This window comes from Chrysemys picta, chromosome 11, assembly GCF_011386835.1.
Source record: "Chrysemys picta bellii isolate R12L10 chromosome 11, ASM1138683v2, whole genome shotgun sequence".
NCBI classification, from domain to species: domain Eukaryota; kingdom Metazoa; phylum Chordata; order Testudines; family Emydidae; genus Chrysemys; species Chrysemys picta.
Window position 1 is genome coordinate 15,219,879 of NC_088801.1, and position 120,831 is coordinate 15,340,709.

Here is a 120,831-nt window from a genome sequence, read left to right on the forward strand (position 1 = left end):
ATTCTTTCCAGCAGACAGCAAGGAGACATGGAGTGTGGTGGGGGAAGTTCCATGCTGTTCGTTTTCACCTGTGTATGCTGAAATGCAGATTTCTCTTGTCTCTTGCCTTCCCTGCTTTCCATGCCAAAAAATGGCTGCTTGATAGGTGATTGCCAATCAGCTTTGACACCCAGGTAGGGGTGTCCTCTTGTCCTTCATCTTTAAGAAACAGGTGAGAAACAGGCTTGCCCGTTCCCCGGACACATTTCAATCATGATTTCATTTTATGTTCATATAATGTTGCTACATATATTTCACCATATTATTGACCTGCAAGTTTTATTCATTTTCTGATGATACCTTACAAGACATATTTTGTATTCAGAGTATTACAATGGTGTGTAGAGTGTGAATACAGGGGTGCATTCCATCACAATAAGCGTTTGTGGTATTTGGCTGAAATTATTACAGTATATTACTCTGAGATATGAGATTGTGATTATAGGTAATTGGCTTCATTATAATAAATGAGTTGCATTAATTACTATAAAATTGGAGTACCATAAGAGTGTTTCAGAATCCTTAAGTAACAACAAATAATGTATTAAACTAAAACATTTAACAATAATTGAGACACAAGATACTGATTTTACCTCTTTGTATATTTTTTGTTCTACTGCCATTTCCAAATATTTTAAGACTGGTATTGATCATAAAAATGAAAATGTGACTATCTTTTGAGAGACAAGGTGTCAATTGCCCATTTAATTTTGAATGGATTGTTGTTAACTCCTTATGCTTAACAATCTGTTCCACTTGGCACATCACCATGTGACACTCTGATTACCTTTCCCAGACCTGAAGAAGAGCTCTGTGGAGCTCAAAACATTCTCTTTCACCAACTGACATTGGTCAAGTAAAATATATTATCTTACCCACCTTCTCTCTCTAACATCCTGGGACCTACATGGCTACACCACCACTAAAAATATATTTTCAGTAATTTATAAATCAGTCTCAGCATTGCAATAGCTAAAGATAAAATAAATAAATTAAATGAAGATAAGTAACTCTGAAAATGACACTCTTTTTAAAAGAGCCACTAAAATTAATGTCAAATGAGATGTCAAAATTTTCTGATCCATGTGACATGATTGAGATAATCATTTCTGCTTTTATTGTTCAATGAATAGCAAAATAATTTGTGACTAGACAGGCTTTAACCTAGTAGATATTTTACTCAGGACTTTGTGAAATGTAAATTCTATGCCAGTGAAGCAGTATTTCCAATGAGATTACTTGGAAACATTTAGAACCCTTTAAAAACATCAGTTCAAAGGTTTCCAAATGTCAAAGATCAGGTTTAAACTTTAACATTTACACAATTCCCCTTTAATATTTTTCCTGTAGTATTTAGTATAAAAATGAACTCTCTCTCTCTCTCACACACACCCCTATGTTAAAAGAATGTGAAGGCTGAGACAAAGCACAATGAAAGAAAATGCACTTAGGAGTGAAACCTGCCTTATGCCCTCTAATTCTCCAATAGGGCACATCAAGAAGGAGTTAAGGAGATGTCCTGTTATGCGTAAGTATTGGAGAAAATACAGTATAGTAAGTGTCTTCCTTTACCTGTGCATTTTATTACTTTTCTCAGTTTGTGTCACAACCTTAATGTTCTTTTAATGTAGTTTTTGAGTGTGAATTATAATTGCTTTCTGTTTAGTTGTTATCATCCTAGAGATCTTTACTCTGATTAGATTGTCTCCCCCAAACGAAAGTGCATTTGAAGTCTGTGATAAACTAGGAACAATTAGGAGAAATCCAGATGCATTTTTTTTCTGCTAGTGGTACATTGTAATCCCATAGGCTCACTGCTAATGAGTCTGGATGCATTAGCAGCGGCCATAGTTGATTTTAATCTGACTCTGGGAAAGCTCTAGTTTTCATGGAGTTACATTGGTTTCCCATGCATTTCCATTGGATTGAATTTCCAGTGATTCAATGTTTGCTAACACATCCAAATACACAGAAGGGACTAGATCAAGATCCAATGCATACCTCTAGGAAATATTCACTGTAAGCCAGATCCCACAGGACAAGTCAAGATATGCTGAGTTGACCATGTTAGGAGGGGAACTTTTCACCTGCAGCCCAAATTGGGATCTCTTAATTTAGAGCAGATTAGGGGCTGCTCAAAATGTTATTGGGTAAAGTGGTTCCCTATGGATAAACAGGGATTACAAGAACACTGCACAGTACAGCTCTGCCCCATGCAACCCTTAACTATATTCTACGTCTATGCAGGAATAACTCCTTGCCTGGGACCGTGGGGAAAGGCTGGCATAGTCAGGGATTTCCCCTTCCTTAGGAAAATCTTTGGCTGCCCTCTCAGGACAGCTCTCTAGCCCAAAAGGCAGGGATACAGAGGCCAGGACCTGCATGTTAGTATTCATCAGTGGGTGAAATTCATCCTTGTGTAGAGGGCTAGCACAAAGTCTGAACATCACTGAAGTTCCACCTAACTGTGTTTTGAGAGCTTCAGTGGGGTTTAAGAGATGCATAGCCCTGTGGCCCTCTTTATCCTTGTATGAAAAGCCTGGGTCTTATGGAAGGAAGGGAGTTTTGAGGGAGATTGAATGTAGAGGCTGTGGGGGCCTTGTGTGAAGGGACATCTGTTTTCTCTCTTCCTAGAGACTAAATATAAGAAAACAGAGTGGACACCTCAGCATTAAACAAGGAAGCTAGATGTGGATGTATATCTTTTTCAGGTATACTTTACAATACTTTGTAATTACATTTAAGGCTGGTCCTGCAAATCTTTCAGTACCGCTGCTGAATAGGAGAATGCCTCTTTACATATCACAAAAGACAAGAAGACCTGTCTCATTCAGGTCTCTAGCCTCAGACTGTTTGGGATAATTACTGAGCACCTCAAAGAGCAATTAAGATAGGGGATGGTGAGGATCGATCCTAGGAGAAATGGTGAAAGTACAAGGTTGCATGCAAAAGGTCTTGTGATTTTCCCCTCTCTGAAGAGTATCATAAAGGGGAACTAGAGTGTAAGTAGGATGACCCTAGGCATAATTTAAACTCATATATCAATTTAAGGGCCTCACTGAACACCTATTGGTGTCAATGGGCTCTGAATTGGGCCCTAATTTTGTAATGCATTTTGTAAATCCCCCAGGGTCACAAACATCCTAAATATAAGACTATTTATATCTCATAAACAAGGATTTACACTGCCACCAACATCTTTTGAAATGTGCAGATGCCACTGAGAATAATCATGCATAATTTCTCAATTTTAATATAAAATATCTTATCAGCTGATAAGAAAAAGGATGTGTGTCATGTAATCAAGGATAATCAAAATGAGACAAATATTAGCATATCTAATCACCTATCTGTGAATGTTATTTTAAGCCTATAGAGCTTCAAGGTGAGAATGCCCTTCTTAGCGGCACAATCTTCTAAAAGAGAATATTTATATAAAAGAAAATTCACTTAGCAAGTAATTTGCTATATTCACTTTGCAATTATCTTTAATATTTGTCTTTGAAAAAGAATTCTCTTTCACAACACATCTTTTTCCTTTTTCTGTATTCTGGAATTAAAACTCTATTTGTGGCATCAAAATCTGTTGCCATGGAAATTATTGCAATGACAGATTCACTATTATGGATTCACTAGAGGAACCAGTAGGAGGTCTTGTGGGCAAGTGCCGTACGTGTGCATTTGGTGCAAGCAACTCATGGCCCTTAGAGAGCCACAGTTCTGCTGTGGGCTGCTCCCCAAACAGGTCCTCTGAGTATAGTTCCAGAATATGCTGTAGTTACTCAATCAGCATAGTCTCCTCAGTAACCAGCATGAAAACCAGTCACTTCTTGAGTTTCTTCCAATGGCTGCTGGCTATCCTCTGGTTCCTGTGACTCAGGGGTTATAACCATCCCTTGTTAGCAGATTATTAGGCACCACTGCCTAGGTCAAATTGCGCATAGGAGGTGAGCTCCCAGAGATGCTGTTACAATTCTTGACCTTGCCTCTTGACTTGCTATCTGCACTGACAGACAGTCTGGTGGATCCCAATGCCTCAAGCGTCTTTGAAATTTCTTTGTGTGCATGACCATTTCTTGCACTCTTGCTGAAATCAAATGTTTTGCTCTCCTCACACCACAGATTTACCGGAATTCAGTTGTGTTCTTCTGGCTAGCTGGCAGTGCACTTGGTGTAGGGCTTCTTCCTATTGGTGGCCATAACTAACACAAGAGACTATTACGTGTTTCCGGGTGAGTGGCCTGTGTGGAAAGGAAGAATTAAACACTGAGCAGCTTCATTTGAACTGTATTTGAATCAAGTGAGGTTGCTTCTGGTTCGTCGCAATCAAGTGGGACATTTTGTGACCAAGAAACACAGGCTCAGAGGATTGTGGTATAGCATTGGTGAACTTTCCAGACACGATTTCTGTGAATCGAGGCTTGAGTTGCATCCACACTGCAAAATGTTGGGGCTTGGGCATGAGTCCCAGTAGGATTCCCCTGGTGAGTTCTAGGACCTGGGTCTTGAAAGCTTGCTGACCCAAGTCAGAAAGATTATTGTATGGATGGGGGTGGGAGGGATAGAGGTTGGGCTCAAATTTGAGTCTGAGCCCCAGTTTACAATGCAGAGTAGCCATACACTATGTGCCCTCTGAAATTTCCCTACACCAGGGGAAATTTCAGCTATCCAGATCCAGTTGTTTCCTGGTGCCTTTGTCCCATCCAGAATGGTTAAAAAATGTCAGAGCTCAGAAGAAACTCTCCCCACATTTCTAATATAATCAGGTGACTTTAGATAAATATGTAGAATTAGAGGGGAAAGTTAAAGCTAAATGAGAAAGGGATCTGAATGCAGAATATTGTGAGGGACATCTGTGAACAGATAAAAACAATATCAATTAATGCAAGACACAGAATCATTTTCTTTAATTGAGTTCACAGAGTCCATGTGATGCTGTCTAGGCTATGCAAAGTGAATGTTAATATACAGTTATTAGAAATACGCAAAATGGAAATTTTGGCCATATGTTTTGGATGCGCTAAGAATTCCAAGTGTTTTGGAAGGGCTGTATCATACTTGGAGCATATATTGCACCCCCACTGCATTTTTCAATGGCCAGTATGTCTTATTGATGATCTCTCTCTCCTAGCAATAAACATAAAATCAGATTTTGATGGCAATTAGTTTGGGATCAGGCCCTAAGTGACATTCTATACTTCATGATGCTCCAGACCTGTAAAGACTTCCTATCCTATACAGGAAAATAGGCCATAGGAATTGATATTTTATTGATATAGGAAAAATTACTTACAAATTCACAAGTTGACCCAAGACTTCTTTAAATATGTAGCCTGTATACTTGGGGATGATTCACAGAAGCAGATATAAATTAAGTTAATCCATCAAAAACACTCCTGGGTACAGAGAAGATGCTTGAGATGTGTGCTGGGAGTAAGATTTGGAGCTAACTTCATATTTTGGAATGTTCTTTGGGCAGTACTGGTTTGTGTGTGTATACACACGCACACACACACAGAGAAAGCTGGGTTCTTGGTCCTGCCTATGGCCAAGGATTTCCCTTTGTAGAAGTTCAGATTGCTTCACCTGGTTCTTGACTGATGCAGCTGCTGGTGTAACATAGAGCATCCAAAAGAAGGCTTTAAGGTTGTGCCCGCAAGGGGGGGGGGGGCGTGATACCGGCGAAAGAATGACACTTAGGCCTGAGAGTAAAAAGCAAGGCTGTATTGAGGGAAGAACTTACACTCCAAGCCGCGCGGGGAGTCCCTGAGGCACGCGGAGGGGCTGCGGGGGATTCTGACCATCCAGGACAGCTGGCCAGGCAGGACTGCACTGAAGGGAGTCCGCTGCAATGCTATATCCCCCCGCGCTTATTTTAAGGTTACATGGGGTCAACAGCTGGCTACATTTATTGCATTTATAAATTATACATATTATATAAGCTGACTTGTTTACAGACAAAAACATGCTGAACTATACTAAACTACATTTTGGCAGGATCTGCTGCACAAGGTTCATTGCACGGCCTTTAACTGCACAGCCTGCATTTTTTGCTTACATTCAGTCACATACTCGGTCCGCCACTTAGCTCCTCACCAATCTTCCACAACCTTTCCCTTACAAAGGTATTGTCTATATTAGAAAAGTTGCACCAGTTGAACTAAATGGACTTTTAACTAGACAGAATTAATTAATGCAAGCCCCTATTGAAGACACACTTTAACCCTTGCTTAAATTGGTTGAGCTTGCATCTGTAATTGTGCTAAACCAGTTGAAGGTGTGCCTTCGTTAAGTGCTTCCACCAGTTTACCTAAATCAATTTAAGAATGGTTTTAGTTAAACCGCTGCAACTTTTCTAATGGAGACCAGGCCATTTGAGCTTCCCTCTGTCCCCTTTACCCCTGACCCTGGATCATGATCAGGGTTTATGGTCACCTTTACCCATCACTTTCCTCAGCTGCATCAAGTCAAAACTCAGTGCTACTGGGAATCTAGGTTTTTGAAAGTGAAACATACTATGGCACTGTGGAAGTGGGAAAAGGGATAAAGGGAATTTGGACGCAGACATCTTAGTTTTCAACAGAATAGCGCAAGAGTCAAGCTAACTCTAACTCTAATAACTCTGAAACCTCTAATAATGTGAGACTTTAAGGCAGGGCCTGGGCGAGTGGGAAAACTGTAAGAGATGCTGTTTGACTTTGTGTTAGATAAGAATGGAACACAGACTGTAGCAGGAACTATTGAGAAAAGTAAGATATCAGGAAGGAATATGTATAAACAAGATGTGGCTGTTGATCATTATTGTATGCAACAAAAGGTATAAATGCTTGCCCTAATTGTTTATCTGGCAGAGACCTGCCTAGGAAGGGGGATTCCCTGTCCGTGCACACTGTCCCCCTTGCAATTGCTTGAGAATAAACTGTCTCTGACATGTTGCAAACAACCTAAGAGTGAAGACTGCGTTTTCTTCCACAGCAGTCTCCTCTTTCCTCGGTGAGTGTTCATAACTCCCATTAGTATTACTGGATATACAAGCATGCATTGAAGGGAGAACGAAGCCTCCTCTCAAAAGGAGTGGGAAGAAGGAATTAATCTGAAACTGTATAAAGTGAATTAATAGTACGGGGTGGGTTTGGGAATTAAAATGTTTATTTAAAGAACCTCTGGCAATTTATAACCAGAAGTTAAAAGTCTGTGTGCTTCTGCAATATAACATAGAAAAAGAGATTTTTAGCCAAGATGGAACAATACAAACACCACGTTCAATGGTTGGGCTAGAGTGGTTATGTTTAAAAGTTTCACCACAAAGGCAAAAATGCTGTATTCAGAGAAAAGAGGTATTTTAAAATGAACTTTTTAAAAAAGCAGAACTTCCTAGGGTGAAGTCCTGGTTCCATTGAAACCAATGGAATTTTTGTCATTGATTTCAACAGGGCCAGGATTTTACCACTATAAGATGAATTATAAAGATCCAGGGGACCTAAAAAGTTTGATTAATGCTGGCACTATTTCCAGTCCTTAGACCCCATTCTGTCCTCTCATCTTTTGACTCCCACAACAAAAGTTGAAATAAGAATGGAAAATAGAAACCAAATAATCTAGTCCACCAGGCACAGACACTCTTTTCATTCAAATCCCTCCTCAAAACTCTCTTCTCTTGTGAGGTCCATGCTCTTCATACTGGGGTGAAGTTCACTCCTATGCAGAGGACCAGCCCTGGCCTATGCATCATTTAAGTCCCACTTATGCTGTCAAGATAGGGTTTAGGTGCAACTAAAATGAGTCCCGTTGCATTGGGGAGAATTTCACCCACACATAGAATATTCTGCAAGATTCTCCCTGTCACCAGTTTGAATGCATACAACCGTGTGCTCTGAGATCTGCATTCTGATGGATCAGAGAATTATAATCAGTTATCGATGACTGATGTTAAATGATACATGGCATATCAATGAGGCAAAAGCATTGCATGTAGATGCTGGAAAGGCTGATGACTTTTTTTTTTTTAACTTGGAGACTCATATCAACTAGAATAATCTATCCAAAGATTTAGTATTTTAACAACCAGGATAGTTCAATTGTAACTGAAAGTATTAACAATCATAAGCTTTATAAAAAAAAAACAACTAGAGAAAATTACCATCTTCTATTCTTTCATCTCCTAGTAGCGTATTCTCAGTGCTTTTCATAATAGCAACTAATGACTTGTAAATCATCTTAAAAAAAACATATTGCAACACACAGGAGATGTAACTCTTAAGCATTTTTTAATTAAAATATGTTCTGTCATGCACGTGTAGATTTTTTCTGGGAAAATGCTCTGGGAGTCAAAGTATGTCTACATGACAATTGGGAGTTGGTATTGCCACAGGTGTAGCCATACCAGAGCTAGCTTTGAGCTAGCTAGATCATATCTACTAGAATAACAGGAGCAATGAACCCATGGCAGCATAGTTGGTGGCCATGTACGTATGTACCTGGATGGGTGGGGATATAGCCCATGTAGCCACTGTGCTGCCACCTATTGTTACTCAAACTAGCTTTCATCTAGCAGCTAGTGCTGCTATGTCTACACCTATGGCAATCACACTTTCTGATTGCCCTGTATGCATATCCAAAGCCAGATGTTCAGTAATGGAAATTAGGAAGATGCACCTGAACCATGATCCAGGAGTTCCAGGTCCCCTCTGTTGGAAATCTTTCTCAGTAATGTGAAGCTTTGGAAAATGTTTCCCAGGGATTGGTAGAATTTGCCCACTTCTGTCATCACTTAAGCAGAACCCAGCCTGAATTTTCATAGATTCATAGATTCATAGATTATAGGACTGGAAGGGACCTCGAGAGGTCATCGAGTCCAGTCCCCTGCCCGCATGGCAGGACCAAATACTGTCTAGACCATCCCTGATAGACATTTATCTAACCTACTCTTAAATATCTCCAGAGACGGAGATTCCACAACCTCCCTAGGCAATTTGTTCCAGTGTTTAACCACCCTGACAGTTAGGAACTTTTTCCTAATGTCCAACCTAGACCTCCCTTGCTGCAGTTTAAACCCATTGTTTCTGGTTCTATCCTTAGAGGCTAAGGTGAACAAGTTCTCTCCCTCCTCCTTATGACACCCTTTTAGATACCTGAAAACTGCTTCATGTCCCCTCTGTCTTCTCTTTTCCAAACTAAACAAACCCAATTCTTTCAGCCTTCCTTCATAGGTCATGTTCTCAAGACCTTTAATCATTCTTGTTGCTCTTCTTTGGACCCTTTCCAATTTCTCCACATCTTTTTTAAAATGCGGCGCCCAGAACTGGACACAATACTCCAGCTGAGGCCTAACCAGAGCAGAGTAGAGCGGAAGAATGACTTTTCGTGTCTTGCTCACAACACAGCTGTTAATACATCCCAGAATCATGTTTGCTTTTTTTGCAACAGCATCACACTGTTGACTCATATTTAGCTTGTGGTCCACTATAACCCCTAGATCCCTTTCTGCCGTACTCCTTCCTAGACAGTCTCTTCCCATTCTGTATGTGTGAAATTGATTTTTCCTTCCTAAGTGGAGCACTTTGCATTTGTCTTTGTTAAACTTCATCCTGTTTAACTCAGACCATTTCTCCAATTTGTCCAGATCATTTTGAATTATGACCCTGTCCTCCAAAGTAGTTGCAATCCCTCCCAGTTTGGTATCATCCGCAAACTTAATAAGCGTACTTTCTATGCCAATATCTAAGTCGTTGATGAAGATATTGAACAGAGCCGGTCCCAAAACAGACCCCTGCGGTACCCCACTCGTTACGCCTTTCCAGCAGGATTGGGAACCATTAATAACAACTCTCTGAGTACGGTTATCCAGCCAGTTATGCACCCACCTTATAGTAGCCCCATCTAAATTGTATTTGCCTAGTTTATCGATAAGAATATCATGCGAGACCGTATCAAATGCCTTACTAAAGTCTAGGTATACCACATCCACCACTTCACCCTTATCCACAAGGCTCGTTATCCTATCAAAGAAAGCTATCAGATTGGTTTGACATGATTTGTTCTTCACAAATCCATGCTGGCTGTTCCCTATCACCTTACCACCTTCCAAGTGTTTGCAGATGATTTCCTTAATTACTTGCTCCATTATCTTCCCTGGCACAGAAGTTAAACTAACTGGTCTGTAGTTTCCTGGGTTGTTTTTATTTCCCTTTTTATAGATGGGCACTATATTTGCCCTTTTCCAGTCTTCTGGAATCTCTCCCGTCTCCCATGACTTTCCAAAGATAATAGCTAGAGGCTCAGATACCTCCTCTATTAGCTCCTTGAGTATTCTAGGATGCATTTCATCAGGCCCGGGTGACTTGCAGGCATCTAACTTTTCTAAGTGATTTTTAACTTGTTCTTTTTTTATTTTATCCGCTAAACCTACCCCCTTCCCATTAGCATTCACTATGTTAGGCATTCCATCAGACTTCTCAGTGAAGACCGAAATAAAGAAGTCATTAAGCATCTCTGCCATTTCCAAGTTTCCTGTTACTGTTTCTCCCTCTTCACTAAGCAGTGGGCCTACCCTGTCTTTGGTCTTCCTCTTGCTTCTAATGTATTGATAAAAAGTCTTCTTGTTTCCTTTTATTCCCGTAGCTAGTTTGAGCTCATTTTGTGCTTTTGCCTTTCTAATCTTGCCCCTGCATTCCTGTGTTGTTTGCCTTTGTTGATTCATCCTTTGTAATCTGTCCTAGTTTCCATTTTTTATATGACTCCTTTTTATTTTTTAGATCGTGCAAGATCTCGTGGTTAAGCCAAGGTGGTCTTTTGCCACATTTTCTATCTTTCCTAACCAGCGGAATAGCTTGCTTTTGGGCCCTTAATAGTGTCCCTTTGAAAAACTGCCAACTCTCCTCAGTTGTTTTTCCCCTCAGTCTTGATTCCCATGGGACCTTACCTATCAGCTCTCTGAGCTTCCCAAAATCTGCCTTCCTGAAATCCATTGTCTCTATTTTGCTGTTCTCCCTTCTACCCTTCCTTAGAATTGCAAACTCTATGATTTCATGATCACTTTCACCCAGGCTGCCTTCTACTTTCAAATTCTCAACGAGTTCCTCCCTATTTGTTAAAATCAAGTCTAGAACAGCTTCCCCCCTAGTAGCTTTTTCAACCTTCTGAAATAAAAAGTTGTCTCCAATGCAGTCCAAGAATTTGTTGGATAGTCTGTGCCCCGCTGTGTTATTTTCCCAACATATATCTGGATAGTTGAAGTCCCCCATCACCACCAAATCTTGGGCTTTGGATGATTTTGTTATTTGCTTGAAAAAAGCCTCATCCACCTCTTCCACCTGGTTAGGTGGCCTGTAGTAGACTCCTAGCATGACATCTCCCTTGTTTTTTGCCCCTTTTAGCCTAACCCAGAGACTCTCAACACTTCCGTCTCCTATGTCCATCTCTACCTCAGTCCAAGTGTGTACATTTTTAATATATAAGGCAACACCTCCTCCCTTTTTCCCCTGTCTATCCTTCCTGAGCAAGCTGTACCCATCCACACCAACATTCCAGTTATGTGTATTATCCCACCAAGTTTCAGTGATGCCAACAATGTCATAGTTGTATTTATTTATTAGCACTTCCAGTTCTTCCTGCTTATTCCCCATACTTCTCGCATTTGTATATAGGCATCTAAGATACTGGTTTGATCTTTCCTCCCAGTTTTGTCCTGACTCTCCTTTCTCTCTGCCAATATAGCCCACACTCCCTCTCATTTCCGACCCATCTCCCCGGTCTCCATGTTCCCCACTTACCTGTGGGCTTTGCTCACCTGTCCCCGTCGAACCTAGTTTAAAGCCCTCCTCACTAGGTTAGCCAGTCGGTGCCCGAATAGGGTCTTTCCTCTCCTCGAAAGGTGAACGCCATCTCTGCCTAGCAGTCCTTCCTCGAATAGCATCCCGTGGTCTAGGAAGCCAAAGCCCTCCTGGCGACACCATCTTCGCAGCCAGGCATTCACCTCCATGATGCATCTGTCTCTGCCCGGGCCCCTACCTTTGACAGGAAGAATTGAAGAGAATACCACCTGCGCTCCAAACTCCTTCACCCGTACTCCCAGAGCCCTGTAGTCACTCTTGATCCGCTCAGTGTCACACCGCGCAGTATCATTTGTGCCCACATGGATGAGTAGCATGGGGTAGTAGTCAGAGGGCTGGATAATCCTCGACAATGCCTCCGTAACGTCTCGGATACGGGCCCCCGGCAGGCAGCATACCTCCCGAGATGAAATGTCAGGGCGACAGATGGGCGCCTCCGTCCCCCTCAGCAGAGAGTCTCCGACCACCACTACCCTACGTTTCCTATTCGCAGTGGTGGCAGCAGACTCTCCAGCCTTAGGGGTACGAGGCTTCTCCTCCTTTACTGTAGGGAGTGATTCCTTCTTTCCTGTATCAAGAAGAGCATAACGGTTACCTATAACCACGGCAGGAGGGTTCGGAGCAAGGGTGGAGCGCTGCCCGCTGCCAGAAGTAACCAGCTGCCAGTGTCCACGCACTGTAGTTGTATACAATCTTTGAAAATATATGGGTCAACCATAGACATTATGATAAAATCAGCAGTTGGACACAGAAATACCTATCTTTAGGCACTATTTTTATGCTGGTAGTTTACATTTATTGAATAGTCCAGTAAGTGGCTTACCATCCTGGCCCCAGTGCATCTAAGCACTTAAGCGCATGCTTAATTTCAGTCATGTAAATAGTCCCATTGACTTCAAAATTAAAGCAAGTGTACTATGGTTAAGCACGTGTTTCTTGTCTGAATCAGGACCTGCATGATTATCACCTTGCAGAATTGAGCCCCAAATATAGGATTCGGTGCCTTGATTTAGATAGCTAAATTTTGAAAACTGGGATCATGACATAAAATAGGTTGTGTCAAAGAGAGGGGAATTCATCAGCAATGTTGCTAACCCCCAAATGTTTAGAAATCGTGAATCAGGCCCCCAGAATAATGATTGGTTTAAATTTCTAACATTTCTAATATTTTTTATTATTTATTAGTATTAGTATTTATTACTTTTAAAATTTGTTTTCTTGTTTCTGAGCTTTCAGTCTACATACAGTGCCATTTTCGAAGTTTTGCAACCATAATGGCTACAAACTTTAAAAAAATAAGAAAGCTGAGATTTATATATATCTCACCCAAATGAGACTCGTAATAAAATCAGGAGAGTTGATAAAGCTGCATCAGATAAATTCATAATCGACCAAAAACTTAGACCAAAATGTAAAGTGAACCCAAGACTTTTTTGTTTGGTTAACTTTTGTTACTACTTAAAGAAAAAAAAAAGTCTTGTTTTTGACCATCAATGTAAGTACTAAATCACAACAGTGAGATCTGTCATCATGGTATTTATGGCTTGGGAGATCTGGTGAGAGACAGCCTAACCTGAATTTATGGCCTGATTTTTCAGGCCTAGGAAATGAACCTTTCAAAGTCTGAACCAAAGCAAATCTCTGGAGGTTCACCCATGATTAGTTGTTGTGACAAGGTGTGAAGGCAATCCTACATGTAACGGGTTCCTGGGTTCCTGCGTATCACATGGCTGATCAGAGCATGGTTATAATAAAAGGGAAAGAGAAACTTGCATAGGAGACTACCATAGAGGATGGGTGTGTCCTGTCTCCTCCCAGCTGATGGAAGCTTGAAAGTCCTCAGGTGATAATTACCCACTTTGGGTTTCTCCCTCTCACCTCTCCCCATGTGTCATCCTGAGATTGCTGCATGTGCTTGCTTCTTGCGTGCCCTGCAGTGCCTACTATCTCTCCATGGGCTGCCTTCTGCCTGGACTACGAGGTACAGGGGGATTGGTTGGTTTGGTAGAGGGGGACTGTGGTTTGGGTGGGTGCATGGGTGGGGGGTACTGATAGCAGTAGGCTGGCAGGCTGCAGTAGCAGCAGCCTGCGATTTGCCTGCCCTTGCCTGGCTGCTGGTTCTGCAATGCTTTTGCTTTTTTTTTTTTTTAATTATTATTAAAAGCTCAGCTGTGGTCGGTGGTCTTTCTGTTGGTGCATCTCTGGTGGTGTTGCACCTGCACCAGCCGGGGGGAGGTCCATTGGGGGAACTGTGAGGGGCAGGGGGATGCAGCCTGTGGGGGTTTGTGTGGGGGAGGGAGGAGGTGGTGGCAAAGCTGGGGGGCTGCTTGGGGCAAGTCGGGGGGGATTGAGGAGTGGCATGGCCAGGCTGGGCCTGAGGGCTATATGGGGGGGGGCTCCACAGGGCTGGGGGGGGGAGTGGAGTGGCACTGTGCCACCGTTGTTGGTCAGTGACTCTTGGAGCATTTCTGGTGGTGTGGTATACCACCGGGGTGGGGGAAGTATTTGGGGGTCGGCTGTACTGGCAGTTGGCGGGTGGCACTGTGGACGTGGATCGGTGGCAACCAAAATGGGACTGGCTTGTTTTGGGTGGCTTGGGCTTGTTTTGAAAGGCAGTGCAGCTTTGTTATCTTGTGAGACTTGGCAACCTTTGACTAATTTGAGTTGAATTGTTCTGGTTCTGAGTTTGTGCATTTGGAAATAAAACAAGCCCTGAAGAAAGACATCAGAAGAGACCTCAGTTGGGACATTACTTTTCCTTCTGCAGCTGGTGAGGCTACATACTGGCTTACAGTTATATGCATGCTTTATGCTACACTGATCATTACATAAATTGGAAACCTGGACTAGTGATTTCAATCGCTGCACTGGGTTCTGGTTTTACTGTGTTATCTTAACAATGTTGTGCATCAGTCATATAGGACTAATACTACCTCATGGGCTTGATTAAATAACATTTGTAAAAAGCAACAGAGGGTCCTGTGGCACCTTTGAGACTAACAGAAGTACTGGGAGCATAAGCTTTCGTGGGTAAGAACCTCACTTCTTCAGATGCAAGTCTTGCATCTGAAGAAGTGAGGTTCTTACCCACGAAAGCTTATGCTCCCAGTACTTCTGTTAGTCTCAAAGGTGCCACAGGACCCTCTGTTGCTTTTTACAGATTCAGACTAACACGGCTACCCCTCTGATACTTAACATTTGTAAGTCATTTTATGATCCTCAGATAGAAGGTAATAGAGAAGAGCAAAACATTATTACTTTTTTTTTAGCATTATTAACATTAAAACTTTCACATATTGTTTTTCACTTAAATGATCACAATCTAAGCTCTTAAATTATTTTTATTTATATAGGTATTAAATATCATACAGACATCTTTAACTGGCCATGTTTTTGTCTAGACATTGTAATCCTTAAAGCAACAGTAGCAAAACATAGACCAAGAAATGTAGTTGTATTTAACGAGTCCATGGACTTTAGAAGGAGGAAAAGGAAGAATCACAGCGATTGTTACAGCCCTTTCGAAAACCACCATCCATTACTGTATCTAAGCTGCCATTGATTATTTATCAAGTGGTTGACACAAGAAATAATACATATCAACAAACAAGTCTTTGGATGGTATGGAGTGATTGCTACCTAATGTACACTGTAATTACCCAAAGGCAGACAGATTTGAAAAATGAACCCATGAGCCACATGCATGAGAAGGTCACACTGAGCAATTATTTTGCTTTACCATAACCTTTCACTCGAATGTGATTACCTGCCAGAGAATATATATAGCTGTGATCACTGATGTCAGAGAACAGCAAATAGACCTGTGCTTATGACTTCTGCAGTGATCAAATGATTTGTCCAAAGAAGTTTCTCAAGTGGGTCAAGCATTCAACAGTAAACGGGAGGCATTGGAGAACTTTGTATGAGATAACTCCTTTCCTTGTGGCAGCAAGGCTTTTTAAAAGATAGGGATAAAAAAGACCTTGTAAGTAGGCCAAATGACAGAGTGTGAGGTGGCAGGTATTGAAAAGCTTGGGCAAAGAGGTAGGTCATACAATGTTCAGATTGTGGCAAGGCCATAGCTTGTGCAAATTTCTGGTGATAGTAAACTACAGAAATGAGGGCCTGATATTGAGAATGACTTGCCCTTGCTCTATAGATAGGTATACATGTTATTTAATATACTTCCTAAAGCCTGTTTTTAATATAGAGCTTGACTGTGTAAGTAAACATGGATCAATTTTGCTAAATTTGTTACCCTTTAATTAAGTAACCCCAAAGATCTCTTCTATGAGGAAATGAGTATAATACTTGTATTATATGCTGGCTAGCATATTATACAAGTATTATTGGTCAACAGACACCACACTTGTCACCTGGATAATTGTTATAGTGACACCTTTGAAGGCGTGGTTAGAGCCTTTATATGTGATTTAAAGTGCTTTGCCAAGCTGCATAAGTGGCAATATATAATGAACACAGCTAAAATTAATACAGCTTTATAATAATATAAAGCTTTAAATGCAACTTGTCTCTAAGTGTAAGAAATGCAGTATTTTAAGATCCCAATCATGGATGAGGTCTCTGAAGCCTTGTTCTTCCTTGTGCATGTCCTAGCTAATCTGAATAATCTTTTCTGTCTAGTAATGTTTTTAAATTTAAAGTAAGTGGTTTAATATGCATGTTAAAAACTGATAGGTGAAATTTCAACTTCATCCTGGTATTGGAGCTCAATCTGGATAAAACATTCATTTTTGAAAAACTGGGATAGGCATTATTATACTGTGTCCCACAGTGCTACATACCTGAGGAATAAAACAGAAATTTGGAGTAGTGACATTACCAGTGATGCTGCCATATATAAATTCCTTACAATGAGTTATTACACAGTACTGCCCATCCATATTATAGGTCACCCTTACTGCAGGTTATCACCATTTGACAAGCTTCACCGGACAGGAGACAGGAGCGGCTAGCTTCTCTGTCTCATGGTACCGGTCCAAGCCATCATGGCTACACACTGGAGTTACGATGCCAAAAACATTGTATCGGCATACATACTGATATCCCTTAATGGAACAACAAGCTGTGTATGGTTCTCTCCAGGTTTGTGTTGCTGTGTGATATACCAATAGTTGATCTACAAAAAGAACAGGAGTACTTGTGGCACCTTAGAGACTAACAAATTTATTAGAGCATAAGCTTTCGTGGACTACAGCCCACTTCAGCTTATGCTCTAATAAATTTGTTAGTCTCTAAGGTGCCACAAGTACTCCTGTTCTTTTTGCGGATACAGACTAACACGGCTTCTACTCTGAAACCTGTCAATAGTTGATCTAGTCATTCCTTGTAGATACCATCTTCTACGTAACCTATTGAATGGACAGTAACTAAATTATCAAAGATTGCTGTGTCAGGATTCGATATCTGTAGTGATACCATAAAATAAATGTACATGGAATCAGACACTGAGCAAGATTGTTTTGAATAATATGTGCCTTGATTAGAATGCAGTGTCACTGAACCCAAATTATGAATGGTACTGAAGGAGATCTAGCTACACAATTTAGCACATTGCCAAATTGCCACTGTTTCTGTTATAAATGGAGGACAATACCATTCAGCTAACTGTTTATCGCTAATAAGGTTAGGCAATTTCCCCTTTTCAGTGTTCCCTAATGAGTTGGTTATGCTATTCAGGAGGAGGGATAGTTCAGTGGTTTGAGTATTGGCCTGTTAAACCCAGGGTTGTGAGTTCAATCCTTGAGGGGGCCACTTAGGGATCTGGGGCAAAATCAGTACTTGGTCCTGCTAGTGAAGGCAGGGGGCTGGACTCAATGACCTTTCAGGGTCCCTTCCAGTTTGGGGGAGGGATAGCTCAGTGGTTTGAGCATTGGCCTGCTAAACCCAGGGTTGTGAGTTCAATCCTTGAGGGGGCCACTTGGGGATCTAGGGCAAAATCAGTACTTGGTCCTGCTAGTGAAGGCAGGGGGCTGGACTCGATGACCTTTCAAGGTCCCTTCCAGTTCTAGGAGATGGGATATCTCCATTTATTAAATTAAATTAAATATTTAAGATGTAATTCCCATAAAGCAATGCAAATAATTTCTTTACCTGTTCATAATTTGTTGTGATTAATTTATTAAGTTTGCTAGTGTTTGGCTAAACAATTTAGCAATGTTATGCATATTATGTACCACATACTCTTTTTTTGTTTCGTTTTTATTTGGATATTTTCAGTAGCTCAACCCTTAATGCCATGAATTATGGGTTTAGGATGGTTTCCACAGCCTGATGCTCTAAATCATTTTTTTAATGATTTTTTTTCAGATTGTTCCTGTTCCAATAGCCATTCCAAAAACAAAAAATTCTTAACCAATAATTTCATCTAGACTTTGAAATTTCCTAGTTTGGAAGACTCTGGAATAGTGCATGTTCCTGATAAGAAGCTATTATATTAATTAACAAAAAAGTATACAGTAATGATACATTTACTTTTAAATAATCACCAAATTAGCCACATTACAATGAGAGAGAGATTTAAAACCATAGGTATATGCATAAATTCACTTTGCTTAGTAATATATCGTTTAAATAACAGTCAGCTCTGGCCTGGCTAGGGATCTTTATAATGGTTTTTGTAATCAATTGTACATATATGGTAGTTTGAAATGTAGTTGACTGGTCTGTTTTTTATAAAACTTCTCTTTACTTCTTCTGTTGCCTGGGGGTTTCTTCATTTCTTCACTGTGCACTGATATCTTCTTGTGTCTCCAGTCTGTGGGATGCACCCTTAAACAGCTTAAGCTGCTTATCATGATAAACTTGTTTCTTTGTTCATTTTTGACATTTCTCTTGTTCTAAATAACCCAAATTTACACACAGTTGAACTTACTTTATTTATGTGTACATATGCTGTACTGAAACAATATGTGTTTTGGTACAGCATATGACAGAAGCATGACCTGGATTTTCACTCTAATTTTGTTTCCCTTTCTTAAAATATGTTTTTGCTTTTTGTTCTGATTTTCCCAGTTTTTAGAACAAATCTATATGTTTTAGATGCTTGTGCAGTTTTTTCATACATTCATTTTTACTTTCTTAACATGTGCATTTCTAGTTTTTCATAATATATATAGTGCTTGACTGTTAAAATAGATGCTCAGTCTTCTGTGAGAAAGTACATTGCTCCCCCATACTGAGCACTCTGTTTTAGCAAGAGAATTAGCAACATAATTGTTACCCAAGGTTTTTAGAATTAATTTGTTTGTGATAGCAACTAGGGTGACCAGATGTCCCAATTTTATAGGGACAGTCCCGATATTTGGGGATTTGTCTTATATAGGCGCCTATTACCCCCAACCCCCGTCCCGATTTTTCACACTTGCTGTCTGGTCACCCTAAATTAGCAACTAAACTTTTGTTAAATATTTGGAAGCATAAACTTTAATAACCAATACATTTTTAACATGGCACAAAAGAAAATAATATAAAAATTATATTAATGCCTCACTTAAAGTCGTCCCGATTAACGCTGTTTCGTTGTTATGTTGCTGATCAATTAGAGAACATGCTCATTTAAAGTTACGCAATGTTCCCTTAACGTTGTTTGGCAGCCGCCTGCTTTGTCCACTGCTTGCAGAAAGAGCAGCCCATTGGAGCTAGCTGAGGGGGCTTGGAACCAGGGTGGACTGGCAGCCCCCCTATCAGCTCCCCGCTTCCCAAGTTCCCTGTGCAGCAGCCGCCCAGCAGGCTATCAATTGCCGGCTGTTCAGCTGTCCCTCCCCCCACTGCCATGTGCTGCTCCTGCCCTCTGCCTTGGAGCTGCTCCCGGGAGCCTTCTGCTTGCTGTGCAGGTGGTGGCGGGGGGGAAGAGACTGGCTAATATCAGGGTGTCCCCCTCCTCCCTGCTCCTGCCCCCCACTTACCCAATCTCCATAGAGCAGGGCGGAGGGAGCTTGCTAGCAGCAGCTGCTATCTTAACTTGCTGATCTACTTAAAAAGGCAATATACTTAGAGTGGGGTCAGTGTACTTAAAGGGGCAATGTACATCTCTCTCTCTCTCTTTCTCACACACACAAGGTATGTGTTTCGGTCTCTGTGTGTCATGCCATCTCCCCTCCCTCCATTTGTGCTGCCTTGTAGAGTGTGAGGCTACATTAACAACAATGTGTTAACTCTTGAGGGCTCAGCTAAGTGCTTGTTCATCATTTAGCAGTAAGGCATTCCCTGGGAAATATCCCACCCTCTTCCACCCTCTGACTTCACCCCCACAACCAAGCTTCACAATCATCATTGCTGTGTACAGTATTAAATTGTGTGTTTAAAACTTAAACTGTGTGTGTGTGTGTGTGTGTGTGTGTGTGTGTGACTATATATAATATAGTCTCTTGTCTGGTGAAAAAAATTTCTTTGGAACCTAAACCCCCGTACTTACATGAATTCTTATGGGGAAATTGGATTAGCTTAACATCGTTTTGCTTAAAGTCGCATTTTTCAGGAACATAACTACAACGTTAAGCGAGGAATTACTGTAAAGCAAAATGAAGTTTAAATGCAGGTTCATGCAAACTCTTTGAGGGTAATAGACTTTTATGACATTTGCTTGTGCTTGGGAGGCAAAGGTAGAAACCTGTTGAAATTTGTTTGGTTAGCTTTAACATTTTGCAACATAACCAGACATTAAATTGGTATATTTTTAAACATTTTGGCTATAATATGCTTATAACTGAATTTTAGTATTTAATTAAGACACAAACAAGTTTATTAAATCATCTTTAAAAGGTTATATGTATTAATATTACCTTTGCATAATGTTGAGATCGTTTTCCTACAGTTTTTTCTTTGAACAAATAAATTGGCACACTGACAATTTGCTATTATTTCTGTGATGCATGGAGGACAATACCATTTAGCTAACTGTTTATCGCTAATAAGGTTAGATAATTTTCCTTTTTCAGTGTTTTCAGTCAAAAGACTGTGATTAATAATAATAATTAATATTTTTAAAATCATTTTTTGTTTGCAATTGCATTATTTATTGAGGCTGAAATGTATGTACATATATTTACAATGGAGGCCTTTTTGAGCTTGTTCATTTTCATCATCTGAGTCCGATGCCGCCAGCAAAAGGTGGTTCAGGTTCTATAGTTAGCACATCAGAGTGTTGCTCTTTTAAGACTTATGACAGCATGTTCCACACCTCGCCCCTCTCAGATTTTGGAAGACACTTCAGATTCTTAAACCTTGGATCGAGTGCTGTAGCTATCTTTAGAAATCTCACATTGGTACCTTCTTTGTGTTTTGTGAAATCTGCTGTGAAAGTGTTCTTAAAATGAACATGTGCTGGGTCATCGTCCGATACTGCTATAACATGAAACATATGGCAGAATGCGGGTAAAACAGAGCAGAGGACATACAATTCTCCCCTAAGGAGTTTAGTCACAAATGTAATTAGCGCATTATTTTTTTAACGAGCGTAATCATCATGGAAGCATGTCCTCTGGAATGAAAGGGCATACAAATGTTTAGTATATCTGGCGCACAAATACCTTGCAATGCTAGCTAGAAAAGTGCCATACAAATGCCTGTTTTCTGGTGACATTGTAAATAAGAAGAGGGCAGCATTATCTCCTGTAAATGTAAACAAACTTGTTTGTCTTAGCGATTGGCTGAAGAAGAAGTGGACTTGTAGGTTCTGAAGTTTTACATTGTTTTGTTTTGAGTGCAGTTATGGAACAAAAACAAATCTACATTTGTAAGTTGCACTTTTAGGACAAAGAGATTGCACTACAGTATTTGTATCAGGTGAATTGAAAAATACTATTTCTTTTATTTATCATTTTACAGTGCAAATATTTGTAATAAAAATAATACACACTTTGATTTCAGTTACAACACAGAATACAATGCATATGCAAATGTAGAAAAACACCCAAAATATTTATATACATTTCAATTGGTGTACTATTGTTTAACAGAGCAGTTAAAACTACAATTAATTTTTTAGTAGCGATTAATTTTATTGAGTTATTCGTGTGAGTTAACTGCGATTAATCGACAGCCCTATTTATAATTATATGAGATGAGGCATAAAAGTTTAAAGTTATTAAGGCAATGCATTTTTGAAAAAAAAATTTTGAATGCACTTTTGTTAGTTAACATCCCTAATTAAATGCTTAATTCTTTTGTTTATTTGTTACCTTTTTATGTAAAACTTGTAATAAGAATTGATTTTTAAAATCCTCTTATTTGCCCACTTTGTTGAATTAACTTAGTTAACTTAAGGCAGTTTCCAGTACTTTATATTACTTTTAAGAAAACTATGGAGAAATAAGGAAAACCTAAATTTCATATTTTTGTTAGTGTCTGGGATTAGAAACAGGGTTTGCATTTCTGTGGCTTAGAAACCATATCTTCAAGACTCTTAACAGTATGTTCACCTGTAGCATTCCTAAAGAGTTAAAATAATTACTTAAATAAGTCCAGTAAGATTAAAGTTTTTACCTTAAGTGTTCTGATAATTTCTTTGTTTTTTTTTGTTTTTTTGTTGTCCAGTTCTGTGTTTCTGCAATGGGGGTTTCTGTAACAACTATAACTTTTAAAACAAAGTATCAGAGGGGTAGCCGTGTTAGTCTGAATCTGTAAAAAGCAACAGAAGGTTGCATCTGAAGAAGTGAGGTTCTTACCCATGAAAGCTTATGCTCCCAATACTTCTGTTAGTCTTAAAGGTGCCACAGGACCCTCTGTTGCTTTTAAAACAAAGGGAGAGCTGAGCAATGTAGAAGAAAACAGTGTAGGGAAGGAGATATGAGTTAAGGGAAATTAATTAACTCTCTGAGGGTATTTCAAAGCACAGGCAGCAGCAGTGAGTTTAGCAAACTGAATGAAGTGAGCACTACAAGAGAAAGAAAGGAAGAGGAAAGGTTTGGATGAAGAAAGGACATAAAGGAAAAACTTGACCTGTAAATAAGCTCTGAGAGGGGAGTGAAATTCTCTGTGTTAGAGCATCTGGGGGTTGGGAAACAGGACCTGTGTGTGTTTATCCCAACTCTGGGAGGAGAGTGTAGGCTTGCTACCTGTTCCCTGAAAACCTGAATTTGTTCCCAAATTGCCTGATAATTTGTCTGCATGCCAGATGGATTACAGGAGTGCCCTTCCTTGTTGCAGTTACCTGTTTGTGGGCCACTCAATTTTCAGTCTGCCCTGCCAGCCTAACTTCTATCCCTCCTGCTTGCTGCACAATCTCCTAGTCGTCCCGTCATTTCTTGTAAACAGTAAGCAAGATGGGTGTTACAGTTACTTATATCTTCCACTTCCTGAATTTTTTTATTTTAATCTTGTTCTAGTTGTAACTTTTTTTTTTTTTTAGTTCTTTGATTTGTTTCCTTGTTTATGTAACCCACACACCTCCTGAGTGTGGTGTTCTGTCCCCTCTAGTGGCACCGAGACCACTTAGAGATTAATGAGTCTGCTCTACAGCCTTAGCTAAGGGCCAACTGAGGGGACAGAACACCACACTCAGGAGGTGTGTGGGTTACATTTAACTTTTACTTCACATAATGAATTCCAAGGGTTGTTTTTGTGCCTTGTGTCCTGCACAGGTGAACCACCCCCGTATTTGGTTACACATTTACTTACCAAAAATATTTACTGTGTCTGGGCAGTTTGCCCAAAAGTTTCATTTATAATTAAGCTTTTTTGGCTTCTTGCCCAGGAATTCCTAAAGTATTGGTGTTTTGCTTAAAGTGCTTTATTATTCATTCTGTATTAAACTGGGTATTAAAAAGGCATTTTGCCATAGTCAGGGCCATCCCTAGAGGGGGCCGGGGTGAAAGTGACGGATTTGTCTCTTCCGGGACTGACCGTGCTGGCCTCTCACACCAGCCCTTGGGGCCCTCCAAAGCACGGGGCCTGGAGCAGTCACTCCGATTCACCCTATGCAAGGGACGGTTCTAGTCACAGTAACACTTACCCCCCCCCCTAGGTCTGGCCTACCTGGCTTCATGAGTATACATGAGATTAATGAACATAAGCCCCTCCCGCCCCAACTTACTGAACACTATCCTCCTCCAAGCGGTTAGGTTGTATTTGGTTTGATCGAGCTTTTGGCTAGATGGTTCCTAGCTGACTCACCAGTTTGTTGATAAATTGTCTAGTCAATTGCTTGAAACATACCAGGTCTCTACTAGGGTAGAACAATCCAATGTCTTGTCCTCTTCCTTTGGGACATTCCAATACTGGTCTGTGAGAATAACTCCCTGCCTGTTCCTATGATAAAATAATCATATGTCCTGATCTTGACAGCTTTCCCATCTGCTAGCTAATTCAATGTGTTATGAGGTACTTAGCATAGGTGAACAGGACTATAGTAAAGAAATAGGCCAAATTAGTCTACATAACTGCTATAATATTTGTGCTTAATGCATACTAATGTGTATATATAGTGCAGATAATACAGATTATATATATATATATATATATATTAGCCTGCAAATATTGTTCAACATTCTAAACAGAACTGTTGATTTTTTTTTTTTAAGTAGGGTTGAGTGAACAGTAAACAGTAGGGTTAAGATTCTGTCACAGGTAGTTTTAGTAAAAGTCATGGACAGGTCACGGTCAATAAACAAAATTTTTGTCTCTGACTTTACTAAAAATACCTGCGGGAGGGGGAGGGGACACACAGACCGAGGGCTGCTGCTGTGGCTTGCAGCTGTTCCAGTCCCGCTGCTGCTCCTGCAGCAGGAGCTGACGGCTGCTGCTCCAGTCCCAGGGCGGCTGACCCAACTCCAGCCCCTGCTCTGGCAGGCTGGGGACCTCTGCTCCAGTGGACAGGTCAGCTGTTTGGGCGTCCCTGGGGCATGCCACCAGTGAGCTGCTCTGGTGGGCCCGCCACTGACAGCTGCTCCAGCCCTGTCCCAGAAGTAACGAAGGTCCCAGAAAATCACAGAATCTGTGACCTCCGTGACAGAATCGTATTCTTAATAAATAGCAAACAAATCTAAAAAAGGTACCTCCTTGGGCCAGATTTTCAACTTTCAATGACAGAATGGTGTAGAAGGTTCCTATTGTCAGTCCTCCTTCTGTTTGTGGCATATCAAGTGTGTGTGTTGGTAAACTTAATATTTTCAAATCTAGGAAGTGATGAATATTCTAAATTCGAGCTGTATTGCTTAATTGTGGTTAGTCAGATAAATAACATGGTATTGGTATTAAGACTGTCCCTTATGAGTAGTGATGCCCAGTGGTCCCGGTAGATTAGGTAATTGTTATATTCATGTAACTGGGAGTTCCTTAAATCAAAACTTCATACTGAAGTACTGTAACAAAATCAGGTGATGTAGGCAACAGATCCAGTAGCTAGATAAACCATAGACATACTTGGGGAGGGGGGGGGGGATTTGAATTAGAATCATGGTTCCTTAGCTCCAGAGAAAACACAAGTCCCATTTACGTGAGTTAAAGGAGAACTGATGTAACTGCCACTTGTAGTAGTTTCCTTTTCCTCCCTGTGGGCTAGACACATATACACAAAGGTAGTATATTGCAACATATACCAATGTGCTTTATTGATCATTTCTGCACTGTAAGGGAATTTGCACAACACTGTAAACAATCCCCAAATTCTGTCCCAGCATGCACTACACTGAGATTAAAACTTGGGACTTTCTCATCTTTGTATGCTCCAAACAGCTAGTCATGGATCTGGAGGGAATAACCTCGGGACCGTGTACTACTCAGTTGGAAATATGATTGGCACATATAATTGGGTTTTGAGAGAAATGCTGCTTTCACTTTCTTAAAGTAAGCGGAAAAACACCGGACTGCATTTAACTGATGGTAATAAAACAGATGAGGGTAAGAAACAAAGTTCCTAGTCAGGATGACTTTCCCTTGACAGTAACTAAAGATCTTATGCTAGAGCAGCAGTTTGCTATAGTAGCCAGAAGAAATATCATCAATATGATGCTTCTTATAGAAAGATTTGCATTCAAGAGTTAAAACTCCTGTCATCATCCATTGCCATGCATCCATTAATAAGCGACTGAAGAGGAAAAAAGTATTCACTCAGAATCTACGTTATATGTTTAAAGGGATTCAACACTATATTGTTAATATTCAATTATTATGGAAATGTAAGTGAGGCAGATGCAGGAATCCAAGTACTGGACTTTCTGAGGAACGGTTGTGCAATAATGAACAATGTAGAATGATATTCTGCAGCTGTTAAATGAGCAAATAAATCACTGGCAGAGCAATAGTACAGTGCTAAACAAATTACTGCTGTTAGGAGAGAGGTTTACTCTAAAGTCAATCTTACTGGCTACTCCAAATAACAAACCAGGAAAAAGTTTAGCTACAGTGAAAGATATATGGTGGAATGGGAAGGTTCTGCAGAGATCACAGAATGCTGGATGAGAAGTTTAGAGAGCCCTGCGAAGAGCTAAGGATAGGAAAGGAGAGATTGCATGGGCTGGAAAAGATACTGCCTCCAGAGCAGAAATCAATCACATTGTGTGGAAACGAAGAAGTCTCAGGCTGACAAAGGAGAAGGAACTGATAACATGTGATGTGTTGAAAAGTAGGAAAAGTTTGCCAATGGTGGGATGCTCTGAATGGTGAATGCTGAAAGTAACAAATGAAGGGCAGAGTCAGGGCCGGCTCCAGCTTTTTTGCCGCCCCAAGCAGCGAAGAAAAAAAGAAAAGAAAAACCCGATTGAGCTGCCGCTGAAGAGATGGAGTGAAGGACCCGCCGCCGAAGACTAAAGTGGAGCGCTTCAGCTGCCGCCGAAGTGCCGCTATGCCGCCCCAATAACGGATGGATTGCCACCTCTTTCTATCTGCTTCCTTCGCTGGTGCCTGGAGCCAGCCCTGGGCACAGTACAGCCAAACGAGGACAAACTTGCAAGTGAGTAAATAGACAATTCAAAAGACATGAAGTTCCTATGGCAGACAGATGGAGCTGACATTAGAAGAGGAAAGCAGCAAATGGAAATGGGTGGAGCACCTGCACTTCAGTTTTCTCTCCAGAAGAAGAGTTTTAGGCACAGTCATTTTTTTAAATGGAATTGGCAAAGCAGATGACAAACTAATATTAGAGCAACAACCGTCTTTTATTCACTTACAGCAGATCTTGTCAGCGTGCAGAGAAGATCTCCGCCCTTCAATGAATCATTGGTGTCTAGCACACCAGATGCTTAAACTGATTAATTTGTATTAACTTGGCCAATATGTTTGATGGCTTATGCTGCCTATTGCAATGAACTATTCAGTGCAGGGAAACCTGGATTTCCTGTGCAACAGATCAGTGTGATTTATAAATAATTATAGCAAAGAGTTGTGTGTATGTGATAGGAATTAGAAACAGGCCTCAGCTACAAAATTCAGATGTGGATCCAGAGTTTCAGCCCCCCACTCTAATTAGGATCCAGGGATTTGGTTCAGCCCCTTAGAGGGAGGGACCAGCTGTAAAATTCAGATCTAGATCTAAATTTGGAATTGACCTCTGCCAAAGTTCAGAAGCACTAGGAAATGAGATTTTGATGTAGACCCATTTCTAATAAGAATATAATAAATTTTAGGGACAGAAGATCCATGTATATTTAGCTACTTTATTTCTTTGATTTACCAGGTACAGTCCACAGTGGAGATTACATGAAAATACTTGACTAACCAGTTGAAAACTGTATGCTGAAAGATGAGTGTCTATGTTCCATGGATTAGATTCTGATTTCTGTTGCATTGGTGTAAATCAGTAGTTGATAGAAATGCTTCAGATTTATGCAAGTGGAATAGAGATCAGATGTATTTTTATGATTTGTAATTCCATACTACTCTTTGCATGTTCTTTAGTGGCAGCCGTTAATAAGTCTGGTATAATTCCCAATACTCAGCTAAAAAAAGTAATTGAAAATTCACCCCAGACCAGGGCCTATGTTCTGTCCTTATACAAGTGCATACAACTTGGGAGAATTGGGTGAATATTTATTTCTGATGGTTTGAAATAGTTTGGTACATTTTTCCTGTATTTTTCATTTTTGCACCTTTTGCATTTGAATCGCAGAAGCAAATGTGCCAAAACATAATGGGATTTGCTGTTCTTGCAGTTTTTCTCACTGGCAGAAAGTGCATGCGCATTCACACACATGCATACACATACACAGTAAGTGTGGAGAGACAGCACAAGAGCCTATTCTATGAATTTCAGGTTTACAGAAAAAAGAAGTTAACACAAACATCTGAAATTTTAGAATGCTCATCCAAACCAAAGCCAAAAGCTTAATCATATGAGGTTCAGTGAGCAAACATTTTCACATCTTCTTTATGGCTGTACCATAGATTTTCTACACCGTGTCTAATCTATTCCTTGTACCAGGTTTTCATGCATTTTAAAATATCTTATCTTAGTGCTTCAATTTCTGCTTTGTAGTAACCCTGAGAGTCCTGGATAGAGCCATCTGGCTCTGATCTCTTAACTTTAATTCCTTTATGGAGTCTTTTGGAGAGACCAACTTTTTCCAATATTTCACCCCCTTTGGAAAGGTGGCTTCTTCCCTCCCTCCCAGGTATCAATTTCTCATCTTCCCTATAAATTCTGAAAGAGAAAATTAATTTTAAGGGTTCATCCACTGGTTTTATATGGTCTCAAATAAAACATTCATTTAGCTAATGTAAAATCATGGTTTCCACTAAAAATACTTTAAAAACAATTTATTTAAAATCCTTTGCAGCTGACACATTTGTTCTCCTGTGGAGGGCAGACTTGTAGCTGTGATATGGAATACACAGAGTTCTGTGATATATGCTGTCTGGAAGAGAATAGACACAGCAAGAAATAATGGCTGAGTTCTATGTGGAGAGTGTTGAAATCAATGAAGAAACTTCAGAAGCCTCTGAAAAAGAAATTATAATTGATGAAAAAGCCACTCTAGATGTGAAAAACCTTACAGATCTGATCCACCGTAAAGTGAAACTGACATGGCAAATAGAAATGAAAAGTTGACTGGTGGGGCTGGATGACTCAAGAGGTTTGTAACTGATAGGAGACATTGGCCTCTAGGTCACTGCTTTTAAATGTGTGCAAATTCACAAATTGCTATTGTGCAAAAGTCATTAATGTGCTGGGAGTGTTAGTTAGTCTCCCAAGGCCAACACCATAGGAATAACCATAAGTTTTGGGGTGTTACTAATTTTAGCACAGGTCAAGGATTTAGGCCACAATCCAGAAAAGCATTTAATCACATCTTTAAGATAATGTTATAATTAGAGCTGGGCAACATTTTTTGGATGAGTAGTTTATTTGCCAAAAAATGCAGTTTACTGAAACTATCTGTGAATTTGATGTAAATATGCTGAATAATTTTGGCCAAAAATATTGGAGAGAGAGAGTGAGAGGGAAGCGGCCTGAGGCACCATTTACAAAACAGGAGGAGAAGGAGGTGCCTGTGGGTGCCCCCGCTCCATACTCTCAAGTCTACAGAATTTCCCTGTCATGCGGGAGACCCAGGTTTAAGTCCCCATTCTGCCTGATTCAGAGCATCTTTTACATTGCATATGAGGGCTCTAACCACTGGATTATAGGTTTTCTGGGTGGCTGTCTCTTGTTGAAGCTGTTCCACTTTGTGTAAAAATAATTAGTCATTGGGCCAGAGAGAGAGAGAGAGAGAGAGAGAGACTATAGCCAAGTGGTCAGGGCATTCACTTTCAATTAAAGTTTAATGATTTATACACGGTGGCACAATTTCAGCAGGAGAGACTGAGCCCCACCATTTAAACATAGCTATCGTTCTGCAGTTGTTTGAACAAGAAGTCAACCTCTCTCTCTCTTTGTCTATCAGATTCTTATAATGTGCCAGTCATTATAGTGTTCAAGTACTTCTATTTTAGACATACTTTGCAGGTTCAGGGCCTGAAATAGAGGTACTTGAACACCATAGTGCCAAGCATATTCTAAAAATAAAAATAAAAACCTGAGACACAAAAAGGGAGAGGGGGATTATTTCTTGTTCCAAATGACTGCAGAATAATCTGTACATTTAAATGTCAATAATATTAGAATTCACTGGTTTTTTATCAGTGTTTGTGGGGAAATGGACAAGATAGTCTGGTAAACAGTGAGTGGGACCGGGGGTTGGGAAATCCTGCCTTCTGTTCCTGGTGCTGCCAACGATTTGCAAAGTGAACTGGAGAAACTCATCCAGATTCATCATTGGCATGAACTCCTGCAACTCTTGTTGTCAACGGGAGTTGCACCTGCAAGCCTGCTGTGTTTCAATTTCCCCATCTGTAAAATGTTAAACACCTGAGGGGTGTGTGGTAAGGACCGTTGAGCTAACGTTTATCTCATGCTTTGAAGATGTCGTTTTACATAAGTGCCAAGTATTATTATTTTAAGTAAAAGTAAGATTGCAGGCCAGATTCTAGGGTGTGTATCTACTGCACAGAGCTTGGGTCAAGGAATGGTGTGCAGAGATTGTTTGTTAGATTAACCCTTCAACAATTGGGGTAATGCAGAAGTATCACAGTCACAGCTTTTTTTCTGTGGCGAGGCACCTTTTTTTCCTCTGTAGATGTGGCGGTGGTCAGTGAGAGTGGAGGTGGCTTTATGCCATTGGAAATACACCTTACACTATGGTACATCTTCATGAAGTTAAGAACAGATTACACCTGTACTGTGGGACAAAGCAGCTGCACCTTACCAGAGAATCTGACCTGAGATTTTTATTTTATTGTGGCCATACATCTTTATATAAACTGTACAGGAGACTGTAACTTCAACACTTACAAAACTAAATCTAGGATAGCTAGAACTGACTGGACTTTGAACAGCTTGTGTTTGCCAAGGCTTCTCAGTCAGATGGCCAGAATGAGATGCCAATTAAAAGACTGGTGCAATGATAGACTATTTGTACCTATCGTCTAGCAAAGTTGAGCATAACTCTGAGGACAGTTGTCATGCCTGTCAAGTGGAGAAGATCATTATTGCAAGCAACTGAGTGGCACTAAGCGAAATGATAGGGAACAATCCAAACCTTGTACAGGTAATGTGCAGAGTATAATCTGAAAACAGGATATGGATGTGAGTATGTGGAAGAGTTGGTTCATAGCTCATGAGATTTAATGTAGGCAATAACCATTATTAGGCACATTGTGCTCAGCACGCTACAAGAAGAAGAAATCCTAGCCCCTCCACAAAGAAAGGACCAATTATAAGAAATATGCTAAATATTTGGCTTGATAATGGCATAAGGGGTTAACTTCATCTCTGCAGTCCACTTTGTCTACTGCAGAATTTCTGCACCTTCCCCAGAAGCATCTGGCACTGGGCACAATTGGAGACAGAACACTGGACGAGATGGACCACTGGCCTGATTCATTATGACAATCTCTGTATTCCTAAATACTTGATTATGTTGGAGAGGTGAAACTGAGAGGCAAACTTGCCTTCTCAATCTGCAGAAGAAACACATTAGCTCATTGTTTATATTGCAATGCTTCTCTGGTACGACAATCTTTCTACCTGTTCAGTTTGTATAATATACAACAGAGTATCCTACAAACAGAGGTCAGCAAGCTCAAACTGAAGAAGCAAAAGTGTGCACTTTTGCTCAAAATAAGCAGTTACATAAACTGCTATGTACAGTGTTACTCATTATGCTTTATTTAGAGGTGCCTCTTTCGTTTCTGAATCCTGATCAGGGTGATTAATGGCCTAGCAGTTTTCACAGGGAGATAGCTATTTGCATGACAGCGTTTGACAAGAAGTGGTCAGCATTTGGTAATTTAAAAGATAAAGATAAATTCAGATTACGGCTTGTGCTTTCAGCCCTTTTCCTGAGATTAAAGCAGCCAATAATGGAATAAATTTACTGTACAAACGAACTTAAACCACCCACAATTCATGTACTGCAATATCAGACATGACACAGCGAGCCCTCTGTGGCTCATGCAGGAAATGTAAGGGTCTCATTTAAAGCTGTAAATGAGAAAAGGAAAGGAATTCAAAGGAAAGCTTGGCATTCTTTTTTGAACTCGCCCTATTCTGCCTACAGGAAGAATGAAATTATATGGGTTATCACCCACCCGGTCATATTCATCCAACAGGAGGGGAGGTGCCAAGTAAAAGATACATCACTACCGTCTATAAAATGTGAATCCTTTTGCTGCTGAATATGAAGACAGCCTGTGTGAAAGGCTCATGTTGTTCAAAGGATAATTTTAGAACTATGATTTCAAAGGGATATCATGGAGCTGTCCTGGGGATAAATTTTTATTATACTAGCTCCTAGGGTCCTCATTTGGCGAGGTGCTATACAAACAGAACTAAAAGATGGTCCCTGCCTCAAGGAATTTATTATCAAATTATAAAACAAGAGACAATAGCAGGATTCAGACAGATGGGGAGCACAAAGAAGCAGAGAGATAATATGGCCAATGTGATAGGCAGTGGTGTTGGCACACCAGCTGCCTAACTGTTGTCAAGTAATTGTCACTCCTGGTTTATATGAAGTTTTTGTTGCTGATATATAGCACAAGCCCCAGTCTTGATTCTTTGAGCAAAGCTGGAATGGGAAGGCTTTCATGCCAGAAACTATGAATCTTTACCACCAGCAGGGCCAGCCTTAGGGAAAATAGCACCCTGGGCAAACTTGTATTTTGGCTCCCCTGGTCCCAGCTGCCTTCCTAGGCTCCCCATTACCCCAGCCCCCATTGCATCTTCCTCCACCACTCATTGCCCCCAAACTCCCTTCCATGACCTTGCACTCCACGCCCACCCCGCTCCTTGCCTCTTAACCACAGCACCTCCCTGACCACGTCACCCATGCATAGGGCCCATTTTGCCCTGCAGTGTCTCCCATCTGGATGCCACGGTGATGGGCATCATAGGAAACCCCACAGCAGTCACTTTGACTCCCCCAGCCAGTGCTACAAGGAACCCTCATCTGGTCGTTGAGCAGGCAGCCAAGACAATGTGGTAGGCAGTCTTCTGCACTCCGACAGGGTGAGCGGGCTCCAGGACAGAGTCGTACCTCTCCTGCACCTCCCAAATTCTCCCACTCAGCATGGCATCCAGCTCCTCTGCCAGAGCCCCAGAGGGTCAGCCGCCCAAGGGGAGGTGCAGTGACAGGAGGGCACCAGAGGGCTGTGGTGGCGGAGGAGCATGGTGACCTGAGAGCCCCAGAAAGGGGGGAGGGACCCAGAGATGTATAGATATAATTACATTGGTGTGGGGATACCGGGGGGGGGCAGTGACGTGAGGGTTCGAGGAGGGCAGATCTCTCCCCACCCCAATACTGTGCATCCCCAATATTGCCCCTCCCCAGTCCGAGGGAAGGTAGGTTATTGTGGGAGGGGGAGGTTAAAATGCTCCAGTGCACTGAAGGTAGTTAGGGTGGGTGGTGATGGTGGAAGGTTGGCTCCCAAAATAGCCCCACACCCCTGCACTAACACCTCCCTTTGGGATGAATATGGAAAAGGGGGAACTCCTGAGAGCTGGGGAGCATGGGGAACTGTGGGGTCCGAGTGTGGCATGCAGGAGGGGGAAACTCCAAGATGTGAGGGACACCCTGAGAACTGGGGAGAGTGGGGGGGCTGTGAGAACTGGGAGGCTGGGATCTGTGGGGCAGAGGGAGGTGCCTCTTGTGAGTTGTGGGCACAGGGAGGGGTCCCTGGGCATTGGCAGGGGCTGGGGGCACAGGGAGAGGTCTTTCAGGCTCTGGGGGCACAGAGAGGGGCCCCCTGGGAGCTGGTTGGGCTGGTACCTAGAAGCACAGGGAAGGGTCCCCGGGGAGCTGGGGGGACACAGGGAGTTGGGGGAGCTGGGGGCACAGGGAAGGGTCCCTCGGGAGCTGGAAGATGGGGGCACAGGGAAGGAGCCCTTGGGAACTGGGGGCACAGAGAGGGTTCCCCTGGGAGCTGGGGGCACAGAGTGGGGTTCCCTGGGCTGGGAGATGGGTCACAGGGTCAGGACCCCCTAAGACTTACTGGTCTCTTTGCCCTTCAGTTTTAGTTCCCAGTCCCTCCCAACCTGGAGGAGGCTGGCAACTTCCAGATCCCATTGGCTGGCTGAGACACCACACTCGCCTTCCATTGGGTGGCATGGCTTTCATTTAGACTGCCCCTGGAAAGAGGAGCAGAAGGGCTGGGATAGTCTGGGAGGAGGATGCAGGGAAGATCCCGACTTGCAGTCATCGAGTGCAGAGGCAGGACTTGGAGCCAGGCTGGGAAACCACGTAGGGTGGTGAGCAGTGGGCCTCTGCTCAGGAGCAGAGTAGCGGACATTCCTGCTGCACAGGGCTGCACCCTGCAGGCAGAGGGGGGAAGCCCAAGCCCCTGGCCTCTGCACCATGGTGCCCCCTGGCTACGGCTCCCACTTTGCCCTACCCTAAGGCCGGCCCTGACCATCAGTCTGAAAGCAGGATCCAAGATACTTACCCAGATGTTTGATAAATAGTGAAAAGCCGCATATTCAGCCTTATGCTTCCCTCCAGTGCAGGTTTGTGGCCACGTGCTTCCATGCTGTCCATGCAAATCTCATTAGCTATGCCCCTTGCATAACCATAAACCCTGCATGTGAAGTGAATGTGACTATGGAGCCTCCTTGAGCAAGACATTTGCTGCTTTTCACTTTCCACCCACTGTGTCAGGAGATCTGCAGCTTTGAAGGTGTTTTTGGCCTACATCACCTTCATGAGGTGCTTAGGAATTGGAGCCCCAAATCAAAAGCACTCTGTTCAAAATAATTGGAATGGCTAGTAGGGAACAGGAATGCATGTGTTTGCTATAATTCAAAGACAAAAAAAGTTATCACCAAGTCAAATGCTTTTCAAAAGTCTAAGAATATTGTCAGCACTGTTACCTTTATCAACCAAACTTTTAATCTCATCAGAAAAAGATATCCAGTTTGACAGGATCTATTTTCCATATACCCATGATGATTTACATTACCCTCCTGTAGTTCTTTATTAATCGAGTCCCATACCAGCAGCTTCATTATCTTGCAAGAGATCAATGTTAGGCTGACAGGCCTATAATTACCTGGGTCATCCCATTTACCCCTTTTAAAATTGGCACAACATTAGTTTTCTTCCAGGCTTCTTGTATTTCCCCAGTGCTCTAAGATGTAGTGAAAAATCAACATTAACAGTCCAGTAAGCTCCTCAACCAGCTATTTTAAAACTCTTGGGTGCAAGTTATCAAGTCTAGCTAATTTTTTAAAAATATTTAACTTTAGTAGCTGTTTAACAGCCTCCTTAGATGCTGGTGGAATGGAAAAAGAGTTATCAGATTGTAGGGGAAAAACTTTGGTGCTTAACGTCATAGGTGCACCATCTTGGAATGCCCTAACAACTAGGAATCCATCTTCGCTGGCCTTCTTCCCCCTCCTCAGATAATGTTTCCTACCCTTTCTACTGAAAGGTGGAAAACCAAGCAACCATGTGACCTTCTCACTTGCATACAGAAACTGTGTCACTAGCTGCGACTCTTTAACTGAGAACAAACACACACCCATGATGTCGCAGGGGGAGTACAAGCCAAGTCATCACTGGGGCAGAGCTGTCATCACCTGATCCTGAGGTCCACTCCTTACCTGTGGGCAGGGCCGGTTCCAGGCACCAGCTGAGCAAGCTGGTGCTTGGGGCGGCAGCTTGTAGGAGGCGGCATTCCGCCCAATCCTAGGGCGGCACGGCCGCTTTTTGTTGTTGTTATTGTTCCGCTCCGCCCGCCCTGTAGGGGGCAGCGGTGTGGAGGACGGGAGCGCCCTGCAATGAGCCCAGCAGGGCAGCCCGCTTCCTTCCCTCCCAGCCGACCGGAGTGGCGCGGCGCCCTCCCGGCAGGTGGCGCAGTGGGAGGGGCTGCGTGGCAGTGCCCTGCTGAAGCCCTGGCCGCCCCCCTTCTCTTTCTCTCCCCCCAGGGCATATCTGCAGGGCAGGGAGTCCCCCTGCAACCTGGCTCCGGCCGTGCCGCGTTTTTTTTTTTTTTTGCTTGGGGCGGTCAGAAAGCCAGAGCTGGTCGTGCCTGTGGGTTTCACCTACCCACCAGTCCGAAGCTGTCCTGTCGTCGCGAGCGTCCTCAGAGCTGAAAGACATGGTAGTGGAACATTTATCATCCATCCTCTTACCTGGGTTCCATCCTGGGGAGGGAACTTACCCTCAGTCACAGTCAGCCTACTGCCAGCCCTTTACTTACCTTATATCACTTGTTGTGGAAGTCCTTGCTTTACCTGTGTTCCTATTCATTTGGTTCACCTCTGGTTTACCTTGTTTAGAACTGTTGATGGTTCAATAAGTACCTTGGTTGTTTACACCCACACATCCTAGTTGGTTTACTTTTTTTTTTTTTTTAAGGGGCTGACAACAAACCTTGATGATCGATGCGGGTAGGGAACATTCTTAGACTGGTTCTCTGTCAGTCTTACAGGTGGTAACAGCTATTTCCATTCATTAACCTGAACTGCGGTGAGTCAAGGTGGCTGAAGCATCATTGGTACTTGAACTTCTAGCCCCAGGGTATCAATGTTTAATGCAGAAAATCCTTGTTGTTAGAAATTTACTATTTTTCAACATTGAGTTGGGTGTTTATTATTGGCTGAAAGAAGTTAATTCCATCTTGTCAAGATCTCTTAGAATACTCGGTTGTACAATCCTATCCCAGTATCAATCCTATCCCAGTTTCTGCTGAAACTGATGTTCTTGCAATATAACTGATGCCATTGTACCATTTCTTTATGTTCCTCCTGTTGTGCAGCAGTTACCCTGCATTCTCTTTTTAGAGAGCTCTTTGGAAAGGGGACACCAGTTATTAGACTGTTTTTTGGCAGGGACAAATTATTTCAAGTACAGGAACTCCTCACTTAAAGTTGTCCCGGTTAACGTTGTTTCGTTGTTATGTTGCTGATCAATTAGAGAACATGCTCGTTTAAAGTTGTGCAATGCTCCCTTATAACGTTGTTTGGCAGCCGTCTGCTCGTCTGCTGCTTGCAGAAAGAGCAGCCCCTTAGAGCTAGCTGGTGGGAGCTTGGAACCAGGGTGGACCAGCAGCCCCCCTATCAGCTTCCCGCTCCCCTAAGTTCCCTGTGTGGCAGCTGCCCAGCAGGCTATCAATTGCCGGCTGTTCAGCTGTCCCTCCCTCCACTGCCATGTGCTGCTCCTGCCCTCTGCCTTGGAGCTGCTGCTGGGAGCCTCCTGCTTGCTGTGCAAGGGGAGAGGGGAAAGGGATGCTAATCAGTAGCGTAGCTAGTGGGGTTCAGGGGAAGCAGCCGCTTCCCCTCAGCAAATTTGCCAAAAGCGGCGCCTTCCCAAAGGCGGCTGGAGGAGCGAGGGGGGGTGCAGGCTGGCCACTCACAGCGCGGCCGGCAGCCATGGGGGGGTGGCGGGCGCATGGCCGGAGGAGCGGGGGGGCGCGGCATGCGGCACGCGGCACGCAGCCGCCATGGCCGGAGGAGCAAGGTGGGGGGGCACAGGCTGGCCGTCCACAGCGCGGCCAGCAGCCATGGGGGGTCACGTGGCCGGAGGAGTGGGGGGGACACGGAGGAGCGGGGGCGCAGCTTAACATAACCATCACACTGCCAAACTGACCTGGGGGGAAATTCTGTCCCGACCCCAGATCTTGGGATTAGATGGACTCTGAGCATGTGCGCAAGCCTCACCAGCCAGGCATCTGTACTAGCTACTGATGAGACCCTTGCGCTGTTCTGCTGCCCACACCACAAAGCCAACGGTTGTTCCAGCCTGGAGCGCAGCATGCAGCCTGCAGTGCGGCCGGCTGCCGCGGCCGGAATTGGGGTGGGGGAGCGGGTGCAGCATGAGGCCCGCAGCGCGGCCGGCTACTGCGGCCGGAGGAGGGGGGGGCGGCGCAGGCTGGTGGCCAGCAGCCATGGGGGGATGGCGGGCGTGGCCGGAAGAGCGGGGGGGGGGGCGCAGCATGGCGGCCAGAGGAGCCATGGGGGGAGGGGCTGTGCGGCCGGAGGAGCCGGGGGGGCATGACCAGAGGAGGAGCCAAGAGAGGGCACCTTTTTTATGTTTGCTCCTCCTCCTCTTACGAGCTGGCTACGCCACTGGTGCTAATGTCAGGGTGTTTCCCTCCCCCTCCATACCCCATCTCCATAGAGCAGGGGGGGACATGGGAGGGAGCTTTCTGGCAGCAGCAGCGGCTGTCTCAACTTGCTGATCTACTTAAAAAGGCAATGTACTTAGAGAGGGGTCAGTGTACTTAAAGGGGCAATGCACATCTCTCTCTCTCACACACAGGGTGTGTGTCTCTGTCTCTGCCATGCTGTCTCCCCTCCCTCCATTTGTGCTGCCTTGTAGAGTGTGAGGCTACATTAACAACACTGTGTTAACCCTTGAGGGTTCAGACGAGTGCTAGTTCATCATTTAGGCATTCCCTGGGAAATATCCCTCGCTCTTCCACCCTCTGACTTCACCCTCTTAAATAAGCTTCACAATCATCATTGCTGTGTACAGTATTAAATTATTTGTTTAAAAATTATACTCTGTGTGTATATATAATATAGTCATTTGGTGAAAAAAATTTCCCTGGAACCTAATCCCTCCATTTATATTAATTCTTATGGGGAAATTGGATTTGCTTAACATTGTTTTGCTTAAAGTCGCATTTTTCAGAACATAACTACAACAGTAAGCAAAGAGTTACTGTATTTTCCCCACAACATCCTCACTAATAATTGATAGGATAATAGAACAGAATCTTTGAAACCACTACAAAACCACATAGCTATGCAAATTTTGATTTACATAACTATTATAATTTTAAAATGTAGCTATGAACAAGTAACATGTAGAATTAATGAGACTATAATTCATTGTATAAGCATTAAACTATTTCCACTCAATGACATAATCCTTGCATGGATTTAAGTCTGACATGCATGTGATTACTGAAGGGGAAGAAAGTAATGTAGCAATATAGTGCCTTCATTCATTCTGTCACTTATGAAGAACCCACACCAGCTCAGATTTTGTAAGTTAAACAGTATTAGCTGCTCCGTTGCTATGTTTGTCCTACAAGAATCTGACTGACTGTGTACGTTTACATCTTAGTGTTATTCAACATGCTGACAGTTCAATTTCAGCCTGTCTTCTCTTGCATCTCTCTCTCTTTACTTTGCTCATTGGATTGGGTGAACAAAGCGGCAGGTTAAGTTTCAGTTATCACATGTAATTATTTCCTGATTCCCAGTGTATTTAGCTGGAATAAAAAGTTCACAAAGGAAGCAGCCAATTTAAACTAGCAATGAGGAATTTAGTTTAAAATGTAATAGGGACAACCAACAGCCTGTATGGAAGCATTTAGTGATGTTGAACATAAATTAGTCACTTTTGACAGTTTGTCAGTGAGTTTGTGTGCCTCAATTTTTTGGTGCTCAAGTTGACACCTTAAAGGAGGCCTGATTTTCCAGAAAGTGCTGAGCATCCGCTTTCTGAAAATTGGGCCACTTTAAGGTGTCTCAAATTGGGCACTCAAAGCTTGAAGTATCCAAATTCACTAGCCATTTTTGAACAGCTTGGCCATAATAAATTTTGTTTAAAAAAATCGCAAATGCTGTTGTCAGAGGACTGAAGTCTGACCTCCGAAAGCACAGTAAAGTCTCACTCAGGTCAATGGGATTTGTGTGTGTTTTTCTAATAGAAAATTTCCCCTTGAATGACCCTATTGGGGGACATTGGTTAACTTGGAATTGCTCAACAGAACTGACGATTCTTTCTTCATGACTTACTTAAAATAAAGCCTTGCTGTTGTCTTCATATTTTTTCAGCTTGGAAAGGGAAACCAACTCAGCTACCAGCTTTGTCACCAGTTTCTAAACAGTCACTTCCTTATACTCATGGACTATTCATTTATTCTTTCTTTCAGTTTATAGAATATGGAAAATACAGTTTACCCCACTTTGACATCTTACACAAAGAAAATAAGAAGCTAGCAGCTAACCCTATAAAAGTCAAAATTTAATCTAAGTCCTTCCCACAGACAGTTGTCCCCATTAGTCAGTAGCACACAGTGGTGATTAGCCAGATCCTTCTTGATTTGAAAAAGAGGGAGCTGGCTGCAGAATATTCTCCATGAGGAACCTTTGGCTTTGGAACTAATACCCCCTCTTTATCCAAAGAGACAGAGGTAGGGGACTAATGGGGACAGATGTCTATGGGAGGGACTCAGACAGAGTTTTCTCAACTTTTGTAGGGTTAGCTGCTAGTTTGTTTGTTTGTGTAGCACGTCAAAGCAGGATAAACTGAATTTTTTGTATTCTGTAAACTGAAAGAAAGAAAATAAATTAATAGTCCATAAGAATAAAGAAGCACCTGTTTGGAAACCCGTGACAAAGCAGGCGGCTAGCTTCATTTCCCTGTTCATGCTGAAAAAATATAAAGGCAACAGTCTAATTGACGTCAATGGAACTATGATAATTTGCTCTCGATGAGGATCTGCCCATATATATTCACTGCTAGATTTCTAGTAAATAACCACATTTTCCTAATAGACCTATGGAAACCTTACTGTACTGAAGAAAATGAGTGGCACAGTCATTTTGTTGAGTATTACAGCTGCAGTCCTAAATTTAAAAGTAAACACTGCTTGATCCACAGTCACTGACAATCAGTGGCTTTGCATGCAAAAGATGGCAAGAGAAAGAAACTGCATAATTTTGTCAAAATAAAGATTCCACTGAAATGTAACTTACTTCAAATAGTTTAGATGACAAATAGCAGAATTTACAGCTGGTAAACTGAAACGGCTACATTGCGGTGTCAAATGCAAAAGCAGAACTGAGCTGGATAATCATTTTCCTTTTAAAACAGACCACAACTGCAAAGAGAGACTTAATACACTCCTATAACTATAGCTTAGGTGGACGAATGTGCATTAACCCACAGTACTATATCAGTATAGACCACTATTAAAGGAGATTTCTTAAGGGATGTTAGGGAATCATTTATTAGTTTTCATTTTTCCCTATTTTCCTAATGGGATTGGCACCTACTGAGTTTCTTTTACCTTTGTGGTGTCTATACCAACAATCATGTAGGGCCTTCTCCTGTGGGATACTGAGCACCTCCCACAGACAGTTGAGTGTGCTCAAATCCCACTAACTTCACTGAGAGATGAGGGCACTCCAGGATTTTGTAGGATCAGGCCCATTGGACATTGATGTGAATAATGAGAACAACTAGAGCTATGTTATGGATTAAAAAGAAAAAAAATGGGGTAGATTATAAATCTTCATGCTTCAGGACATAAGCCACTCTCCAACTAGCGGTTCCATAACTGCCCACTGGTGGGTATGACAGATAGTTTAGATACTTGGAAAATCCAAAGACTACTGCTACTCTGAAACCTGTATCAACTTCATAAATGTTCTGTGTATATTTATGGGATAGGGATTGTGTTCTGGCTCTGTGGGAATTACAGGAATTTCCTGCAGAAACTAAAATCACTGGGAGGTAATTAATATATATCCCTAGGCAGCTAATCAGCCTCGAGAAGACTCACCCCATGGGAGGAAATTGCATACACTGGTTTGGTCTGGTTAAAGAGACCTGACAAAGATCTGAGAACTGTAAAAAGTAACCACCCAGAAGTAAAGAGATGGGCCATTCTCACTTGATCCAAGAACTGACTGAAACTGTGACCAAGTGAGAGAGACCCGGAGGGAAGGGCCTGAAGTACTTTGCTTCTACCATAGTCTCCATGTGGAAGATGGATGACTGCCTTGTAAGGTGAGGCCTGCATATAAGCTTTTTATTGAGTTTAAGATATGTTTTCTCTGTAATGTTTTGTTCTGAGTGAATAGTACTCTGCTTTATGAAGGCTGGCTGGCAATGGATAGCCCTGCCACACTTGCTAAGATAATCACAATAAATTGCAGGAGGATTGCAGCCTAGATCCCTGGCCCAGATGGAGAGAATTGCGGGTTCCTGCCCTGACAAAAGTGATGGTTAGAAGCTTGAGACCTAAGTGGTGTATCCTCAAGGATACAGAAGGGTCAGAGATGCAGTTACCTCAAACTGTGACACAGGGTTTCTTGCACCTTCTTTCTGCAATTGGTACTGGTCCTTATTGGAGATAGGATATTAATTTAGATGGACCAATGATCTGATTCAGCATGGTCATTTTTCTGGACCTAAAACAAAATAAGATCAGAGAGGTAATTTTAAAATATGCATATTTGTGCATTTCATATAACTCTTTCTAGTCATTGTTTAAATCAAGTAGAAGAAATAAAGAAAAGCACCCATACAAAAATAGTATTTCTTTTTGGAAGTCATTGTTTTGGTCCTTGAGTACTAAAACAGGACTTCAAAGGGAGAAAAGTACATCAGAGCAATTGCTTAATTATGATAGGTAAAATTGATACTTTGGCTTTTTAAGCTACTGTAACAGCTGGAGCCTTCAGGAGGGCATAAGTCTACAGCTGAGCAGAAAGGAAATGAGCTACCTCTAGCTTTGATTGAGAGTCCTTGGATATCCTTGATAAGAAACATAAGGTGAGCTCTCAAAATAAAAAGTGTTAGCAGAACTAGTAATCTATCAAATTCTAGTATTATGGAATAATGTTTGCTCACAAGAGTCCCTATCTATAGCAATTGAATTAAAACTTCTAGTTCCATGTGTATACTGGTTTTAGACTGGTATAAAGTCAGTAGTGTTGGTACAATAGAGTGGAGAACTTGGCCCTTTCTTGATTCTCACTTGTATCACTTGCATAACTCAAATCATGGCTTCAGCACTTGCAGAATGCACAGAATTTGTGTGCCCCACAGATATATTTGTTTCCCTGCAGAAATATTACTTTCTGATGGGGAACAAAGGGAAGCCACAAAAACAGTCAAGCGACCCTCCCCAGCAGTATGTTTCAGGTGCCGAGGGCTGCCAGCAGAGAAGTAAATCACTGTGGGGTGGGACTGGGGAAGACAGGGCTGTTGGCTCCTACCCTGTGCTGGGCTCAGCTGCTAGTCCCGGCTAGGTCAGACCCACCCCCAGATTTCTCCCCTGGCTGTAGGAAGCTCTGCAAGCTCCCCACCCAGCGCTTTCTGCACCCATCGCTCCTCAGCTGCAGTGGGAGGAATCCCTGTACAACTCCTCCATCCGTCCAACTCCCGTGCATCCAAACTTCCTCAAAACCAGACCCTCTCTCCGAGCCTCACCACCCCACACCCAGAAACACCCCCCCCCCATGAGCCCCACTCCCTCTGCACCTGGACCACCTGGACGAGCCACCTGCACCCGGATCCTCACCCTACCGAGCCCCAACCAGTTGCACCTGGATCCCAACTCCACTGATCCCCACTCCCTTAGCATCTGGACTCCCCCAGTGAGTCCCACACATCCAGACCCCCATGCTGAGCTCTATCCCTCCTCCACACTAAGACTCCCCTGCTGAGCATCAACCACCTTTACCTGGACCCCACTGCAGACTCCCATTACTATTGCACCAAGAACCCCCCCCGCACCCAGGTCACCTACTGAGTCACCTGAACCCAGATTGCCCCACACAGAACCCACTCAACCCACACCTGGATCCCCTCACATTAAGACCCTCCACACACAGATCCTGCCTTGCTGAGCCTGCCTGACCACACCTGGTGTACCTGGCATGGAGGGGCAGGGCTTTGGGGTGTTTCTGGAGCAGGCCCGGTCCCTGCACTGTGTCAGGGTTGGGTGCAGCCTCATCACTGAGTCCATGTCCCGGGGGGGGGGGGGGGGGGGGGGAAGAGGGCTGTACAGTGATCTCCCTCCTCTGTGCAGCCAGTGACCTATGCTCTCAATGCCATGCTGGAGCCTCCACATTTATTTGACAAATAAAATTTGCAGAATTTTAAAATATTGTGTGCAGAATTTGTAATGTTTTGGTGCAGAAATTTTATTTTTTTTGGCACAGAATGCCCTCAGGAGTAAATAGTTATTTGAGATCTATGGATGAAAAGACAGTATATAAGTGGTAGGTATTATATTGATCAGGTTATTTCTTGATGCAAGAACTATGTATTCCAAGTGAATTCACTAAATGTTTGTTTTTATGATCACTCAGCTTTCACCAAGTATTGTGGTCATAAATTTATGCTAATTTAGGTTTGACATCACCACAAGTAAGCCTTAACCAGGGCCGGCTCCAGGCACCAGCTTCTCAAGCAGGTGCTTGGGGCGGCCGCTCCGGAGAGGGGCGGCAGGTCCAGGTATTCGGCGGCAATTCGGCGGATGGTCCCTCACTCCGCCTGGGAGTGAAGGACCTCCCGCCGAATTGTTGCCGCAGATTGCGATCGCAGCTTTTTTTAGATCGCGATCGCAGCTTTTTTTTTTTTTTTTTTTTTGGCTGCTTGGGGCGGCCAAAACCCTGGAGCCAGCCCTGGCCTTAACTAATTTTATTTATAGATTGTTTATGTATGCATTCACTTATTTGGTAACAGAACCCCTAAAATGTGAAGGGCACATCTTTGCATCTGCTTGTTTGTTTATTTATTATTTGCATCATATTTATCCAAAAGCTTTTGGAAAGTCTACAAATAAGATTTGTAAAAAGGACCCAAGGGGATATTATTTATGAGTTATCTTTGCTCTTCCAAAACAACTCAGAAATTTAGAGAAAACACTAAAGAATTAGTGGATACTTTAATTTCTGGAATTGATGAACCAATATTTGCCAACTCTTATATGGGTCTATTCTTTATTTGTTTTGAAATGTACTGTACTGAGGAAAACAAAATGCATTTTCAAATAGATGGCAACAGTTTCCCTAATGAAATACTTTTCAAACACATGCAGGATATGTGACTAGAGTCCACTCCTTGTTAGAGATACAGTGTATTGTATATAGACAACCTACCTTAATTCCCACTCTGTCCATAACAAAGTAAAGAAGTGAATATGAAGCCATTATAAATTAAAGCTCAAGGCAAACTTATTGTCATTATAATGGTTATATTACCTATTCATTTATCCAAATGCATTCAATATTAATGAAATTTTAATTGCTGTTGCAGAGCTATCACCAAATATACAACCACCAACAGGGTACAAAAACACTGATTTGTTTCTTTGCCAAAATTTCACTGTAAGACTGGAAATGTTGCTTTCTGGGTTGCTGTGATTCACTTTCAAAGAGAGAGGCAATCTCTTTCCCTCAACTCTCTCCCCTGTTATCCAAGGCTTCCAGATGCACTTAGAACAAAAGCTTGATGCAATTTTTGCTGGCAAAACTGTATTTTTCTTGCGGTGCAATTAGCAAACACTTGCACAAACTGCATTTATTTTTACCCTTTGCAAAAGGCACCAGAAAAGTAAATGTCACCAGCCTCATTGTATCATATATACAAACACTGGTCCCAGTCCAGCAACCCTACTCTATGTGAACAATCCATGTTTACACGGGCAGTCCAGCTGAACGCAGGACTTCTGGAGCATAGACTATTTGGATAAGCATTATAGGGCACCATCTAACCCATATCTTGCATATCTCTCTCTCAGCCCCAAAAAGAAAATTTCAAGGTTGAAAGTTAGTGTTAACCCAAAGGGCTTCTGAAGTTTGATTCTGAGGATCTCCGAACTGCCCGGCAGTATGTGTTAGAAGAAAAAAAAAAAGTTACCAGAAAACACTGTCAAAAAGAATGCTCCTGGCCCTGCTGTGTTTAACTGAAAATGCTACTTAATGTGGATTAGAAGACAAAATGCAATCAGGAACAGTGAGAATAAAACTACGCTGGAGGGCCTTGAAAACTTGCCAGTTTTGCCCAAGATAAATAGCTTCCTCCATGCCCCTGTAGTTACTATAGCATATATAGTACATACAAAGGTTATCTAACTGCAAATTCTTAATTAGCTATCTAGGGCAATTGCTATGGTTTTAGCAGACATCACTGTATCTCAGTCCCCTGCTACTCTGACCTGCTGATAGCAAAGAGAGAATGATGCCTTTATTTACTGAGTTAAATTCTGCTCTCATTTTACACTAGTATAACTCCTTATTTTAAGTAAAATGACTGAATTTATACTAGTGTTACTAGGAATAGATTTTGGTGCAATAATAACACCACCTAACTCTTCTACAACACACATTTCATCCTCCAGTCTCAAAGTGCTATACAAGGGAGGTCAGTATCACTATCCCCATTATACAGATGGGCTCTGACTTGCCTATGTTACCCATCAGGCCACTGTAAGAGTTGGGTCTAGAACCCAGGGGTCCTGAGTCCCATACCAGTGCTCTGTACATGGGGCTATATTAGGGATGCCTTTGTTGTATACTTGCATAAAGTAAAGATGCCCTTTGTTTTAATAGCACTAGATGGACCGCCTCAGCATTGTGTTTTGGTCAGTCAGTTCACTTTCATTTTGCCCTGGTTTTTGAGAGCAGCTGTGCCTGAGAAGTAGGTCCGTGAACACAATAGCAGTCTGATCAGAATACCTATCGCACATGAGGTACATACCTGTGATTCAAAGACTAAAGGCTGAGTGAGGGAGAAATCCAAATTTTTGTGGCTACAAAACTTTCCATTATCTCTTTGCAATCTGCACTAGAGAAGCAAATGTAAAATGGGGACAGGAGGGAGGAGATGAGGTAGGGAAAGGCAAACTGCAAAATGAAACTGCAGGTTTACACTCCTAATTCTGTGACGTTCCACTGTCAAAGCTGATTACTGTACATGCAAGATGAAAATTTGTGATTGGATCCATATTACCATCCTAATGATTAACATTGTGGCACATGGTTACAACTTCAAAATACCTGACTCTTGTCCTGTGTATGACAAAGTTTTTTATATAGAATTGTTCAGTTGAACCACTTCTGTAAGTGGGAAGCTCTCTTCATATGTGGTATAACTCCACAGCAGTCTCCTATAAGGGTAAAGTAAAATGCCTTATAAGTAAGGCATTTTGAAGACATCTCATGGATCCATATGCCTCTCCTCCCATAAAGCCCCTACTAAAAGTTTCTGGAAGTGTGAAGTGTGTGTATGTGTGTGTGTGTGTGAATTTTTATGAATTTGCTGAGGTGCCAGTTTGATTTCATAGCTGAAATCTAACGAACTAGATTTGCCAGTTGGATAACCCATATAGAATGGAATCTAATTGGATAACTGCTTTTCATTGTGGCCAGAGACGGTTTAGCTCACCAATTTTAACTCTGCGTTCTTTTCAGGTCAACTTTTTAGCAGTATTTCTCAAATCTGGCACTTGCTTATTCTTAACCAACCAACAATTTATTAATTTACCCAGAACTGCATTAATATCCAATCAATAATTCTCCACAAAAGTGTAGATACAACCAATGTTGTAGATGTGTACTACAGCTATAAGACAGTTTTGCAAGCAATTATCACAGACTAGAATTGAGGCTGATCAGTTATACCAAAAAACAATGCAAATTACCAAGATTTCTTATTACAGTTATTTATGATCATTAATTTCTCAATTCTTCAGTATCTAGCGCATTTATTACACTTCCAAGGATGCATGTAAATAGGCATGTAAACAAGGTTGAAGATTACCAAGAAAACTTGAACAGCAGTTGTGTTCAGTGTGTTCAAGAAGAACTCAGCAGTTCTGAGTAAACTCTTCTGGAAAGAAAAAATCTATCAATATGATCTATAGACCTCCAGAACATTACAGATATAATAAGAGCTAATAACTATTTGAATTGATTGTTAAATAATTGTGGCTGAGTTGTGAACAAGACATGGAAAAGTGCGGAAAAGTAATAATGGACCTTTATTAATTGTGGTAATTTGGAACAGCCAGAGACCTATTTGTTTAAGAAAAAATTGCTGGAATAATATAAACACTCAAGTATTATGTTATGCCTGCCATTCTTTTTGATAATCAGACGTTTTGCTGCAACTATATTAGTCATTAATGTGCAAGGCTGACAGTGGGAGCCCTGCCATGTGCTGAGCTGACAGCAGGACCCCGGCCACCAGCCACCCAGGGCTGACAGCGAGATCCTGATCACCAGTCACCTGGGGCTTTGTTATTGCTGGCTGAATGGCTGTGCAGAATTAGAAAGCAGCCATGAAGCACTAAAGAAGACTTTCTGCGTGATGTCATGATGCACTCCGCAGCCGAAAAACGCGAATTGAAGGAGTGGCGGGAAAGCATGAAGAGGGACCAAAAGGAGAATGCGGGGTGCCAGAACAAAGCCATGGACTGGCTCTGAAACGTTATGGAGTGCCAAGCGGACATGATCCAGGCGATACTAGCACTGCAAACTGAGCAGCTCCACACCTGCCCTCCCCTGCAGCTGCTGTTGCAAAACTTTTTCCCATGCACCCCCCCAGACGCCGCCAACATACTCTTATCAACCTCTAGACTCCAGTTTGTACCCGCTGCATTCCACTCCTCCCCCATCACAGTCCATCACTGCGCACTTCCAGTACCGACTGCATTCAACATTCATCCCTCTGCAGTTTAGCCCCACTGAAGTACAGTACCCACTCACTGTACTCCAAAGGAGAAGGTTGGATATGATACCTGGACATACACAAATCTTTAACCGTCCCGGGACCGCACCTCCTCCTGGGACCCTCCCTTCCCTCATACCCCTCAGTGCTGATGTGTTTTTTAATAAAATAATTGTTTTGGTTTGAAAGCAATCTTTATTCTATTAATTGAAAGCAAAAAGAGCCCTGCAGAGCAACAGGCAATTTTCTTAAACCTTCATAGTGCATCGTCTGCACCAATCACAATCACCTCCTAGCATTACAAGCACTGCACTCCCGAGCATAGCAACAAATATTAGTGGCTTTCAGCTTCAAATTGCTGCCTCAAGGCATCCTTGATCCTTATGGCCCTGTGCTGTGCCTATCCAATAGCCCTGGTCTCTGGCTGTTCAAATTCAGCCTCCAGGCACTGAGCCTCAGCGGTCCAGGCCTGAGTGAAACGTTCACAGTTCCCTTCACAGATATTATGGAGTGTACAGCATGCGGCTTTAAGCATAGGAATATTGTCATTAACCAGGTCCAGCCTCCCATATAGGCAGCACCAGCGGGCCTTTAAGCAGCCAAAAGCACACTCAACAGTCATTCTGCACTTGCTCAGCCTGTTGCTGAACCACTCATTGTTGCTGTCAAGGTGCCCTGTGTATGGCTTCATAAGCCACCTCAGAAAGGGGTAGGCAGGGTCTCCCAGGATCACAATGGGCATTTCAACTTCACCTACGGTGATCTTCTGGTCTGTGCTCCCACAACTCAGTGGTTGTTTTCCGAGCCCAAAAGCGGCATTCCACTGTGGTCAGCACCTCATTGAATGCCACAAGCAATCTCATATCATACTGAGTGGTGAGATCAATGTCGAACTGCTCTTGCCTTTGTAGTTTAAGGAATAACTCCACTGCCACTCATGACGTGTTAGTGAGAGCGAGCAGCATATTGGTCAATAGTGCAGGATCCATTCCTGGAAACCGAAAAGGCAGAGTGCACAGTAAACCGTTGAAAGATGGCGCCAAATGTGGATGGAAGCACAGGGATTGCTGGGATGTAAAGCAATGCATCACGGGGCATTGGGACAGGACCCAGGATGCCCCGCGACTCTCTCTGCCTACCCACAACTCTTAGCGGCAGAAGAGGAAGAGACGCTCTGTGGGATAGCTACCCAGAGTGCCCCGTTCCGAATATCAAGTGCCGCAAGTGTGGACATGCTGTTGCGCAGGCAGCTGACAGTGTGAACACACAACAACGGTTTTCCTTCAGCACTCTCTTAGCGGCACTGTAACTCTGCCAGTGTAGACATACCCTAAGTATAGCAGGATCAGGGTCTTAGTTTAGGTCACTAGAGTTACTGCAGATTTACATTGGTTTCACTCAGAGCAGTAGCTGTCCGAATGTGTTCAAGTTGTACTGTACAATCTGTTATTGTCATATAGCTCAGTAATATAATCTAGCTGGAAAACTGGTTTGTGCACAGAAAGTGACTGACTGTAGGAAGTGCTCAAAAGGACAGGAAAAACTTGACATTGATGTTAATAAGAATAGAGCTGGGTGAATTTCATCATCTGAAACTCTTTTCTTCAAAAAATGTAGATTCTTGTCAACTTCACCAAATTGTTTGTCAGAAAACAGAAAAAAAATTCCTAAAACAAATTCTGAAAAAAATTAAAACACCTGGACACCTTCAAAACAAAATGTTTTAATATTGTTTATTCAAAATATCAGAGGGGTAGCCGTGTTAGTCTGTATACACAGAAACAATGAGGAGTCTGGTGGAACCTTAAAGACTCACAGATTTTTTTGGGCATGAGCTTTTGTGGGTAAAAACCCCACTTCTTCAGATACATGGAGTGAAAATTACAGATACAGGGATAAATATATATTGGCACATGAAGAGAAGGAAGTTACCTTACAAGTGGAGAACTAGTGTTGAAGGCCAGTTTAGTCAGGGTGGATGTAGTCCACTCCCAATAATTGTTGAGGAGGTTTCAATACCAAGAGAGGGAAAATTGCTTTTGTGGTGAGCCAGCCACTCCCAGTCCCTATTCAAGCCCAAATTCATAGATTCTAGGGCTGGAAGGGACCTCAAGAGGTCATAGAGTCCAGTCCCCTGCCCTCGTGGCAGGACCAAATACTGTCTAGACCATCCCTGATAGACATTTATCTAACCTACTCTTAAATATCTCCAGAGATGGAGATTCCACAACCTCTCTAGGCAGTTTATTCCAGTGTTTAACCACCCTGACAGTTAGGAACTTTTTCCTAATGTCCAACCTAGACCTCCCTTGCTGCAGTTTAAGCCCATTGCTTCTTGTTCTATCCTTAGAGGCTAAGATGAACAAGTGTTCTCCCTCCTCCTTATGACACCCTTTTAGATACCTGAAAACTGCTATCATGTCCCCTCTCAGTCTTCTCTTTTCCAAACTAAACAAACCCAATTCTTTCAGCCTTTCTTCATAGGTCATGTTCTCTAGACCTTTAATCATTCTTGTTGCTCTTCTCTGGACCCTTTCCAATTTCTTCACATCTTTCTTGAAATGCGGTGCCCAGAACTGGACACAATACTCCAGCTGAGGCCTAACCAGAGCAGAGTAGAGTGGAAGAATGACTTCTCATGTCTTGCTCACAACAAACCTGTTAATCCATCCCAGAATCATGTTTGCTTTTTTTGCAACAGCAAAACTGTTGAATCAAATTGATGGTGTTAAGTTTGCAAATGAATTGTAGCTCAGCAGTTTCTCTTTGACGTCTGTTTTTGAAGTTTTTTTTGTTGAAGAATGGCTATTTTTAAATCTGTTATTGAGTGTCCAGGGAGATTGAAGTGTTCTCCACCTGCTTTTGTATGTTACTATTCCTGATGTCTGATTTGTGTCCCTTTATCCTTTTACCTAGAGGATAAATCCTATTTAAAAGGATGAATGGACACAAATCAGACATCAGGAATGGTAACATACAAAAGCCAGTAGGAGAACACTTCAATCAAAATGACTTTTCAGTTAGAAATGTACTTGAATTTTATTTTATAAAAATTAAAAAGCTTTGTCTAAAGTAAACTTTTGTTTGACATGAAACTCTTTTTTTTTAACTTTTCAGAACTGCCTCACACTGAAAAATTAGTTACTCACACCTCTAAATGAGTTCTTTGCAGGAAACAGCAGTAGGTTTGCAACTTGCAGGGCTGATCCTGGGCAGAGCTTGAGTAACTTTTGTTAATTGGGGTGAAGGGAATCAACAAGATTGGGCCATATATGAGGAAAGATAAAGAAATAATTGAACTTGGAAATAGGAGGCATAGTTCTGCTTCCATTTTCAATAATGAGAATATGCAGATAGAGACCCCATGAATGGCTTTGTAAATTTAGAAGACTATGCGGTAATGGACACACATGCACTGATGTTTCAAATCTTAGCAGGATTTTCCTAACTGCTGTGTTTAATTTTGGAAATCAGCATGGTCATGGGAAAAAAAAATCTTAAAACTACTTCTAACTGGAAAAACTTCAACCAAATCAGTTTCCATTGTCAACATTTTTACAAAAGAGTGTCACTTTCACCAACATTTTATTTTAAAGGAAAATGGGGCGGAGGTGGAGGAGGAGTTCAATATTGTAAGAAAGAGTCATTTAGATTTTTCTCATCAAAATAACTCTTTTGAATTTTTAATTTTGTATTATACTTTATAGCATATAAAATACCAAAGGAAATATCAACATTTTTTGATCTTATTGAAACAAAATATTTCAACCTATCTTTTCTTTTGCAAATAATTTTGAAATTCTCAGGTTTCATTCCTAATAGGAACTAAAAGAGACTTCAAAATCTTGAAATCCTCTAAAAAGCAGAATTTCTGCTCTCTGTACAGCTCTATTTAAACCTTATTGCTCTTTCATTTGGAAAACACAATGCACATTTCTTTTACTATTCATAGAATCATAAAATCATAGAATATCAGGGTTGAAAGGGACCTCAGGAGGTCATCTAGTCCAACCCCCTGCTCAAAGCCGGACCAATACCCAACTAAATCATCCCACCAGTGCTTCGTCAAGATTGACTTTAAACACCTCTAAGGAAGGAGATTCCACCACCTCCCTAGGTAACCCATTCCAGTGCTTCACCACCCTCCTAGTGAAAAAGTTTTTCCTAAGATCCAACCTAAACCTCCCCCACTGCAACTTGAGACCATTACTCCTTGTTCTGTCATCTGGTACCACTGAGAACAGTTTAGATCGATCCTCTTTGGAACCCCCTTTCAGGTAGTTGAAAGCAGCTATCAAATCCCCCCTCATTCTTCTCTTCTGCAGACTAAACAATCCCAGTTCCCTCAGCCTCTCCTCATAAGTCATGTGCTCCAGACCCCTAATCATTTTTGTTGTGCTCCGCTGGACTCTTTCCAATTTTTCCATGTCCTTCTTGTAGTGTGGGGTCCAAAACTGGACACAGTACTCCAGAGGAGGCCTCACCAATGCCAAATAGAGAGGAATGATCACATCCCTCAATCTACTGGCAATGCCCCTACTTATACAGCCAAAAATCCCATTAAGCCTTCTTGGCAACAAGGGCACACTGTTGACTCATATCCAGCTTCTCGTACACTGCAACCCCTAGGTCCTTTTCTGCAGAACTGCTGCCTAGCCATTTGGTCCATAGTCTGTAGCAGTGCATGGAATTCTTCCATCATAAGTGCAGGACTCTGCACTTGTCCTTGTTGAACCTCATCAGATTTCTTTTGGCCCAATCCTCTAATTTGTCTAGGTCCCTCTGTATTCTATCCCTACCCTCGAGTGTATCTACCACTTCTCCCAGTTTAGTGTCATCTGCAAACTTGCTGAGGGTGCAATCCACACCATCCTCCAGATCATTAATGAAGATATTGAACAAAACCGACCCCAGGACCGACCCTTGGGGCACTCCGATTGATACCAACTGCCAACTAGACATGGAGCCATTGATCACTACCCATTGAGCCTGATGATCTAGCCAGCTTTCTATCCACCTTATAGTCCATTCATCCAGCCCATATTTCTTTAACTTGGCAGCAAGAATACTGTGGGAGACGTATCAAAAGGTTTGCAAAAGTCAAGGAATAACACATCCACTGCTTTCCCCTCATCCAGAGAGCTAGTTATCTCATCATAGAAGGCATGACTTGCCCTTGGTGAATCCATGCTGACTGTTCCTAATCACTTTCCTCTCCTCTAAGTGCATCAGAATTGATTCCCTGAGGACCTGCTCCATGATTTTTCCAGGGACTGAGGTGAAGCTGACTGGCCTGTAGTTCCCCACATCCTCTTTCTTTCCTTTTTTAAAGATGGGCACTACATTAGCCTTTTTCCAGTCATCCGGGACCTCCCCTGATTGCCCTGAGGGAGTCAAAGTCTGCTTTTCTGAAGTCCAGGGTCAATATTCTGCTGCTCTCCTTTCTTCCTTTTGTCAGTGTTAGGTCCAAGGAAAATGGAGTATAGAACAGGTTGTTTGGCCATCTTAGCCAAAGTTAGGCTAACTGTAGTTGCTGGGCCATTCCTGTCTCTCTGTGAAACATGAGGACATGCTTGCTTGGGCTTCAAAGAATGAGATAAAGGGGGGGACCGTATTCTTGTACCAAATGTACTAGGAACAGTTTGTTTGGACATATGGAGACTTGCAGTCTTCACTCCCTGTTTCTGTTCTTAACTCCCTACTTTCTAGTGCATGACGAAAAAGCTGATAAGAAGCTGCTGAGGAATCATGAACTGTTTGTACTGTCAAAGAACATAGATATGCATGAATATTAGAAGCTTTTAACTAGTAAAGGGGGGTTTGGGGGTTTTAAGTTGCTTAACTATGACGCGATGGAACTGTCTATATAATCTCACTAGTTGTTGTAATCGTGGCTGGTTCTCTCAGGAGACGGGCCGCTCTCTATTGTTGTGTGCACTCTTCAATAAAGAGCTTGTATTGGACCTTGCTGGTGTTGCCTGTCTCTCACTCTGCGGTCAGACAACGAACCGTGCCGTCTGGGTTAAAAAGTCCCCGACAAATTTGGCGACTCCGCCGGGACTCGTCTGACTCTCCGGTGCCGGATCAGACTCCGAAGCAACGCAGCGCGCATCCTCTGGCTTCGAGGAGCCTTGCCCGGTAACCTGATCCCTGCATCGGCGATAAGGCGAGTTCTGTGAACCAGCTAAAGCCCGTAGAAACCCAGCAACGTCCACCTACCCATTGAGTAGGATCCAGGTCTTCGGGGTTCGAGTCCCTGGGGAGGTCAGGTCTTCGGGGTTCGAGTCCCTGAATAAGGTAAGCGATCGCCGGCGAGGGGTTAGAGTCCCCGGGAAAGGGGTTAGAGTCCCCAGAGAGGGGTTAAAGTCCCCGGAGAGGGGTTAGAGTCCCCAGTGAGGGGTTAGAGTCCCCGGAGTAGGGTTAGAGTCCCTACAGGCTAAATGGGACAAGTCGGCAGTAAATGCCCGGGGGACGCCCCGTTGTCTCTGGTACTTAGAAATTGGAAGGAAATCTCTGGAACAACCGGTTTGACTAAATCTAAATGAGAAACTTATGCCAAATTCAATGGCCTTCCTTTACTACTCATTTGTCCCCGACTAAAGACTGGCCAAGGTGCGGAACCTTTTCTGTTGACAGGATGGATTCCCTCAGGAATATCCTGGTGGATCTTAGACCGGGACAAATGGATTATTTATTTGTATGGTATAACTATAAACCAAAAGAAAAACTGCTTTCGGCCCCAGCTGGCTGTGGAAAAATATAGACAGAGGCAAACCAAAGGCAGTACAAGTTACAGTGCTGAGCTTACATTTGCAAAGCTTAACTATCCAGTGAGATCCAACAGTCTGCCTTTGAGACCCTGGAGCTGGTGTGGTTTGGGGACGCTGAAGAAGCCACAGGCAGCCGGCCTGGACTGGAATCTCTGAAAGAGAAGTCGCAGGAGACCCCAGGGTGTAAAAGAACAGCCCTCCCAAGAGTGAGAAGTTAACTCTATAGTTGCTAGAGGGAATTAAGCAGTGAAACTTAGTAAGAATTTCTGTAAGTAATCCAGGCAAGAAGTTATTTAAGTGGAATTATTCGACTATGAATACGTTAGTCTAATTTGCTGAAGAACACTCCTGCTGTGTACAATCTGTATTTTATAAGTTTAAGATGAATTGGTATTGTTTAAAGTTGCAAAACCGAGAATACTTTTGCCAGGCACAGGAAACTAGTGTTGTTTAAGGTATTTAGCATTTAATCCTTAAAGTGACTTAATGCTACAAGATTTAAATTTGTTTTTGGGTAACAAAATAGCAGATAAAAGATCTGGTAAAGAGAAAGAAGGACAGTGCCCCTGGCTCTGTGTGGTTGAGCTGACACTTTGCTGTGGGTGCATAGAGATTTTGTAAGCATAAAAGAAACAGTTACACCTTGAGTAGAAATTGATGTGGCTAGCGTTGTGGAAATTGAATTGTGGAGAGGATGTGCATTTTCCCCAGAACATGTGCAGTGTATATTGTAGCAGAGGTAAAAGAAATGCAAACCTGCCAATATAAGTTGTGTTGTCTTTTTCAGATCACTGTGTGTTTAAAAGCAAGAGTTACAAGTAAAAGGCAATCAAAAGTCTGAAAAAGTTAATTGTGTCCTTTTTTAAAGTAAGAATCTTTAAGCTGTGGATAGCTTTGAATCTGGAAGCAAGCCAGAAAGCATCTGTATTAATGCAAATTATTTTATTAATAAGGTAGAAGCCACTGAAACCTGGGCTGCCTATGAAACAAATACAAGGAAATATGGGGTAATTCCTCTGTTTTGTCTAAAATCAACAAGAGTATGTGTATATAAAGGAAATATTTTAAGTAAATAATGTCTTTCAAATCATCAGAGAAAACGGATGCCAGCTGAACAGCATTCAACGTACCATGCATTTACTGGTACAATAGGAATTATTTTTGTGTTCTATGTCCTGTCTTGTGGGGTTTGTCTTGTGGCCAGAATTGTTGTGTTTAATATTTTCATAAGACAGTCTAGTTCAAAATTAAATAAAAGGGTTAAATAAAAAAGCAGATACTTGTTTTATTCAACTTGAAATACAAAGTGTTTGGATAAATCAGGAAAATGTGATATACTAAAGTCTAATACATTTGCTTAAGTAAAAAAAAAAAAAAAAAAAAAGCTTCATTGGGCAAATCTTTTAATTAAAAAAAATGTTGTTAAAATTTGCATATCAACAGTCTTTGGAAGCAAGGACATGGAAGGTTAACCCACTCCCCATATTGTCCATGGGATCCTTCTGGCTACCTTAGATTTCTAGCCAGAGGGCTGGGGAGGGAAGAAAGCTATTGGACACCTGAGGTTGTACCGAGTGGACTCCTCAAAGGTGGGTGTGCTTGTCCTGGTTTGTTGCTCCAAAGCTCTGTATAAAAGTTATTTTACTAAAAAGGTGTATATGGCATACATTGAATAATAAGACTAATGTACTGTATAATGGCAATGTGTATGTGTTCATTGTTGGAAAAAGTGTATGAGTGAAGAGTGGAAGTTTCCTTTGTAGGTTAAAAGAAGCCAAGAAGAGAAAAAAGAAAAAGAACAGAACGAGTTAACTAGAAAAAAAAATAGCTAGCAAGCTCAGTCTAAAGATAAGATGCTGGCCCATCCAAGGGCACTGCCCACAGCTAAGACTTGGCTGACAGCCAAAAAAAAAGGGGGGCCTGAATGTGCCCAAGCAGCTGTAAAATCTGCAAAACACTGCCAGGCATTAATGAAATGTGTTAGGTTTTTCTCACAGGTAAAGAAGTGCTACCTAAAGACCGTAGCAGCCCTGCCATTCATTGAAACCAGGAGACTGAGACTACGTAAAGTCCATCAACGAAAGACTGCTTTGACCATGCTGGAAAGGCCCTTTCCAAGTCCTGTTAACCACCAACTCTGCTGTAAAGTGCCAAGGACTGCCTACCTGGACTCATGCTTCTCACTGCAAAAAGACCCCTCCACCTCGAGAGGACTCTCCGACTGATGATCAGCCTATTCCTCCTTCTAACTCTGCTGTGCCTTCTGGACAGCAGAGAAAAGAAAAAAAAAAGACAAGGTGAAGTGCTAGTAACCTCTCCCTTGTCCACTGACAGACCTACTGTGCCTTTGGATTTTTTCCTAAAAGAAGCAAAACCCATTACAGGGTGATGTGCTAGTAACCTCTCCCCTGTATGATGCTGAACCACACTGTTTCAGAAAAAGAGAAGAAGGAACACTTGCTTCACTGAAACCACAAAGTCCAGGGATTCCTGACTACAAGAGACATTAAGAACTGACCCTGGTGAAGAAACAAAGAATTATACACTGGCAGGAAGAAACTTGTGGGACCCATGCTTGAGAATGTGGTTTTGATTGAATTTTGGGGTTTATTCTACAGGCTGTGCCCTGTGTTTTGAATAAGTCCTTCAGCATGTATTGCCCTCCCTAATTGGATTTTAAATGCAAAAAGGGCTGCTATTAAATTAGCACAACAGAGGGCTTGAGTTATTTCCTCTAGAAAGAAGAGAGACTTGACCGGATCCCTATGGGATAAGGCCAATAGTACAGCAGCAGTTTAAAATATTTTTAAGAACCAAAAAACATAATAAGAAATTAGGGCAACTAAAGAAGGCCACAAGCCTTATTTGTGGAGCACAGCTAACCCAGGTACAGGCTGGAATTGGTGAGTTACATGTTATCTCCGCCCTTAGTACTATGACCCAGAAGTTGCTGATAGAGATGGTATTGAATATCACTGAGGCTGGGAAGGCATTGCAGTGGGATCTAGCATGTTCAGGCTTGGCCCACTGCCCTTACAGACACATCAGGAGTACCATCTGATCTGTGGCCATAAAGAAATACTTGGAGACTTTCCTGGTGGAAGTGCGGACATTCTCAATGCTCCTTCCAAGCATATGGACCGGTTAGGGAGGTGTGGGCTCCCACATACCGAATCCTGCCGGGTCCATGGGGAGGATGCATGTGAGATTGGGTAATTCACCGAGACATCTGGGAAATTAGACTAACGCCGATGCCCTGGTGGACTTGGCAACAGCACAGAGAAAACTAAGGCAGATGGTTCTTCAGAACCACTTGGCTCTAGATATTTTACTGGCCTCTCAGAGAGGAACATGTGCATTAATTGGACAAGAATGCTGTGTGTATGTTCCAGATGTTTATAATGCCACTTAGGAAAGAGCAAACCACCTTATGGAGGTAGCAAAGGACCACGGAGGGAAGCGAATTGAATCCTAGTGAAGTAACCTGTTCAATTGGATTCCAGATATAGGTGGTTGGCTCCATAATGTACTCCGAAGCGCCGTTGTAATTATATGCGGCTTACTGGTCTTGTATGTTATGATAAAAGTTGGACGTTGGATGGGCGCCAAGGTGTGTTCTGTCCAAAGGTAACAAACTCCCAAGTTTACCACTCACAGTAGTTAGTTGTCCCAGGAGTCCCTTCGAGGTACTCCAGGGACAAAGGGGGGACTGTTAGGTCCAAGGAAAATGGAGTATAGAACAGGTTGTTTGGCCATCTTAGCCAAAGTTAGGCTAACTGTAGTTGCTGGGCCATTCCTGTCTCTCTGTGAAACATGAGGACATGCTTGCTTGGGCTTCAAAGAATGAGATAAAGGGGGGGACCGTATTCTTGTACCAAATGTACTAGGAACAGTTTGTTTGGACATATGGAGACTTGCAGTCTTCACTCCCTGTTTCTGTTCTTAACTCCCTACTTTCTAGTGCATGACGAAAAAGCTGATAAGAAGCTGCTGAGGAATCATGAACTGTTTGTACTGTCAAAGAACATAGATATGCATGAATATTAGAAGCTTTTAACTAGTAAAGGGGGGTTTGGGGGTTTTAAGTTGCTTAACTATGACGCGATGGAACTGTCTATATAATCTCACTAGTTGTTGTAATCGTGGCTGGTTCTCTCAGGAGACGGGCCGCTCTCTATTGTTGTGTGCACTCTTCAATAAAGAGCTTGTATTGGACCTTGCTGGTGTTGCCTGTCTCTCACTCTGCGGTCAGACAACGAACCGTGCCGTCTGGGTTAAAAAGTCCCCGACATCAGGATCCTGAACTCGACCATCTCATGGTCACTGCCTCGCAGGTTCCCATACACTTTTGCTTCCCCTACTAATTTTTCCCTGTTTGTGAGCAGCAGGTCAAGAAGAGCTCTGCTCTAGTTGGTTCCTCCAGCAGTTGCACCAGGAAATTGTCCCCTACACTTTCCAAAAACTTCCTGGATTGTCTGTGCACCTCTGTATTCTAGGACCTTGATCATTCTTCCATTGAAGACACTGGCAAAATCCCATTGGTTTCATTGATACAGGGCAGGGCCTTAAGTTCCCAACTTCAACCTCCAAACTTCTGATCTTTGGATCATGCTGTGTACTGTTCCTATGCATGGGTCCCATAGGTAATCTGTGCAGAACTCTTCTAGCACAAGTCTTAAAGCTGAGAGCAACTCAGAAAGGAAGCAACTTATGAAATGGGGGAAAAGCATTAGGTTTTCAAAGCAGAAGAAAAGCAGATAGTCAGGGATAGCATGTCTTTCTCTCTGTGCTCTTATCTGATGACTCAGCATCTTCAACCCCCATGGACTTAATTCCTGCTCTGAGTACTCACACTGGCCAATCAAAGAGATAAAGACCAAAGTGAATAACAGTGGTAGCATCCCTAGGAGGCAAGAGATGCATGGAAAACAGCTCTTACAATATTAATAATTGACTTAGCATTCAGAAGTTGGGATTTAACTCCAGAGCGATGGAGGGTTTTTTTAAAAAAAGCCCAACCTTATTTGTTGCCCAAGGCATGTTCCTGTTGTTCAGCTTGGTTCATGTTAGATATCAGTGGTGCCATTTAATAATTCACTTAGTTGTACTTGGGACACAACATAAATAAAAGCAAATGGCACCTCACAGAAAGCTTGTGTTGTGTGACTCTTACCATGGTTACTAGGCACTTCACTACCCCCTGTCCATAGTGTGAGTTCACCAACACCACCAGTCTCTGGCAACACAAGCACTGCCTTACAGGCCTCCATAGGCCCTACTCTCCCTTGCAAGTTAAGGACGAGCACGCTCCGATCCCTGCATCCTCCAAGCATCATTCTGGAATGCCCAGTCCCTGATCCATTGGGTGCTCACAGTACTCTTAGATCCTCTGTTCCCAAAGGAATAACACACCACAGCTTACCCATTACACCCCAGAACACAGCTCCACTTAACACACGGCACCTATATTTGTTTGTAGAGAAAGCTAGTATAAGTTTATTTAACAAAGAACAGAGATTCAAATGATAGCAAGCAGAAATATTGGAAGCAAAAGGGTTACATATAAAATAAATAACATGTATACTAGAGCCTAAACTTACTTAATAAGACATTGTCATGTCATACAGAGCAAAAGCTCACCCAAAATCCTTCTAGTGTACTACAGCCAGGTTTGGCTGTGATCTTGTGTTTGTGAGAAAAGCATGATAGCTTCTTGATTCCTTAATGGAAAGATCCAGAGTTTGTCTCACTCCCTATGGTTATAGTCCAAAAATCCATTGTCTGTACTTGCAGACAGGATAATCCCTGGTGCTTGTGTTTTCCTGTCTAGGATCTCCTCTGGAGACTTTGCAATCACTTGATTAGCATTCTGCTCAGACTGTAAATGGGTGCCCATTGTCAACCACACAATACTCAATTTATATGTAGACAGACAGAGAGATAAATATCCCTTGTCTAAAAGAAACCCATTTCTCTCCTTTTCTGGTGACCAGCCCCCAAGTCACTGTGTGTGTGTGTGTGTGTGTGTGTGTGTGTGTGTGTGTAATAATACACATAACTCCTTAAATACATACATTTTGCAGTGATTAAAGATGAGTATGGCCATTGCTTTCATTAGAGACCTTACATGGTACTCTTTGGGTGAACTAGAATGTAGACACCACATCCAAGGAATCCCTGAAACCTTTATGCATCTCTGTGCCTTCTGCCAGTCAGTCAGTACCCATAGATTCCCTGGATCACACCTCTCGCCACTGGGATTTTGTTAGAGTTTACCATTTAAAAAGGCAACATATTGTACATAATTTCCACAATTATTTTCTATGCTCTATATAGCGAGAAGGCTATTTAAAGATGCCCAAATACCGGGATGAGAAAATTATATATGCACATGTGAAAGTTTTATATAAACACTACATTAAGATGAAGCTACAGTGGGAATACATGTGAACAATTTATGTTGTTATCCCAGAACTAAACAAACCCATGAAATTCAGAGTTGAGGTTAGCCTTAAAAGCAATCTAAACATGTTACACTAAAATGCAAATGTAAAGCACCCAAACAAACTTAAATATGCCTGGTAGCAATGCCCTGAGCTAGTAATACAATCATCACTTATGCATTTCAGTGTTCCTGGTCCCAGATTAGGGGTGAGTTGCTTTTAAAGATGAACTTAACTTTTACATCCTCCGTGGGTTGTCTGTGGGGACCTAACTCTGCATCAGAAAGCAGTAGCTGCTACTGTCTGAGCGAAAGGACCACAGCTGTTAGAGTGAAGCCTCTAGTAAACTCAGAAACCTCTGTACGGGAACCAAGCTTTTGAGGGGAACAAGGAGTCAGTGTGTTAGCATGGGGTTCTACACCTATTTAGAATGACACCACAGAAGTGTGTCCAATATTCCAGAGTGTTGACCCACTATAGATGTGACCTGGTGTTGTGAATGGACATATAAACTAGACAAAAAATTAAGTCCTTTGACAGATCAGGCTTTCTGAATACTGGGAGTGTCATGGATCCAAAGAGATTAATGGAAGACAGATGCACTGTATAAAGCACTGTGTGTTTACTAGAGAAAAATCAACATATTAGTGATAAAATATTTGAAATGACAAACATTTTCAGGGGTTGGGGCAAGGCAATATAATATGGAGTAATGCTAAAAATCACGGGAAATAAAAAATGACTGAACAATGATATCGCAGTTTTAAAGATTTTACTAGAAACAGGCAAGCACAGATTTTAGTATTGGTTTAGAAAGCAACCATGTTGTGGATGAAGAATTGGCTATAACCATATGTCTGTACTACTGAACAGTTGTTAGGTATATTATTGAGAATTAACATTAATTGAGTAATAATGTTCTGCCAGTGCTAAAGCTGTATGCCTACACAGTTCTTTGTGCTGTGTCTATAATATTTCAGAGCTGTTTTTTTAAATTATCATTTGTGGCCCAAGAAGACATTGGAGTTAGCACAGGAAGTTCATTTGTCTTGTTATAGCATGTGCATGTTATTAAACAAAGTATTCCCCCTATGGTCTGTGTTGGGATGGATTTTTTTATAACAGGAGAGGAGTGGTTTGTCTGGCTAATAATAACTTAAATTTAATCGTGAAGTGTTCCAAATTGGATGGGTGGTCCAGTGGTTAAGCCTTGATTCTGAGACTCAGGAAAGATTGGTTCAGTTCCCTGGCTTGCCAAAGACTTTCTGTTTGGCTTTGGGCATGTCACTTAGGGCTGGTCTACACTAGGGGGAAGGATCGATCTAAGATACTTAACTTCAGCTACGAGAATAGCGTAACTAAGTTGACATATCTTAGATCGACTTACCTCGCGTCCTCACGGTGCAGGATCGACAGCTGCGGCTCCCCCGTCAACTCTGCTTCCGCCTCTTGCTCTGGTGGCGTTCCAGAGTCAACGGTAGCGTGTTCGGGGATTGATTTATTGCATCTAGACGAGACGCGATAAATCGATCCCCAATAGATCGATCGCTACCCGCCGATCTGTCTGTACTGGGGATCATCATACTTCCTTACTTCACAGGGGTGTTATGAGGATAAATACATTAAAGGTTCTGAGATGCTCAGATTTGTGGTGGGGGGGAAGGGGGGTGGGCGGGCATATAAATGCTTTAGATAAACACTCCAAAAATCCCAAAGCACTCAGACTTTACAGCCTGATTATGAAAAATGGCCTAGATTCAATCTTTTGCTCTCAGAGGGATCACTGTGGCAGCCTGAGTCCCGTGGGGAAATTCTGGCAGAATTAAGCTGAATTCTTCCTCTAGGCTCCATGTGAGTGCAGGCCAGGGCATCCTTAGAAACTGTGCTGTGGCTCTTTCTATTTGCAGCGAGGTAGTCAAGCACAGAGAAAGAGTAACAATGACAGACCCTGGTCGTCGGCGGGTGGGATCGAACCTGGGACCTCTGAAGCTCTACTGCATTAGCTAAAACCCAACTGGCTGTTAGCTAAGGCTGTAGAGCAGACTCATTAATCGCTCTCTCTAAGTGATCTCAGTCCCATGAGATGGGACAGAGCACCACACCCAGAAAGTGTGTGAGTTACATTTGTATTATAGTGGAGCTTAGAGGCCACAATTGAGATCAGGACCCCTTTCTAGAAGGTGCTGTCTGAACACATAATAAGAGACCATTTCTGTCTAAATAGACAAGACATAGGGAGAGGAAACAGAGAGGGAAAGTGACTTCATCAAAGGCACACAGTCTGCAATGGAACTCAGGTCTCCTCCCTTCCAGTCCAGTGCCTGATCCATGGCCCTGCTCTCAGCTCTGTCTTATTCTCCCTCTCAGGTGGACCACGGAGGCACTCCCAGGGAACATGACCTGTACCGTCCAGTCACTTCGTAGCTGACCCCAGTGCTTTCCAACACATAGCCTCGGTGCAGCGTCCAGCTACTATGGATCTATATAACCAGGGAAATAGAGTGAAAAAGGAAACCACTTCTAGTTGAAGCTTCAGGGGGATTTTAAGTGGGCAAAATTTAATTACCCAGATTATTATGTGGTCAGAGCACCGAGGCTAATGTCCCTACTCCTCTGAAAGTTGTTTTCAATGTGTACAGCATGGTCTGGACCTTGGTTTTACAGACTCCTGGCATTCTGGGGTATCAGTTCCGTATTGACTCAGTAGAGCTCCTCCTTCTCAATCACCAACATCACTGGGTTAAGGATTATGCTGAGATTAGCCAAAACCATTGGGTCACATTCATTCCTGGTGTATCTCCACTGAATCAGAAAGGCACAATTATTACCCCCCCTTCCTGTTAATAATTCCTATTTCTTGTATTGTCTTTTCATCTGTAGATCTCAGTACTTCACAATGTTTTAATATATTCCTCCTCATGACACCCCATTTTATAGCTAGGGACCCGAAACACAAAAAGGCTAAGTGACTTGCCCAAAGTAACACAGGAATTCTATGGTGGCATAGCATAGAACTGAACTGTCTCCCATGTCCTAGCCTAGAACCCTACCTCCTGGACCTCCTTGCTCTTCAGCAGCCAGCCAGAATATGGCTGGGAAGTACAGGTATTGCTTCCTATAGTGTTCCCATAGATATAATTGCCTTAGAGGAATTGTGCAGGGATGGGATAATAACAGAGATGAGGGTGGGGTAATAAGATATCCCTACCTCACACCAGCTAGCAGAGCTGTCTTGGTCTGGGTGGGTGGCAGTGTCCAATGATAGCAGGGATACTGCTTCAGCATTCTATGCCCAGGAGTAACACAAGAAGAATTCTGGTGGATTCAGTCCTTTTTCTTCTGAGAGCAAAAGGCAGAGATGTAGCCCCATCTGAGTAGATCAGATTCAGCATAGTTGTGATTCCACTGAGAATTTGGCCCACTTTATAAAAAGATGGCTATCTCAGGCAGAGTTTAATAACTAATATTGGAAAGGACAGTGTTGAAAATCAATAGCTAATATATACTGTTCTCCCAGAAACTGAGTTGCTGCAATAGGTTATCATGGACATCTGTAATAGTTTCAGTTTAGAAATTGCTGATAGTTTGAGGGCAGTCTCTTGCTGTTTGGGTCTTTCTTGGTCTATTAACTTATCCCTGTGCTAGGGCAATAAAAATTCTGGTAGTCACATAGTCACTTCATTGCTCTTTATTTGTTGTTTTCTTTCTATGCTAGCCTATGATTTGTTAGACAACTTTTCTATGGCCAGTCTTTGAAGGATGGCTTTAAATAAACAGATTTGCAAAATGGAACTGTTACTTGTTGTTCTTTAGTTTTCCTTTCCAATAAATCATAAAACCTCTGTTAGTAGAATGCTTTCTTACTGCTTTTATGCTTCCACATAGTTTAGAGCAACCTTGCAAAGTTACCATGAAAATTTACCATCTAAGGAAGACAACCTGTTCATCCACCCTTACTATTGTGATGATGGAGATGATGATACTTCAGAATATTTTATTTACCCACCAAAAATAATTATCCTAGACAAGTGATTGAGTAGAAGTTTACAAGATTGCTTAAGAAGTATCTCTGAGTTTTCACCTCTTTAGTTTCATACCATTGTTGGCTGAGGGAAGTGGGGGGCCTACACACAATTTAATGGCCTTTCTCCATTTTTCTACCCGTGTATAACAAAGTAAATTTAGAAAACCACATATGACCAATTGCAAAATTTCAGTGGATGTTCTAGGCATAAATGGACCAGTGAAGTGCATGAAACTCTCTAGTTTTAATACAGTACAGGCATTTTACTAGAGCATTTTGTTGTATCTTAAAAGTTTGAAATAAACGCTATTTGAATAGTGTCTTTTTATTACAAAATGACAATCATATTCTTTTTTTGCATTTTTTTACCATCTCTTTTGAGGAAAGTGAATGGGAAGGCAATATGTTGACTGGACTGACTGGATCTCAGTCAATATGCTATCCTCCTCTCCAAATGTTAGGATGGCAAGGAATGAAACACGGGAAAGGTAAATCTTTCTTCTTTAGTTCCTTGTGTTCTCTCTTGATTGACTCTCATTGGCTGGTGATTGGAAAACTGGGCTCGGAGGATTGTGTTGTGATATCAGATACAATATTGGGTCAATAAATGAAAGAAAATGGAAGATCCTGCAGGTCTTCACATACTCCTCCCCACAAGATGTCAGATTTTTTGAGTTCTTGACCTTAAAGAGGTCTGGTTTTCAGAGGTTGGGCTTTCATCACTGTTTGAAAATCTGGGCTATTTTAAACTGTAAAGTTGTGCACCCAAAATCGCAAGTCACTTTTAAAGATCTTGGCCTTAGTCTAATTTTCTTGGGTTTTTAATAAATTTTACAGTTTTTCTTTATATCATCTAAAAACACTTTTCTGTGTGATAGTTGATTAATTCTTATCAATTTGTAGCTTTGATGGGTTTTTTTGTTTTGAAATTGACAACAATGGGTTTGGTTTTATTATGAATGGCAGCAGGCCTGGAATTGGCACTAGAAATGATTTCAAGACAACTTAAAGAAAAGCATGATGCTCATTTCCCAAAAGTTATTAACAGCTGGTGATGTTCATCTTTCAAAACACTGTACCAGCTTTTTAATGAAATGTTTAATGTATATGTGCTAGAGCTGATCTAAAATCAGAATTTCCATCCCGTGGGAAATTCTGATTATGACGGAAGTAGAATTACTCTGTAATAATCTAAGAATACTGAAGAATGCTAGATACTAATCTAGTTATTGAGAGAGTCTGTATAGCATATAGTAGGGGTAGTGGAATATTATTCACCTATAATTCAGTAGGGACTGTGGAAGGCAGGGAGGCATAAGAACATCCCAGAACACACTTGAAAGACAATGGGGGAAGCTATTGACTTTGAGGATCCTAAAGCCTGTCTCCAGCTAAGATGCAAGCCGTGTCTTGCTAGGCTGTGAGCCTAGAGATCAAAAGGATACTAAGCAGTTTAAAACCCTCTGAGGAGAAGAGGGAGAGTTGTCAATTTCCAAGGGCTGGCTAGGGAGCCAAGCTGATAAAGAGGGAGGGGCTGTATAGAGGAATCTGTAGGAAATTACACCTACAAGGTCCCTGTGTGGAAGATGGTTAGACACCTGGTAAGCTAGACATGCATACTGTCTTTTTAATCTCAGAGAACAATTTTCTCTGAAATGCTTTAGTTCTGATCAATAATATTTTGCTGATTGGTCACTGCTTACCACTGTCATTATTCCCACAGGTGCTGAAGATAACTCAGACCTGCTGAGGGAATCATGGTTGATCTCAGGAAACTGCAGGTCAGAGCCCGCTGGGAGAGTGGGAGAGTTGTGTGATTCCACTCCAAGAAAGGTGACAATCTGAGACATGCAGGGCCGGCTCCAGCTTTTTGGCCACCTCAAGCATAGAAGAAAAAAAGAAAAAGAAAAACACGATTGAGCTGTCGCTGAAGAGGAAGGGAGGGAGTGAAGGACCTGCTGCCGAATTGCCGCTGAAGACTGAAGCGGAGCAATAGAGTTGCTGCCGAAGTGCAGCCGAAGAGGAAGTGACGGACTGAAGGACCCACCGCTGAATTGCTGCCGTAGAACCGAACATGCCGCCCCAATAATGTACGGAGTGCTGCCCCTTTCTATTGGCCACCCCAGGCACCTGTGTCCTTCGCTGGTGCCTGGAGCCAGCCCTGGAGACATGAGAAGGAGTGTGGTCAGAGGTGGAGTTAATCTGGGAAAGGTGACACTGATATTTTGACCTTTGTTTTTCTCCCAAATCAGAACAAAAAATCAAAGCATCAGTATCTGTCACATGACAAAATTCCAAAGCATGGTTTCGCAGGGAAAGTCCGTAAATGCCTTACAATGCATCTTACTCCTGCTTGCAGCTTCTTGGGAGACATTACCAGAGACCTGTCAATCAGGCAAGCTGGGTTGGCCATGCCGGTGAACTAGTCTATTTGAAATGCCTCCAGCAGCTGCAGGAAGGTTCTACCAGGTCTCCTGCCTCAAGCAGCAAGAAAACAGAACAACCAAAAAGGATACTAAGACTTACCAAGATATTATTTAGCCTCAGGGGGGCCCTGCAGTAGGATTGCTGGAAACCTTCTTCTGACACACAGATTTCTGGCTAAAGTAGCTTCCCATGTGTGGGCAGGCCTCTCTGATGGAACACCTCAGAGGAATAGAGAAGTTGGCAGAAAAGGGTGGAAAAATGCCTGGGCTAAACGGACCCTGCTTATGCCGTGGTGAGTCATGCCAGAAGTGCCATGATAACTGAACCCTGCTCATGTAAACTGCTCCTTGGATTGTGAAACCGAATGACACTAGCCAATTTCTCCGGTCCCAGACACAACTGTAGGAACCTCTGTCTTGCAGTGTCCAGTTATGCCGGCTGGATGCTGCAAGCTTATATAAGTTTGTCAATTTAACAAAGAAATGGATCTGTACCAGGCTTGTTATCCCAAGGAGAGTTTCTGATATGCTTCAAACCAAATGCACTGCTTCAGGTAGAATAAACAAGCAGATTTATTAACTATAAAGATTTTAAGTGATTATAAGTCAAAGCATAACAAGTTAGATTTGGTCAAATGAAATAAAAGCAAAATATATTCTAAGCTGATCTTATCACTTTCAGTGCCCTTACAAACATATATGCTTCTCACCAGAGGCTGGCTGGTTGCTTTTCAGCCAGGCTCTCCCCTTTGATCAGCGCTTCAGTCGCTTGTTGTGGTGTCTGTAGATGTAGGTGGAAGAGAGAGAGAGAGCATGGCAAATATCTCTCCTTTTTATCATGTCCTTTCTTCCTTCTTGGTTTTGTCCCCCCACCCTGTTTCAGAGTCAGGTGAGCATTACCTTATTGCAGTTCCAAACTGACCAAAGGAAGGGGGATGACTCACTCTTTTGTTACTGTCTAGGCCAACGTCGATTGTTCCTGTGAGGCTGGGCTGGGTTTGTCCCATCCACACCCTGATGAGGTGTGAACTGCCCCTCTGCTTCTGGAGAGTTTTTGTCTGGGCTTGCTTTAAGCAATGAGGATACATTTTCAGCATTATAACTTTATACATAAAATTATAACCTATAATATTACTATAACATCACTATAACAATTACTGTAACATCACTATAAAAACCATGCTCAGTGCATCATGAACCTTCTGAAGACACCCAACATGACAAACTTTGCATTGGATACAACACAATCATTTTATAAAGATGAACATGGGGGTGTAGGGTGTTCCCCCATGGTACAGAGCATCACAGAAAGGTCTTGGAGAAAAATCCCAACAATGTGGTTTGACCAGTCTCCACAGTCTGGCTGTTTGCATGCAAGAGTTAGAGAAATCAAGCAGCCATTTTTGTGGCCTTGTCCAAAAGTGCACTAATAATTCATTCGATATACCATCGAGTCCACATTTCAGGGTTTCCACAGCTCCTCAATATTGAGCTACTTGTTGTGACTTTGCAGTCTCTGCAGAGTGAACAAAGATACTCCTTGACTTGTTTTGTTCTGTGCTTTGCTTTTTGGGCTGGTTTACCATTAAGGCTGAGTTGGGTGGAACAGCACCAATAGTGGATGGGCAGTTGACTGATGACCAAGTAATTTTTTTGCCCAGGATGTTAATGCTGTGGCCAAGTTTTAAACCTAACTCAGTACATCTGAATAGGGTTTTGAAACAGCAAAATTAGAGATACTGGGTTTGTTGATCTGTCACCTGCTTCTGACACAGTGAACCATCATGCACTTCCATTGAAATTGGCAAGAATTTTGAGAAATAGCAAGATGGTCCAAGTCATCTCCTCCCTGCTCCAGAATCCTCATTTCTTTGTTGAAATGGATGGTCAGAAACATCAATTGCATACTCAGTGGAATGGACTGCTCCAAGGTTCAGTGTTATCACCCCTGCTCTTTAATGTCTATACAAATGACCAATTAGAATTTCCCAATGGGTAAAGTTCTTTTATATAGATCTTTGCATTGTCACCAAGTTGAAAAGATTTGAGGACACTAAGTCTATTCTAACTGGCTTCCTGAGTATACTTGGCAAATATTCTCACACATGATTCCTGAATGCCAACCTTAGCAGAACACAGGTGTGCGCCTTCCATTTGAAACACCATAAAGCCAAGCAAAAACTGCAAATATTGTGGCATGGTACAATCTTTGAACCATGTGTACCTTGGGGTCACTTTAGACTGAAAGCTGACATTCAGAGAGCACCTCAAGAAGTTGAGAAGAAAGTGAACTCCAGGAATTGTGTACTCCAGAAATTGGCCAACACAAAATGGGGAGCTGACCCAAAAACACTCCAAGCAACTAATCTCACCCTCTGTGAGTCACTGCAAAGCACTGAGTCTCCTTCCCCCTCTACCCCCCGTCTCAGGATGGTCTTGCTCAAGCCATATGCACAAAATTGATTGTTAATTCAATCAATCCTGCAGGATTATCACAGGGACTTTGAACTGACTCCCACTTTGTCGTTATGCTGCCTTTCAGGGATTGTACCACCATCAGTGAGGTGGGATGCCTTCAGTAAAAAGGAGAGACAAAAACAGATGCATGATTCCAGACATCCATATTGCATGGACACATTCCCCCAGCCAAGAGGCTGAAGTCTGGAAAGAGCTTTGCCTCTGAAAATCCCTTACCCCAAAATATCACTATGGAAGGCTACAGAGTAACAAAATTGGGTAAATGCCGATGATCTCGAAGAACCTGGTTCCTTTAGAACAACTCCCTCCAACTACTAACCTCGAATGAAAACACTGGTGTGCTCTAAAGAAAGTGAGAGCTGGGGTGGCAAAGAATGGTGACAATTTGATCAACTGGAAGCTCAGGAATAACCCCAAATGTGAATGTGGAGAGCATAGGCAAATACTTGAACACTGCCTGATTTAGTGCACCCTTCAACATCCTGCACTTCCAAGACACTATTTGAGATAAATTGACACCACCAGGTCTTGGATGTGGTTTTGGAGTGACAAGCTATGAAGGTGATTTACTCTTTCCACTTTAACAAGGTGTGACTCTGCCCTTGTGGCAGCCTGCCTTGTTCACCCTAGGATTCAATGGGATAACATGGCTATATGAGGCAGTTGTTTTGTAGCACTGCTAATCCCTGCATTTTCCAGTGTGAAGTTATTTACTGTTGGAAACAAGTTGGTTCTTTGTTTAAGTACCCATTTTTCATCCACAAATGCAGAGATATCGCCAAGATCCCAGCAAGAATACCTGAGGGAAATCAACAATGTGAACCGTTTTTAAAGCAAATAATCATTCTTCACATCTTTGAACTAATAGTAATATGTGTACTTTAATTCATGTGCCTAACGTGCACATTTTCCAGTGCTACAACTCTAGAGAAAAATGTCTTTTAAAAAGAGCAATGTTTATAACACTCCTTTAAAGAGGAATAATAGTGCTTGCTATATGTCAGAGGTCCTGTTAAGACTGGAAGAGATTTGTTTCTGCTATAGTGAATAATTAAAAGCCACTTCATGGCATAGCCATATTTTTAAACTATGTTTCACAGCCCCTTTAGGGCTAGAAAATAATTATTTTAGTGTTTGATGCGGATGCATTTTAATATTTGATTATGATGTCTTAGTCATTCCAGGTTTTGCAAAGAATATTTTTCATTCAGCCTTTGAAGTTGTAAGATTTCTTTAGCGTTTGGGGAAAAAACCCACCTTTTTAATTTATTAATAGATATTTTAGGACTGCTCAAGGGATGATTTGTGTTTTGATTAATATTAAGGAATCTGTTTGGAACTTTTGAGTGTGACTATGTGCACACGCTTGACATTTCTGATCTTTTGTCTAACAGGATGCATGTAATTGGATGCTCAAGATTCAGTGAAGTTCATTTGAAATATGCAGGGGAATATTCAATGCTTTCCTATTTCCCAACCTACTCATTTACTAGGTGCAAATGAGGGCAGAATTTTGCCCAGAGAGAGGTACTGTACCTGTATTTGGGTTGGTCTGGCCAATTGAATATTGGAGCATGGATATCAAGTATAGGCAGAGCAAGTGATTTCATTTCTTCAGCTTTCAACAGCGAGTGATTTGTTAGTACAATATTCAAAAAGGCAGTTGCATGCTGACCTCGTTGATGCTCAGAAAGCTGCCACCTTCACATCAGCTATTCTAGTCACATTACTTATCTTCACTGGTCAAGAGAGACCCGCAGATTAAATGCCCCTAGATGGAGATACTGCTGCAGAAACTTGCCAGTTTCTTTGTTAACACTAATGGGAATCCTATACGGTAAAACAAAGGCGTGTAGAAGACACTCCTGCACTTCATCAGCAATAGACAGGGTCTTTTTTTTTGTATTGACCACAATACATTTGTTCAAGAAAAATGTGTTGTATTAAGAAGAAATACCTGTCCGAAATTGAAAGATAAGTTGGGTTTGTCAACAATGTGGGGACCGATTTTCAAAAGCCGTTCACTCTTACAAGTTACCTGTCTGTTAAGACAATCGAAGTTACAAGAATAGTAGAATCTCATTCTTGTAAGTGCAAGCTGCATAAAATACATTTAATGGGTTTACATTTAGCATTATGAACTGGTGTGTTGATTTAGGGTCTGGTCCAAAACCCCTTGTAGCTAATGAAAAGGTTCCCATTGACTCTAATGCGCTTTGGGTCAGGCTCATATACAGCACTTCTACAGTGGATGCTGCTGGGTCGAATTGTATGTTTGGGATAGTATAAACAAATGTTTGAGGCTGGGATTTGGGTATCTAACTTCTGTAGGCTCCTTTGAAAACCCTAACCTAAAATGCCAGTGTGTAGTTTTGGGTGACGAGCCCAGCATCTGTATTAAGAACATGATGAAGGTCATAAAACAAGCTGAGGAGATGCAGGAAGGGTACAATTCTTGTATCAGAGTCAATGGCAAAAACCCTATTGACTTCAGTGGTTTTAGGATTACACTTGAGATGCATACCCTTAGATCTGAGGGATACATTACCCTGGGTTGTGGTAACAAAGTATGATATAGACTCTTTCCCTTCCCTTACTGGAGAAATGGGAATAAGTACGAGACAAAAGAAGGCGTGGAGAGATAACAATATTGTAATTATGGTTGATATTTAAATTGGAATCCTTGAAACTGCAATTCAAAGGAAAAGAGGAGAGAGAAGCAATGGATACAGTAATTTATTGCTTCCTAACACATTGTATGGTGAGCGTATTTCCAGATCTGATCTTTGTCCTGACCTATGGTTAAAGAAAGAAAAATCACATTAGTCGCTAAAGTAAAATGGTCACATTATGATTGCACATTTAATATCACCTGGAAATTAAAGCCTATTATTTCTGAAACAGGATGTATTGTTTTGGAGAGACCAGCTTTAAAAGCATGTAAGAGCGACCTAGCCAAACAAACAGAACAGGTACATATGTAATAGCAGAAGGTACTTCATTAAGTCTGAGAGAGCTTTTGGAAGCCTCGTGTAGCTCACAAATAAATAAAAATGCTCCCGTTCGAAATGTAGACTAAGCAACGTCTTCAGTATGGCTAAAAGATTAATTTAAGGAGGCTTTTAAAAATGAAATATACAAACAGAATGATAGAAAACCCAATATAGAGTAACATAGATGTATTAAATATATGATGTTTATGATTTTGACACATTCCAATGACAGTGATAAGATAGAAAAGGACAGATCTATGACACGCAGACTCTTTCAAATGGGGATATAAAAGATCTTGTATAGAAGTCAGTTTTTCCCACCCTCCACTCCCCAATACTGTGGTCATGATCCAAAGCCCATGGACATTAATGGGAATTTTCTCCAGAATTCCTAATGAGGCAGTTTTCGTGTTATACCACGGAGAGAGATGTAGCACTAGATTCACAAAGGTACTTAAGTGCATAACCCCCAGACTTAGGTGCCCAAGTCTTGTTTTTAGGCACCGCTCCGGTTCATAAAACTCCTGCTCAGCTGCTGCTGGAGCCTGTAGGCACCTGAACCCCTTTGGTGCCTAGGTTTTTGCATTAAAATTTCCCTATGTGCTTACATTTCTGCATGTGCATTGCGACCTCACTCTGGGTGTCTGGACGCCTACCTCCTGCCTCAACCCGTGAACTGTGCCTCCTGCTCACTTGCTTGTGGGACCCAAGTGGGTAGGGTGGGGGTGCTCACAGGCCACCTACCCAGAGGTGAAAGTAAACCGGCACGGAGTGGTATGGCGTACCAGTAAGAAAGTGGCCGCCGTTAGGGTCCGCTACATGGCCGACCATGCTTGCAGGGCCACTGATGGGGCCAAAGGGGGGCCCAAAAGGGGCAGTTGCCCCAGGGCCTGATTATTTAAAAGGGCCCAGGGCTCCCGGCAGTGGCCAGAGCCCCAGGCCCTTTAAATAGCCGCCGGAGCCCCGGGCACTGGAGGGCTAGCTGGGGGAGTCTGGCCCAGTCCTGCCCCGCCCTTTGTGCCCGAAGCCCTGCCCCTTCCAGGGGCCCAGAGCCACCGCCCTACCCTGTCCAGGACCCTGGCCACCCTGCATACTGGTAAGTCCTTTAAGTTACTTTCACACCTGGACCTACCTCCATACAAAACAAAACAATTGGAGAGGGGTCGGAAGGAGATGAAGGACCTCCCTCTATACCTTTAGCCCAGTTAGGATATTCACCTGGGATGTGAGAAACCCCTGGTCCTAGACTCCTTCCACATGATGAGGAGAAGGCATTTGAATAAGGGTCTGCCACCTCTCAGATAAGTCCCTAAGCATTGAGCTATGGGATATTCTGATGCAGATCTCCCTCAATCTGCCCTTTTGAGGCTGTTTCATTGTATATAAATATGAATTGGGTGGAGGTGGGAGATCAGGATGACCCTCCCTTCCCTGCAACCCTCCTTCATCCCCCAGCTTCTTGCCAGATGTGCCTGATGTGACTAACTCTAGGAGAGGGTTCACAAGCAGAGAGAGGTGCCTCCTTGCAGCCTGGGCTTAGCACCTGTCTCTGTGAGAGAGGTGGGCTTTGGACACACCCCTCTCATGACATCTCCCATTGGATCATTTAGGCAGCTCCCTGTCTAGTGTACTGCCTTGTGTGAATTGCAGTCTAAGATGTCTATCTCTCCCCATTCATTGTATAGGGAGCCTAGGCGCCTAACTCAGGCTTTGTGAATTTTAGTGGTGTTCCTGTGATTTTTGGCTCCCATATGAGGAGAGATTAAAGAGGCTAGGACTCTTCAGCTTGGAAAAGAGGAGACTAAGGGGGGATATGATAGAGGTATATAAAATCATGAGTGATGTGGAGAAAGCGGATAAGGAAAAGTTATTTACTTATTCCCATAATACAAGAACTAGAGGTCACCAGATGAAATTAATAGGCAGCAGGTTTAAAACAAATACAAGGAAGTTCTTCTTCATGCAGCGCACAGTCAACTTGTGGAACTCCTTACCTGAGGAGGTTGTGAAGGCTAGGACTATAACAGCTTTTAAAAGAGAACTGGATAAATTCATTGTGGTTAAGTCCATTAATGGTTGTTAGCCAGGATGAGTAAGGAATGGTGTCCCTAGACTCTGTTGGTCAGAGAGTGGAAATGGATGGCAGGAGAGAGATCACTTGATCATTGCCTGTTAGGTCATCTCCCTCTGGGGCACCTGGCATTGGCCACTGTCAGTAGACAGGATACTGGGCTAGATGGACCTTTGGTCTGACCTGGTACGGCCATTCTTGTGTTCTTTCTAGGTAGCTAAAAGATAGGTTCTTGAGATAGCAAGTGCTCAGCCTGTTACAAGAGTGGTCTATAAAAGAGATGTCTCTCTATATATGTAAATAGTTAACCAACCAGATGCCAGTCAATTGTGCTCAAAGATATGCAGCATTATTTCTGGGTCTTGTAGGATCAATAAAAATGTTGTGCACAACAATGGTTTCTGCATGTGAAGCTCTTCATGCAGCTCTCAAGATAGCTCATGGACTGCCTGGAACTGACTCCTCTAGTGGCTATGGTGCAGGTGTAGTACCCAGATCCCCTGAGTGACGAGCTGGTGTCCATCGTGATCCACAGTATTCTGTCCGAGAGGAAGGGATAGAGCCAGATCAGTGCAGCTCTTCCCACCTTTGCCATGTCTCTTAGGTGACTCATCAGTTCATGATTGTTGTCAAATGCTACTGACAGATTTGACAACGTGAATGGTCATCTCTGGACCACATCGTCCTCTAACATAGTCTGGCTTATGCAAATTGAATCCACCAAGAACATACTACAAGAAAAGGCTCAAATGTCCCAGAAGCCATTGCCGATGTCATAATGTCCTACAAACAGTCATGTAAATTTGACTCAGATTGTGATCTAAGACATCACGAACATAAGAATTTAAAGGAGTGTTTTCAGTGTTATAAATATGCTTAAAAATCCACAGGATAACAAAAATAGAAAACAGATATTTTTTTTCTTTTAAAAAGGCTTTAATTCTTTTTTCTGTAGTTTGCATGAGAATGAGGAAAGACAAAGACTCTTCATCACAAATGTTTGACAAGGGAGCAAAAGTATGAAATTAAATTAAAAAATAATGAAAAAAAATCAACATTTTTTTCTTCCTCCTTAGATTTTAGGGGAAATCTGCATTGTTTGTGGTTATTACTTGAGTATGTAGCACAGAATGACAGTGTTGGTGCAGAAGCATCTTCAGGGATTTTTCATTTCATGCATCTTGTAGAGCTTGCCAAAGCAATTCCAAAAGATCAGGACATACTCGTATCCTTAACACAAATTTAAGAAGTTTCCCTGATGGTGGTGCTGACTTTTTTTTTTTATTGTTGTTCATTTGTTTTTAGTTTGTTTATTTTGGGAGTTTCAACTCCTCCTTCTTTGTATGCAATCTTTGAGCATGTTGCTTCTACTGCTCCATCAAAATAAATACAGACAAATAAGCAAGATACACTACAAAACAAATACATTAACATTTCAGTTCACACACTTGTGTGTGCTATGTATCTTTGGGAGTCTCATCTGCCCAAGGTGCTTTAGTGCTCAGTCTCAAAAATGTCAGACTTGCTAAGAAAGCAAACATCACAAAACAGAATCATCAGAAACTCCAAAGTCTGCAAGGCTTTTTCCTGGGTTCATCAATCCTGCTTTAATTGGAGAGCTGTTTGGTACCTCCATGTCAGCTGCTGCTCCGTTTTCACTGGGGCATCATTCATTGAAAAAAATCACTGGAAGAATAACGTTGTTTTCATGCAAGCTGCTAGTCCCAATGGAACACTCAGCACTGAATAACACCAAAGTCTCACCCCCTTGTCCTCCTCCAGTGAATCATAATAATCTACTACAAAATCAAAGGCAAGTACAGAAATTAATTGATACTGAACTTGTGCCTGTCATTTTCTCTTGTATCTAGTTCTAGCTTTGACTCTCTGCCACCCAGATATGGGGATGGGTAGAGAATGCGAGAGTGGGCCTAATTCACTCCAAGCTCTGCAATGGCTCCCGCTTGTGAAGACTTTGTCATAGGGCCCCGATGGTAGAAAGTCCACCAGGAAAAAGGTTGCAACAGTTCAAGTATTAACACTGCTAGTGAGGTCATCTGCGTGGAATTTAAACTGCAGCAAGGGAGGTCTAGGTTGGACATTAGGAAAAAATTCCTAACTGTCAGGGTGGTTAAACACTGGAATAAACTGCCTAGGGAGGTTGTGGAATCTCCATCTCTGGAGATATTTAAGAGTAGGTTAGATAAATGTCTATCAGGGATGGTCTAGACAGTATTTGGTCCTGCCATGAGGGCAGGGGACTGGACTTGATGACCTCTCAAGGTCCCTTCCAGCCCTAGAATCTATGAATCTATTCCCAGAGGGCCTCCAATTGAAGTGTTAACTGTGTCTGACCCCCCTGAGTTTCCAAAAGGGGAGTGTAGACATTAGTGCCACAGAGTGGCAATGTTACAGGGTGAGTGTCCCTTTAAGGGGTAACAGTCCACCTGTGACTCATTCAGCCCTTCTCCATATATAGGGAAGATCAGTGTAGCTACATGACAGGAAACTCATGCGGTTAAATCAGTCCTGGCTTGGAGGTAAAAGAGAAGCCTCCAGGGAGGCAAAGGAAGCAGTGAGGGCTACCTGCCTCTCCCAGGCCAGGGGGAAGGGACAAAGTTGAAAGGGGCCAATGAAGAGAAGCTGAGTGAAGGTTGCAGCCAGCCTGAATGACCAGTACAAACCCCAGAAGGAGGAGGGCTGTGGGACTCCTGACTGAAGGAGGGAAAACAGGTGGGAGTTAACAGAGCAGACCGCCCCCCCCCCCCCCTCCAGAAAGGAGGGCTGTGGGATCCTGGAACAAGGGCTGGAACAAGGAGTTGTTTGATATTAGATATAATAAATGAAAGTCCCACCATGGGGAATCTTAATTAAAGTATTCTGGCCTGCGGGTGACGGCTTACAAGAACCCCAGAGAGAGCTGAGGGCCATGCACTTGCAGGCCCATGTTGTGCCACAGTGAGCATCTTGAGATGATATCTGTTACAGGCTCTTAATCTCTCTCTAGTGGCTGGAACTCTGCCACTGTCTCTGAGCTAGGAGACCTGGGCCTTTAACTGAAGATTTTCAGTCCAGGGGTTGGGTTCAGTCCTCAGATGGTCTAACCAGGGTCATTGTTACACAAGGAGTTGGCAGCTTTACTCTATGCTGGATATGTATGTAGAGCCAAAAGCATGCAGAACTGACTAGGGAGGAGGTGTGCTTATAGAAACTGGGGGTGTATTCAGTTGCCTGCCTCCTAGAGAGACTTCTCTGAGCCCCCTGGTAAAGAATGAAGTTGCTTGCCACTGGTAGAAACCTCAAGGCCATGCATGGTGGGTTAGGTTGGCTTAGGGACACCCAATTGCATTTCCTTATTTTAGCAAGAATTAATTTAGTCCAGTGACTGTCTGGATGGAAGGGATTAGTGGGACAACATGAACAGTGGCTCTGTCTTAACTGCTCAGTCTGCTTATGGTGGAACTTAATTAGAGCCAGTGCATATAAGAAACCATTACGGCATCACACATTGTGAATCAACTGGAAGAATCCGTTGGCTTTTCTGGCTATTTATTGACTAAGTCTAATAGACAACACACCAAATCAATATTCTTAAGCCTTTTTTCCCTCTCTCTCAGATCTACCAGTGTTCTGAGATCCATGATCACCACAGTTGCTAGTACAGTGCTGTTTTTAGTCTGGACTGTAACATAAACTCTGACCCATAATGTCTAGAATTTCATTAAGAAAATGTAGAACAGGAGGACTTGTGGCACCTTAGAGACTAACAAATTTATTAGAGCATAAGCTTTCGTGGACTATAGCCCACTTCTTCGGATGCATATAGAATGGAACATATATTGAGGAGATATATATACACACATACAGAGAGCATAAACAGGTGGGAGTTGTCTTACCACCTCTGAGAGGCCAATTAATTAAGAGAAAAAAACTTTTGAAGTGATAATCAAGCTAGCCCAGCACAGACAGACAGTTAGATAACAAGTGTGAGAATACTTACAAGGGGAGATAGATTTCAATGTTTGTAATGGCCCAACCATTCAATGTTTGTAATGTTGGGCCATTACAAACATTGAAATCTATCTCCCCTTGTAAGTATTCTCACACTTGTTATCTAACTGTCTGTCTGTGCTGGGCTAGCTTGATTATCACTTCAAAAGTTTTTTTCTCTTAATTAATTGGCCTCTCAGAGGTGGTAAGACAACTCCCACCTGTTTATGCTCTCTGTATGTGTGTATATATATCTCCTCAATATATGTTCCATTCTATATGCATCCGAAGAAGTGGGCTATAGTCCACGAAAGCTTATGCTCTAATAAATTTGTTAGTCTCTAAGGTGCCACAAGTCCTCCTGTTCTTCTTTTTGCGGATACAGACTAACACGGCTGCTACTCTGAAACCTTTCATTAAGAAAATGTGCTGCCCCATCTAAAATGCATTTAATAAGCTATAGAGACTCATTTTGAAATACCAGATGTAGTATATACATAAAGACAAGGCTGTGACAGTATGGTTTATATACAGGGTTTGATACTTTGCCTTCTGACATACTCTGGGCTTGAATTTATTTACACCGAGGCTTCTTTACATCAGTCTGGTAGTGTAAAAGACCCTTAAAATCAGTACATATAATTTATGCCCAATTTAAGGTCCCTTTGCATTGCCAAATGGAGTAAAGGGCTATAATGTTATTGAGAATCGGATCCTCTGTATCATTTTTTCTGTAAAAAGAAGTTTTCCCTAGAAATTGATACTGTTTTAGCTCTGCCTGGCCATGGCAGGGAATGCTTTCTTCCCTTTATGATCTCTAAGTCTTGTTTAATGGAGCGCTACCTTATTTTAAGATGATAGTCTGCTTGATGGCTGTGAGGAACCATGTGAGCGATGGTTGCTTTGTAATATAGTGTAGTTGTGATATTATATCCACTCTGTAATTTTTATTGACTACCAGCATAATACTATTATTTTCTTTATGTACTACTTCTATTTTACTGTAGCTTTGTAAAATACTGCATAAAAGATCAATAACAATACAATAAAAAGTTCTATACAATCAGACAATTAGAGAAACCAAATTATATGTTTCAACTTACTGTCACTGAATTGCAAAATATTGAAGGTAGATGTTCATAGTCTACATTAGAGAGGCAATTAAAATTGGAAGCCAGCGATTAATATTGCACTCTGCTACATGTAGAAAAGTGATCAGCTTTTAAAAGATTCCCTAGTATTCATACGAAGCATCTCTGATCTTTAGGTTTATGAGAGTGAATGCATAAAGAGGGTTTTTAAGTAGGTGGCAAGATTCCCTGCTTTTACTTGTGGTAAGGATTTCTCATCACCACTGTTCCAAAAAAGTGCATCTTTGGGGAAAATGTATCAGCTCGTGTGTATACAGGACCATACTGGCAGCAACCAGGGCATGTCTGATTCATACGCAAAGTATGCGGCGCTACACAGCTCTATCCTGTCAGCACATCCTTATAGCACCTCACACTAATTAGTCTGCTACCACATCCTCCCCTCTCCATCCTAAAAGACAATTGGAGACAGGTCTATGTGGTCATCACCACTGTGGTATCCGAGCACCTCACAGTCAGTAATGGATTTCATACTCTCATCACCCCTGCGAGATAGGGAAGTTACCTAATTCAGGTGTAGAGCTATAGAACTGAGGCACAGGGTAGAGTAAGTGTTTTGCCCAAGTCACATTGGAAGTTTGTAGCTGAGGTCAGACCTGAACCTTGAGTTCTAGCCTGCTTCTGTGCCCATTAGACCAGCCTCCTACCCAAAGTATCTTCTGCTCAAGATGGGACTAGAACACACAGTCCTTGGCTAGGAATGTCAGTGCCTTATCCATTAGGGACTAAATCTCACTGCTCCCCCCCGAATTGAGTTTACTGATCAAATCCACATTATCACTGTTAAAACCTTCCTTAACATTCTTCCCCACCCCCATGACAATTCCCATCACTGTTGACAAACTACCCTGAAGCTCCCCCAGCTCTCAGACCTTTCTCCACTCTAATATATGCTGTCCTTTCTGGAAGCCTGACTAAAGCCAACACTAATCTGTCTTCATATAGGGTCTTATGCTTCCTATGGTGAGCTCTAGTAGCAGGACGCGTAATTCTTAATGATGGGCAGTCCTCAAAAGTTTCAGAGATTTACTTGAACTGAACCTCTGGGGGTTTGGGGACACTTGTCCCAGTCTAAGCCAATTTCCTTTGTTGATCTGCAAATCAGGATGGAAATTAGGCTCCTTTCATAGATTCATGAATGTTGTTTTTGTATCAGTCATGTAATTTCATTTGCAGCGTCAGTCTGGAAAAATTGAAAAACAACCTATCTCAGTATTTCAGAGCTACCACTTCTAGTCTCAGCTGAAACCTTGGAACTGTAGAAGTAGGAGATGTGACAAAGGCAAGGGGGGCAGGAAAGGGAGAATGAACTGAGCGAACTTTTAAATCCTGTGTCGACACTACAAAGTCTGTGGCCCTGGGATAGGAGGCATTCTCCCAGGTGCAGTGTAGACATACACAGAGAGAGCTGAAGTATTAGGGAAAGCTTGAGTCAATCTCTCTCTCTTTGGGTATAATGTCACCTACTGTCCCCACAAAGCCATTTATGCCTCTTTAAAATTCAAAATTTGACTCTAACTTTGAATCTTTAAAAAAAAAAAAAAAAAAACCTTCAGAGTCAGCATTCATGTAAACACGTTGAGAAAGCCAGCATGTTTCATGGGATTCCTTAGGGGAAAAAAGGATCAATTGTCCATCTTTATTATTGTGAAACCAACAAGCACAGAGGCAAAACCTTTTAATTAGCTAGTAGAAGAACAAAAGTGTCCCTATTCCATTCCATGCATAAAATCTGAGGGAGACATTTTACGGGTCAAACTGAAACCTAATGCATCTCCGTGGCAGTTGTTGTTGTTTGATATACGGGACTCACTGTTTAGGACCTCAAGCTAAAGTGCACTGAAGTCTCTGGGAATCTTTCAGTTGACTTCAGTGGATTTGGGGTCAGCACCTAGCTGCGCTCGGTATCCACTGAGTGGGGGAAGCTGCAAAAGGAGCCATTACTTAGGGATGCCAGCGGTTCCTCTTGTGACATTGTGGCATGCTAAAGGCCTGCTCCTAAGCCAACTGAAATCAATGGGAATCTCTCTCTGTGGATTAGTGCAAAGCATAACCGCGGTACAGAAACACCACATTATCTACATCACTTTGGGTTCTAAAGGAAGAAATGCCAGTAAAACTAGAACTGGGCCCTATGGCACCACAATCAAAGTGAGTCTCAAGAGCATGGCCCAGTCCTTTTGTGAACTTGCTTTCCTATCAGTGTAGGGCATTGATTCGAGCCTATGCCAGATGGATCCACAGAATTTTTTTTTTTTTAACTTTTGGGACTTTTTTCTTGTATGCCTGGATTTAAGCCCAGAAACAGCGAGAAATGGACAAGCTTTCATATCTCTTCTCCAGGATCTTAAGAATTTTGATGCTGCAGCACAATTACAAATATCCAGCAAAAATTGAAAATAATCAGATGACCAACTTTTTTTACAGTCACCAGCTGAAGCCAACAGATTTCTGTAAGACCTTGTAAAGTCTCAACAAAATCCTAGATGAACCACAGAATAGCATGAAAGGAAACAGAATAACATTCAGAGCTGCAAACAGATAAGATTTTAGAAGAACAGCAAAACACAGCGGAGACATAGAAAGGAAATTTTTCGGCAACATGGCCATTTTGGTTTTAGGAAACAGTGCTATTGATTCTTATGCAGACAAGGCAACTTTAATGAAATGTGTTTCAGTAATTTCCATTCCCCAGAGTTAATAATAAAATTATACTATTAATAGAAAAAATTCATGTGTTTGACTCCATATTCTATTGATTTTTGAGCAGGGGGTGGGGAGCAGTGGGAACAAAAATATTGTTAGTATTAGTCTATGAGAGCTGACACATCAAAAAGAAAACCAATCCTCTCTATAAAAATTAAATTAATTTTACTATAAAACAGTTCCTGATGATTATGAATTTTTTAAAAGAAGAAATAGACACAAAATATCTGAAATATCTTGCATGTGTTATGGGTGAATCTAAAGTGAAACTGATCTGGAGCACAAACAGAATTATTAATTATATCCAAAACAGAGCTGTGTTGGAACGTTTACACAACGATGCAATTAATATTGCATGCCTGAATCAAGAACATAACTCCAGTGACTCTGGAATTAAAAAGGCACAAGTGTGTGAGTGAAGCCAACGTGAAATAAAGTGATTCATGCCGCAGCAAAGTGTGAAGTTCAGTTGACAAGATCTTAGTGAAATGAAAGTACAGCAATGTGAATGATACTAACACCAACCCTGATTTGTAGCACAAGTACTACTGATGACTAGGCCTTCCCTGGGCTGCCTAGACAGGGTATAGAAGGAAGGTAGCTATGATGGCTAGATAAAAGGTCAATTCCCTTTTGCCCTTTCAGCAGTGCAGGCCAAGAAGGTGGGTGCAAACAGTGATCAGGAGGGATTCTGGCTGAGTTGCCAGTGCAAAGCAACTCCCCTAAATCTCCACCAGCATGCCCTTTGGGGATAAGAGCCAGAAAAACCTGCTTCTCCAGTTTTTTGGACATGAAAAGTGCTATCTAAATGTTAGGCATTCTAAAAGTCATAATGTGTACAGATTATTTGGTAACAGGTTTTTGCCTTTATAATCTAAGCTATGATGTTGTGTTGCTGTGTTCCATCCAAGAGGTAACTGACATGGCTGTATTTCAGTGATGGATTAAGGGGGTTGATAATCCTTACCCGTCTCAGGTTTATAATCTTATAATCTGATCACTTAAGAGCAGTCCCAATTGACTTCAATGGGACTACTCGAATGCTTATAATTAAGCATATGCTTAAGTCATTTGTTGAGTTGGGGGCTTAGTTAACAGCTGTAAACCACTTTGAGATCATTAAATGGGAGCTGATGTAGAGTCACATCCAAAACTTAAATGTGAGTAGAAACCCATACCTCAAACTACAGGACTTCTCAGATTTTCACCCACAGTTCAAAAATTAGAGTACAATTTGCATCCTCACCCAGGGAAGCTAACTTCAGATCAGGAGAGTGCATATGCCCAAATGTTTTGTTGGTTGGGATCTTGACCAGGATACAATTTCATTGTACATTTTGGGATTTCAAGCAAAGGTATGTACTTAAGGGAGTTTGACATTATAAAATGCATCGAGACAACGCAAAGGTAAATGGACAATTTACAACCAAGCCATCTTGAATTAAACTAAATTGGCTCTTACATAGTTTCTCTACTGACACTGGGTGTCCGTGGTCCTTCTGGTTTAAAGAATACTTTTTAGTTGTAACTACAGTTAATCAGGATTTTTTTTTTAATGAGACATTTGCCCATCGATAAAATGTCAATTAATTGAAACCAAAACTGTTGCAGGTACAGGTCAGTTTTGATGAATTTCTCAACTCAAAAACATGTTAAAATTTAAAAATTGCCAAATCATCCTGTTTCAGATTTTTGTAATGAAAAAAAATTGATTTGCCTGTTTGAAAAAACATTTCAATTTGAAATTTAGGCTAACCGATGGTCAAATGAAACAAAATGTTTTAATGGACCCGAGTTTGACGTCTGGCTTTGAAACGCTGCAAAAAATCAGAGACTTTAAGTAAAAATCCTGCAATCAGATCTGTACATAGAGGCCCCTGTGTCTGAGCTGGTTCCCACTTAATTGAGGGGTGCTCTATAAGGACATATGTGTCTGCCCACATAGATCCAGTTGCAGGATTGTGGCCTAAAAGAGAGAGAATCTGGGAGACCAGAAGATAAGGGACTGATATCCTGTGTATAATATTGTGGAGGGTGGTTAATGGAATTTGCTTTTGTAGTCCATGAATGAATGTTTTTCCATTGGCGATGTCATTTGTGAATCTTGCAGGCACAGGAGGTTTTCAGGAGGGATTTGAATGATGTGATGGTGAGCACCTTGCCCGCTGAGTCAAGGGGAGGAGGCTTTCTGCTTATAGGGGTAAACTATAAAGAACTAAAAAGGTCAGAACAGAAGAAGGAAACAAAGAGGGTGGTGAGTTTGGCATCACTCTGGCAGAGCAGAGGGCACAACAGAGGATGAAATTAGAAACGAGAGCAAACATGTCAGTCAGGCTGGAGCTGGGTGGAGCCTTGGAGGTTAGGATGAAAATCTTAAAATTTCAGAGTAGCAGCCGTGTTAGTCTGTATCCGCAAAAAGAAGAACAGGAGGACTTGTGGCACCTTAGAGACTAACAAATTTATTAGAGCATAAGCTTTCGTGGACTACAGCCCACTTCTTCGGATGCAAGTGGGCTGTAGTCCACGAAAGCTTATGCTCTAATAAATTTGTTAGTCTCTAAGGTACCACAAGTCCTCCTGTTAATCTTAAAATTGATACAGAAGGAGCTCACTGGTGTATTTTAATTATCCTGTAAGAAGAATAGGGACAGAACTGACCACACATCTTGAGCATGAGCATTGTTCCTGCAGTAATAATAGTAAAAATACTTGCACTTTATATAGGACTTCATATTTTCTAAGATCTGTGTCAGCAGAAGAGGGATCCTCCAGCATAAAGAGCACGTTACTCAGAACTGGCCACTCCAACAAGGTGCTGATGCAGTTGTACTGCTGAATAACCCTCCCTCAAAGGAGCACCTTCATTCCCATTTCATAAACATGGTGGAGTATCTGTGGCAGAGTGGCCACCTCCGTGGCAGAGAAACAGGAGCCCACTTCTTAGGGGATCTCATTGGGATGAAATAGTAGAAGGGCTTAGTTTATCTGTGGACGGCTTGTGCTTTGCAGGCAACTATAAAAAGCCTCACTTTGCGAGTGTGCTTCAGAGGTGTTCCTCAGACTAGAGACTTTCCCTTGAGGTTGGCTAGAGTGAAACTGAAGGCTTTTGAACTGGTGGGATGTGTGAATTGAGTTCGGCTGGTTAAATCTCCCCATGGGCTCAGTTTTAGTTTCTTACTTGAGAATCTGGATTAAATGTGCCTGATGTGAAGGAATTTCCTTATGATGCAGCATTTTAGTGACATTTTAAAAGTCATATTCTAGTTGTATTGGACTTGCACAAATAAAGTACATCAACATTGAATGAATCAAGCCTGTTTTTTCTCTACATCACAGTAACAAGATGGAATATCCAGACTTGTCTGGCATTCGTAACTAATCATATTTACAAACCTGCAGAAGATAAAGAAAATGCAGACAAAATAGGTATCTTAGGAGTGATGGAAAATTCTCCCTATGTATCCAGATGCAAATATACTGAGTGGAGTCAAAAATTAAATGTGAGCCTTAGTCATCAATTTCAGATCTAAGTTCAGATGAAGTTTTAAGAGGCTTGGATCATGTGTTCCAGTTGAAGCCCATCTTGATCAACAGTTAGAATATGAAAGCCAAGTTTCACAAGCTTTCACGTGGCAACTTAAACTGATTTAAAGCATCTAGGCAAAGAGTCTTCAGAGCAAGAATATTTCAGTGTAATCAACTTAGTATGTTTTACAACCAAAGGTCTTACTGTCTACAAACAGCCAAATGCCTCTACTCTATAAATGACAAAAATGTTTAAATTAGCAACCCAAAACCCAATGCTGTAAATTTTATTGGTAAATTTGGAAAGCTCACACAGGAAAAAAATCTGCAAAGGTAACCAACACAATAAGAATACAAAGCAGAGCATCCAAATGCTATTTAAAGTGGCTACAAAACAGGAAACTTCTGTTATTAGCGCTTTCTCCCTCATGAAAGGCAATGCTGAAACTAGGGTTGCAAACTTTCTAATCGCACAAACCAAACACCCTAGCCCCACCCCCGCTTACTACATTCCCCCTACCTCCCTCACTTTCACTGGGCTGGAGCAGGAGGTTGGGGTGTGGAAGGGGGTGAGGGCTCCGGCTGGGGGTGCGAGCTCTGGGCTGGGACAGGGGGTTTGGGTGCAGGGGGATGAGGGATCCGGCTGGGGCTGCAGGCTCTCCGGTGGGCCCAGGCATGACGGGGTTTGGGGTGTAGAAGGGGGCTCCATATTGGGGGGGGGTTCGGGGCAGGGGGTTGGAGCTTGGCCTTACCTTGGGCGGCTCCTGGTCAGTTGTGCAGTGGGGCTAAGGCAGGTTCCCTGCCTGTCTTGGCCATGTGTTGCGCCCCTGAAGTGGCCAGCAGGTCCGGCTTCTAGGCGGGAGGCGAGGAGGCTGCCTGCGCTGCTCTTTCCCACAGGCATTGCCCCCCAGCTCCCGTTGGCCACTGTTTCCGGCCAATGGGAGTGCGCAGCCAGTGCTTGGGCTGGGGACAGCGTGTGGAGCCCCGTGGCCCCCCCACCTAGAAGCCGGACCTGCTCGCCACTTCCAGGGCACAGCGCAGTGCCAGGACAGGTAGGGCCTAGCCAGCCTTAGACCCGCAGCACGGCCGACCGGACTTTTAATGGTCTGGTCGGCAGTGCTGACCGGAGCCACCAGGGTCCCTTTTCGACCGGGTGTTCCAGTTGAAAACTGGACACCTGCCAACTATAGCTGAAACCTAAATAGCTAGGCCAAAACATCCAAACGTGGGTGTCTAAAGTGAACCATTGAAATCCACGTTTCAGGGCTGAAATAAATCTGATCTGAGCACTTACAGTTTCAATTGATCCGAGTGAGAGTTGTGGGAGCTTGATACCTCTTAAAATCAGGCCAGAATTACTTAGGTGCCTAAATATGAATTTAGAATCCTAACTTAGATAGGCTGGGATTTTGGAAAGAGCCCGAGGGAGTTACATGTCCAACTCCCGCTGAATTTCAGAAGGAATTTGGCACTGAACTTCCTTGGCCCCTTGAAAATCAAAGCCCAGCTTTACAATGTTGGCCTATAGATAAAAAGTATCTGAATGACTTAGGAGCCTAATGCCCACTGGAAGTCAATGGGACTTAGTTTCCTAAGTCGCTCCGGAACTTGGAGAATTTTGCCTTGTACTTTTACCTTATTTACATGACATTTAGGGAAAAAACATATCTAATTACTTCATACACTTCAGCTAGTTGGCTGTTAAGTGTCTGATAATGTTCTGGATAGTTTTTTTTGTGATGTGCATAAGATTATTTTTGTTTATGAGATTAGTATCTGTCTATATGATTATTTTTATGTGTGCATTCAGCTATGTGAAATATGTATTTCATTACAGTATGCTGACAAGCTATTAATAGTGGAGAGAAAAGTGTAAGTTCATCATTGCATGTCTCACCTTTTCCATCTTGATTGATTTTTCCTTTTTCTTTTTCTTTATGGCTGAGTACGCTGATGGTTATATAAGCAGGATCTGAATGAGCTCCCCTGACATCTAGTGATGAGCTGGAGGAAAAGACTCCAGGAGCAGACCGTGTTTGCACAGACAAACCTACTCCGTCTAGGTGCACAGCAGATGAAGCTGGTTTGGGGTTACAAATCATTCTAGTATTTGCATGCATGGGGTAATGAAATGTTGTTATCCTTAGTGTATGAGTAAAGGCAGCAGAAATGTGTTTAGCATGTCCTGATTGAGGGGTCACCCTCAACTGAACCTCACTTGCTAAGCAGGAGTAGTGATGCCAAATCCTAATGGAGATGAGAGTGGGTAAGAACACGTGTTCCTACCTGGAGGTGTGGATTGTGCCCAAAGAGTTCTAGACAGCATTTGAGCTGACCCTCTCCAGTGTTTAATGGCAGAGCTGATAAGACTCAATTGAGAGTTCTTGTTTCTGGTGGGTGATTCCTAAGCCTTACACCTTGTGTGGGCCAATGGGAGACCATACAGACACTACATTGGCTGTGAGGTTCCCCACTCCCTGTGGAAATCGCTGAGAGCTGAAATCACCAAGAGCTGGGTTAAGTGGTGGAACCTCTGAATGTGACACTGCAAGAGCAGCAAGCAGCAGTGGCTAGTGGCAGCAGAGAGACAGTGGCCACCTGCCATGGCAGAGAAGCAGTGGCAGCAGAGAAGCAACGGCAACTGTGAGCCAGTTGCAGAGGCAGCAGCAGAAGCTTTGCTCAACGCCACCCACTCCAGGGGTAGGACGTGAAACCCATGAATGCGTCTCTGAACTCTAGAGCTTCACTAGCCCAGGACAGCCAAACTGTGAGCAGGGTGCAGCAGAGGGAGAAGAGGGCGGTCTGTTAAGGGACAATCATTCATCGGACTTTCCCACCACAAGGTGGGAAACTGAGACAAAGGACACTGCTCAACATTGCTTATGGTCCCATGCTTTTGAATGGGGTTGTGGGGCTTTCCCAAATTAATGCTGGGTTCCCTTTCCCCTTGTGATAGACGTTTTCTTTGATCTACACAGATGCAGTGCTTGCGAGGGGGGAAGTATTGCCTCTTAGAAGTATTAGATTTCTCCACCTTACTGGGTAGGGGCTCGAGCCAGTTCTTTTTCTGCGTTGTTAAGAGGAACCCCTAGATACTGAACCTGGCCTTGTTGTTGCTGACTCCACCTGCCAGAAAGGATATAGCTAGAACATAAGGGATGGGTATAACAGCTTGTCTATAATTATTCTGGGACATATAGTATTTGTGAAACAGCATCAGAGGAGTAAAGTTTAAAAGAACTGACTCAAGATTTCTGTCATATCATAATGAGAAGGCGTACAGGCAATAATTTGAGAAAACAACCTCGGTTATATGGGGAAACAGAAAACCCACACTATGGAATATAAGCATGATTAATATTTCTATTTACATTAACATAATGACTCCACAAAAGAATCGTAGGGTGTTTTGCAATTTAAACGCACTTAAAAAAGAAGAACTGAACGTATATTTTGTACAATTTTACTTAAAAATGCATATAATAAATCCATCACACAAGAAGCAGCTTCCATGTCAAAAGGGAATAAAGAGTAAATACTCTAGCTCTAAATGTCTTCAAATTACATTTAGGGGAAATCAATACATCTTTGGCTTTTAATTTGAAAACACAAGCAAGAATATAGGAAAGAGAAATTGAAAGAGACGTTCTAATCCAATGCTTTTTAGAATCTTACGGGTGATATGTGAGGAGTAAATGTCAAAAAATTCAGGGCCAGATCCTCAGTTGATGTAAATCAAAATAGCTCCATAAAGCTCCATTTTATGCCATCTGTGGATCTGACCGTCTGTTTAGATAAGTCTTCAAATTTAAGACATTGCTGAATCCTTTGGGGTTTGCCAAACTTCATTGGAAATCATATAGGAACATGCTTTCTCAAAAGATCGCAGGTGCTTTTTGCTTCTGTTTGGGCCAGACATACTGCAAGAATAACTTTTCTAATATGTTCACCACTTTTGCTTCTGTTCCTAGACAGACCAGGATGCACAGATAAAATGATAAACAGTGGGGAAATAAAAAACTCCAGGCTTTTCAGAACTTCAACGAAAGTTCAGTTTGAGTTTTGGATTCAGACTCAAAAGAGGTTTTTATTTCATCCAGATTGGTTTGTCACCTTTAATAGGAGAAAAGCAATCCTATGTTTAAAGAAGAGGACTGGGACAGCAGAGATCTGGATTCTAATCCTGGCTCTGACACAGAATTCTGTGCTTCAGTTCCTCCAACTGTAAAATGAGGAAAATATTTCCCTACCGCAGAGGGGGTGTTTTCTGTTTAATGTTTGTAAATAGCGTTGTGATCCTTCAAAACAAGGTGCTATAGAAATGGGAAGTATCGTTTATAAGTAAACAAAAGTAATATGAAATCTCTATCATATTTTGCCTACAGCGCAAGGATTTCAGTATCAAAATATAGGCAGGTTGGATTTTTTTTTCTTTTTTCCTATGAAAAATGAGTTGTTCATTTGAAATTTTTTGTTTGATTTGTTTTTTGGTTTTTTTTATAGGAAACCTCTAAATGAAACGAAACAACAATTTTTATTATGTTTAGCTTCAAATGGAAAGTTTTTCATTTAGATTTGATTTGAAATGAAATTTTTGGTTTGACTTTCTCTCCAGCTTTGAATACTGAACTGTAACAAATAAATGAAATGAAAATATTTTCTTTTCATATATAATACAATATTTTGTTTCATTTTTGTTTTGATATTTCCCATCCAAAAATCAAAATTTTCGGTCAAAAATGACATTTTCCTACAAATGATTTTATTTTTGCTGAAACCACATATTGTGGAGGGGAAAATTTGCAATTGAAAATAGGATCAAACAAGCTAGCAAACATATAAGCAAATACTTACATCCCATTGAAGTCAATAAAACGTAAGCACATAAGTATATATGACATTCCAGGGTGCAATCCAGATCTTTAAGGGGCTGAGTCATCACTTGCCCTGCAACCTGGGTGTCCTATACAATTTTGCTGCTTTGGCTCCCCACAAACAGCCAAACAGCATGTAGGTCACACCCTAAGTATCTGTGTAGCCACAGCCCTGGCTCAGCAGTTCTGACCCCAGCTGCCTGTCAGCAATCACCAGCCACACTCTGGCTTCCAGCAGCCTTGGTTACTACATGCAGGGTGACCCCAACACACTCCCAGTTCCAGATTTCCCCTCCCCCTCCCAAAAAAACACTTGTGTTTTGCACAGTGCAGCCCTCTCCTGAACAGTACAGATATATTAGGTCCATTTGCCAGTCTAAGGGGATCAACATACAATAGGCTGCCACCTTAAATGATTCACAACACTGGATTTTTTTTGATTAAAAAAATAAAACAAGTTTATTTAACTACGAAGAGAGAGATTTCAAGTGAGTACAAGAAATGAGGCAATAAAGTCAGAAATGGTTACAAGAAAAATAAAGATAAACCGCTTTCTAAACTTAACAGAATAGACTTGGTTCAAGGTGAAGTTGCTTACCACATATTTTCAGTACATAGCTGATCAAACTCTCAGGTTAGGATCTGTCCCCAAAGTCAAAAGCCTGTTTCTTTTGTCGTCTTAGGTGGGAAAGATCGATGGGTAAGGAGAGAGAACTTGGAGTATTTTTGCCTCTCATTTTATAGTTCAGTCAATTTCTGCTGTGAGGCTGGAGTCAAGGAGTCTGGTAGTGAAAGAAGATTCATGCTGCTGTTTGCTAAGCTGCAGATCTGTTTGTTCCTGTCCCCCTTCCTTGCCAAAGATTGGCCATTTGAGAGGTGATTGTCCATCAGATTTGATGACACCTAGCTAGAGGCATCAGCTTTGACCTTTGTCTTTGAAAAACAGGTTTACCCATTCTCCAGACTTGTCTCCTAAACACACTTCAGTCATGATTTCAGCTTATGTTCATATTATGTGTGGTTAAGTGCTTACCCAATCTCTCTTTTGCACACACATTCTCTCTCTCAACCCCCTCTCCCCACTCATATCTCTTAGGTTATTATATTGTTGTGCTCTTGATAAGAGTAATACTTCTCTTACAGTCTATTTTTCTCTTTCTCTGTGATTCTCCCCTGGCTAAAACTCAGCACTGCTACTACCAGTATCTAAGTTCATCTCTGATATTTAATTTAAATGGCTCCAAGCTGATTTTCTTATCCTATGTTTCATCCTACCATCCCTTTTAAACAAAAAAACAAACAACCCCCCCAAAAAATAAAGAGAAAGAAATGGCAATAACCTAGCATTTTCTAGCCTCCACAGATGAAAATAATTTTCTGAACTCTGAAACATCTGTAGGAGGAAAACAATCTCCTATGTGAAGGTAACTGTGGATACAGTAGGAGACTTTAAGGCAATATAATATCCTGCTCCAAAGAGGGCCCCCCCCACCAGGTCTGTCAGCACAGTGATGGACAGTGCTAACTGATCACTCCCAGAAGTATCTCTTATTTGAGGTGGTGCTTTGAGAAGTGTATAAGATTTCCTTCTTCTGCCTGCTTTCTAAGAACTTGATATGCAGTACCTGATGATGGCTTGAGTTTGGGAAGGGTATAGCCGATAGCCGCATAGTTTGAGCAATATCTGCCCACACCTTTAAGCCTTCTTCCACCTTTGCTCTGACATTCTCTCTTTGAATCTCCCCAGTGATTTCTGGTCACCTACCACATTACATTCAAGTTTCTTGTTTATCTTCATTTGCGAGGTCCTATGTAACCTTGCCCACACCTACATCTCTACCCTCATTTCCCTCCATTCACACTCATGTCCCTTTTCACCCTATCACTACCTTTATCTCCCTGAAATCTCAGCTTCCAACCTTCTGCCATAGTACTGCTGATGTTGTCTCCCTACCCGTGTCTGCCCTCTTTCTCCCTTCCTTCAAATCTCTCCTTAATCCCACTTCTCTTCTGTCATCTTCTCATCATCACTAACCCCCACACCTTGCTTTCCCTGATCTCTTGTCCAATATTTTGCATTGTGCTCCTCTTGTGTCTTATTCAGCTTGCAAAGAGCCATGCAAATGCATGACACTGTATTTGTGAGTTAAGCAGGAACTAATTTGGTTAGTTGCTAATACTTAAATAGGTTGCATCGGATTCTATCTGTAACTTTGCTAAAAAAAAAAAAGCAGGCTTTAGAAATTAGCTTTCACATTCTTAGCCAAGAACTGTGGGTGGTTTCTGTTATATTCACAGCATAAGAAAAGTTAGATAAAAACATAAATACTCTTGCTGGAAGGTTGCAATACACCATTACTTTATTTCTTAAAATTTCATAATGATACAAGAACCCCAAAACAGGGAGAGACAAAACAGGCTGCTCCCTAATGGTACGTCTATACTGCACACTCCTTACTGCACTGTCAAACACTGCATTGTCCTCAGCATAGGTATAAATAGCAGTAGACAGCAAGGCACAGCTGAGTCAAATAGAATATAACCATACCCGAACTTACACGGCTCTCTACATGCACAAGCAGTGCCCCCATCTACACATCTATTTTTAGCAGTGTAGTGTACTGCTGCCTGTGCCTTTCCCCACCTCAGGGAAAGGCTCCAGCAGTGGGGAAAGGCTCTGGCAGGCATGAGGAAAGAGAGCTGAGCTCCAGCAGCATCCCTTCTTTTGTTAAGAGTTCGGGTTTATCCGAATCTCGGGATTGGGGTGTGGGCTTACCTCAGGAGGCTGCCGGTCAGCAGTGCAGCAAAGGGACTAAGGCCGGCTCCCTGCCTGTCCTGGCTCCTTGCTGCACCCTGGAAGCGGCCAGTAGGTCCGGCTCCTAGGTGGCAGGGGGCAAGAGGATCTGCGGTGCATGCTGCTCTCACCTGCAGGCACTGCTCCTTCAGCTTCCATTGGCCAGTTACCAGCCAATGGGAGTGTGAAGCCAGTGCTCGGGGTGGGGGCAGCACATGGAGACCCGTGGCCCCCCCGCCTAGGAGCTGGACCTGCTGGCTGCTTCCAGGGCGCAGCATGGTACCAGGACAGGTAAGGACTAGCGCTGCAGCCCTGCCGACCAGACTTTTAATGGCCTGGTCGTCGGTGCTGACTGGAGCTGCCAGGGTCCCTTTTCGACTGGGTGTTCCGGTCAAAAACTGGACACCTGGTCAACCTAGACCAACAGTGAATTCCTCGGTTAGAGGGGAACTCCCCATGGGCACATCATCTGTGCTGCTGCTGGTTGCATTAGTTCTACCACATCCCCCCGATGGGATAGGAGGGGTGCAGGAGAAGAAGCATGGCAGAGCTACACAACACTGCCTATTTCCCCACTGGAGCAGAGCTCGTAGGCCCCTATGCCAGTGATGCAACTTAAAGCTGCCCGGTAACAGTACAACCTCAAACCATGAATCTGTAACCTTTTCCTTGACACCTGCATTGAGCACAGACAGTCTGCCTTAATAAATTAACAACAGGAAATTTGTGTTTAAAATGGCAAAGGGTTAAATAAATTACAACTTTTGACACTTTTCTTAAAGAAAAATGTTTGTTTGAACTGAGCAACCCAGGAAGAATAAAACCCTCCCATTTACTCACCACAATATTAGAAGAACAGGAGCACCACACAGCTGACAGCAATCAGCACCTGCATTTGTACTGCCACTGTCATCTCATGTGAAAGTAGGTCTATTCAGTAGGTAAAGTGCAGCCTCCGACGTATATTCCCACAGCTATTGCACAGCACCTGAACTGACTGAAAAAAAGACCTAATGATAACTCTGAGAAGAGCTGTACCTGAACAGTCATGACTGTTGAAATAAGAGGGCAGTTATTTTCTCCTGATTATTCTCATCACCTCCTTTTTCAGCGGACATATCATAGAAAGCCCATGGTTGCAGCACAGGACTGACTGTAAGAGCAGGGCCTATTCTTCCCTGTCTGGCTCCCAAGCTTTGAAAAAGTCAAAGTTTCAGAGACTTAGTGGGTTTTTTAAAGAGAAAATACTTCACAATGAATAAGGAGCTGATGTTCAAAGGGATAAGATCTGAGAGATCAGTCAGGGACAGAATCATGGCAAGGAGTCCTGGAGCAACTCCACAGGAAGCTGTATAGCTTGTACCGTTTTGCACTTTTGCAGTCAAACAATATTGCCTCATTCAAATGTCGAATGTTGAGAGGAAAAGCCCAGCTAGCAGCAGCAGCACACGATTACTAGTGCTTGCTGTTTAGTGACTGACTGTATTTATAGTTGTTTGCAATGTTGTTGATCCCAGGATATGAGAGAGACAAGATAGGTGAAGTACTATCTTTTATTGGACCAACTTCTGTTGGTGAAAGGTACAAGCTTTGGTGCTACACAGAGCTCTTCTTCGGGTGTGGGAAGGAAGCAGAGTGTCTGAGCTAAATACAAGTTGGGGTAGATGGTTAAGCAGAAGGGTAACATGTGAAGGCGGTCACTTTAAATGAAGTTGGCAATTGGGGTTAGATTGCTATGCAAAAAGGATTTGAAGATAGGGTGACCAGACAGCAAATGTTAAAAATCGGGACGGGGATAAGGGGTAATAGGAGCCTATAAGAAAAAGACCCAAAAATCGGGACTGTCCCTATAAAATTGGGACACCCTATTTGAAGTAGGCAGGCAATTTGGTGTGTTACAAATTGTTACAATGAGCCAGTGTCCGTGTTAAATCCATGGTTTCTGGTGTCTGAATTTAAGCTCCCAGGCTTTCCTTTTAAAGTTGTTGTGCAGGCTTCCCTTGAAGACAAGTACTGAAAGATCAGATATGGAGTGATTGCTTTGTAAAAAGTATTCATCCGCGGGTATCCTTGTACTTAAATTAACTGATGATTGAATCAAGTCTGGCTGGGGCTGACAGTTCTTGATCCAAATAAACATAAAAGGGAAGATTAGTTATGTTTTTAAAATAAAGATGACTGTCTTACATATACCTCTCCCACAATATTTAGGCATAAGACCATCCCTGGCTAAACTGTCAGAGAGCTTGTAGAGATTATAAAATTTTAGAAAGTAAAGTCATTTCAGACTAAAAAATCAAAACATTTAATTCAAAAATGTCAAAACGGGACATTTCCACAATGTCAAAATATTTTTGTTTTTTTCTCAAAAAAAAAGTCAGTAAAATGGACGCACTTTCATCAAGCGTTTTTACTTTGACAAAACTGCATTTTCCAACAGAAAATGGTTCTGTCAAAGTTTTCTGACCAGCTCTATTAATAATAATGAGGAAGAGGCAGATGTATTCAGTAATTATTTCTGTTCTGTGTTTGGAAAGAAGTAGGATGGTGTATTTGTATCATACGAGGAGTTCTTTTCTGTCCATAAATAACCGAGGAGGCTGTTAAGCAACATCTACTGGGGGTAAACAATTTTGAATTCGTGGACCCAGATCATTGGCACCCAAGAGTCCTAAAAAGGCTTGGCTGAGGAGATCTCTGGTTAGCTGAGGTTAATTTTTCATAAATCTTGGAATATCAGGGAAATTCCAGAAGACAGGAAGAGTGCTAATGTACCAATATTCAAAAAGGACAAACAGGATGACTCGTATAACTATAGGTTGGTTAGCCTGTGATGATTTGGAAATGTCTATACAATGTGTGAATTCAGTGTGAGATTATGAACTCTATGTCAGGCTGCAAACTCCAATTTTGAATGTGGAGGGTAGTTATCTTCTCTGTTGTGTTATTGCCTCCACAGTGAACTGAAATTTCAAGGCACAGTAATGCAAGATTGACACTGATCATTTTAACTTGGGGATAGCCATTTTTTAAAATGTATTTACGCTAGACAATGGACTAGCTCTTACCCAGTGGAATGAGGTTACCTTGGCAACAAAGTCACCTGGCAGGAGATTGTGATCTTGTGGGAAGCTGGCAATGGTGTCACCTGACAGAATAGCCCTGAAGGTTATAAAGTGGAAGGAGCTGAGCTTTCTGGGGTCTTTTGGCCATTTTGTGTCTATCTCAAAAGGAGAGAGAAACAACTCACCATGTAGGGGCCCTCATCAGACACGGGGCCTTGCCTGCTCTATTGAGCCCGATTGGCCTCAAGGACTCCAAGGGAAGTGATCAGAGTGGTCAAAGGCAAAAGAAGCAAGCTGACCTAGGAGGACGAAGGCTTTATGTTCCAGCCCACAAGCTATGTACTGTGGCAGAATGTCTGGTGGGCATTGCTGAGTCCCCAGGCAAGGTTGAGCAATTCCCCTGGTGTGGCCTTAGGCAGATGAGTCACTGAATTGTAGCTCCCTTGCTGGACAATGGCTGTTGATGGGTTGTTTGACACCCGCCTGGGCTTTGGTTACTTTCCTTGCTGTTGTCTCTGGGGAGTTAATATCTGGCTGATTCCCCAACTTACAGCATGTTTTAGTGACAACCATACAACACAATTCTCATAACTTCATATGCATTAATGATATACATATATGGATAGAAAACTGACTTTCAGCAGATCATAACCTTTCTCCTGATACCTCACACGGCCTGCTTTATATGCAAGATCACAATTATATATAAATGAGGAATATGGGGGTTACAGGGTGCTCCCCCAAGGTACAAAATGTCACACCAGTTATTGTTTTTTATATATTTTTTCTCTGTGATGCTTTTGTTCTTAAAATAAATGTACTCTGCTGAGACAGAGCTGTGTAGTACCATGTAACTTCTGGCATACACTGTTCGCCGCCCTCTGAGAGAAAGCGAAGTACAGGTTCTAGCCTTTAGGTAGACTGGCTTGCTGCTGATATGACCGTGAGCTAAAAGCCCCGGTCAAAAGGAAGTGGGCTTGGGTCGCTGCCCAGAGAGAAGTGAAGGCTAGAGGCCTGGGCCGTCAGGAGCATTTCTGGAGTGGACCCTGGAGGGGGTCAAAAGTGCAGTTACATTTGAAACTGTGACAGCGTATTTAAGCAACTGGGTAATCTTGGATGTCAGTGCTGGTCTTGGGGGCCTACGTGAGTGGACTTTGGGGCTCCATTTCCATGAAGGGGTAACAGACTGAAAGTCAGTGCCTGGGACATGTGCCAGAGAAGCCAATGGAGGAACTATTGAAGTTCGGGGAGTGCAGAATACCTGGGGATCCAGGGACACAGAGTCTTGGAGTCCCTCGCAGCAGCCCAGAGGGTGGTTAAGAGGTCACATCCCCTGATATCAATCCTGTGCAAAAGAATGGGAAGGCTGATATGGGATTCAAATAATAAAGAATTAAAGGATAGGGATATAATGAATGCCAGTTAACCTGGATTTATGGCAAATATGCCTTGTCAAACAAACCTGATTTCATTCTTTGAAGAGATTACACATTTAACTGCATAGATGTAATACAGTTAGGCTTTTGTAAGGCATTTGATTTAGTACTGCACAATATTCCGATTAAAAAATTAGCACTATATAATATCAACAAAGCACATGTTAAGTGGGTTAAGAATTGGCTGACATCTAAATCATTGGTTGTCAATGGGGAATCATTAAATGGTGGAGTTCTGCAAGGATCGGTATGAGGCCTGGTGCTATTCAACATTTTTGTGAATGATCTGGAAATAAATATAAAATCACTGCTCAGAAAATGTACAGGTGGCAAGGACTGGCGGAGTGGTAAATAATGGTGGGGACTGAACAATCATACAGGACAATCTGGATTGTTTGGTAAACTGGGCCCATTCAAACAAAATTAGTTTTTAATGTACCCAAATGCAAAGTTATACATCTAGGAACAAGAATTGAAGGCCATACCTACAGAATGGGGGACTATACCTTGTAAAGCAGTGATTCTGAAAAGGATTTGGGGGTCACAGAGAAGAAGAAACTCCACATGCGCTCCCAGTGCAACGCTGCAGCAAAAAGAGCTAATGTGATCCTTGGACTTTTAGAGGTTCAAATAGGGGAAGTTGTAAGGAGGAGAAGGAAAGTTATTTTTACCTCTGTATACCGCATTGCACCATTAGATGTTTTCTTTTGCACAAGAAGTTAAGCCAAGGTCCAACTCTAATGGCTGTACAGTTGGAATTTTCCATGATGTGTTTCACTTGGAGCAGGAAGCCATATTATTATTCCTGTGACTGTTCCCTCTATCAGCAAAGCATTTCCTAATTCCCAGGACTATGTAAGTGTGCATTGTTAAGTGCATAAAGACTGATCCATTTATGTTTATGCTCATACAGTGCAATTTGGCTTCATTATTTGAGGAGTAATTTATGAGGAAAAGTGGCAGGGCTCAGAATAAAAGAGGGGAAAGTTCATGCATACTTTTTTTAGGATCCTGAGACACCATATGAATGAACTAGAAATGAACAGAAACCCAGTCAAATCTTCAGATCTGTCATTATTTGAATGGATAGTTATGCCTTTACTCCTGTGTTCAGTGCTTCTCAAACTTTTGTGAGGCTTTTAAGTGTTTAAGGATTTTGGAAGGCGTTGCTGAATTTCTCAAGCTCCAGTGTGAGTTTCTGAACTCCACATTGATTTTCTTAAGATTGTCCACAAATAAAACATATAAAATAGGTCCATGTCTGAAATTCATGTTCCTGCCAGACACAGTTCAAATGATGTATTGCAACAATACATCAGAGGAAAGCAGCCCTGGTGATCTATTACAGTGACACTGAACATCCTCATAGAAAAAGCAAACAGGAGCTCAAATCTGAGAAGCTGAATTACTTTTTGAAGTTATCTGTGAGCTAAGAATGCTAGTGCCTTTTTTGACTGCAAAAGAGTAAACCTCCAATTAAATCCTTACCAGGCTGCTGAAATACTGAGTGGAGATTTACAAATTTTGTTGTCTCTCTCTATTGGCAAGTGTAAAATATAAATTGAAAATCTTCTGTAATTTTCCAGAGAAGCATGGGACCAAACAGATCAATCCACCCCCCTCCAGTTATCTGAATATTCTAAGTCCTCCTCTGATGTCAATATTGAGGTCTGGAGTATATGTAGGTTTGATCTCCCTTTCCTTCAATGCCCATGTCTCTTGATCCCACACCTTATTTTTTTTTTTAAGCTATACTGAAATATCTTGAACTCCTCCTAAGGCTTCCTCAAAATCATGTTGGCAATTCACCTATTGGAGCACCAATCATTTTAGGAGAACCTTCCACTTTCGTAGAGTTTGCTTCTGGAATTGCTGGTGCTGATGCTATCATTGTGCTCTCCAGACCTTCTGGGTCTTCTTGCAAAGATGTATGAGAATTCTTAACTATATGAATACTTCTGCCTTTTAACCCTGGAATTATGGTAATAACGTCACTATCCACTTAGGCTCTGATTTTTAAAGGCATTTAGATGCTGCTTTGCTCAGTGTTACAAACTCTAAGTAAGTTTAGGAACCTAAGTCTATTCGACTTTCGGTGAGACTTGGGCTCCTAAGTCATTTTTGAAAATAAGACTTCGGTCCAAGAATGCTGAGTGCAGCAACACCTAAACACTGTAAAAAAAATCTTGGTCATACTTCCTTCTGTGCTGCCCCGCCAAGTCAGTCCTACTGCATTGGAAACCATTTTAACCGGAACCATGGGAATAGACTCAAACCCTGGATCTGAACTCCCCTGAGGAAAATGGGAGATCCAGATCTGAACATGGAAGCTTGGGCCTATTTTTCTTTTAAACTGAGTGAAAGACCAATTTCCAAACATAGTTTATAGCAGAGCAAAGATGAGGCTTCATGTAGTGATGGCAATGGGAATTTTCCTATTCTTCCCACTCTTGTCTCTTTTTTCTGCTGACTTGTAATTAGAGCAGAGGTTCTCAAACTTCATTGCACTGCGACCCCCCCTCTGAAAACAAAAAGTACTACACGACCGCAGAAGAGGGGACCAAGCCTGAGCCTACCCAAGCCATGCCACCCCATGCCCGGGGCAGGAAGGGGACGGAGTTGGGGGGGGGGCACCAAAGTTCCAGGGCTTCAGCTTCAGGTTGGGGACCTGTAGCCTGAGCCCTGCCACCCAAGGCTAAAGCCCCCGCAGGTTTCGTCTTCAGCCCCGGGCCCCAGCAAGTCCAATGTCAGCCCTGGTGACCCCATTAAAATGGGGTTGTGACTCACTTTGGAGTCCTGACCCACAGTTTGAGAACCGCTGAATTAGAGTGCCAGTGCATTTGCTCCCATGACCGATGTTCCTGTTATTGCATTCTCCTAAATCCTACATATTCATCCTTCGTACTCTTCAGGTCAATGGGAGTTCCTTGCTTCTCAGCATCCCCTTAGCTCATATTTCTCATCCATTTTCCTCTCTGTCAAGAAAACAATATACAAAAAACAAACAATCAAAATGTTCTTTAGAAATAAACGTAACCAAAATACAAGACAGCACTTAGGAATAAATACTCCTTCTGGCTTATCTAAATTTCTTCTCATTTTTCTTTCAAAGCCCATGACACCTGTTTGTCTTCTAAGGTCTCTCTGCTGTGATAGGGTGAAACATTGAGCAGGCTGATAGGGTTCAGATGAAGAGACAGGGAAAATACAAGATACATTAGTTTATCATTTTGACTCTTTCATACCAGTCTCCCATTCAATTTTGATACATAACTTTTTTTAGTTTCACTGAAAGAAAAACTTTTTTTTGGTGAAATCTTTGAAACCACATTTTTTTTCTTTTATGAGGGAAGTATGTTTTCCCCATTTTGTCAAACAGCTTTGAAAGACAAATTTCAATATTTTCATGCTGTGTGATTTTTTTTACACTGTTCTATGTAGAATGTACTCAACTTTAAAAGAACGACAAACCAATCTATACCTTAGCTGACTTTGAAAAATAGCAAGTATTAATTTTATTATATTGGGAGCATATTGCTTTCTCAATCAATGTCAAGAATCCATCCACTGATGAATTTATAGAGCTTCCAATTTTAGTACAGATGTTCCTGTATTTGTAATATCATATTTTACAAACTTTTCTACCAAGTGTGTTTGAATGTGTACATTAATTCTGGGGAGACAGCACATGATAGTTTATGAAGAAGTGTGCAGCTTTCCTAAGCACATACAATGAAAATCAGCCAAAGAATAGAGAATAAGGGGGGACTGCTAGCATGACTGCCTGAAAAATTCTGATTCATGAAGATGGGAAGTGGTCTGAATAGTTTGGTATATAGCCTGTCTTCTGCCAAGAACATATAGGGCTGGAAGTTCTAAAATGGATGCCACAGGGTCATTGTCTTAACAGCCATCATTTCTGTAAGATTGAACTTTCCCTGAATGCTTTCTCCAATGTACATTTTTAGGCACAAGCAAGTTTTCAATACTAGACATGCAGTAAATGTCAGGAAAGTAAAACACTCAAGGGTATCTTTACCCCTCGCCACCTCTCCCCGCCTCCCACCCCATTTATTCCACACTATCTGTGAGCACTTGAAAACTTCTTTATATTTTTTTTGTAGGAGGAGCACTATAAGTTATAATTGTAAAACAGTATAAGTTATAATGGGTTAATGACTGTGCTTACCAGTACTTCTGTCTTGTCCCTTCTGAAACAGGTTATCTTTCTCTTGAAGTGCAGAGATAAAGTGTGCACAACTTGACCCAATGCCTGGTATTGACACACACAGTAGAAGATATTGTGACAACATAAAGTTGTCACCATGACAAGTAATTTATGGTAGGTTATTTTTCCATCCTAAGTTTTAAAATCAACATATTTATCCCTATTATATAAGGTTGGGAAATACTACTTGATAAGCACAGGGAAGTAGTAATCTCATATCAGGACATCCACCTAATGGCACAGAGCTAGCAAAGGGTTTATCCCAAATCCCTTATTGATGCATAGTATTAATTTATAATGACACAGTATTCATTTTAACTTATCTCTGACCAACTGCCAATAAAGGTTTCTTAAGAGCTAAGGTTAGGGCTTGTGTAGGAGGCAGAAAATTGATTTGTTTGCTCAACTATAGTACCTACAAAATCTCAAATAGTAGGTTCATTTCATGTAGTGGGCAACCTAGTTATGTTAATTTAAGATGTCTTCCCTTAGAGTCTGATTGGATGATTTCCTGTTGTCAGAACATTTCCTATGTTACAGAGAGAACTGATCGGATTCAGACTGCACAGCCTGTGTTTGTGCTGGCAGATGAGGATCTTGATGGAAGGTAGAATGTCTGCTTGAGATTATCTAGGTAGTGTCCACTGAGATTCATGACATGCTAGGATAACTTGAGTTCACAATCTGTGCTTCAGACACATCTCTGTCTTGGCCTTTGAAGGCTAGTAGGGGAAATAATGGGTTCCTTGTCAGTGGAGATTGTTGGTGCCTCCTGTAAGCAGAGCAGAATGCCAAGTGCTTTTAAGGAAGTGTGTATACAAACTTTGTTAATGCAACTAGCCATCCTGGCCAAATATAGACTTGTTTCAAACTTTACAGTTCTGCCTAAGATTATGAACAAAATTGTGGCAAGAAAACTCTATGTACCTAGATACCTTAAATCTCCTTGACATGTCTCATTTTGGCCTCTTACCAGTTATGACATTGAGATTGTACTGGTGGCACATCAATTATCTCCTCCTAGCAATAGATAAATATAACATGCCAATGCTGACATTATTGAAGTACCTTTGATACTGTTGTTTCAGGTGTGCTGTTGATTCACGTACTGACTTGATTGTGGATAGATGGTATGGTCTTTTGTTGGCTTCATTATTTGTTTATTGGAAAAATCCAAAAGGGTTGTTTTGGGCAATACTTGTCTGCCCCAGGTCTCTCTCATGTGGATTTTCACAAGGGTCCATCTTATTACCTTTCCATACTCAGCTCTGTCTCTCCATTTCATCCAACAGAGTTCCATATTGCAAAAAAGCTGCATACTCCCTTCATGGCAAACCCTCCCATGTTGTCAGGGTGAAGGTGACAGAATATGACTCATCTATTTAGATTAGCTACCCTTCTAATATAAGATACAAAATCTTTTCCTTTCTCCGTAATGGTATAGCTGACAATTGACTTCATATACCATCATTGTCTCTTGGGCATAGACCACAATTTTTTTCTTGAACAATTTCCACCAACTTGTAATTTTGCCTTTTATTCTCCCAGCAACAAATGAATGTAAGAACGTCAGAGTTAATGTATTAGTAGTCTTAATATCAGCAACATTTTATCTGAAGGCCCTTGACAAAGCTCTGCTTTGTTTTGTTCCAGGCCCTAGCTGAAAACTGCACATCACTATAATGGAAATTATGGGGGGTTATTACTCTTGATTAAATTAAATTGCAGTTGTCAACTAAACAGATTTAATTATCCCATAAAAACTGTCAGCTTTTCATTTCTAACATCTGTTAACTACACATGCCAATAGTAATGTTTTGGAGTATTTGCCAGATACCTTGTCAACAACCCCTTTGTATCAAATGATGTTTTCCAGTCCTGACTGTATATACCAAACTAAATAGATCTGAAGTCTTAATGATCTTCCTTCAAGTCCTGCTACCAAATGAATCCAGTGCTTTGGGATTATTTAATTCTCAACTATTTTACCTGGAGAGTCACTCTTTTGTGACACCCTGAGAATTCTGTTGGCTCTTACCTTTTTGACCTAAAGGACGTCTTTGTCCCCCCTGCCCTTACCTGTTTATGAGCCAGACCCTGAGTTGGTGTAAATTATTGAAGCGCGGTTGACATCAATGAGCTGTGCTGATTTATTCTGGCTGAGGATCTGGTCACATGTGTCTAGCATGAGCTACCATCTAAACACATACCTATGTTTTCTTAGCTCCATGTTTGAGAGGCAGACCGAAGAGACATAGTCAGCTCTCTCTACCAACTTCCCCGCTTCTTCTCTGTAGAAAGCAAAACTTCACCAGCCCATTTGAGCGCTGTCCAGTACCAGCAAAAAGTGATGTGCTCACTCTCTCACAGTTAAGTATTTAGGTATCTCTAGTTGCTAAGGCCTTTTTGTACCCAGGATGCTGGTGAAGGACAGTGTTCTAAAGGTATGCCTATGCTAGCAAGTGTACATGTGCCATAACCCCCATATTGTCCACTCTTAAACCCTAAAAGCAGGTGTCTCAAGGTGAGCAGAGGGCAAGTAATCTAGCATGTCTGAGGGGTGTGGGTAAGTACACACCTTAGCTTTGATATGGCCCCATAGCTGTGCCAGTTTGCAGTGTGATCAGGAGTAAAGGGGATGTACCAGGTCTCAAGTGTCAATACTCCTCCACCCCCATTGCTACAATGCACTGAACCCTTTGTTCCTGACCCTTACGCAATCTCCTGTGCACTGGTAGTGGCATGCTGCACTGACCACAGCAGAACAGTTTTACACTGCAGTCTCAATCCCACCAGCCTCATTGTCTGACGGGATGCCTATGAAGACCAGGGTGAGGAGGCAGCAGGGACCATGGAGGATGTCTCAGAAGACCCAGAGCATGTGATTCTGCACCTTTATCTGGAACAGTTGGTTGAAGAAGCCTCCCATTATGAACCCAAGGAGGACCCCAAGCCGTGGCAGGAACCAGAACCTCAGACTGGTAAGTTACAATGGGCCCCACACCTTGCCCACCAATATCCTCTCTTGCTCTAATGCTAAATTCCTGATTTTAATATCAAGAGCATTTGAAATACTGTGCATTGACTTTTCTTCCATGGATAATAAGCTCTGTATTGCTGTGTATCTGTATGTTTGAACAGCAGTGCTGTTCAGGCTGTTCTGCTCCAGCCTGAAATGATCCTCAAGTGAGGCAGAGTTACAAATCAATGATTTAGTTTATTTTTGATCAACCACAATTACTCATTTGGCTTCTAAAGCTATTCCCCCCCCAAACACTTTTATAAAAGAAAAATAGTGGTGCCCCATGTGTGTGCATTTCCCATCTCCTTCCTCATGGGCTGCAAAAAGGATAGTGAGATTGTTACATTCCTGGGATGTTGAAAAGTATCAAAATTGTGGCCTTCTACATCAAGGTTATGTAATGTGGAGGGATTTTTTTCCAATGGCCAAATACACAATGTTCTCCTTCTCTGTGAAGTGGCAGGACCTTTGGCTCCCAAAAGTGAAACCATGCCACCAGGAGCTGCCAAACCATGCCACCAAAGGTTCAGAAATATCTGAAGTCCTACAGATACATGGAAGGGACGAGGAAAGTGCAGTGTATGTATTATGTGCTTTAAAAAGTACAGTACTCATATTTTTCAATGTAGCAGATATCTAAAACAGTGGTTCTCAACCTTTCCAGAATACTATACCCCTTTCAGGAATCTGATTTGTCTTGAGTATCCCCAAGTTTTGCCTCACTTAAACTAGTTGCTCACAAAATCAGACATAAAAATACAAAAGTGTCCCAGCACACTATTACCGAAAAATTGCTTACTTTCTTATTTTTGCATATAATTACAAAATAAATCAATTGGAATATAAATATTGTACTTACATTTCAGTGTATAGTCTATAGAACAGTATAAACAAGTCATTGTCTGTATGAAATTTTAGTTTATACAGAATTTGCTAGTGCTTTATAGGTAGCCTGTTGTAAAACTAGTCAAATATCTAGATGAGTTGATGTACCCCTTGGAAGACCTCTACATACCCACAGGAGTACGCATACCTCTGGTTGAGTACGCATACCACTGATCTAAAACACATAAAAGGGGTTGATCAGTGTCTTAATGGCTTTCCTCATACACATTGAAAAATAAAACCAAAGAACAATAACAAAGAAAGAGGAAACATATTGGCAATAACAGTGTATGTCTAAAACATGGACGCCTGGATGAAGGGTCGGAATCTGAGGGTAACATGGAAAATTGAATAAAAGAGAGACAAGAAGGAATATAGAGGGGAAATCTAATACACATCTTAGATGTCTATATACTAATGCAAGATGTCTGGGGAATAAACAGGAAGAAGTTGAAATACTAGTGAATAATCACCACTAATACACATGACTGGAGTATTGATATAGAAGGGTACAGATTGCTCAGGAAGGACAGACTGAAAGGGAAGAGATGTGGGAAAAACAATAACTGAAAATGTGGAAAGGTGGAAGTGCTAAGTGCTTTTTTGAGAAGTATGGGGAATAAACAGGAACTAGAAATGCTAGTGAATAATCACAAACACAGCATAACTGGCAGAAATTTGGTGGGATAATGTTACATTACTGGAGTATTGGTATAGAAGGGCGGGGCTTATTCAGGAAGAACAGGCAGGGGAAAAAAAGAGAGGACGTGTTTTCTTGTATATCAAAGATGTATACACTTGCACCAAGGTTGAGATAAAGTGGGAAACAGACCTGTTGAAAGTCTTTGGGTAGGGATAAAAAGGATAAAAAACAAGGGTGATGGTGTCTTCTATAGACCACCTAACCAGGAAGAAGAGGTGGATAGTTTTTTTTTAAACAACTGACAAAATCATCCAAAACACAGAACTTGGTGGTGATGAGGGTCTTCAACTACTCATACATCTGTTGGGGAAAAAACTGCAGGAGGGCACAGATTATCAACAAGTTCTGGAATGCATTGGAGACAACTTTTTAGGTGGAGAAAGGACTAGAAGAGAGGCCATTCTAGATTTGATTCTGACAAAGAGGGAGGAACTAGTTTAAAATCTGAAGGTAGAAGGCAGCTTGGGTAAAAGTGATGATGAAATGAGACAGTTCATGATTCTAAGGAATGGTAGGAGGGAAAACAGCAGAATAAAGACACTGGACTTCAAGAGGGCAGACTTTGGCAAATTCATAGAATTGGTAGGTAAGATCCCATGGGAAGCAAGTCTAAGGGTTCAAGAGAGTTGTCAATTGTCAGAGACACTTTTAGGGGCACAAGATCAAACTGTCCTAATGCATAGGAAAGATAGGCAGTATAGTAAGAGGCCACCTTTGTTTAGCCAAGAGATCTTCGATGGCCTGAAACTCAATAAACAGATATAAAAGAAGTAGAAACTAGGAAAAATGACAAAGGGTTAATATTAAAAACACAAGTAACACAAGCAGCTAGGGACAAAATTAGAAAGACCAAGGCACAAAATGAGGTTGAACTAATTAGGGATAGAAAAGGTATAAGAAAGCATTTGACAAATACATGAGAAGCAAGTGGAAAACCAGGAACAGGGTAGAACCATTACTAAATGAGGAGAGAAAGAAAATAACAGAATATGTGTTAGTGGCGAAAGTGTTGAATACTTTTTGCGATTCAGTTTTCACCAAAAAAATTAGCAGTGATTGGACAACTAACATAGTGAACATCAGTGTAAATTGGGTAGTAGGTGAGGTTAAAATAGGAAAAGAACAAGTAAGGAATTACTTAACCAAGCCGGATGTCTTCAAGTCATCAGGGCCTGATGAAATACATCCTGGAATGCTTAAGGAACTGGATGAAGAGATCTCTGAGCCATTAGTAATTATCTTTAAGAATTCATGGAGGATGGGAGAGATACCAAAGGACTGGAAAAGGGCAAATATAGTACCTATCTATAAAAGGGGAATAAGGGCAACCGAGGGAATTATAGATCAGTCAGCTTAATTTAGGTACCTGGAAAGATAATGGAGCAAATAATCAAACAATCAATTTATAAGCACTTAGAAGAAAATGAGGTAATTAGTAACAGTCAACATGGATTTGCCATGAAAAAACCATATCAAACCAATCTAATATCCTTATTTGACAGGGTAACAAGCCTTGTGGATGGTGAGGAAGCAGTAGATGCCATATATCTTCAATTTAGTAAGGCTTATGATACAGTCTCACATGATCGTCTCATAAAAAAACTAGGGGAATATAGCCTAGACAAGTCTACTATAAGGTGGGCACACAACTGATTGGAAAACAGTAGTTACAGATTAGTTACCAATGGTTCAAAATCAAGCTGGAAGGGTGTATTGAGTGGAGTCCCTCAAGGATCTGTTCTGGGTCCAGTTCTATTTAATATCTTCATAAATTATTTGGATAATGGCAGAGAGAGTATGTTTCTAAAGTTTGCAGACAATAACAATCCGTGAGGGGTTGCAAGCACTTTTGAGGACAGGATTAGAATTCAAAATGATCGTGACAGACCGGAGAAATGGTCCGAATGAAATAGGATGAAATTCAATATGGACAAATGCAGAGTACTACACTTAGGAAGGAATAATCAATTGCACAAATACAAAATGGGAAATGACTGCCTATGGAAGAGTACTGCAGAAATGGATCTGGGGGTTATAGTGGATCACAAACTAAATATGAGTCAACAATGTAATACTGTTGCAAATAAAAGTGAATATCATTCTGGGATATATTAGCAGAAGTCTTGTAAGCAAGATATGAGAAGTAATTCTTCCAGTATTCTCAGCGCTGATAAGGCCTCAGCTGTAGTATTGTGTACAGTTCTGGGCACCACACTTCAGGAAAGATGTGGCAAAATTGGAGAAAGTCCAGAGAAGAGTAACAAAATGATTAAAGGTCTAGAAATGTGACCTACATGGAAAGACTGAAAAAATTGGGTTTGTTTAGTCAGAAGAACAGAAGACTGAGCAGGGACATAATGGTTCATATAAGAGGAGGGTAATAAATGTTCTCCTTACTCACTGAGGACAAGACAAGAAGTAATGAACTTTAATTGCAGCAAGGGAGGTTTAGGTTGGACATTAGGAAAAGCTTCCTAACTGTCAGAGTAGTTAAGCACTGGAACAAATTACCTAGGGAGGTTGTGGAATCTCCATCATTGGAGGGTTTTAAGAACAGGTTAGAGAAACACCTGTCAGGGATGATCTAGATAATACTTAGTCCTGCCTCAGTGCAGAGGACTGGACTAAATGAACTGTTGAGGTCCCTACCAGTCCTATGTTTCTATGATTCTATGTCACATGAACAAACAGCTAACATCCTTTAGCTACACTGGAACAAAACCACCACAAAATTAAGTAGTCACATAAGTATATACTAATATTCCTTTATGTGTGTAAGCAGAGTCAGGATGAGCTCTACCCTGACATCTGGTGGTGAATTATGGCGAGGGTGGAAAAGAACTCCAGGGGCTGATCTTGTTTGCATAGGCACACCCACTCGCCTGGCATGAAACCACAGCAACTCAAAGTGGTTACTTTGGCTGGTGTGGGATCCCCAGTTTCTCTGTTATTGGGGCAGGAAGAATAAAGTTTTGTTACCCTGATTCTGTGAATCAAGGCCAGTGGAACTGTTGTATGACAGAAGGACTGAGTGAGTCATTCACCATTACCTAAGTAGCATTTGCTTGTCAAGGGGCATGGGTTACAAAACCCAGTGAATTGAGAGAGGATGGGGACAGGTATTTGTACCTGATGGTGTGGCCCCCTCCCCAAGGGGGTTGAAACACCAATTGCACTACCTCCTCTCTCCACTGTTGAATGTCAGAGCTAACTTTGATTCCCTTAGGAGTCTAGTTACAGACTGCTGAGCTGAGTTCGCTTTGGGCCAATAGTGCACCAGCACTGGGGCTCCCCTACTACTAGCTGAAATCACTAAGAGCTGAAATCACAAAAGAGCTAAAGCTATTTAAGAGCTGAGATCACTGAGGCTGTATTAACTAGTGGGGGAGCCTGAAGCTATAGCTAAGCTAACTTAGCTTAGCGGGGAGTGAGCGGAGCGGAGCGGCTCACAGGTCGGTGAGCGGAGCGGCTGGAGGAGCAGCTAGCAGAGCAGAGCCTTGTGGGAGCGGCCCAAGGGACGGCTGGAGCGGAGCGGAGCGGAGCGGCTCACAGGTCGGTGGGCGGAGCAGCACGGCTCACAGGTTGGTGAGCGGAGCGGAGCGGAGCAGCTGCCAGAGCAGTTCGTGGGACTGCGGGTGGAGTGGAGCAGTTCGTGGTGAAGGCTGCAGTGGAACCCCACGGAGAAGCAGCCGGTTGGCCTCGGATCACGTAAGGTGCCCCTTAACACCCTGCTCACCCCCCCCCCTTGAACTCTGGGGCTGCACTGATCATGGACAGAGACTTTGGGGGGTTGTCGGACTTTTGGGACTTTTGTGATTCTTGGGTTGCTGGACCCAAGAGACTTTGGGATTGGTGGACTTTTGGGACTTTGGTGATTCTTGGGTCGCTGGTTTCAAGAACCAACGGGAGAGGACACGGCCCAATTTGCTGGGGTGGGTCTTCGCTCATGGTTTGGTCTAAAAACTCTAGTTGTGGTGTTTTTTTTCCATTTAATGCTGATGTTGTTTACCTCATGTTATTAAACATTTTCTGTTACACTCAGACTCCGTGCTTGCGAGAGGGGAAGTATTGCCTCTTAGAGGTGCCCAGGGGGTGGTATGTAATTGTCCCAGGTCACTGGGTGGGGGCTCGAGCCGGTTTTGCATTGCGTTATTGAAACGGAACCCCTAGATACAGAACCCGGCCCTTGTTGCTGCCAACTTAGATGGGCAGAAGGGTTACATGTGCATTTCCAGCAGCTTTACAGAATGTGAAAGTGTCCCTCAGCACAGACAGATGTCATCCTCTGTCTCCCTGCTGTGTCAAGTTTAGTGGTTCCTTTGGCTTGGGCTGAGAGAGAGGCCACTCTATCTCGCTGCGTCAGGCAACAAATGACAGTCAATTAGCAGCCAATGGTTGTGGCCCTCTGTGTGGGGCAGAGGAGGGAGCAGGCTTTTGCCTAAGCCTCCTGGCTAAGACAGCCAGCGGGTCCCAACCCAGTGTGCTAACTGGAGGATGATTCTGCCACTGAGTCAGCGGGAAATCCTACCAAAAAACGCTGACTTGCTTTCTAGCAGCAAAACCAGACCAGGTAGGACTACTTTCTACCACAGTCCAGGTATAGGGTTCCATAGTCCAAGGGTTTCCCATCTCCTCAGGGTGCACAGCAGGCCAGGCAACTCCTCTCCAGGTTTGATCTCCTCCAGGCGCAGGGCACTGCACAGCACAGTTTCAGCTCCAGAGTTCTGAAGCAGGCTGGAGGCATCTGCCTCTTTCCATGGCTTTGGGCCAACTGAGCTGCAGGGCCAGACAGCAAATGTGAAAAATCTGGATGGGGTGTGTGTGTGTGTGTGTGGGGGGGGGGGTGTAATAGGAACCTATATAAGAAAAAGACTCAAAAATCTGGACTATCCCTATAAAATCGGGACATCTGGTCACCCTAAGGGCCAGCCTTTTATACTTCCTGCCACTCCCTTCTGCTTCCGGCACGGGGGCAGGGCTGATCTGGCTCCACCCACCGGGGGTGAGTAGTGGTCCCCCAGGCTCAGAGAGAGGCAAGTCTGTGTCACTACACAAGATGTGTGCACATATGACATCCCTGATTTTCCTTCCCCACTGGAACAGGAACCAGTGAGTACATAAGTGGGATCTAGCTGCCTGTACAGAATTTGTAAACCAGACTAGATCTGAGCCCGCTCAGGACAGAACCTTTCCCCTTTACTTTTACAAATGTTATGTACTGCACAGCGGATGATGATTATATGAATAGTGTGTGCCACATAGCCATCCAGACAGGTGCCTAGGCAGCACCAATGAGCATTCAGACTACCAAGCACACAGCCATTCTAACAGCTTGTAACTGGATTCCTATTTTCCAGGATCACTGGTGTCAGGATATGGTTTAATGAACCAAAGCAAGAGTGAATATTCAGGGTCCCCCAAAGTAGCTGTTGGCACAGACACACTGTAGACAACTGTATAATTTCTGGGGAATGAAGGCCTTTCCTACTTCAAGTAAAATCCTGATCTCCTCAGCACCTCCATGTTCTGAATCTTTCCAGTGTTTCCCAGATTTGTATTAATAAATCTACCGCTGCGGTCCAATAAGCCTTGCAGAATGATTAAATAGTAACTTGTTCAGTTCACATACTCACTTGCCCCTTTTGGTGGGCAAAGTATTGGGATATGAGTGCTATTGATGGCTCCTGCATGGTTTGGAACCCAACTGTTATTTCTGGAACTTTTCTTATGACAACCATCCATAGGTAAATGACTGTACTAATTGTCTCACAAACCTGCATATCCATGACTTCAGCAGTGGACTTTCTGACCCCAAAGTAGTTTCCAATGGACTTATAGCTGTCTGGTGTAGCCAGCTTCCACTAGCTAATAACAGTCTGCTTCTGAATTGGTATGGCTTCCCTGAATTGAGTGTTATGGCACTGAAGGATTGGTGCAAGCTCGTCACACAGCTCCATGAAAGTCTGTTTCTTCATTTGGAAATTCTGAAGCCACTGTTGGTCATTCCAGGTTTCCAGAATGATGTGATCCCTCCACACCTTGCCGGTGTCATGGAGTTTGGGAGAGACAAGGCCCTGCACCCCCGGCTTCCTGCGATTCAGCCATTCTCTGTGCAGACAGCATCACACCGGCCTCCTAGGGCTCTGCAACAATCACACACCCCTAGACACTCGAGAAATGCATAGGGGAAACTGAGGCAACCACACTGCACTCAGAGAAAACATTAAGAACATTCCCACTTCGTCACATCCGGTTCTCCTGCTGCAGCAGTAACAGTCAACCAAAGGGCATACCCTAACAATACAGGCATTCACCATATATACAGTGTGAGCTGAATGAATTTTCATTGACCCTCAAGGTCAGCCATCTTCAATGTGTCCTAAAATTCTGCCCAAATTCTATCCACTACTGCATAACCATTTATCCCACTGTATAGAGGAGGAGTAGAACTAGCTCGTCATCCAATTGCTTGCTGTCTTCCACTGAGGTTTGTAGGGCATGACAATGAGAGGTAACATGATTAGGAGCTGCCATCAGCAAATGTGTGCAGGCAGGGGACGCTACCAACAAAACACAGTGAAGTGGTTCCTAAAGTATCTCCCTCTGCTACAGAAAATCCTGGGATACCGGCTTTGAAATGGTGGCACTATTATCATGTACCTACAGCAGCAGTGTGGATGCAGATGTGTGTGTGTGTGTGTACATGTGATCATACCAATGTCCAGTAGGACTCTGGACTCTTGGGCACAAGTATGGGGAGCACACACAAAATCCAGTAGTCGGGTATGCACTCAAGTATGGACACAGCCTAAGGTTGTGAATAGACTGGGATAGTGCTAGACTAGAACTGATCAGAAAACAAAACTTCCAAGCTGGGAGAAATTCTGACATTTCAACATCAGTTTTTAAACATTTTCATGTTCAGAAAAATGTTGGTTTGCAAGTATTGAAATGAAAAAAACCCAACATTTTTGATTGACGTGTAATGTCAATTTCAATCAAAACATTTTGCTTTGAATTGTAAGTTTGGAAAACAAACATTTCAGTAAGACTGACATTTTCCCATGGAAAATTTAGATTTAGATTAATTTAGATTTAGATTATTTTCCAACGCAAAAATGTTTCTTTGAAAAATTTTGGTCGGCTCTATGCTAGACTTTTCCTCTATTGGGGACAGGAATATTATATGCTTCATCCAAAAGACAACAGCAGGAGAGTGCCCCTTACATTATAGTGGCTCATTTGGTTCAATATTGATGCAAATGGGAAAATTACATCTAATGAATCATCAGTACCATTTCCTGCAGTAGCTACATTTTTCCTAGAGGCCTCCTTCCCACTAATGCCCTGGTCCAGTGCTGCTTAGCTTCTGAGAGATGGTGAGCTCTTAGCTTGAAATGGTTCAGTTGCCGTGACATAATAAATTTAGTTCTGGAGGTTCAGTTAGGCTCAATATACTGATTATTTAAAAAGAAAACTAATTATACTATAATATCTGGAAGGAAACCTGATAAGTTTTTCCACAATAAATTCTTTAAACACTGATAAAGATGTGACAAGGTTCTTGCTTATTATCACCTTTCAAAGAAAGCACAAAGAAGAGTAATCACAATCACACACACACACACATAGGAATTGCACAGGCATTAATCTCTTTCTCTCTCACACACACACACACACACACACACAGAGAGTGGAATTGCACAGGCATTAAAAGCTATTCCAATTTGGCACAGCAGTCCTTTTATCAGTTTCAAGCAAGTACTATCTACTCATCTCAATGTTGTGGGGGATGGACATTAAACTGATGTTTTTCTAAAGTAAATTTCTCTCCTGCCTGTTTTTGTTTTTTGAGTTTCACATTCTAGATGCTAAAATTCCTCTAAAGAGATCAAAACTATCAACTATATTTACTGACAAAATCCTGATAAAAAAAGAACTCCAGGACTAGACAGCAGAGAAGATCACATTGCTTTAAAAATTACTGGCCTATTTCCTTGCAACAGTCTAGCAGGATGGTTTGTAAACTTGGCAGCCATTTACTAGGTCCAATGTTTGATTCATGACACAATAATATTTAGGCATAAAGAAGGAGGAGAATGCCAATGAATGTACCTTCATATGGGTTTATTTCAGTGCTTTACAGTGAAGTTAATGCCTTAGATTAAGTAGGAAAAGATCAGACAATGTATTATGTGATACATATATTATTATTTATTGATTTATATAGTGCCTTTCGAAGCCTCAGTGTTTTATTATAATTGTTGTTATTTATTTATTATTTATTGAGTATCCTTAGTGTGCTTGGCATTTAGAGCAATACAGAGTCTCTGCATCAAGATGCTTTATGGGAGTACAAAATGTACAGCTACAGAATTTCCTTCCTTCACCCACTGCTGAAATGTAGACACCTCTTGGATTAAACAAAACCCATTATAATGGCATCAGCAACATGACTGAACGGTTTAGGTCAGGCAGTGACCGCTATTGATTTAAATGTGAAGGACTGTCTATACTGTGCGGTAGTGCACACTACAGGGATGTGATTTCTAAAGCACGCTAGTGTGTTGTATATTAACTGGTCTGTGTAGACCCTGCTGGTTTGCACTAAAAGTTTCCTAATACACTTTTACATAATACACACTATGTTAACGTGCACTAGGAAACTTTTAGGGCTTGTCTACACACAGTACTGCAGCTGCACCAATGCAGCCGTGTCACTGTAGCACTTAGTGAAGACATTATCTATGCTGATGGGAGAGCTTCTCCTATTAATATAGCACTGTTTATACTGGGAGTTAGGTCAGTATAGCTGCATCACTCAGGGCACGTCTTCACTACCCGCCAGATCGGTGAGTAGCGATCGATTTATCGGGGATCGATTTATCGCGTCTAGTGTAGACGCGATAAAATTGATCCCCGATGGCTCTGCCGTCGACTCCGGAAATCCACCGGAGCGAGAGGCGGAAGCAGAGTCGATGGGGGAGCAGCAGCGGCCGACTCGCCGTCCTCACAGCCAGGTAAGTCGACCTAAAATACACAACTTCAGCTATGCTATTCACGTAGCTGAAGTTGCGTATCTTGGTCAACCCCCTCTCCCCCATAGTGTAGACCTAGCCTCAGGGGTGTGGATTTTTCATACCGCTGAGGGATATAGTTATACTGACATAAGTGTGTAGTGTAGATCAAGCCTTAGTGTGCATCAACAGGCCTTCATAGACCAATTAATGTGCAACACATAATGCACTTTAGAAATCACACCCCTGTAGTGTGCATTAACCCACTGTGTAGACAAGCCCTCATTCTTCTATAATAATGTGACTGGTCTCCCTCTTGGTTGGCACACTGGGGACCACAAAAGCTGAGTGCATGACTTGTGACAGCTTGAGCTAAAGAATCAAGGCACTCACATGGAAGCTGTCACAACTCATATCCTGGCACAGAGGGGTACTGTCATGGGGTGTATATATACCATGCTGGCCCGTCAATAAAGGGGTTAATGCACGTACTGCCAGGCAATGATCGTTGGCAGCCTCATAGCAGGTGGCAGAATAAAAGAGCTGGGAAGCAGAGGGGTGGGACAGTTCCCAGAGGAGAAAGCAGGCTGGAGAAGGGAACTCTGGCCACCAAGCTGCTGAGAAGCTGTCCAAAGACAGCACTGGAGAAGGGATGATGAGACCAACAGTCTAAAAAGCCTACAGAAACCAGGGGAGGTAGGAAGGAACTCAGGAATAAGCCGGAGTTGTTGAGTTCTCATTCTGCCTGTCTGAATTAAGGGCCTTGAGCTGGAAACCAGTGAAATGGGCAGGCCTGGGTTCCCCTACTAATGCCCTGAGAGACTTAAGACCTGAGGGATTTCCAGACATCCTGGGCACCAGGACAAGCTGGCCCCACCAGGAATAAGGAGAAAACCCACAAACCCCAGCAGGATTTGGGCAGAGGGACCGAGAGGCCACCCTACCAGACTGAGTGCACTGTGGTGCAATGCTCTGCCTGGCCACATGGGGCACTGTGGCATTGACACACCAGACCACAAGGACCTATAACACAGGCACACCAGTAAGTTACAGTAGCTGAAGAAATCTAAAAGGGGATAACTTTTAGAGGCTGAGGCACCCAAAATAACTAATCACTTTTGAAAATGGGCCCTTGATTTTACACATCGCATTTAGATAATACTTAGTCCTGCCATGAGTGCAGGGAACGGACCTCTCAAGGTCCCTTCCAGCCCTATGATTCTATGATCTCCATCAGCTCACTGTTTCCCAATAGCTACATGTTGTGTCATTGGTTTAATATTGGTTCCAGTGGAAAGGTGCCACTGGATTTCCAACATCACTTGCTGAGGTTACCTGAGACTAGGGTGACCAGATGTCCCAATTTTATAGGGACAGTCCTGATATTTGGGGCTGTGTCTTATATAGGTACCTATCACACCCCACCCCATGTCCCAATTTTTCACACTTGCTATCTGGTCACTCTACCTATGATTCATCTTGAACCATGTTTCCAACCCCAAACATTTTTTTTCCTGATACTTACAAAATAATTAGTGGTGAAATTCCAAAATGGAAACCACACATTCCAAGGATGGATTGTGGAAATCTAAGGGCATGAGACTTCACTGCGGGGCAGTTTTTTAGGAACGTGTATCAGCTTCATCATGATGTACTACATAAGCCATTTGTCACAATGTTGCTGTGCTGATCACCTTCTGCATTATGGACTGGGGGACCATGTCAGAGAGACTATTACCAGTGGATGTCAATTTAGACCTAATAACATGCACATAGGTGCTTGAGGTAGGCTAATATTTAGGTACCTAGGATACTACTTACTTGCCCAGCTGCAATGTCTTAGCTGCATCACTTTGAATTATTGTTTCTGAAGTGTGGTGAAATCTCCTTTGACCCTGAATTACAGAAAAAACTTGCAGCCTGAAATGCATGTAAAGGAGTTAAGTCTTAAAGTTGAAATAGGGAGCAAGTGTATAATCCACCTACAGCAATTACCTATGTAGAATAGGATTATAAGACCTACATTTCCCACTGCCTGGCCCCACCACATATAGTAACTCCAGCATACATGTTCCTCAACCATTCTCTACCACCAACCAGCTCCATCTCTTTACCACAAGTGCTCCAAATAAAGCCACACACCCCTTCCCAGTACCAAGTCCTTCTACCTATCTCCTCCCTTGCCTCAAGAACCCCGGCCACATCCTCCTATTCCCCAGCTCATCCTTTCATACATTCAACTCAAAAAACCCGTTAACCAATTCCCTCTCCACCCTATTCTGGGCTCCAGGGACCACCATGCACTCCCCTTCCCTTTCCTGCCTCCTCGTCACTGGCTCAGTTTTAAAATTGCATTCTCAATTAAAATGCTTACAGGACTGAAATGTTGCCAGCTCCTATTCTCTCTCTTGCCTCTTGAAGAAAACATATTGCTCTCTTTCTTCAATGCAAGCACCCAACAAACATAATAGATATGGATGTGCCCTGGGGAAATTATTCATAAGCTATAGAGGTTTGTCATTCACTTATTATCGAGGAATGGAAATTTTAAACAAAATTGTACTCGTTGAAGACTATGTGAGCTGATCTAGAGGAAAATCCATTAAAAAAATTGATGTGTTGCCTCATGCAATTGTAACTGATTTGTACCTTCTATGGTCAGGACAGTGCTCCGGAGGATTTGGTCAGCAAGGGGATTCTGACAAATGTAACTGACTCATTTTACAAAACATTCTATATTTGGGGCTCCTCAGGTTCCCTCAGTCTCTTGCAGGAGAAGTGGGGCCTGTTGAGTTGATGTAAGTATATTTGCTGTCAATTGCAACAAGTTTTATCAGTCTTGCAACACTCAGGACCTATGCTGTGTATTTTTGAGCGCCATCTACTGGGACATCTGTTATCTACCCATTCACATATATACAGACATCTCATCTAGCCCCTGATCCTTCAAATGCTTATGTATGTGCTCATGCCTGTGCCATGAGCAGTCCCACTGATAAAGTTAAGCAAGCATATAAGGGACTGCAGGATCGGGGCCTTATAGAGCACTTCTGTAACAGAGCCCAGCTCCTTTTTCTTTTCAACCCCAGCAGTCCTTTGACATTTGTTCATATTACTTTAAATTTTCAAGGTTGCTTTTCAAAGGAAAAGAACTATGAATTCACTCTCCCCCTCCCTTTTTTTTTAAATGAAAGTTGAGACTCTCCTTCATGGGACACACAAGTTATCTCTGTTAACAAGGAGCTTATGTGAGACTCAGAACCCCCTTCACCCCATCAGTACTTTCTTTCCAGTTCATGTTGCTTTTGATTTCCCCAGCATCCCATCCAAGTCATCCCCAGCAGGTCATCTCCCCAGCATCCCGTCCAAGTAGCTCTGCTAGACTAGGCACTGGAGATCTTTGCAAGAGGAAGGGGAGAGACATTATTTCTCTAACTATGGAGTAGGAAAGGAAGGACCAACCTTAGGATCCACATGGCCCCACACCATACTCCTCATTCATGTTCCCAGGCAGGGAGGCCCCATCTGGTGGAAACTGTACACAAAGTGTTAGTACAGCCCCATTATAGTCTCCAAAGATGGGCCCCACTTACTTAGTGGGTCATATCAATTCCATTCTCACATTCACTGAGGTAAAGTGGAGTTTGCTCACTGCTTCGAAGCAATTTGATCTCTGTTCTTTATGTGCATAGTAATATTAAATGTGCTTACTAATGAAAAGACTTCGAGACATCACTAGCACAAGCTCAATGGATCTAGTAAATCGATTTTCACAACATCAGAGCCAAGGATATAAAGTCAATTCAAATATAAAATAATCATTTTGACTGAGTGGAAATGATGTGCATTTGCAATGTGAGGAAATAGTTATTAGAATGTATATAATCTCTGGAACTGTTTTAAAATTAACATATGGTACTGAAAATGCCAAACCTAATAATAGA

The 120,831-nt window shown here is 42.2% G+C and overlaps 3 long non-coding RNA genes across 4 annotated transcripts; all 3 read left to right on the forward strand.

The window, feature by feature from the left end:
• The first annotated feature begins 1,384 nt into the window (after positions 1-1,384).
• Positions 1,385-115,695, forward strand: LOC112058705 (uncharacterized). 2 transcript variants are annotated; one of them, XR_010591542.1, is made up of 5 exons: positions 1,385-1,567; positions 103,253-103,374; positions 106,057-106,241; positions 106,740-106,861; positions 113,880-115,695. It is a non-coding gene; the product is annotated as an uncharacterized LOC112058705 (long non-coding RNA). The 2 variants fall into 2 exon arrangements; XR_010591543.1 differs by lacking the exon at positions 103,253-103,374 and having other exon boundaries at positions 1,389-1,567.
• Positions 24,406-73,667, forward strand: LOC135974314 (uncharacterized). The gene is made up of 2 exons (XR_010591545.1): positions 24,406-25,676; positions 67,247-73,667. It is a non-coding gene; the product is annotated as an uncharacterized LOC135974314 (long non-coding RNA).
• LOC135974313 (uncharacterized) lies at positions 44,189-59,276 on the forward strand. The gene is made up of 2 exons (XR_010591544.1): positions 44,189-54,583; positions 57,054-59,276. It is a non-coding gene; the product is annotated as an uncharacterized LOC135974313 (long non-coding RNA).
• Positions 115,696-120,831: the final 5,136 nt, after the last annotated feature.